Source organism: Paramacrobiotus metropolitanus, unplaced genomic scaffold, assembly GCF_019649055.1.
Source record: "Paramacrobiotus metropolitanus isolate TYO unplaced genomic scaffold, Prichtersi_v1.0 Parri_scaffold0000005, whole genome shotgun sequence".
Classification (NCBI taxonomy): domain Eukaryota; kingdom Metazoa; phylum Tardigrada; class Eutardigrada; order Parachela; family Macrobiotidae; genus Paramacrobiotus; species Paramacrobiotus metropolitanus.
Window position 1 is genome coordinate 2834 of NW_026570225.1, and position 134936 is coordinate 137769.

The window sequence follows — 134936 nt, forward strand, 5'->3', positions numbered from 1 at the left end:
CGTCTGAAGGACAACGCTTACAGGAAAAAGAAGAGGGATGAGAAGGAACCACCGGAAATTCCACTCCCACCACCTCTTCCCGGATGTAACGTCATCTCGGACTGGGATGACCTAAGTACCACAGAAGTACGGGTCGTCAACGTACCAGCTCCGAAGACGTCGGACCTCAACATATTGGAACCGACCATCCGGACCGCAAATACGGCGGAAGAGACGGACGAGTTGAGCCCACATGGCGATATACTCGTACCGCCCGTGTCAACGAACGCGGAATTGCGGAAAGCACAGCTGCGAGACCCGCACCTGAGGAAAATTATCGATGAACTGGAGAACCTGGATAAACTCGACTACAAGTCGAAGTACACCGAGCACTACCAGATGGCTCAAGGACTCCTGTATCGATTGAAGGTAATAAACGACAAGCTGGAACGATGCTTCGTCGTACCTCTCTTCATGCGAACTAACATCATACGTTCGCTACATGACGGGAAAACCGGAAACCACTTCGGACGCGATAAAACCGTAGAAGCATGAAGTTGCGCTACTACTGGAACGGATGTCAACCGACGTGTTCGAATACATTCGGAAATGCCGACAGTGCATTTTGGCCAACAAGGTCCGACGTCCCCCACCGGGTAAACTCCAAAGATGGAAGTTGGTGAAGCTTGGTATCGCATCTACGCGGACTTCAAGGGACCTTACCTCGAACGCAGACGAAAGGATACCAATACATCGCAGTGGTAACCGACCAGCTGACGAAGTTCACCATCGCCCGGGCAACCAAAACAAACACCGCGAAGGAATTTGAAAAGTTCTTTGTGGAAGATGTCCTGCTGAAGTACGGAATGCCGACCTTCATCCACTCGGACCGAGGACGCACTTCACGGCGAAAACATTTGCCAAGGTTGCGAGGATCTTTGGCATCCAACACACGCTTGGAACGGCCTATCACCCGGAAGGTCAAGGACAAGTCGAACGGCAAATGCAGACGATATGGGACGGAATACGAAAGTTCTGCAACATAAAGGACGGACACCGTTGGCACAGAGCCTTACCATACGTCGTCTGCAGGATGAACAGAGCAGTCCATGCCTCGACCAAATTTTCACCTTACCATATGCTGTATGGTCGGGAAATGACCATGCCACAGGACTTAGTGGCCGGAACAAATGCACCGGAACAGTATACGGATAAGGAACATTACATCAGGCGGATAAAGGAACGACTTCAGATGGCTCACGAAATTGCGCGCATCAACATTGATGAAGCCTTTGAACGGAGCGCCGAAGTTTATAATAAGAAGAAGTCATCACCGACCTTCAAACCACGGGATAAGGTAACGGTGGAATTCCCAACTAAGGACCCCGCCAGGATGGAACGATACGACGGAGAGTGGACGGTCATCAGCTACGTTGGCCCGAACAATCTACTACTCGAAGTGAGGACGGACGGGAAGACACCGTAGCCGTCGACCGAGTGAAACATTTTCCAGCCGACGCACGTCGACCAGTAACTCGGTCATCTGGACAAAGAAGCCGGATAACGACCTGGGAACCGACCCCACAGAAGGGAAGGCAACCAGTAAGTCGACTAAAAGCCCGAAGTAACCATCGAACAATCGCAGAAATTGGACTTAACCGACCAACCCGAAGTAACGGTTAAGAAAAGAGGTCGAGTCGACCTCGGAAGAAACCGCCGATGGACTTCGAGACACCAGCCCTGCAGGAATTGCAGAAGCAAATGTGATACCGGATGAACCAGCCGAACCGACCTCGGAGAAGCCTAAGGAGTCGGACAACAAGTCCGAAGAACCGGTTCAGCCATCCAATCAACCACGGAAGAATCCAAGAGGTCGGTGACTAAACCGGCAAGAAAGAAGAAGTCGGATAAGACGACTGACCAGGCGGCACCGACCAGAAGTCGAAGTAGCCGACCCGGCAGTCGCACCGACGAAGCCAAAAGGACTCACAAGAAAGGACGGTTAAATCAACCGACCCGGCGGCACCGACCACGGAAGTCGAAGTGACCGACCAGGAGGTCGGACCGCCCAAGCCGAAACGGAAGATCGGAACGGTTAAGAAACCGAAGCTAACAGCACAACAAGTGCTGGAGGAAACTGAAGTCGCTGAAGACGAAGCTCACAAGGAGATCCTCGATAGAATTTCGGAAGGACGAGCGGACTCGGAGAAACCAGTCAAAACAGCAAAATCAAAGACACCTAAACAAGCAGTCACAACAGAACAGACTCAGTTATAGGGCCATAGGCGTAACTTAGAATAAGTTATAGGTAGTCAAAAGTAACTACTAGGTATAGGCCGACCTCTGGTGTCGAAATGGAACCTCTTCAGTTGATTGGAACGTCTTCAGTTGAATGTACGGGAGTTGGTAGAATTCTAACGCGCCGTATTCCTCTCCTTAACAGCAGACAACAATGTCGGGCCGACAACGTAACGACCCACCTTCTAGCGGATCCAACAGTGGACGTAGTGGTAGCGGATCGAATCGATCGCACCCTTACCCGTCTCACCATCGCTCGACTTCGCGATCGGATAATTCGCGGTCGGCAACGAACACACCGCTGCCGCAGGTACATAACCCGCATGCTAACGATACAGCTAATGTCTTAGCAGGTTTAACGGTCGGGCCAGAACGAAGCCCTCAATATCGACCTGTACCACCGCAGCATCTGCCACCGAACACTGGATTTACTACTGGCGGACTCCTCGTCAACTATGGCGCGAACGGTAACCAACCCGTTACGGTAACTGCGGGAGACCCACGTGGTCAAACGCAACCTTACCGATGGCCGGTACCAACAACAATGGTTGGTCCGACCTATCCAGTGCCTACGTTAGTGCCTGGAATGGTGAACGTACCACCGCCGATTTTCACAACGCCTACTTTGGCGTCGAGCCAGCCGACATGGGCTGGACCTGTAACTCGATACGTGCCAGTGTCGGGAGGAATGGGAACGATAACTCCGACGTCACCAACGCGATTCGGAACGTTCAGCGCGATAGGGCCAAACAATACCCTATCACCTCCCGACTTGGAACATTCAGCATTGCGGGAGTGGTTCCACCTTTACCGCTTACGGGACCAGTCTCACCGACTCACATCGGACTCCCGGGACAACCGATTCCATGGGGGAATCCACAGGTGGCACAGTACTTGATTCAGTCGCTTAACCAGCACTTGAGTCAGTACGGAGGACAGGCCCCACATGGGACTGTACTGGCAACGACCACACAAGTCGTACCGCCGCGACCTCCCCGCCACCACCGACCGAACTTCCCATACCGACCTCTACGCAAAGTAGGTCGATACCAACGGGAGAGTTACGGAAACTCGACCAAATCGCTCGTGACCAGGCGCGTGACTTGACGCACCAGTTGTCGACAATTACACCGACAACTCCTGGTTACCTGGACAGAAGGGTGGAAATCCTGGATCGAATCTCCGGACTCCAGACCTTCATTAACGACAACACGAATATATTCGCGATTCGGAACCAACGAGCGGCCCAACCGACGTCCGCCTCCACAGCTCAACCGTCATCGACAACGACCACGCAAGTCGTTACGTCGATGCCTCCACCACAGGAACCGACCTCGTCTACCACACAGCCTGGTAGTCGGACATCCTTCGCGGAGGCCATGGAACGCAGAAAGCGGAGGGATGCTGAGCTGAAACGATCGAAGTTGGACGAACTCCGACAACAACGAGAAGACGCGTGGAACGAAACGGTTGAACTCAGACAGACGCTACATAAGCTGTCTACTGAACAACCTGACAACCATGCCGCATGGAAAGAGGTCATGGACCAACTAATTGGTTGGGACCATTATATGAGGGACATGGATGAACAAATCGAGAAAGAGGAACACCGCCCCGGAACTCGCCATTGTCCCCCGACTCAGCAGATACAACCGGTTCAGCCGAGTCCGACCTCGCCAGCTACGGTGCCCAATATGCCGAACGTGCAACCTCAACCAGCACCGAACCCACCGGCCCAACAGGAGGCGGTAGTAGATCCGATTATACAGGAACTACAGTATCTCCAGCGGGTATCAGACATAATGATGACCCGAATGGAGGCGGTCGGACAAGATCGGAGACTCGAACTGCACGAGTCAACCCGACTGGGAAGGGACTCCCAAGATATTAAGAAAACCAATGCCCAGATCCAACACGTGATCAAGAACGGCATCCCCAAGGAACAACTGCCCTTAGCGACCTTCCACCAGAAGATAGCTCACCTTCGGCAGTTAATGGACCAGTACCCCCAGTATTCCCAAAACTTAGAAGCGTCAGAAGGGCGATCCGAACAACTACGGATACCCGACCCCGTGGCCATCGCTTCCACGCTGCACGAGGCCAGACGACTTCGCCAGGTATGGACCATGGATGAACACATCATGGATTTAGGCGAGGTAATCGGCAACGCACAACGACTTGCCGACCTGGATAGAGCCATCTACTCGGCAGAACGCCTTAGCAGCCGAGGTCGACCAACAACGGACGACGAAGCTCAACGGCTCATTAACATCCTGGAGCGATTAAAAACTCTGATCCAGAACGAACCTTTAATGGCGGAACAACAAGTTCCCCAAAACCGCGATAGGAAGTATCAAGCAATGGCACTCCAAACGGAGGAGTCCAAGCAGACAGAAGCAGCTTGGAGAGCCATTCTCGAAGGCAAAGACACGCTTCGGACAATCTACGAACGCGTCTTGTTGGGCACCGAACCAAGAGCCTTAACCAAAATTGCCGACCTCCGAGCTTACATAAAGCTCGCAGAGGGCCTGGTTAAGAAAGACCCGTCAACCGCAACAGTACAGGAGAAACACCAGCTTCGGATGGCGGTCGAGTGGATTGAGAAACAAAATCTCTTTGAAAAGAACCCGCCACCGCAGATACCCCTACCGAACCGGAACTATGTGGTATCCCCGGACTTCTCCACACAGTCAGCAAGTCCAGTGACGTCGCCGAGGACGGCCCTGCACAACAAAGTACAGGAAGACCGCCAAACCCGGATATCCACCCACATTTCGGATGGATGGGACCGGCTCGACGACCTCCAACGGGCATATGTACACCTGACACCTACGGACCCAGATGCCATTAGAACGGCGCGTCAGAAGATTGACACCCTGGCTGCTTACTTAAAGCAAGCCCAGGACCTCTTCGATAAGGTCGATCCGAACGACACTGAAAGCCGACAACTCAGGTCGGTAGTTGAAAGGATCGTAGAAATCCTTGATTCAGAATCGTCGTGCACTCAGTTGCCACACCATTACCTCCTCAACGGCCAGCACCGACCACAACAGCAGTAATGACGTTGGTACGAACAACGCCGATACCGGACGTCCTGAAGCACGTGGAGACAATTGCCCACGCAGGTCGGGACTTGGCTGAAATTTACAATTACCAGCTGAATCGACCGATGTCACCAACGAAGGTGACCGACCTCGAACGAACGGATCGACACCTGCGGATCGAGCTGGATTTCGCTGAAACACTTAGCGAATGGGGCGTCCCAACATGTGGCCAACCCAGAGAACGGTTGGAGGAAGCTCTTCGGTCGATAATCGACCAAGTTAAACGGTATCAGCCGGTGCCAACACAAGCACCAGCCAGGGAGGCAACGCCACCTGCAGCGGAACCCTCTCCAGCCATATCACCGACACCTGCTGATGGACATGAATTCGCTGAAGACACCAGAGACCAACAAGAGGTCGACCTGGACGAAGTCGAAAATCAGTACCGAGAAGCTGTAGATACGCTGGAGAATCTAGCCAAACAGCTTCGCGACCTCAACTCAGCAGATAAGTCGGAAGAACGCCTGAAGGTAGCGCTGGAACAACAGCATACCATCTGCTCCAGACGAGTTGATGATTTGTGGAAAACGTTGGAGGCGAATCCACGCTTTAAAACACAAGGCGAACTTGACCGGGAGGAAATGAAGAGGTTGAAGACGGACTTCGCCCGGGCAGAACAAATAGCTGCCAACCTCCAGGCCCAGATCAACAAGATGGAAGGCCACGACCCAACAATGGCTAATGTGAAGAGAGCACTGCAGGATCAACTTAGATTCTCGCAGATACGCGTCACTAACCTCCAAAACAAAATCGACGGTCACCGTAGAATGATGACTCGGATAGCAGCAAAGCAGCAGCCGACCTCAACAGGAGGACCGGCTCAGCCGAAGCCACCAGTACAGGACTTGGCTACGTTAAGAAGCGCCCTAAGTTACGCGGAGGAAATCGTTGTCAACATGACAGTGCGACTCGCCGGCATGGATGACAAAGATCCAGCCCAAGCAGCCGACAAGAAGGCCGCTGAAGACCGACTGACGTCCTCGCAACAACGAGTCCGCGAACTAACGGCGGAAATCGCCGCGCTTCAAAGTCAGCAGTCAGCACCGACCTCGACTAGCTCGACTCAGCCGACCTCTACAGCAGGACCGGCTCCACCGACCTCAACAGTAGGAACGACTCAGCCTAAGCCAGCGGACATTAGCGACCGACCTATGTCCCCGGTTACTGAAGCTAGAATAATGTCAGCAATACCGGACCCAGGAACGATGCCAACAAGCGCACCACCCCACTTGGTTAACCTGGTGAATCAGACGATGGAACTCATCACAGAAATGAGAGCCCGTCGAATCTTTTGTGATTCCAACAGCCGGTTAGCACAAGACTTGGACCGTGATATTTTGGCTTGGGGAACCAACGTAAAGTTCCTCCGCCAACTCCACCATCCAGACGCGCCGAAGACTCCCGGCATAAGAGGCCATATAATAAGGACCTCTTCCTGGTTGGAAACGCGAGTCCGAGATTACATTGAAGAACGGGACCGTGACCAACAACGAAAGGAAACCTCTGAAGCATCGCTGCGAACTGCAGCAACGGATCGTCGAGCTCGGATCACACAAATCCAGTCGACACGTAACCCGACGGACCCTTTCGCAGTTCCACAATCCATACCGGATGACGAAATCCAGTTGACTCTGCAGACCGCGGACAGATTGATTGGTGAACTTTACCAATTACGGGACTCAACCGACCCGCAGACTCCGCAGTACTGCCAGATTGACATCAACCTAGGCCACTTGGAGAACAATACCAAGGAGGTCCGATTCATTCTCCGACCTGAGACGCAACGGACCGTCAAGAATCAGGATCGGTTACGGATTCTTAAAGTCAAAATTGACAGCTTCGCGGAAGACTTCTACAAACGCAAACAACAGGAAGCAGAACGCAAGCTGAAAACTCCCGCGAAGAAGATTAAGGCGACACTTAAGCCACCGGTCCAACCTGTCAAACCATTGGAGGTTCAACAAGATGAACCAATGGATGAAGTACCGCCACTCGGGAACGAACTCGAGGTCGGTGCATTCGAACAGGTGGATATGGATACTTCCGAAACACCAACAACACCGCAGGACGGCCAACCAAAGCCAGCTGCCCGACTCACTCGACCAACAACTCTGCTGGGACTCTCACATAAAGAGCCCATAGCAGACGACAAAGGTCCGAGGAGACGTCTATTCTCACCTCCACCAGTCCGAACAAAGGAACAACTGTTGGAAATTTTGAAAAAGACTCCAGCGGATGAAACACAACCGGGTCAGTCACAGAAACCGACCTCGGTAACAAAGTCAGTGTTTACGTCTGGAGTCCATAAGAAGTTAGTCCGACAGGCCAAGAACTATGACCTGGAACGGATTCTCAGCAGAAGCCCACCTAACAGAGGGATTGAGGCTAGGAAAGCTATCCACTGATGAGCAACAAGCACTCGGTCAGCGGATATACGCGCTAATCCAGGACAGGGACAAGGCTCTACGCCGACTGATGTTTGTGAGGTGCGGAAGACAGGCACTACGACAGCTTCCGTTGGACGCGGCCATTATTAAGCCAGCCCAACTACTCCGGCACCCTCGCATCAACCCTGCAGCCTACACGTTGGAGATGCCCCCTCAACCCGGTCAACAGGTTACCGAGAAGATTCGGTGCATCATGTCCGACAGTAGCGACGAATCTGACCACAACTACAGAAAGGGTGCTCAGATTGAAGATGACCCGACCTATGACGACGACTTAACCTGGCAAGAGACTCTGCTGATGGATGCACAAACAAGCTCCAGGTCGTCATATGGATCTCGACCGGCAGAATCAACGCCGAGAAGGAGTGGGTCTCCGGTGAAACAGATCTCACCGAACCGGGCAGCGTCTCAACCGGCAACGATGCCGAGTCAACCTCCGAAGGAACAGCCACGTAGGTTTACGCCCCGGAATACTCCAACTAAACCGAAACAGACCCCGGAGGAGATGGATACGACGTCTCCAAAGGAGGTCGGACCTGAATCACAGAATGAATCGACTTCGGAACCAGCCAAGTTGGTCATTGACGAATCTCGGACAGATGAGCCGGCAACAGCTCCGGGTAAGAGAAGCAAAAAGAAGCAGCAACCGGCTGACGATTTCTCGCGAGAATACCACGATGACCCAGCCTTGAAACACGTTCAGGACCTGACCAGGTCGGAACAGGATGCGAGTGTGGACACTGCGTTCCCAGAGGACAAAGAACTCTGGAACTCATTGAAGTCACGCCGTGCTAACCTCGTTGGAAACACCGACGCGGTCCGTAAGGAACATGAACGCCTTACACAAAGGATGGCTGAGGTCATGAAAGAATGGGAGAACGATTCCGTGCGGAGAAGGTCCGACTTGCGGCACAACAACAGGCCGCCACGACCCGACCGAAACTCTTCGCACCGGACCCGAAGTCGACCTCCACGACAACACGTCAATTGGTGGTCAAGATGAAGAACCCTCAACCAGTAAGGGAACCTTCCGTGCAGATCCAGGACGAATTACTGGATTCAAAGGTGATCAACTCGGCTAACTCGGCTAAGTTGTCACGGAGGGAAAAGAAGAAGGCTAAGAAAGAAGCCAGAAAGGAAGCTGAAAAGGAGGTGACCAAACAACCTCCGAAGGAACCGACTAAACCGAGGTCGGACCTTTCGATTAAGACGCCGAAACCTAACCCGGCCAAACGGCATAAGTCCTCCGAAGACCTTGATACCTCAGACGCTGGCCCACAGAAGCCGGACAAAAAGGGGAACGCCAAGGAGGAATTTGACTACGACGCAGCCAAACAGCGGATGCGAGAACTGATCGCCAGAGCAGGTACAGCGGTGACCAAAACAGAGGCCGAAAGACCACACGAAAGGTCTAAGCCGACGCCTAAGCCACCACTCAAGCAACCGAAACCTGCTACGTCCAAGAAAGATTCGGACGACGAATCGGAGAAACCGTCGGAACCTGACGACGAGATCTCCGACCATGGAGAAGCCGACCCATACGAAGGATTCAAAGGCGATCGTAATGAAGAATGGAGTCACGAAGAAGACACTGACGCTTCTGAATGGCCAGCCCCCGATGACGTACGTCAGCGGCTACCCGACGCTCAACCTGGCGACCGACCAGTCGGATTTCATACGGTCCGACTTCACGTCGAAATAGTCAGAAGCGTCAGGAATGCCCGAAATGAAGGCAGAGATGTGTACCAGTCATTGGTGCGCGACCTCTCGACCAACTTAAGGATCGTAGGTCGGACCTCACCCTGGCTCACACAGAAACTTATGATGGCTATAGTGGCATGGGCCTTGGACTTTGGATTAGCCGTAGCGGTCCACCGACAATGGGGACGGACCGCCGAGCTAATCGCACCGGACATCATTCAAAAGCTCAAAAGTGCCGCTGCCAGAGCACTGGACGACCCGCCGACGAGAATCGTCAGATGCATCGGATACGCAAGAAACCCCCGCGGATCCTCCTTACTACATATCGCCCGTATATACAACGTTATGTACGAGAACAGCCAAGGCAATATTGACGTCATAATGGGCCTCTTAGGACCTGTCATCGCAACGATGGTGGCAGAGTTTTCCCTCCATACGACCAACGCGGAACGCGATTTACCACTTCGGTACACAGTACCTCGGTTCATACCGGAACAGCAACGACGCGATTTCAAACTCCGGATATCCTATATCAACCTACAGTCCTCTCCCGAAGGTACTGAAACGGTCGTCGAGGAGTACAGTGAGTCGGATGAACAACCATCCGGCGAGGCGGCGGACATGTTGAACATTGCACGGGCGTCAGGTATGTCGTCACAGAAACGACTACCAACCAACCGACCTCGGGCACCGTTTGAACCGGTAACATATGTCAACACCGCCTCGGCACCAGCAAGGGCAAGTGCAACTAAGCTAGGTCGGACTACAACCGGACGTTTTGCGGTGAAAGACACGCAATCTCTTCCACCGACCTCACCTATGGAAACTTCACCGGCTCCGGAAGGTAAGACTCTACGAAAGAGTCAACCCAAACCGCTGAAATCAAGGAAGAAGTCGGTGAAGACCAAGGAGAAAACGCCCTCTGAGGAAGAAGATGAAGAAGAAGAAGATGAGGACGATGACGACACCTATCAAACACCAGAAGGGTCGGAGGATGACGATAACGACGATGACGATCAACCTCCACCAGCTTCGGCACCACAACAGCAGGGTGAACCGGAGATTTTTGACAATCAGAACGAACCACCGGCCAACGACGGCAACGAAGCTGACGAGCCGATGGATGAAGATAGTGGTGACGTCTACGTTCCTCAGAACTACCGTCAACAAGTACGGTTAACACCAGATTCCGACCCGAACCAACTCCTCCAGGAATGGAACGAGGATACCCAGGAAGTCCTACCGCTACAGATTCCTAGCCTACCGAAGGTAAACGTCAAACACCCGACGGTGGCCATTAAACGTGCTCATACTCTACCCCCACGCGTCTCGGAATACGATCCGGGATGGATGTACACTTTCGCGGCCTTGAAGGCCCTGGCGACCTGTGGACCGAAGTTTGCGACACCGAAGATCGCATTCCAGCTCCTCAGGCACCATAAGATCGGTGACATCGGTGGAGGTTGGAGGCAACTAAGCCAGAGCAACGTGTACCGGTATTGTAACCTTGGGTACAACGAAAGTAAAATCATACGGACATACACCAGCAGCAAGCGGATGTATTACGAATTCCCACCGGAGAAACGAGATCCGGCGCCGACCACTTATGAAGGTTGGGTACATGCCATCGAAGCGTGTATGGAAATGTCGTGGCACCCGGAAGGACTGACCCGCGGCGAAGTTCTACATCAGCTGGTAGCCAGGTTCGAATTTGAATGGGAAGCTAAAAAACCCCAGCTGGTCGACCCGAAGTACAAGCCCGTCAACAGAACGAAAGGAGGCGAGAAGTACATGTTGGGTGACGACTTGGACTTCGTCCTGAGCAAGGGATTCTTCCAAAAGAGATTTGGCATCAACCAGACCCGGGAAGGAGAACGATACGAAGCCCTTAAGCCATCAACACACCGACACGGACACTTACCGAAGCATCCACCGACCTCGGAGCAACAGAACGAGCCAACCGACTCTCTCCAGGTGAACCGGGTGGAATCGACTAACGGATGAGGAGACATGGAATACGTCGGAAGAGTCGTAGAATCGACCTCTTTCATGAGTACCACACAAGTACTTATGATCACCGACCTCCCCTCGGACACAACAGAATGTCCCGACCTACCTCATTAGGCACCACATAAGTGCCTTGGACCAGCTCGAGAACCGACCTGGCCCGACCGTTGTAATCATAGGACGTAACACGTATAGGCTAACGAATCCGAGAAACGGATCGTCTAATTTTTCTTTTAACAGCCGCGAACGGAGGCGTACACGGCGGACTGCCGACATTGCAGAGAGAACTCAACTCCGCAGGGCAACAGACTCCCATGCGCGGACTGCATCATTTCTTTCTCGGATGAACATACTCCACAAGTCGGGCGTCGTGACGCGATGCAAGCAGCGGCGTTGTACATAAACGTCGTCGCTGGGAACATCAGCGCATACCGACGTTTAGCCCGCAGCGAACGTCTAATTAACCAGTTACGGGCCTACGAACAGGATCACTTGTCGGAAATCCAACGCAACCGCGCTTCCGACCCTGGATGGACTAACACAGTGCCACCGACTTTGACTCATCGCCTTCTGGAATACCGTCAGCAACAAGACCTGCGGCGCCAGGAGGAGGACCGTGCGAAACTTAAGGCAGTCAACGAAAGAATTGCCACCATGAAGGTCCATCCACCACCAACGAAGCATGAACCACAAATCACTGTTCACCTACAGCAGCCCACACAAGGCCGCTCAGAGTCGGAACAGGTGCTTCATGACGTGAGAGAAGTGATAGTCGGAGACATCCACCGACCTCTTCAGTCCGCATCAATCCAAATGATGATGCGACAGGACGACGGAACCATGAAAATGGTCACCCTTTACCCCGCAACGGTGGAGCAGATGGCAACGATCCCACAGAAGGTCGTTCCAGTGGTTACACAAACCCAGCCATCCGTCCCCCAGCAGATTCCTCAACCTGGAACTCCGGCACAACCAGTTGCCGCGTCGTCGACTCAACAGCAGCGCCGACCTGCTAAACCATTAGCCGGACACGACCTCCGACATAGGCTCGGACATGACGCACGACACAGAATCGAAGAACGACGAGCCCCTGCCGGACACGGCAATAGTGAAGCAACCCGACCTTCACCTGGTAAGCGGTCAAGTCCGGAGAAGACGAGCATGGGACTGGTCGTCGACTCAACCAGTAAGTCGAAACGGAACTTTGTCCCACCTGAACAGCAACCAGAACCGGAAGCCCACATGGCGGAACCGGCAGATAAACCTGAAGAAATGGACGTTGATGTGTCAAACCAGATGGCTTTGATGCCAACAGTGCAAGTTCCAAGCCAGGACGACCCTCGTTATGACAACGCCCGACGACAGGGAGTTGAGGTCGTCATGCCACATCCGACCGAACGGACGAACTACATCATGAATACCTTGGGATATGAGGAACGACACCGACCACACATTTGGCGGATGGTAGAAAACCTGCGTCAGTTCCTCATCCGATCCGGATTCCAGACCAGATTCCAATTGAATAACTGGATGGGCGAGTTCAACATGAACGACCACCCCAACGTGGAACACCCGATCAATCGAGCAAACGCTTTGCCTTCGGTGCATGATCCGGCACTGTTGGACGTACCTTTGTCCACACCGGAGAGGACGAGTCTAAGTCAGCTCGGACCTCAGGAGTACTCACGCGATCAACTGGAAAGCGTGGCTCAATTCGTCATCACCGACGCCCACCCGGCCTTCATCATCGCAGCGGCTCGAGCGGCCCTGGACCTACTGCAGTACTTGCCGGAGGAAGAACCGGGACCAGAAGATCGAAACGCAACTATTTTACGGTATGTCTTCGCCGCAAGGTTGGGCAACTACTTTTGCCATTACACCCTGTGGGGAGCACGCCGAACCGCCCACATACCACCAGAACTGGATACAATTGTCGCACAGCTTGGCTCACCTATGCGAAGCATCATCTTGGCAGTCTGGTTACGCGACCTCCTTTACATACAGGAACGGCACGCGTCCAAGTACGCCTTTCGGAAGGACTTTAAAGATCCTGATGATGATGCCGCCGAATTCGTGAAATGGTACCGTGAAGAAAAAGCGTTACCTAGCGGATTCACTTCCCGACCTTACGGAGAAGGGATGTCGGACGACTTGGCACCCGGCGCGGTACCTAACGCACACAAACTCCGTAGAAAGGTCCAGAAAGCCAAGAAGGCGCAAGCGGAACACCCCGGTCAGGAAGACACCCCACAACAGAGTGGGCAGCCACCAGCAACATGCAAACCAGATGTCTTCCGGCGCCTTGGTAAACCACCGAAACCTGACGATGAAGAAGATGAGGATTACTTCGGTGGGGACCCGCCGATCTCAGTCCCCTTGGGATAACAGGTTCCCACATGCGAACCTGTGTCCCCGACTTCAACAGTAAAGGAAGGGACACCGAGCTGAGAAACAGCAAAGTCGAGAACCGACCTAGCGGAGAACCTGCCCGGCTGAGAAACAGCCACGTCGAGAAACGACATGGAAAACATGGAACGGATACTTTTCTTTTATGGACCCTAAAGCAGACGTGAACCACGAATACGCCAGAAGCGCCAACCACATAAGTTGGCCGGATTCTTTGGTCGGACCCGGAAACGTGTGGTCAGACCTGGGTATTTCGGTTCTTTCACCGTACCGTTACGTCCTCCAAGGAATCCCCTGGAAAGAACTGGGCAACCGACCTCAGTTCCCCAGCATGGCATTAGCAGATCGCGAACGAGATCAGAACCACATCTGCTACACCGGAGCCAACAGACGCCCCGGCTTGCTAACATAGCATATCGTGAACCACGTTCTGCTACCGAAGGAGATTACTCCGGCTAACCGACTCCGGAGAACAGACCGAGAGGATTACGCTAACATGGTGTCGAAAACGTTGTCACGTTCTCGACACCATGTTCGCCTGGCACCCGTGGCCGACTTTGGGACCGGGTAACCGCCCAGTAACTTTCATCACCGCAGACAGTGGTATCCTCATCGGCCCGCAATGTCACATGGTTCGGAATTGACCACAGAAGTTAAAACCGACCTGTTACGACATGACGCACTGAATTAACCGAAGGCAGGAACGAAGAACCGGACTCCCGCCCAGAGACTTAACTTCGCAGACCGCGACTTCAACCGTGCCCCGTTACCTCAGTCAACCACAGAAGTTGACCATTTCCGAGGTAGCTAAAGGAAGTCACGCAGACCGTGTCACAGAACCACGATCCACTACCTTTGTTGACCACGGAAGTCAGCCAATTTTAAGGTAGAACTTGGACCTTCTCTAATCACGACTCGGATAACTTAGCCGACCACAGAAGTCGGTGAAGTTTCAACCTTACATCCGAAGATTACCTGGTTAAAAGGGACCACAGAAGTCCTTCGACGCCATAAGTAATCAGGAATGCATGCTGAATGGCCAACAGACGCCATAGAACCGCCGAACTTGACGGAACTCGGACCCGTCCAGAGGCAAAAACGCGAGCCCGAACCGGGGCATGTTAGAGGCACCAACCGGAATTTACTCCGAAAACGACTTCGAGGAGCTCGGATGAGTGCCCAGAGGCTTGAAACCGACCTCTTGACGGACGGAACCGACCTGGATGAGGAATCACCGACCTCAAGTTGGATAACATTATGTCCAACCTCAGGTCGGATAAAGTGGAATAACCGACAACAGGTCGGTTATAAGGACGATTCCACCGAAACGGACTTGTATGGCTCCACTTTGAGCCTGCATACCGTAACTCACTTCGGTTGAACACGGAATCATGGAATCACCGACCTCGGGTCGGATAACGTTGTAACCGACCTCGGGTCGGACATGAGAAGTAACCGACAACAGGTCGGTGGATGGAAACGCCATCGTAAGGATTCACGGAAAATGACTTCCGGATGTAAGAATTCGGCCTCAATCGACCTGGGACTTGGAGTAACCGACCTCCAGTCGGATAACATTATTACCGACCTCAGGTCGGAGAACCGGTCCAACCGACCACAGAAGTCGGTTAGGAACGCCGGATCGCTTGATTCGCTTGGAACACCAGCGGATCAGCCGAGATACGACCTTTGAACGGACCAGTCACGTGGTAACCGACCTCGGGTCGTATAACATTACCACCGACCACGGGTTGGATAACACCATACCCGACCTCAGGTCGGACATCAGTAGTCACCGATAACAGGTCGGTGAAAGACGACTAAAACTGAAGACCGGAACTGGAAACGACCTCGGAATGGACGAATTCGACCTAACGGGACTTGTTTGGCCCCACATGGGCCTAAATAACACGAGTTACCGAGGTCGACCATGGAGGTGCGTTATTACCGACCTCAGGTCGGACAACATTACAACCGACCTCAGGTCGGATATCCATCCTCAACCGACAGAAGGTCGGATAAACCACCGTTGGATGGAGGAACAAGAAATTCCGACCGGACCTTCGAGCCAGTTCGTATCGGAAGTCACACCCAGGCTCGTGGTAGCAGATTTAACGGTTTTAACCGACCACATTCCATCGGCATTACCACTTGGCGACCACAGAAGTCGCACGACACAAGTACGGTTTTGTCCGACCTGACTTTCTGGAATTCGGGACTTAGCCGAACTCCCTTGCCGCCGGCTAACTTACCGGTAGGCTGACCTTGGTCCGATGACCTTGGTCCACCCCCTTAATTAGAGAGGATGCTTCGGCATTCGCAACAGCGACAGTGCCTCTCACTCCGGAACGGATGAATACGAGTCGGACGTAAGTGTCAGCCGTGCTTACCCGACCTCGGACGAATTTACCGGTTACGTTGGGTAACCCGGGAACCGACGCCCCGGACCTGATACGCCGGATTGCATTTAGACAGGAGACCCCGTGGAAACTCAAGACCCGTGGACGTCATCCTAGTCGGAATAAGCCCCCGGACAGATCTCTTTTTAGTATTTTTATACATTTTCTAACAAACGGAATTGTATTTTACTTAGAATCTCTAACCAGATCTGTTTTGCATTTACTTTTTGCTCACTGGAATTGTGATTAAACTTTATTACTTTTTTACTTCGCGCTGTTTAACCGTCATTACTTTTCTTTCACTTTCTCCGCGAGCCAACAGAAGCAAGATGCCAGGCTAACAGAAGCAATACCGGTCCAACAACGAACCCCGAGCGGCTTCCAGATTTGCGGCCGTGAGTTGCTTGCCTCTCATGGATCTGGAAGTGAAGGATGGGACGGTCAACAGACACCGGACTCCCGCCGGAAGAGGACGCGTACCGGCGACCCCACATGGGTCGACCGGAGAGGTGCGACGCTGGTGCGGTACTGAGTCTGAGCATCCTCGCAGGAGCTCGGATTCCCGCCCAGAGGCATGTTAGAGGCACGACAGCCTGCGTGATAGATACGCCACTTTGCGTATGCGTATCACTGCACACATGCTGATTCGCCCTCTCTTGTACGTACGTGAGTGGCTGCACTGCACTCTCCGCCTATGCGGATACACCGCGGGCGCACTCACTGAGCATACTTGCTCTCTCGCTCCTCTCTCTCGCTGTATGACTCAGCGTATATTCGCTCGCGTTGGATACGAGTCCAGTCTGCGCACTCACATTCCGTGTGTCTGGACAGCGTGACGCCGTTGCCGCCAGCACATTTCTTTCTCGACATTTCATTACGCTCTGGAACTAGCTCGCAGCAACTTGACTGCTCACTTTCCTGCCAGACATTGGCCTTTGTTGTGTTTTTCCCCGCATTCACGCGGCATTTGCTCCACTTTATTTGTACAATAAAGTCACCTGTGAGCTCTCTGTGCTTGCCTGTCACAGTTTAAACGTAACAACACGAAAAAAACTGATGTGAACACAAAATGGAACAAAATGTTTTTTGACGTGTCCTAGGTATTGCTGGTATTTCTGCTTTTGCTATCAGTGGCCGAACTGATATACAACTTGGCTTACTGGTCACCGCACAGCAATTCAAACATACCGGAAGTGGATCTGATTGCCCCTGCCGTGCGGGCTATAGCCATGGTGAGAAATCTTATCAGAACATTTTCAGTGGAACGGCAAATATGGCACGGAATCATTATCTACAGGCATGTTTTGTCTCCGATAGCTTGTAGCCGGCGCTTATACGGCATGGGATCATAAGTACGCTCGATCCTCTTCGGGGATTCTCAGTCTGTTCTGGCTGCTGATGATGTTTTGCGAGGCGATTAATTTTTGGAATACTATAGAAGTTGTACAAAAAGCGGTATGAAAAATATTTTTAACCGAAAGATGATTTCGTATTTGCCGCTAAAATTGCGATTGATTTAATTATAATGCAGACTGAACATCCTTTTATTTCTTTTCTCCGTCTTGGATGGCTGCCGTTGATCTTCATGCAGTTTATTCTGACAACGTTTTTTGGAGGAAGCATCTCTCACCACAGCGGAATGGTTAGTCAGCTGGGTTACAGCAAGAAACATTATTATGACCTTATGACAACTTGTTGACTCCTAGAATCCAAACCCCGAGGAAAGTGCATCATTTTTCAGTCAGCTGACTTTTTGGTGGTTCAACCGGTATGCCTGAGAGGCTTACAACTAGTGTATACTAAAGATAACCAGGAACATGATGACCTTTTGTTGATGCTGTTGGTCAGAATGGGAATACTGGGCTGGCGTCGACCTTTACTGCAAAAAGACATGTACGACATGCAGTCAGAAGATTCGGCACACGTTGGGGTCACTGAGCTACAGAAAAACTGGGAAGAAGAAGTAATCACAGCAAAAAGGTACCGGTCGGTTGACAGTCGATTGTCTGAATAAGTGTCGGAGAAAATGCACCAACAAGCATGTGAATTTCGGTACCCTCAATGCACCAGCGTATTGTGGCCGGTGCTTTCATTCATGTGCTGTACTTTTATATGTTTCCTTCATAATCATAACTTTGAGCTATATTTCAGAAACCAAAAGGATCCTTCATTTTTTCAAGCCATGTTTCGCACCTTTTGGAAACCGCTGTCAGCCACACTGGCTATGCGGGTTCTGAACGATGTTTTGATTTTTGTATCACCCGTCATTTTGCAGTAAGTACCAACGTTTTGGCGCACAACGTAGCGTAATAGTCCGTTGTTGCTGAATAAATGTTCAACAGATTGTTAATAAACTTTGTGGAGTCAAAAACTGAACATGCATGGAAAGGTTACTTCTACACTGTCGCCATGCTCCTCACGCAAGTTTGTCAAACGATCCTACTCAACTTCTATTTGAAATACTGCTTCCGGTTTGGTTTACATATGAAATGTACGTGTATCAGCACCTGCTTCACGTAAGTGCATAGTGTGTGACCTTTGCATTGGCTGTTTACAGCGGCGGTCATTGCTGCCGTGTACCGTAAAGCCCTGAGGATTACAAGCGCTGTCAAACAAGCCAGCAGCGTTGGAGAGATTGTCAATTTGATGTCTATTGATGCACAGCGTTTTGTGGATTTTATGGGATTCATCCATGTACTGTGGTCTGGTCCAGTGCAAATTACTTTAGCGGTACTTTTCCTGCAAAGATTGTTCGGGACATATCCGGCGCTGGCTGGACTTGCCGCTATCCTTATTACATTGCCATTAAACGGTAAAGTTGTGCGATTTCAGTGCTGTTTCACAATAAAAACTTAAAATGGAACTATGTACAATTACAGTACAAGTAGTACTATTTTTACAATTCGTTTGCGTTCACGAATCTATAACTGGCTTGTTTCCGTTCACTATGTCCTTTTTTATTCTTAATTTTAAATGTTGGTTTTTTGTTTTTGTTTTATTACTGTAGGTAAATTTAATCTTATATTGTCGTTTTTAATTCTAGTGCATTTCTAAGTGCAATAAATTAATTTGATTTTTTTTCAGCGTACACTTTTAGCCGAGTTGGATTATTGCAGGTATGTCGTATAAACTTATGGTTATTAATGCAATGATTTTTCCCAATTATGCCATTGATTCCCTTACAGTCGACACAAATGAAAGAGAAAGATGGTCGCATTAAGCTCATGAATGAAATTCTCAACGGTATCAAGGTCCTAAAACTTTACGCATGGGAAGTGCCGTTCCAGGATGAAATCTTGAAGATCCGCGATCGTGAGGTATATTACTTTTGTAATTTTGTTCACCATATTATATGTGCGTTTCGTGTAAATCACCTTGCGAATGGAAAATATATGTTTAGTTGCGAATATTGCGCAAGGCGGCCAATTATGGCGTGGTGTCATATGTGGCATGGATTATGTCACCGTACGCTGTGGCACTGGCGACCTTCGCCACGTACGTCCTCTTGGATCCCAAAAACCAGTTAACCGGCGCCAACGTCTTTGTGGCACTGTCCATTACGAACATCCTGCGTGTGCCGCTGTCCTTGCTGTCACCGGCTGTACTGTTAGCCATTCAGGTAGGTTTAAATCAAATAAACATAATTTACGTACACACATACATATGGACGTCATAATATTTATATAGATATTGACATCATATTGTATACTGTATCTTTTCGTGGTGCAGTATATTCAGGCAGCATTACTCGTAAAATTAAGATTCTAGTGTAATTGGGGATGTTTACAAATTTCAACATAACATCCGGACAGAGTAAATGTTTAGCGTTTTTTATGATTTTTCGTGACAGTTTCGTTGTTTGTTTAGGTCGGTGTTGCTATAAAACGCATCAGCAAATTTCTGAAAAATGAGGAGTTGAATCCGAACAACGTGCAGCCGTTACCGCTTGAGTCGCCGAACGGCGTGACCATTGCCAATGGCACATTCACCTGGAATGACACTGATGCCGTGTGCTTGAAGGATATTAATATCAACGTACCCAATGGGAAGCTGGTGGCCATCGTCGGCCAGGTTGGATCGGGCAAATCATCCGTCTGCTCCGCTATGCTGGGATTAATGGAGAAAATCTCCGGCACTGTTGGTCTCAAGGTGGCAAAATACTTGTGCAAATTACTGCAATATTGCGTCTGAGTTGCTGCAATAAAGCTTTTTTCGCTAGTCTAATTATCTGTTGCTGCAAGCCTGTGTACTTTGTTTTCCAGTAAATGATAATAATACGTGCACAATTTCGCAGTCGTACAAAACGTTTTCAAATGACAATTATAGGGAGAGATTGCCTACGTTCCGCAGCAAGCATGGATTCAGAATTTGACAGTAAAGGAAAACATTCTGTTTGGCAAGGAAATGCGGCGAGAGTACTACGATAAGGTCATCAAGGCGTGCGCCTTGACGACAGATCTGGAGTCGTTACCGGCTGGAGACGAGACAGAAATCGGTGAACGTGGGACCAACATGAGTGGTGGTCAGCGGCAGCGGATCAGTTTAGCCCGTGCCACTTATACCGATGCAGAGGTAAATAATTTCTGTACTGTTCTATGGCACAAAATGTCTGGGGAAAAATGTTCTGGTTTCTTTGGACTTTTCTTTGCACGTTTTCTTCTGCTGGACGTGCTAACTACGCTACTGTATATGTACTGTACTATTCTAACAAAAGTTACAGTAAGCACGATTTTAATGCGCTGCACGTGAACACCAGTATTCAAGACTTTCAAGTAACGCATTCACAGGCCACAGCCATTAAAAAATTGAAAAAACGTTTGAAATTCAATTTTTTGCTAATTTATAATTGATTTTTGCACAAAATGATCTGGTACTCGGTACATGTATTATGTATAGTAGAACTGAGTACAATATATAAACTAATCGAATGAGACACGATTGCAGGTGTATATTTTCGATGATCCTCTAAGCGCCGTAGATGCCCATGTGTAAGTCAGTCAGATGCCGCTGAGCTGGTAATAAGTTGTTACAATTTTGCGCTGCCAGATAGTGCTGAGTTTTCTTGGCGAGTCTATCTGCAGTTTGCCAGCGTCCTTACAGGTTGTCTTATACCTTCAGGGGCAAACATATCTTTGAGCAAGTGATTGGTCCGCGAGGACTACTTAAAGGAAAGACCCGCGTCCTGGTGACCCATGGCATCGGCTTCCTTCCGCAAGTCGATCAGATCATCGTCCTCAACAACGGGACCGTTTCGGAAACTGGCACCTACAAAGAGCTGCTGCACAACAACGGCGCTTTTGCTGAATTCCTCCGCACCTACGTGACAGAGGCCATGAACGACGAGGAAACCGCCGACCCGGAGGTGTTAGCGGTCACCGAACAGATCTTGGAGGAAATCGCCGATGAAGCTGGCTCCATGGCGCTGCGCAAAGTGTCGCGTAGTTCTCTGAAAAAAGTCCGTGATGTCTTCCGTCGCGCTTCGATGTTGTCGGAGAAACGCGATAAAAAGCAGTCGCTAAAGGAGGCGGCGGAGAAGGAGACGGCAGAGAAAGGGAAGTTAGTAGAAGAGGAGAAAGCGGAGGTCGGCATCGTCAAGTGGAGCGTGTATCTCATGTTCTTCAAGCAGATGTCGTACGCGGCGGGTGCCGCACTGGTCATTCTGTACGGGATTTACAGTGGGTTGGGCATTGCCGGTAATTTCTGGCTAACGGACTGGGCCAAGGATTCCGAGAAGAACTGGACGGAAATTGGGTTGGATCAAATTACGCCACAGCGGGATTTTCGCCTGGGAGTCTACGGAGGATACGGTTTAGCGCAAAGTAAAATTTCTGAGTACTGATCACTAGCTACGAGTGGCTGAAATTGTTAACGTTTCACGGCATTGAATTTAAGCTTAACCCTAGTTTTATTTTTGAGGCACTTTTTGACTGAGTTATTCTGAACGGTTTTCGTGTTTAGTTTTGTTCGGACTGATGTTCGCCCTGGTACTTGCCAGTGCCAGAATTCGTGCCGGACGCAAGCTTCATGAACATCTGCTGGCGCGAATTCTCCGAGCGCCAATGTCGTTTTTTGACACCACTCCCATTGGTCGAATTGTCAATCGTTTTAGCCGCGACATCGACACCGTGGATATTCTCATTCCCGGAAATCTAGACTTTTTTCTCTATTGCATATTTGGAGTCGTATCTACCGTTGTTGTGGTAAGAGCAATACGAGCCGAATTTTGCTAGAATTCAAAAATGTGAATTTAGTGTGAAAATTAAGTAACCTTACGGTCATACTGTAGGTACATATGGTTGTTAGTATTAAGCAAAGTAATACGCTACGTAGGACTTCGATATATTTACCATTAGTGCTGTTTTTGGGTTTCAGGTGCTGGTCAATAATTATTACTTCATCGCTCTTGTTGTGCCATTGGGAATTTTCTATTTTTTCATGCAGGTTTGTTATTAACCGGAGTTTTGCACTGAAAAGTTGGCTTAGAAAATACTGCACATTTTTGCAGCGGTTCTTCATATCCACCAGCCGTCAACTGAAACGTCTGGAGTCCGTGACCCGCTCGCCTATCTTCTCTCATTTTCAAGAATCCATCGCCGGCACCGGTGTCATCATTGCCACTAAGCAGACAGACCGTTTCATCCTGCATAACGAGCGTTTAATTGACATCAACAACTCCTCGTTCTACCTGAACATAGTGGCTGCACGGTAAAATGGGTCTTCTATTGCGCATGTGCCAAGCCTTCCTTTACAGCATGTTGGGTGGGTAGATGGATCTCGGTTCGACTGGAGTGCCTGGGCATCTTGATCACCTTCGCAGTGGCCCTGTTTTCCGTGATCAGCCGCAACGCCAACTGGAATATCGATCCCGATCAAACCGGCTTATCCATCAGCTACTCGTTATCGGTCAACGTGTTGCTCAATTGGTTACTGTGGGTGTCCAGTGAAATGGAAAGCAATATCGTATCCGTGGAAAGAATTAAGGAATATACCGAAGTTCCTCAGGAAGTACGCAATACTCCATTTCGAACACTTTTTTATATTTACATCGCTTTCTAAGCTGTACTTTGATTTTTGAGCCCTGAAACTTTAGAGCAGTGAACAGTCGACCGAACTGAGTTAATTGATCAAATTTAAGTTGCAGTTTAACTGTATGCATCGTGTCTGCTGAGTAGTATTTCGTAAAAAAAAAAATTTCGTGTCTGTGTCTGCTGAGTAGTATTTCGCTCCTGCTAGGCGCAATGGATCAACACGGGTGTCCGTCCTTCACCCGGATGGCCACAGGCCGGGCATGTGGAATTTAAAAACTACCAGACACGCTACCGCCCTGGATTGGATTTAGTGCTGAAGGGTATTGATGCACAAATTAAAAGTGGCGAAAAGGTCAGTCGTCAGATAAAAATAAACAACAGCACATTTGCGATGAGCCTTTTGAGTAATCAAAGGCTCATCGAATTGTGTTCCAGATTGGCATCGTTGGACGTACTGGGGCGGGGAAGAGCTCGATGACCTTAGCGCTGTTTCGCATCATCGAAGCAGCCGGAGGAGCGATTAACATTGACGATGTCAACATTGCGGATCTTGGACTGCATGATGTACGGTCGAGGATCACGATTTTGCCACAGGTAAGCGCTGGTTCTGGTGTATAAAATTAATTCTTTTAATGGATTTTGGTATTGTTTTTTTTTTAAATAACGTTACGTCCCGTCGTAACATAATTCGGCATGACAGTGTTCTGCAGACAAGAAAAGGCGTTTCGAAAAAGTTTCAAATAAAGAAAGTTTTTTTCCTAAAACCATTATTTTGAGAGAATTACTGGCAGTGACATTTTACCGCTGATGTTTTTAAGTCATAGCAAATAAAATAGTGATATAACTTGTACAAGTGCAAATAATAAAATTAATTTGATTTACTTGTACTTACGCATTAATTTGATTTACTTGTACTTACGCATTAACTACGAACTCCATCGTGTAATGTCAGGAGCCGGTGCTGTTCACTGGTACTTTGCGGATGAATCTGGATCCTTACAAAAAACACACTGACGAAGAAATCTGGAGTGCATTGGAACATTCCCATCTGAAACGGTTTGTGTCCACTTTGCCGGAAGGATTACAGCACAACGTTGTGGACGGTGGAGAAAATTACAGGTAGAAATCCTTCTGCATCCGCACTTATAGCACGTGCCACGTTGATTGCAACTCACCGCCAGTGTTTGTGCGAAACAGTGTTGGACAACGACAGCTAATTTGTTTGGCGCGAGCGCTGTTGAGAAAAACCAAGATTCTGGTGTTGGACGAAGCAACAGCCGCTATTGATCTGCAGACTGATGATCTTATCCAGCAGACAATTCGGGATAAATTTGCCGACTGCACTATCCTCACCATTGCACACCGCATCAACACAATTATGGACAGCGACAGGTAAGTCCTTCCTTAAAAAACCGTGACGTGATCGCGGTTGCGGCGGGATACAGTTAGTACACTGCACTGTATGCTCCTGATAGCTCACGCGCTGAAAACAGTATATCTATTCAATTAAGGTTATATTTTTAAAGTTACGCGCATTTTATACAAGTTAAAGTTACCATACAATCTGATAAGGACTTTGGCCCGGTACATAGCACCAAATTCGTGTACATCCACGGGAACTTTCGCTTTCGCGCACTCCCAGACGCTTTTTTGCATTGATTTATGTTGTTTTGTAACCAGAGGATTTGTTCACATAGGCGAGAAAAATCTGGTATGTTTTTGATCCAATGTTGTGGCATGTTTTTCAAATTTTAAAATGAATCTCAAACATTTTAAAATTCGAAAAAAATCGTGGAAGTCTGGATCGGTGTAAGAACGATCTTCATGGTTATAAGCATTTACATGCAAAATTTGAAGATCGGTCCATAATGAGACTTTTGGTACACCTGAATGCATTTAAACTTTTTGGAATTCTGTTACCCTGATAACTCCGCAATAGAAAGTTGCGTGCGAAAGCGGATTGTACCTACGTGAACAAATCCTCTGGCTACAAAATAACATAGAGCAATGCAGAAAAGTGTATGGGAGTGCGCTACAGCGAAAGTTCCTGTGGATGTTCCTATGTACCGGGCCAAATCCTTAAAGCAGCAGGACCGCTTCCAAGTAAGTCGCTTATTTTACAGCCAAAATGCGTATTTTACGCTACTTACTCTAGTTAGTTTTTTTAGGGCACTTTTATAACTCCTGTTAGTACTGTAGTACATATTTCATTACGCCTGTTTAGAGATTTTTAATTGTTGTATCCACGTTCTTGTTGTCTGCTGCATGCAGATTATGCAATGTGTAGTTAATTATAATTTGTTTGCCAATTTTTCTCCTGAATTACGGGTGGTACAGTGCAGTCCAATGCGTATGCCGGAGATGAATTCGTCAATTTTCGATAATCAGAGGCTCAGAGCACTGAGCTGCTTAGTGGGTGAATGCTAATGACGATCCGGAATGTCTTTTGCAGAATTATGGTCCTCAATGCCGGATTCGTACAAGAGTTTGCCTCGCCCGCTGACCTTCTACAAGACCACAATGGCTTATTTTACAGTTTAGCGAAAACTGCTAATCTTGTCGACTAAAAAGTTATGTGAATTCAGAAAATATTTAAGAAATTTGTAAGTAACAGCAGAAAATGCAACTGCTTCCGGAAAACGAAAAGAAAGAAAAAAAACGCTGCAAAACCAGCGGTGCAGAAATTGCTGATTTACTTACGTACAAACATCCCAAATCAATATTAGTATTTTAGTCATTAACTTTGAAACGAACCTAATTTTAGTAAATCAAAATTTGGCATGCACTGTTATGATCTCCTGATTGCCGCAAAAAAAACAACTTCAACTTAGGAATTAGGAAACACTTCGGTTCGGTTCGGTTTTGGAGCTTAGCGCACTTCTTTTGGTGCAATCCACTGAATCAAGCACGGTCAAAATTACAGGAATTCACGGAGTCGCACTACTCGTAGGCTGCTCGTGGTATTGTGCACATTTGTTATGATTTGGAGCAGTGATTCGATTATTTTTGATTTTTTAAATTGAAGATAGAAAGAGCAGCAGCGATAAGGCAAGATTTTCGCAGCTGTCTCCCTGGTTGGCCGTGGACCGTGGTAATATTTTAGACTTGGACGAACGTATTACCACAGACGAACGTTTTCCGAAACGGAAATTAGTGAAGCGGTACTTTGGGTGCAGACCGTGCAGTCTACCGTCTAAACCCAGACAGCCATCCTCTACAATGGACCCTACCATCATCGCCGACGTTCTGCACGATGTCAATCCGCCCAATCGTTTGAATGTCCATCCTGATGATCAGGAAGCGGATGCCCACTGGACGAACACGGCTGACGAGGAGTCGGAGCAAGCGCGCAGCGTGGAGACGATTGTAGCGTGGAGTCTGTACGGGACGCAGGTGACCATATCCACGGCCATCTTCCATCCCCTGTCGTACGCGCGGATACTGATGGAGGTCGGGTTGTGCATCCTGCAGCATGCTACGTGATTCGTGCTTTTACCTTTACTCCTCCGATGTTGCAGCTGGGCTTCGAGCCTGCGCCCGCTCGACCCTCGCGAACGGTGTTTGGGAAGCCGTGTTTGATTCTGCCCAGCATCGGCACTTACGGTATCGTACTACGAAATTAGAAATGCGCGCAGTATTCTCTTTTAAAATGTTTCTCATTTTGTTGTGATTCTTGTGATGCATCTTCAGTTTTGGGCGTTCTTCTTTTCCCGTTATTTTAATTTTTTGCAGCTGCTTTCAGAGCTTATACAGCTAAATCTAATACTTATATTTTTATCCTTTATTTTTTTCAGAATTTTTCCTTTTTTATTTTTGTTTTTTTCTCATTTTTTAAAAAAACTTTGCAGCTGTATGTAAGTACTATGTGGCTTTATACACATTTTTTGCCAGTAGAGGGCGAGCATTTTTAATTTTTAGTATACATTACCATTTTTAAGCATGGTGTTTCATTTTTCCTAGTGAGAGCTATCAAAGCGCGTGATGGACGCCTTGGCTTGTGGAGCGGTTTCGGGGCTAATTTGTGCAGCACCCTGCTGAGCAATGTATCCAACGACATGTTTTATCACGTATGCACAACAATATGATCGATATTGTTGTTTACGAAAAGCGCGGTTGCAGCTGGATTTTTCTGTAGCTTGTGGACGAGTTCATTAAACGAAAAATCCGCACCAGTCCGCGCAAGGCTTGGAGTGTTTTTGTCTTGGCCAACCAAGAAAATCAGCCGTATTCCATCATGGATTTTGTGGAGGACGTAAGACGATCACTTGCTGCTGTTTTTGCTCGAAGTCCCTGTGATATGCCCTAATACCAGTGTATTGTAGCTCTCCAAGGAAGTTTCGGCGCGAGTTCTCAGCGTCAGCCTTTCCTACCCTTTTCAAGGTGAGTAAGTTATGTACTTGCACGGTTGATGGTACATGCATGCTTTTTGTTGGAAGGAAGTTTTTTTGTTGTCCTCGTGCTGCTTGCGCAGGTATTCTTGTTTGCATCTTCCCTAATGTTTCCCATATAGGTACGCGGTTTATTAATAATGCATGACTTGTCAGGCCAAAAAAAGCCGTAGTAATTTCTGAATTTGACTTCATACAAGTGTTATTCGTGCTTCTTTGAATTTAATATTGATTGCTATTTATGTTAGTATGGATAAACTTGAATTTTTCAGTGCTTTTCGTACGCACAGCAGCGCAGTTTATTTGGAAAGAAAGAATTTACCGCGGATTTTTTGGATCATTTGTTCAGATTTACCAGGAAGAAGGCTTTCGTGGATTTTATGGGTATGAGCTACTGTACACACCTTTCTCTATGGTGTAAAGTAATTAATTGTATTGCGTTAATTAATAAATAAGAGCACATACTTCATATTCCGACATAAGACTGCAAAATTCGTATCATGTGGACTTTTCTGCATTATATGAGAATTGTGAATTTCAGGGGATATGTGCCATATATGATGGGAGAGGTGGGTGCGTTGGTTATCGTCTGGGTGGCGACATTCCTCTTTCGATCGGCAATTACCGGGGATCGTGTACTGTTAACTGTATTCCGCTTTGCCACGGATGTACGTTAGTTTTTTTAATTTTATTGAGATTGTTGCATGCAAGAGGTTAATTTAATTTTCGTATAGTATATTGCGCGGAGCTTTCTCTATCCCTTCAAGCTGATCAGCCGCATGATGACTCTGAGCACATCCAGGTGACTATTGAAACGAGGAAAATAAGTACTCTTGGGACTTAGATTTATAGATTTCTTTATTTATTGCAGATTTCTTCCTGCTGGGTCGGTGTTGCCGAATTTCACTAGCTGGATGGAATGCTACAAACACTTAAAAGCACAGGTACTATGTTTTTCTACAAATATTAATTTCTTGCCTTTTTTTACAAAACGTTTCTACTTTTTTTTGCCTTTTGAAACCTTTACATCGACAAACGTAATAAATAACAACGTAAGTCGAAATACTACGTTGCCTTTTCTGCCATGTACGCAAGTTTTCAAAGCAATTAAAATTTTTGAAATATATGCCAGCATCATTTTCTCAGTTTTTTCACTGGTATTTGACCATTTTCTCCGTTCAAGTTTTTGTATTCCCCTTTCGTTTCAGAATGACTTGATGCGGGGACACAGTATTTTCATGCGCGTAGTGACCAACGGCCGGCCAGGAATATTCGAGAAATATGGATATCATATTGATTCTCAAACCGATTATCCCGTTCCGGTGCAACAGGCCGTTCCCAAACCAGGGTGGAGTGCACCGCTCCCATCACAAGTAATGAAGCCGTTGGTAACTCGTACGGAACGCTTTTTTGGCTCGTCTTCATTCAGGACGGTCTTTTGAAAATAGTTTAATTTTTTATCCACTGGGCTTGTAAAGGTGTTAGAGCCCCCAAACAGTAACAAATTTTTGTACGGCTACGTACGGTTTCCGCTTACGGCTCCTACGGCTACGGTACGGTTACGGCAGAAATAACTGGACTGACCGTACGGTATACCGTATACGGCAGTACCGTATACGGCAAGCCCATTGTAAAACCGTGTTTTTGGCTTACGGTTACGTACGGCACTTTCGTTACAGTACCAATTTTCACTACGGTTACGTACTGTTGTGCCGTACAGTATGCCGTATACGGCAGTACAGTATACTGTTTTAAGGTGTGTTTGTATGTCGTCGAGTAATCTTTTATCGTCTGTGATAATTGTTAATGTTGTGTGACGTGAGCCGGCAGTCAAAATAGCTGTGAAAAAAATTGCCTTTGTTTTCTTGGTTTAAATACATTCGTTACGAGTACTGCAGATATCAGTAAATTGCTGTGCCTTTTGAATTTGTTTTCGATTTTAGTATCGCAGAACGATCGGCAATAATACTGCATATCATGCATAACAAAATTGTATCATGCGCACAGGTACAAAATATTCAGGGAAAGTGATGATTTCAGAGGGTGATAGATCATTGTTGTTGAACACAAAGGGTGATAGATTGTACATGTCATGTTCCTAATCATTTTTTGGCTGCTTTCATAATTTTTTAATTGCTTGCAACTCCTTCATCAAATCGTTATTTAAATGCTCCACAAATCATTGTTTAATTATCAGCCAATCTTTCGGAAATTTTTGACATCCTCTGTAATAATACATTACCTAGTTAATGCCACGATAGTTGTTTGTGATGTGAGGACAATTCATGCACTTCATACTATGGCTGTAATACGAAGGATTATTTTAAGACCATTGGGATTGTTCGTTTGACATTTTTCTGCTTGCCGCGCTTCGGATCGGTAAACAGTGGCGAATTTCCTTCTGGGTGTGTTGTATTTTTTCAACATTTGCTCGGCTTATTTTGGATCTCCGATGGCGGTGTGTTAGTCAGAAGTGCAGCATCGGTGATTTTTACTCTACTAGGAAAATGCACTTTTTGCGTGCATTGGTAGACCGGAGCGCGGCGTTAAGTATTGGATGTGGTTAATCTCTGGTTTGTGATGCGTACTTGACTTGACAAGCTGTTGCAATGTATAAGTTTAACTTTAACGAGGCATACTTGTATACAATATTCAGAAAAATGTTTCAGGCGGCTGAATGATTTCCTTCCTTGATTTGGTTAAGCGTTGTTTGTTCCGACTTCATTCCCGTAGAAGGGAAAACGGAAATGTTGCCGAAAGCAAAACGGCGAAATGATGAGGAAGTTTGAAAATGGCAATATACGAAGTTTTTGTTATCGCAGCTCGAAAGCGGCTTTCAAGTCCTTGTCTTCACATTTCATTTCTTTAAAACTTGATTACAGTTAGTCCGAGCCCAAGCCGTCAAGTTTATTGAGATTTGAGTTTACTGAGTTATGATTCGTCAGGTTGATTGAGGTTTTCTTCCTGTAATCACTTGGTTGATTTCATATTTCCGTCTTCCCATGTGATTTCTTAGGCAGAGAACGAAAACGATAGCAAAACGTATGAAACGACTCTAAGGTCAAAATTGTATTGTTCAAATGTAGTATTTGGCCAAGCTACGAAAGCAGCGATTTGGCCTCCTTGGTGGATTTGCCGACCTCTGAGGTTTAAGATTCCTGAACGTGCTATTTTTTTACTTCCCGTGAAAAATTTTATTCAGGAAAGAGGGCTTCAAATGTTTAAGGTTACGTTAGCATAGAAATCTGAAATTTTATCGCGTAGTTGAAAATTACGATGCATGACAAAAATAAGATGAAAATGCGCGACAGCGAACTGACTGGCCGATTTTGAAATATTTTTGTCATGCACTGTTCCAACAGCAGCCTTAAAAAAATTCACCGGTAAAAAAACAGTACGAGTACTTACGTACGTAATAGGTCATGACAGTCTTTATGAAGAAAAGGGTGGGGTTCGAGCTATCTGGGCTGATTAGGCTTCTAAGTTTTCTTTGTAACCCAAATATCAGGTAACCTAAGTGCCATGGAGCCATGTTTCTGGGTGGAAAACTCGAAATTTGTAAAGGTAATTATTAAAACTGACGGAACAGTATAAATGTTTGCACAAGTTGCATAGTGCTACTTTAATCACCCGTCAGTGGCCGGCAAGATTTTTCACATCATTGTTCACAGCCTGCTTATTTCCTGCCCGCATGACCTTTCTCGTTTATATTTGTTAACTCTCCTTTTCGCTTTTCGAAGGCAATTTTCTCAACGCGTCACCAGCATTGTGGCGAATCTGTTTGTAGATTTAATCTATCTGCGCGTCATGTATGGGATGGACTTTGGAGTAATCAATGATTTAAAAGGGAATTCTGACGTCTCACGAAATAAGAAAGTTACGGGACAAGGAAGTAATGACCTAATAAGGTAGTAGCGGGAAAAGGAAGAGATTGCGAAATAACGAAGTTGCCTCCCATTTGCGGGACAGACAGGCAGATGGATAGACATACAGCTTTCTACAAGGCATGTTTAAGCGTGGCACCGCATCACTATCATTTAACTGGTGGCTGACGTCATAGAGAACGGTCAGTAATGACGTCATCGGGGCTCTTTTGGGACAAACAGACACATGGACAGACAGACACTTTTTCGTTTTCGCTGAATTAGAGGACCTTCGCTGCGCTCCGGTCGACTATACTTTGTACTGTAATTGCGCTTTTCGCTCGACCTGTAGTTGTGAACTGGCACACGAGCGCAGAGCGCTTACGTTAAGAACATACGCAATTGGGATAATTAGAAGGATAATGCTAATTCGTCATTCAGTGCAAACACCAACTTGCAGTCTTTCCTGCCGAGAAGGTTGAACAGAAATGCAGCTAACAGCTATTTTGATTCCAAATTTAGAGCAGAATTCGCTTACTAAAAACGCCAGCCGGGCGACGTGAGATCACATATATATTCTCGTTATGGACGCGATAAATTGGCACAGTAATAAAATGGCTACTTTTTTTAAAAACGCAGGAGAAATGGTTACTTGTAAAAAATTCTCTAATAAAATAAGGCGGAAGTACTTACTGAAAAAAACTTTCTCGATAGTTGATAGTGAGCAAACGTGATGCACATACTATTTGTCGTTATACTGGTATACATAGTACCGTTCGTCAACCAAATGTATGCTGCTGCGTAATTGTACGCAGTCGTACTTGGACCGCCGGTTGTTAAATGGTCCCCTTGACTTTAAATGTTCTGTTTGCGCAATATGTGGTAATTTTAGTAAAATGCTGGATGATGTGCTTTCTGTGCGGTTTGTGCCGAAAGAGCAGTACGCAGCGTACACATCGCTATATTCACTGCAGTTTAAATGTTTAAAATACACATACTTTCCGGCAACGATGTAGCGGCAGTTTGTCTTACTTGGCATGGAGCAGACGCTTCATGAACATACAGATGCTGCTTAGCGATCGTGTTCAGCCTGACCGTGATCCTGGCTGAGAATCATGTTGGTATATTTGTTTAGTTGCGGTGAAGTGCATATTCGTTTTTTTCTTGGCGAATGCGCGAGATTCTGCAGATCTGATGTAAGATATGTCGGCACTTCCGGTTGACATTATAAAAATTGTGTGGCGGATGTTCTGACGCTAATCTTCTCCTTATTGCGTTTTGCGGCACTAGTATAGTGATTTTTTTGTTTCCGGAAAGGTTATTCAGTGTGACTTGCATTTTGTATAATTCGCGATAACACGATGGACGACGCCAGTGATGACATACCGGAAATACGGACGGAGCTGGTTGACCCTGGCGAAACGGATGATAACTGTGATACGGGCGACGATTGTAGTACATCGCTGAGTCTGATCAGTCCATGCCCGAGTCCATGCGGGCGGAACCACATCCACCGGCAGCATCGCCCGCATGTCTACGATATCTCGGACGACGAGCTTGACACAGGTACAAAAAAATAAATTTGACACCTCAGCATACATACTTTTACGAATTGAATGCCGATTCGGGAAATTTTGATGGGCTGGTTAATATCACTACATTAGCGAAATAAATTTCTAATTATATACGGAAACAAAAGTGTCAGCGTTTCGTCTGATAAAGGAAATGAAATTCTAGTTCGAAGTTAATCGGGGATGATTTGATTTTTTATCTGCGTGTAAAAATTAAAATTGTCTGTTTAAAATTTTGATCAGTATAATAAAAAAGGAGATGTGCAACATAGCCGCCTTTTATGTAACGCTGGCACGTGATACTTGCAATTGGGGGTCACAATTTGTATTATGAAATACGTATTCCGATGAGCCGCTCACAATACTTTGACTTGTAATATTTCGTCACTTGTGATATTTTTAAGAATTTAATAAGGCTTTAGGGTTTCGACGCAGGGCTAATTTTGGACCCGTTAAGTATATACAGCATTGCCCGAAAATATTTAGTAAATCCCAGCGTTTGCAGACGACGATGAGCCACCTTTTGAGCCGCGTGATGTGCACATCATTAAGGACAAGCCCATTAGCGCCAATTATGATCTCATGGAAGCGCTCGGAAAGTATGCAGTTGTCTGGAGTTTGTGCATATTTTGTCGAATATAATTAGCTTCGACGACGCCGGTATAACCTTTAATAATTGTTATGGCGCTGTTGATAGAGGAAAGTTTGGAGTGGTGTATAAATGTGCCGAGAAATCCAGCGGACGACAGTTTGCCGCGAAATTCATAGAAGTCAAACGGCCTATTGAACGAAAGGAAGTGGAAGGCGAAATAAACATCATGAAAGAATTGCAACATCCACGATTGCTGCAGCTGTACGATGCCTATGATGATGGGTATAAAATGGCCATCGTCATGGAACTGTACGTAATTTTGCCCTGGTTTTTATGAGGTCATGTTTGGCCGATTTTTATCTTTGTAACTAAAGTACTAATAATTGTTGCGATGTGTTTATTGCTTTCAAAAAGCTGCGATACAAAACAATTTGTTTTCGTGATCAGTTCAGCTTTCCAATACCATAAGGAAAATGTAATAATTAACAATAATTTTATAAGAAAACTATTTTATCTGGAAAGCTTGGTGTGTAAAATTTTCGATGTATAGAAACTGAACGTGCAGTATTTTCTGTGCTTAAATAATTACATAGATAAAATTGTCGACGTTGGCATTTTTCATTTAGAGCCACCGGCGGCGAGCTTTTTAACCGTGTTATTGACGATGAATTCGTCCTGACGGAAAAGATCTGCACCATTTTCATGCGACAGATCTGTGAAGGCGTGGAATTTATGCACAGCAAAAATATCATTCATTTGGATATGAAGGTTAGTAAGTATGCGGCGGGTCATGAACTGCATGCATGTCGGTCTTTGCATGTGCCGGTAATTAATATTCATCACCATGTAATTTGAACAAAATGCACCCTTGTCGGTCTCAAAATGCCGTTGCCCGCTTTTTTTTGCAGCCCGAAAACATTCTTTGTGTGTCGCCCAATTCCAACCGTATTAAGCTAATCGACTTCGGATTAGCACGGAAATTCTCCCCGAAAGACTGCACACAGGTCTTGTTCGGTACACCGGAATTTGTCGCTCCGGAAGTGATCAATTACGATCGTATTACACTGTCGACAGACATGTTAGTATATGGCATACACAGAGACTCGGAGTGCGCCTCTTTCGTGAATCTTAGTAATATTACAGTACTGTTCTGTTTTTAGGTGGAGTGTTGGTGTGATATGTTACATACTGTAAGCAAACTGAGTGATGGAAGCAAACACGCTTTTATGTTGTTCCCACGCAGTGTGACCGCAATTCTTGCCGCTTTACGAGCACATTTTGGGAAATTTATCTCTAGTTACTGCTGTTTAGTTTCAGATTATAACAAATAGGTTAGAAAAGACACCTGCGCATTTGATAATACACAGTAACCTGAATAAACAAACAAATAATGCAAAATATTGTTAAAGAATAAACACCTCTCACAAATTTCGGTCTGACTGTAGTAAATGCTGAACTGCAATTGTAATAATTGTAATTAATTTAAATTTTAGGTGTGTAACTACTTGAATATACCTATGTAGGCTACAGTATTTCGCACAGTTCGCATTGATAGCGGACATAATAATTATTTATTAGAGACTTGTTTCTCTCGTTACAGACTGTCTGGTCTTTCTCCGTTTATGGGTGATAACGATATGGAAACACTAAACAACGTAACTAATGCCGCTTGGGATTTCGATGATGAATGTTTTGATGCGATCTCGGAGGACGCGAAAGATTTTATAACGCGGCTGCTTGTCAAGCGACCGGAGTAAGTGGACAGATAATACGAATTATACCGCGATATTAGCGCCAGTTAAACGCTCTAACACAGCACCGCTAACGTGACATTGGCATTGGTGCAAAAATACTCATTACGTAACAGACATATATACGCTGTTTGGGGCGGATTGGCGCGCGGTACTGACTCTCTCTTAAAGTGCGATATTTGTTTATTTAGAAAACGAATGACGGCCACTCAGTGTCTGGAACACAGATGGCTGCAGGTAGGCGAATCCTTCTTGGTTCTTACATAAACCCTCCGCCATACGATCCAGTAGAACAGTTTGTTATGCTGAGTTTTCTTTCGTCAACATACCCTGCTGAAAGATTTGCCCTTTTCCAGATGCACGCTCCACCTGAAGCAGATGTGGCGGTCAAGGAAGCGTTTATGGAACGTCGAAAGTCACTGGGAGAAAACGAAATCTCCAAGATAAAACTGCGCCATTTTGTTATACGTCGAAGATGGCAGGTACAGAAGCCCTTAATTATTTTGCAGTTGTTATTGTAGTTAACGGTAAATTTAATGCGGCAACCATAAACTGCTGAATCATGACCCCAGATACATTTGATGATATCATACTTATCGGATATTGATATTCGGTACTTTTACTGCAAAGATCAGGCTTTTTCTTCCCTCTAAAAACTTTTTTAAGTATGATAAACGAAGTTTGGTTAAACGATGTATCTGTAAAGGTTACTTGCACTGGTTCAGTTTAGTCAGAAAACAGGAACACCGTACTAATGCTCACTGATAAGGGTCTGCTAAATAATAATTTGGTGCATGTCATGTACGACTGAAAATGCCGAATGCGTAGAAAGACTGAAGCCGTTGCACATGGCGGCAATGCACATTGCATCTGCAGATTAGCCATAACCGGCATAACGTTAACACGCAAGATAATAAAGAAAGAAAGAATGAGAAGAATAGAGAAGAAAGGCAAGTCTAAAATTAAAATTGAATTACTGGTCAGCATTGTTGTGGACTATGCAGAAAATCGTCAACACCATTCGCGCCCTGCGCCGGATGGGCGTGCAGCGCTGCGCCTCCGCTGACACTGTGGATGATCCGCTGGTGGCGCCCAGCCCCACGTACGAACAGAATAAAACGTCCTTCCAGTTAGCCGACAGTTCGTTGGGCGGGGAAATCTCCGATGGGTCGGTGTTCGACGATGCGCAGTCGGAGAAGTCCCTTTCCCTGGAGCTGGTTCTGGACAATGTGGAAATGAGCGATGCGCTGTCGGAAGTGTCGGAAGATCCGCTGGATTCCGACGCATGCGGCCATTTGGAAAAGGTCATGGATGGTGTGGACAGTGGAAAGAGGAGCGCGGATGGTGACTATCTGGATAACCCCCCGAATGGAAACCGTCTGGAAAAGGTCATGGAGGTCGACAGCGGGACGACGAGCGCAGATTCGGAGGCGGCGTCATTCAAGGAGCACAATGGGCATCAGGTCACTGTACCCGTTGAGGAATGATAGCGGTCTAAAGAAAATGGACTGACGTCCATTTTTAATTATGGCCGAGTGATTGACTGCAATAATGCAAATTTATTGTGCTTACTATTACTCCGCACGCTTATTTTCATGTAACGGAGCAAGTTTACTCTGCTTTGGTTCACTTTGCCGCACACGCAATTCGTTATAGATAATCAGGCATTAATTATTTCTAATTTGTTTAATTTCCACGGAGAACATACGAGATCGGAGACCATATCAGTGTGACATTAAAACCATTTCCGCCGCTAGCTTCGAATATTCCGGTTGTTGTAACACCGCAGTCAATTTACTTTTCAAAAGGATTACCGATTGCGCACCTTCCGTAATGCTTTTCCAATGGACCATTGCCAAAGCGTAGCACAAGGTCGGATGGGCTAAGTCGATAATATTTGCTAAATCTTTGCTCTTAATTACCAATAGATTTCGTGAGAGCATACAGTAGTTTATTGGATCCATCTTTCTAGATACGTTTAGTTCCAGAGTTTGGCATCAGTGTTTTTTGCATCCGCTGATAAACAGCGCTTTTACCTAACAAGTAAATTATATCAATGCTAGATTGTTTGCCGTCGTTTGTTCATACAGTTCGCACTCGCGACCCTCGACACCCTGTGAGATATCTGGTCGGGAAAGAGGCAGCGGTAAGCGCCATTGGCAGCATGGCGGAAGTCGAAGGTGAGGGAATGGGTCACAGTAACCCTGTAGCGCAGTCATCACGGCAATCAAGCGTGGCGGAAATAACTATGAGGGAGCAGAAAGGACTACAGTAAATGATGATGGATCGGTATTTTTAAAAGCTCACGGCTTTGAAACAACAGGAACGTCTACGACATCTTTAAGGCTTCAACTAACAAGAAATTTTTAGAGCTGTTAAAAGAAATGTAATGGGATTGTAACGGTAATCTCCGTTCGGTGGAATTTGAATGGCAGCGGGTTAGTGTAACACCGTTAAGTACTATACAGAGGTATACATTATACTGCTCGTCTGTGTCTGGAACGGCGAAAAACTGCTGAAACATTGACCGTGTTTTTTAAGGTCAAATTAAAGTGAATAAAAGACACTCATAGAATTTTTCTAATGTATACATACGGAATTTTTCTAATGTATATTCGTACATACTTATTCCCTCCAAATTTTCAAAAGGTACTGTTACTGAATTCAAGTAAACTATGGTAAAACTAATGTGTATCACGCGTAAATACCGTGCATTCGTTCATTTCTTCTGTACATTCTGTTTAGCGAACCGAAGTGACCTCCAGTCCAACAACGCTTTATAAACCGACAACCAACTCGTACAACCAACCACAGATGTTTTCTGAACTCGAGCAAGGGCTAGGAAAATTCAGTACCGTAAAAATATTCGCTTCTTCACTAAACAAAAAAAATGGAATTCATAGATTCATCCGCGTTTCGATGTAAACATCAGTAAAAAATTGTACAAAACTACTTCCAGCTAGAATATAATGGAATCTGTTGACCTTTTGTCAGGATGATCGAAAACAACATTCTTTCAATCAGCGAAGCCACAAACGTCGCGTCCCGGCTGTCAATACGCAAGTGACGCAGATCTGAAGCCACCATCAACAATAAAGCGTCCCCATCGATCATCTGCAAAGCACCGTGATTGCGCTTCAGAACAGCAGCGTTTGATAAAATGAAAAAATAAATTACCATGATAAAGTAGTTAGCAATGATAAAATTTAATAACTGTAATAAAAATCTCCTTTAATTAACAGAACAACGGAATACCAAAAGAAAATAAATGAAACTGAAACATTTTAATGTTATCAAAGCCCAAGACAAAATTCTATAACGTAACGAAATTCAAGAACAAAGTTTACCTCTTCGCGTAAAATATCCGGCGCTTCTGACTGCGGCAACTGTCGCACCAAGAATGAATACGTCTCTTCCACCGTCCACTTGCGGGGATGCTTGAAGAAATGCATCAAATATTCGCTGTCATCCACCAGTCTGCCGTTCGTAACCGGATTATTCTCAATATCCACATCACTATCGCCGTTCTCCAGACTTATGCGCACCAGTTCCGCGATGTTCCTTCGCGATGTGGCAAACGACTCTTGCGTCTCTTCTTCCGAGGAGGAGGGCGACGGCGGCCCCTCCACCACATTGACGTCAATAGGACGTGACACCGGAATGGGCACTCGCAACCCGGAATCCACTTTGGAGTAAGGCGGACCCCGACGGAAACGTTTCCGCAACGGTACGGCGCTGCTGTCACCGCCGTTCACAGTTTTCGTTTCGTTAGCCTTGCGCTTACTGCGCTCGGAACTTTTGGCATTCACAGCCTTGGGCGGTGGCGCTTCCTCCGATTCCACACTAGCCGCACGACTCGGCTCTTGGCTGTCCACGGTGGTATCCATTTCTTCATCGAAGCCGGTCTGTGAGCCTTCCTCGAAATCACCCGGACCCACCGTCATCCGCACGGTCAAATCACCATCCATCTTGGGGTCTTCCGCGTCGAAATCGGCATCCAGGGCATCGCCATCGATGGAGTTGTCCAAGGACGACTGGGCATCGTCATTTAAGGAGTCTTTGGTGTTGTTGCGCGGAATGCGCCGTCTAACTTGTAGATTCTTGAGATCGGGTTTGATAAACAGGTAGCAACGGTCTGGACAGCGTCCCGAGTACGGCTCCGTTGTAATCAAATTGGGGCAAGCTTCACATAAGATACAGATGTTCCGGAGGAAGTCCGGAACTTGCGACGCATTTTTTACGACATCCACCAGCAGCATCTGGCGGCGTCCAGCCAATCTATAAAATCCACCAGATAGAAAAAAATTTCGATCTCCAATTTAAAAAATAACGATCCCAAAAACACAGTTTCGTAGCCCATATCGGCGAAATACAGTTTATGACTAATCTTTCCTGTTTTTCTGTTGTACAAGTATTCACAAAGCAAGCGTTCAAGCCAGTACAGTAATCAATATATAGCTCGCTGCACACCGTCGACGCTAGCAGGCTGTGGTGTAGTCGTTTCATTCAATGTGTTTTTCGTGTGAATACGCTCTTTTACAGATGCTTACTTAGCCTTAATTCGGACTCGTTCCCAATTGGCAGACCGCGGACTCTCTCCAGACGCTCCGATCAGCTGCAGCAGCTTGGTTGGCCGCGTACCACAACTAATCAGCGACGTAATGAGACACTGCAACACCAGTTGCACTGGTCCCGGTCCCATACTCTTGGGCAGACTAATCACTTTCTTCGGCGACATCAACGGGCCACAGTTGCACTTGGGATTCACGTGCAGCGTAATGAGCTCGCCGTTCTTCGACTTCCCCGGGGATTCATTGCCTTCCCTTGGTGAACGCGGAGACTTCCCGGGTGAAACGGAGCCCTGAGATCGTGAGCGGATGGCGGCCATACGCTGGCCGTGTACCATAAAGCGCGGCAGTTTCAAACTGTAGTTATTGCTACCACAAAATCCCGCCGGAAAGATCTCCGTCGAGGTGAAGGTGACAATGTATGATGCACTTTGACCGTAACTATCAATTCGGATCCACAACAGCGGAGGAAACACTTTGAGAATGGTCGCCATGCAAATTTCCTCCGGATCAGTAGGATTGCTCATTTCGAGTTTCATTCCGCGAGAGAACCCGCGATTATCGACGTTATTCTGTAATCATTACAAAACCATCATTCGATCATCAGAATCGCCATCTCTGTTTTCAGGATCATATTACTAAACGGCAAAAATCATCACAAAATTATCTAACCCATCTCACTATTGTTAGCCTTAGGATACGAGACTTACGACCAACGTGATAATAGTCAACACAGTCGGAATCCTCAGATCTCCTTACCAAATGACTGAAGCATTTCTGCGACGCCATTGCACCCCCATATTCATCAACAATCTTTTGCCAGGAAAACTCTGGCTTTTCTTTCTTTTCCTTCTCTTTTTTATCCTTTTCTCGTCTTTCTTTGTCAGTCGGCGGATCCCAACCTAGCAATTCAATAAAATAAAGCCTAAAAAAATTTCATCAAATAATAAGACAGCGCAAGCAAAGGAAACAAACTAGGAAATCCCAAGAGTACAGTATAGCATGTCAAATTATGATTTACCTGGAGGGCGGCTAAGTTTAATTCCGTTCTTTTTGCACCAGTGAATGGGAAGTAGTTCTAAGCTATCGTTGTCATAAACTTGGACAATCTTTTCTTTTTTGTCTTCGCCGCGAAAATCCAAAATTTCTACAGCAACGGTCTGATTCGGGAACACTTCGGTGACGACAGCGGGTGAGATCTGATGGCGCAGGTGAGGGTGGATCACTTCAACATGATCGCCTTTGGCGAACTGAGCAACCGGTAATTCAAATTTCTACTCAAAAGAACAAGAGGTTTCATTTGCGATTTACTTATTTTTAATTTCCACGGATCTCAATTACCGAGAACACGTTTGCAGGAACAGGGACGAATTTGGACGACTTGGAGTCAAACTCTTGTACAAAATTAACTGTCTCCGTTACTCCCGTTTCGTCCACTGTCACACCTTCAAATGAAATACTGTACAGAATTTATACTCTATCGTCTTCTACTCTAGAAAATGGCATCGATTCGCCCGCCGCTCGGGATTCAGGTAACTGGTCGTAATTTTTTCCTACCAAAATGCCATCTAAAACAGGCGTTTCAAATTAGAATTAAGTGTAATATTACCCAAGCCAAGCACTAATTCCTACTAATCCTTGCCTACCGTAGTGTAAGAAAATACATAGAATCAGAAAAAAGTTTAATTTTATAATTGCATATTTTGTACAATTTCTCATTGGCGGTAAAAAGTTTAGAAAACGAAACTGTGCTGTCTCGCTTACAGCTTACCACTGGGGGGACTGTATTTGTATCCATTCTGCATTCCGAACCGGAATGGTCGTAAACGATGTTCCGTGCAAAATACCCAGACAACATCCTCTTCCGTTCCCTTCCAGTACTCTAACTGCAGTCGACCACCAATGTTCTTCTTGACAACCGCCGGCCACACTGTCATACCACACTGCTGATCCGTTATTTCCACCAAATGGCCCACTTCAATGCGATCCTTCAGCGCACGGCCGCGATGCATCAGTGCTTGGGCATCGGGTGTCGGCAGACCTTTTTTGGATCTCTCAACCACTTTTCCCAGGTAACTTTGATATTTCATCACAACTAAGATAATGAAAAGGAACGCTATAGCAAAAAGGCAAGGAAGAAAGTAAATTATTGTGCTATTAGCATACTTTTAGGTGGACGGTGTAGGTTCCTGTCAAATGCACTCACACATGCGGATACATCGGCAGTAGTCAAATCTAACCAGAATGCTTCTTGACTACAAAAAAAAATAACGAAAACTGCAGAATACGGTCACAGCTTGGAAAATCAGTTACGTAGGCAGGTATAATATTATTAGAAATACGCCGAAAAATTCCGATGCAGCACCGACTGCAGAAAATCGGTATTAAAAAACCCCCACAAAAATTTTAAACTTAAAAAAATGCTGAAAATATATCCAACAGATTACCGAACTCAATACAAGGACAAACAAAGCAATAAAGCAAGGTACGGAAGCGCGACTCCGTTGCGTCGGCATTAGATTAAAGCTTCGCCACAGAAGTTTGGACTGTACTTACGGCTGCTCTTCCAGTCCGAGATATCGTACAAACACGTAGGAATCGTGGGCATAGATAAGCTCCACGTACCACACCGCTTTCTTTGTACCTTCACCTGAATAGACATACTCTAAACATTGCCCTTCATGTAAGCCGTTAATGAGACTGTCCGCAACCTGCAATGCAAACCAAGCCAAATATTGTCCACTCGGTTAAGTCTGCATGTTTTATGCTGATACACAATGGTTTTCAGGTTTTGCACGAAAGTTTTCATGCAGTTGTGCTCTTCCTCTCCTGCATTTACTGCAGTTACAGTACTTACATGCTGGAAAGCCTCGGGAGGGACTGGGTGGGCATTGAGCTCTTCTAAGCAAAGTTCCCATGAGAATTCCATCTCCGCACGACTGGCATCCGACGATCCCGTTGCAATCCCTTCAAGAACAGGCATTTTCAAGCCAATGAACCCAAAGTCTCACTTAAAGCAAAAGTTATGCGAATCTCCACTGCAGAAACGGGAGCAGAGATTCGATTCCTCCTCGCATTCTCTCCACGTGCCTTTCAGTCTGTCTGCTACGGCTCAAAAGCGAATCTATGTCACGGTGTGGCATGGAAACCAAACCAACACGGCACAATGAGGCAGGCCTGCCCAATGCGGACAGGCTAACCCACACCCAAAGGCGGGCTCGGCCAATCGGGACAGGCGAGGTACGCCTACAGGGCCGATCGGCCCATAGCAACAAGACCATCCATATCCATTGTCTTCCTTGGCTTACCTTCCGTTTCCTGCGACGATGCGTCACTGTCCACTACCGTCGCATGATGGTCAGTCAAATTCTCCTCACCAGGAACGATCTGCTCGGCCTCAAGCGTGTCTTTGGATGCGGCAGTGCCAATGCGCTGTCGCGCCAGGGCCTCCAAAGTCTGCTCGGCACGATCGATTGAATTTGCGGATAACTCAGTACGGAAAGACTGAAGAGAACTCCTTTCAGTCCTTTGGCAAAGATCACCAGCTCTACAAAATTTCAAGTACGGTCAGTGCTTTGTTATGCTTACGAGTCACGATTGACTGCTGGTACGAGCTGGGAACTGATATCTCGCAAATACAGGTAGTACGATCGACTTGATTACGTAAACAGCGAACAGCCTCTATGGATAAGATAAACACATCCGTTTGCCTGATTACTGCAGCTGCCGTTATAAAATTCCACCGTACTTACGGTAAATCTGGTTGTTGTGGATTCTCGGCGAGTGTATGCCAAGACATGCCGCGAACGGCGGATGGCACCAGCGATTGTGGCATTCTCAGATGCCAGCTTCTTATGTCGCAGCTCGGCTGTGCTTCCTGCAGGCTAATTTTAGCAGAGTTATCCAATGCGAAGGGTATTGCCGATTACGAAATAAAAAATGATATCCCAAACTGTTTAAGCCGCGGAATTTCATAGACTACATAGAAACTATGTGAAAGCAGCGATAAAGTCCGCACTTTTGAAGAGAAACGCTATTGAAAAAGCTCTGGAACAGCTGACAAAGTGAGCGGAACATGCTAAGTGCAACAGGAGAAACTCGCAAGTCGAATCAAAGACTTTGACTGTGTCCGATCTTGGCAGCCTGCAAACCAAGCGTACGTTGTTTTGCGCATGCCGCATGGCACTGACTGAGCATAAGCATTACCTATGTACAATACGTACGGTATACACTATACAGTACACCGCTTCGCCTGTGTGCCGCGCCGCACCGCTTCGGTGCCACTTATACTTCGGTGCCACTTTGATACCGCACATAGCTAAAGCCGGTTTTAAACGCTATGGACGCTACACAACGCAAACGGCTGCCGCAGCACGCAGTGTAGCACCACGGTGGTAGCACTATCAGGATCAATAAGTAGTTTTGTTTTTGGGACTATCGATGGAACGGACAATTTAAGAAAAACTTTTCTGTTGTAATTAATCCTGTTTTTGTTACAAACTTGTGACGTGACTGGCTTGGGCTAATAAACAAAATAAGTACTGTAATCACCCTCCATGACCAGGAGCAAAGAGATGAGTTTGACGATCAGCAAGTCAGTAAGATTGAAAATTTTGTATTGTATTAATTGTTAGGGTACTCGTACTTGTATTTATTTCCATAAACATAGCAGCAGAAATAATCTTTAAAATCAACTGTGGTGTCGGCTGAAAATGTTGATTACAATCGCATTTAATTATTTTAACTGTGGTACAAAGACTTGACATTATGACATCGTTTTGCTAGAGTACTACGTAATGCAAGTAGTAAGTAGTGTATTACTGTAGTAAAAATCAGGATCGTACGTGCAATAATTACAAATCTTCAATGCATCGAATGATACTAGTTATTACTTGTGATAGAAAGATGGATACTTTAATATCGAACAGGGCAGACGTGGAATATATTATTATAATTACTGACATGGCACCGGTACGTACAGTACCGCATGCGTACTTAAGGTAAAGATATTCTAGATGAGCTAGAGACTGAAGACACGATTTATAACAAAGAACTTCTATGATATCTTGCTCAGGAATTGTAGATTATTAGAAGGCCCTAAAGCCTCTTTCTCCCGTTTCTTTGCCCCATGGTCCGTTAATTTCAGATGCGGTGGGAATTAAATGTACCTCGGTTGCAGCCAGCTATGTTTTGCCATCTTCCCCCTAGCTTTCCGCGTGCTCGATCGGCTGCTGGCCTGCTCCCCCTATGTACGTCCACAAAGGTGTGGTCGATATACGATACACGTCGATATGAGACTTCCTATAGTTGTGTCTGCGCTGGTCACATCCACGGCTGCCGGTTTTCCGCGTCCCCACGGTACAAGTGTCCGGCCTCTTGTGGTCTTTAACAGAAAGAGTTTTTGGCTCCAAATTCTTGCTGGGAACCGACCGTCTTTTGTCCCTGAGTCAACTTCCCGCTGATACCGTTGATCGTCATGTAGAGCCAGTAGAGGCAGTCTTCCGGCCGGTCTTCTGCATATCGAAGCTCGGCCCGTGGCGGCCCAGATCATCGACTATCCACGCACAGGGCTTAAAGGTCACAAAAATTATTTAATATGGTGAAGGTTCGTTCACATATACGCGTACACGACTGGATGACAACAGCTTACATACTCGGCTCGTCAGTAGAATAGGCCGAAGTCTCTGTTCTTGTTGGCGTCACCCGGCTGGCATTTTACGAGTGCGTTGTGCCTGCATGAAAGACGGGCCTGCATAGATATTTAATCATAAGCCCGACTACATCATTCCACAGCCTTTTCCTGAAAATATTAATCACACTGTTCGCTAATAGTGTGAGTACTATAATTATATCATACTGGTGCGGAAAGTCTGGAGAAAATGATTTATTTCACTTTCTAGTTTACGTTATACAGAGATAAGCCAAAGTATTACATAATATATTATATTTGTATGTACTGGCAATGCATGTGCATTTGGGACCTCCGGTTAAAATCGCGTGGGTAACAGCCTAATTCTAATTAAAACAAGTAAACGGCTACCTTTTCTGCAATATAGCGCTATTACCTGTCAACGCAGTGCAAGTTTAAAGTGTTTAAAATTTCGCAATAAATAAGAGTTTCAAAGCGCAGCTTTTGTTTAGAACGAGAATTATTGCTACCTAAATGATTTACTGCGGCGCTGAAGGCGCTGAATTAAGGCGCAATTCCCGTTAGGCACGAATGTATTTGGTAGTGTATTATATATGATCAAGTTACAGAGGTCTGCATAAAGTAATCGGGAACTGTTTCGTGATCAAGTTATGGTTTCTGTGAGTTCACTTTTATATAGCTTTGGAAACCAGCAGCTTTGGGCCTTTGGAGAATTTGTGAACTGACAAGTGAGAATGTTTTCCTTTTTGGTTCTCCTTATGCCAATGTTAACGTTGACCGCTTCCGATCCTGTCCATATTATTCCAGGCAAGACAAACAGCACTAGTACAGAGTCTGTACATCTATAAAGTTACAGCTTGTTTCTAGGGATTGCACTTACATAAACACTGACACTGCATGCACACGTATAATATAACGTATGAGTATAAAAGAAATTGGTGCGGTAACTTAATTGTTGATGCTGAATATTGTAAATATTAAAGTAAATAAGTTTCGCTTGGCACCACTATTCCTTATCGGTGAAGGCCAGAACCGAATGGAAAAAGAGCCGCTGGTGCCAAGTTGGCAACGTTACTGTACGCTTAAGTAACACAATATTAACTGAAAGATGGTGGCAATAGCCAAAAGGGAGTGCCATTAGTCAAAGGGAGCGTTTTCGTTTTAAATTCTGAAAAAGGGTTGTCAATCGTCAAAAGGGGGTGTCTTGTAGGGGGTGACCCTTACAACTGTCATTTCTTATAAATCGAAAGATAGACCTGTCTGAAGCGTATAATATATGATTGTATCAGTATGTATCTTAATATTTTTAATATTAATCGAAAATTTGTTTCGAAATTTGTTAGCCCGCGGTATACTTTCACAATGAATTACTTCTACTCCAGGCTTTTCAATAATTTTATCTATTTTTGCAGATGTCAACGAATGCCTCATATCACCGGGACTGTGCGGTCCACGTGGGAAGTGCATCAATTTAATCGGATCGTACACTTGCCTTTGCGCAGTCGGCTTGTCGTTCACCAATGGATCATGTACCAATGTAACCAGTCTTCCTACTGTGAATGAGTCCTCTGCTCTAGGCGCTCTATGCCAGAACACATCTGATTCTTCCCCGTGTATGCAGCCGGCCACGGGAAACATGTCGAATATCTGCACGCACAACATTAATCCGTGTGGTTGGATGGGAACATGCCAAAATCTGGCTGAGCCCAATCAGTACTCGTGCATCTGCTCACCTGGATACCGTTTCGATAACTCTACCTGCGTCGGTGCGTGGGCTTTTGTAGTTCGTTAAATTATGCTTTCGGGTGACGTGTGCTTGTGACGACATATGCAGATATCAACGAGTGCACCGAAGGTGGTGCCGATCGACTGTGTCCAGGCGGAATATGCGTAAATATGCCGGGCGCATACGCTTGCACCAATTGTCCATCTGGCTTTCAACCTGAACCGGCCAATGGCACGTGTTGGAAAAGTAACGAGTGCGCTGATGATCTGGCCTCGATTTGTGGTCCAGGAACATGTCACGGTGCGACCAACGGATTTATTTGCGTTTGTCCACCAGGATTCCAGTTTGTCAACGGGACTTGTCTGGGTACGAATGTTGGTCGGCCAAAATTAAACGTCAAATGCATGTTAAATGCCGAATTTACCAACGGATACAAATTCTTTTTGAATTATGACAGATATCGACGAATGTATCATCCTCCCGGTGGCCTGTGGCGTTGGAATTGGGTGCAACAACACCATCGGTTCGTATAGGTGCGATTAGTGATTCCACCACAGATTATCATGAAGAATTTTTGACGACCAAATCTGCTCACACGTCCTGCTGACTGTTTGACCACGGGAAAGTCTGCGGTTTACAATGAAAACGCTGCGAGTACTTGTAAACTATTTCAGGCCGATCTTCCAGTGTACGTGCGTAAGTTCTCACTTCAAAGGTCATGGGTTTATTATGGTATTGGTGGGTATGTTACTACGCACTTGTTACGCTTCGGTTGCATTGAAGCTTTTCCCGAGATCATTCCACATCACGAGATCTAGAATGCTCCATGCAGTAAAACATTCTCCAATCTCTGTTTGTCATTACAGTATCTGATAGAAGTTCCGCTCATTGTTGCTGCAGTAATGCTATTGCCATTGCGGTTCATAGAGCAACATTAATTTCAATAAACCGACAATACTCGCTATATCGCAGCGTACAATGTCGATTCAGGTTTTGGTACTGGAAAAAAACTGTTTGTTTTTATGCTTACTTGCGCGCACATGTGGACTGCCTCTTAGCACAATGGCAACACCTCCGGCAAGGTATCGCCAACGAAGCAAAACGACTCGGATATACAGTACTTACGAGTATTTTTAATGCCTACAGAAGTTGCTCACCACAATACAGTCATGCTTACCAAGAATTAACACCCTTCAACGTCGCAATCAAATATAGATAAATACGCGACAGAGGAAAAAACTTCGCATGTCGAAATAAAACGCAATGTTTACGGGCAACATTTAAGATGGCGAACATCCGATAATGTTGGTATTATTGTTTCTTTAGTTACGCGATACTAAAAAGGAGTTTCCTGTTTTAACTGATGTGCGTATAATTTTGGCTTTCTGATTTGGAATATCCCGTAAGAATGTTATTCTTTTTTCTCTTAACTTTATCCATTTTTGCCGTTTCGCAAGGTAAGTGAAATAAGCCTTCCAGTTCTAAAGTCTGTTTGTTGCGAAAATAGTACTGCGAGTTTCTGAAAAACTGAATTGTTTTGTCTGATTTTTGAATGTGAATATCACTGGTATACATGTATGTTACATTTATATGCTTACCGATATTAAAATTACTTCGTCTTCTCGCAGACTTTAACCGTTAAAACTTAAAAGTAAGATGTACGTTGGGAAACGGTTACTTTTTATATTACCATTATAAATAAATAAAAAGATTTTGGCTTCGTTTTCGTGTATACGAGTACTGAGTAAATGACTGAGCGTTTATATCGCCTTTATACATCTACTGTAACCTGCCGCCGAAATAGAGTAAGATACTTTATATGCAATAATTACATAGTCACGTTTGGGATACCAACGCAGCCGACGACGGAAGATGAGATTTTCGGATTTCTCTCTGATCTGGACACGGAAGACTTGCTATACACCTGTAACTTCCTGAAAAGCCATCATTATGTATGCAACGTTACCCAGCTCGGTGCGAGCTTCCTCAAAGGCAAAAGCAATCCAAAAGAAACCAAGAAGACGCCGGATCGACCGGGAAAATTCGCCATATTCAATGTTACCGGCGAATGGTATTCAACATTTTTCCACTTTTTTTATTTTATGTAATACTAGTACGGAGTCGTACTTCATGAGGTGTGTTATTGTTTCCGCAGGGCCGATTCGGATGGTAAGTTCCATCGTGCCGGATTCTATGTATTTGCTCCACTTGAGAAACCAGAAATGCTCATTCAAAGTGTTGACATTAGGCATATTATTAGTCATCTAATTATCAGCGCTTGTGCTTTCGGAAATACCTAATTGAGGAATGTCTCTTGCAGGATTTATTAAGCAATTCTATGTGCAGTTAGACAACTTGGATATTATTGCCAAATGTTTCTTCCGCTTGAGTTACTACGAATGCTTCGGCGTGCCGAAATGCGACGGCAGTTCGGGCTTTTCGCCGTGTAGCGGCGGTGAGCCGTGGCGCGGATCGTACAGCGGTGCTCCCAATATTGGTATGGTAATTTCACTGCTTCACTGAAATGCTAAGCTGTACGGACTGTTCATACCGTTTTTTAACCAATCCGCCATCAGTCACTGTTAAAATCTTCTGCAGGATTCCGCGGCAATGTTACCGCGCAGGCCATGCAGAGTCCCGGCGCAGCCAAACCTCAGTCGCTGCCATCAACCGACAATGCCGACGCCAACTACAACCAGCAGAGGCCGGAAACGGACAGCGATAGCGCCTTCAACGCGTCCACTACTGACGATCAGATGGTGGTGAAGCACTTCTCCAGTCACGACAACAAGACCGGCATGTCCAGCGAGGGCACCATCGCAATGTCGCCTGACGGCCGCACCGTCATCATCGCCAGCAGCGGCATGGTCAACAACACGTCGCCAGATGGAAACTACCGCATCGGCGGCTTTGCGTCGTCCTCGTCATCGTTTAGTTCATCGTTCGAAGACAGCAATATTAATAGCACTGGTAAGAATAACATAACAATAAGTAAATTACAACTCCAAATATTTGTTTCATTATAATTGTAATTCCTAAGAAAATGCGGAAACCGCACCCAAAAATCGACGACGCCCTATTTTGGATTTATTTCCATCCCTGTTCCAGTCGACATCCCTGGGCAATCTCTTCGGGCCACTCTCCGTGCCTTCGCCTAAAACCGATCAACAACCAAAGGTCACGTCCGCCACCGGCGCAGTGCCCGCCCGCGGCCCGCACAAATGCGGTGAAAACACGTCAAGCACTTACGATTTCTCCTCGCTGCGCTGTATGATCGACACATTCCAGCGCAACGTCATGGGTAATATTATGTCATCCATCCAAACCGCCTTTTCTCGGATGAACTTTGGTAATTTTGGCATTCCCCAGCCATCAGCTAGTCTGTTCAGCCAAAATGCTCAACCCGCCATGGCGCAGTCGCGCAGCTATTTGGACCGTCCACGGGCCGCGGTTCCCTATGGCGTCCATGTGTCCGTGAAAAGTGATGCCAGTTCTCAGTCCAATCCGTTCTTCCCCGCCATCAACGAGGACGATGATGATACGGATTCGTGGCCGAGTTTCTTTTAAACTGGCGAGTGATACCGTGTCAATCTCAGGATAATAATAATAAAATTAACGTATCTGTACACATTGTATGTGCTTTAACGGTTTAACCGGCGTTCCGTAATCAATGCTGGCATTAAATTTTCCAAATGTATTGAGAGTACGGCTGCGGAGACGAGTAGTAAGCAAGCAGAATGACCAATCTGTTTTTTTTTTGCACATTATATAAGATGTAATTAATTATAAAATTGTTGATACTAAAAATAAACAAATCCTAATGCTTTCTGTGGAACCCTTAAAAAAATTTGTAACACCGTCCGTATTTGTGCATCTTCTAGTTCTTTATCTTTTATACTCGTGTACAATGATTTTCCTTGATTCACTTCAAGTACAATAATATTTAAACTATTTTATTGTGTCTTCCGGATCTCGTTATGCGCGGATATGCTAAATACAAGCAACGACACTTCTGTTCCGGATTGCGGAATAGCGTTTTTCAGCACATGAGACTGAAGAGACGTTTATCACGAATTCGGAAATGTACAGGTAGTTGCTAAACCCAATTGCAAAAATTAGTAACTACGCCTGTAAAAGTGCATAAGATTCACATGAACATGACGTCTTGTAGTAGTGCATACCATACAAGTGGATTTGCATTCAGCATTCACCAGTCAGCATTGTTTCGAATACGTAAAATCTGCAAACGTTTTAACCATCCAATTTTTTTAATTTTATTTCGAACTTAAAATTTTTCAAACGGTTTAACATTTGGACCAGTATAACAACTTTGGGTTGTATTACAGTATGTTGACAGTACATGCCATGATCGAAAGTTTAAGAAATTGTAAATTGTGGTGGTTGTACAGAAGGTCACTTCTAACCTGAACCAGTACTGCTGTTGACTGCTAATCCTAAAGGCATCGCATTTATTATTACGTAAAGTACCACACATATACCACTTCTTTAGAAATGTTCAACGCTGTATCATTGCAGTTGCATATTTATATCATAAGTAATTCTATGCGGCACCGACAAATCCGTCTCGGAAAATTACAGTTATTTAACCATTATTTCGATCACAGAAAGCTCCATTTAAATATGGCATTTCTTGAGGCAAAGAAAAGCTGAAAGAACAACATGTATTGTTATTCCACAAAACTGGTTCTTCTCTCTCCCAGTGCAGTATTAAGCACCGATTCGTCGTATAGGGTTAGCATATCAAGAGGATCACAAGACTAGCTGCGAGGAGCGGAAACACATTTTTCCACCGTCGAGAGCATCATCCAGCTGTAGTTACGTCAAGCCACCATTGGCGGTTATGTGTAGACTGTGCCCATTAGCTTGATTGCTCATAATCACGTCGCTCGGCTCAGGTGTGTCCTCGAAATCCATATCCTCCGTTTCCGCCAGACGGAAGGCCTCGAGAAATTCATTAAATTCAATCTGACCTATAGGATTGGAGTGTCCAATTTGAGCGGTTTAACTGTACGTTGCCAGACATGAGACAATCAAATGTCCACTTGTGCCGGCACTTACCATCTTTATTTATATCCAACGACACCGCCAAATCCCGAATTTGCTCCTCGCTTAGGGGGCTTCCCATGTGTTTGTTGAGCAATATGCAGCCTTTCTGAAATTCCTCCATCGTTAATATTCCTAGAATGGCAATTATGATAGCTTAGCTTCCGTTTGCAAGGTTAATTCAAAATATATTTTGGAATGTTATTCGGGTAGTAATTCTTTTATTCACAATGCAACTCACTTATCAAAAAGAAAGCTACCTAATTTCGTTTGATCGAGGCATCCTCACTGCGTTTCTTAATATTTTTGTTTGTAAAATCCAATACAGCTGGTATGAGTAACTCTAATAAAGTGATCGATTTTTAAAAGCTTTGCTTGTACTAATTTAGCATTGACATATATTTAATTTCGTAACTAAAAATAGCAATAATAACTATTTTATTTTCTTACGTAACTAACAGGTAAAGTATATATATACAATATTTGTATGAAATATTCTTTCTTGGAAGTATTATTAAGATATTCACAAGCTTGCGTGTTATGGGTTGCAAAAATGCTAACTGAATGCAATACAACTGCTTGCATTCGTTTAAAAACACAAAATTTTTGGAATGCGATTATCGCGTTAGTTTTTTCCCCACCGGAATTATCCTGATCCATCCAGCGGAATATGACTTCCAGGTTGTCTTTGTGAGCATACAAGGTTTCAAATAGCAACGGCGTCTGCAATCATCGATCCTTATTACGCTTTTGACCGAACATTTCTGATTATAAGTAACCTTTCAAGAATTGCAGTACGTAGTGCCAAAGCGGTAAGTCAAGTCGTCATCAGTACGGAATAAATTGAAAGCACGCAATATTATGTAGTCGATTTAGCGGGAAATCCAGCGGGTTCTCTTACATTTCGCGTTGGGGAGACATCCACCGCATTCAGCTCCTCGAATGATGTGTAGTAGTCAACAAGTTGGTGATTTGCGGGAGACATGCGCACTAGTCGTTTCCTCAGTGTTCGCCAAGGCAAACCGAGTTTAAGGATTTTTTCCACAGCGATGCACCAGTCGTGCAGCTTGACCATTCCTAGCAGCGCAATAACAACTTATTGTGTACATATGTGCAGTATTGCGCAACTTCGAAGTTACTATATATCTTGTAGAGTAAAACTTACTAGTAACATTACCCGAGTTATATTTATAAGTAGAAAGTGTAAAAGACGTAGAAAATTCTACAAAGAAGCGAAACCAAACGAAAACTGCTTTATAAAGCATCCGAAAATATCATACCGTATAACAAGCAAAAACGGTGCAATTCATACGTACGTATTAGCTATAAGGTGCATTACGCAAGTGCTACGCTTAAAACAGTACTTCGCATTTTCGTGCTGTGTAATAATGTAGTTAACGTTGTAATCATGAATAATGTGACCTTTGAAGGAACTAACGATATTTTATGAAAGTTAATGCAAGCTATACAAATATATAATGTACGCATTTTGAACTTGACTACTTGAGTAGTGCACGGATTTTTTTGTGATGCCTGTAACGTATATTTCATGAACCAAAAAGCATTTGTTTACGATTTACGATTCGGTTGTGGATGCGCATTCGATTGGTCATATATATCTAACAATAGTCGAAAGCATCATGCTCATCATTCCTGTTTCCTAAGAAAACTGTAATTGCTCATCCGGTGACCCGGTACCGCGGGAGGAGAGCAAATCAACGTAATACGATCTGGCAACCGGGCATGCCACTGCCTGTGCACGTCATATGCACGCCGGTATAATTAGGTTAATGGTGCAAAATTGTGCAGCCTACCGGTATTGCCGGGGTCATAATGCTCGAACTCCTCCAGTAACTCGGTTTTATGAGCAAAAAACTGTTCTTTAAGATGCTTGATGGCTTTCTCCTCCATGGTGGTGGTGGTTTGTTTCATTGTCAGCCGTTTATGACCGCGTGTAGAGATGTACTGCACGAAATGCGGCTTCAGCTCCGGTGCCATCAGCCGGCAGAATGCGCCGCGATTGCTCCCGACTTCATAGTAATTGGAAGCGGAAAATAAGGTTACAACCTGGAATCACCACTCGATGCACACATACATATGGTGGCGGATAACAACTACTACGGGGCGCAGTTCCAAAGAAAAACAGATGGTGCGGTGCATGCCTATATGAATTTTCTTACCCTGCCATCATGGGTGATTTCATAACCATCCTGCTTGCATTCATGCGAACGGATCATATATTGCAGATTGTTGGCATCCATAAACTGTTTACTGACATCGGGACCAAAGTAACAGCCGCCTCCACGGAAAGTATTGGGTGTGCAGCCGTTGACGGCAGACGGATCACTCCACAGAAGATCCACAATCTGGTTAGATGACTTTGGTGTTTAAGATGCCATGTAAAATTATTTCGTGTACGATGTGAATTACATCACGTGCAAAACCGTTATTTGTTCATTTAATATTCAGAAAACCTTTCTGCCTACGTATTTCTGGAAATGCTTCTGCCCATGAAGCATAGAATTCCATAGGAGGAATATACCTCGTGTATGGATAAAAAATCTCAGGTCATTGAGTGCGTCGTAAGCACGAAGTGTTATTATAATATCTTTTCATATCATGGCTTGCTTTGTTGTTAATTACTGTACATTGAATCCGCGCAAATATTATCATAAAATATACTAATATGAAATACTGTGTGAAAGCTGCCGACGAGAAATTGATTTAAGGGATTCTAAACCTCCACAGCAACGTAAAATTTATGCATCGGTACTCTGTGGTCTGCACAGTTATCATGTAACCGGTATCTACTCTAGTAGTATTACAATACCGACAGCTCTGTCTTTAAACAAGCTCACTAGTTTGTTGCTTCTGTGCAACTGATGCCATTAGACTGAATGTGCTTTTTCCGAGTCAATGATCCTGCGCGGAAAATCTAATTGCTTAGAAGTAGCTGTTACAATCAGGGCGTAAGCAACCGAATTACAACCATCCATCTTTTTTTCTAAACACTCACTTGTTTCCATTCGAACGTCGCCTCAGCGTCGTCATCCACGTCGACGACGCGCAAGAAGGCCTTACTATCAGTAACCTTTCCTTGGTCGACCTGCTCGGCTTGTGGTTCCAAGTCATGCACAGCTTCATGATCGGTGCCGTTAGGGGATTTTACGCTGTCTTGATTAGGTGAAATTGGTGGATTTAATATAGAGATGTACTGAAAAAAGGCCCATCAGAGACTGCTTATTTTTACATTAAAGTATAAACAAAAATGTTTATGGACAGCAACACCGAAACGACATCAACAACGGCTGTATTATATTAAATAAGAACGGTGCTGAAATTGTTGATGCATTGTGTCGAATAATTTTTTGTAGCACAACGAGCAAAAGCAGGAATTATGCCTACCTTAGATCGTTTAAGGGTTTGGATCAGTTTAATGTCCGTCATATTCGATACCCCTCCATGAGTAACGAAAACCTTTTGGTCAATAATAGTAGCAACAGGCATCCAGCTGAATACATCTGCTATTAGTCGACGGATTTTTTTAGACTCCACTTGCTATTGAGTAAAAAGAAACCAACTAAATTGAATACATTTAACAGCTAGCTTGCTTGCAATTGCACTTCAATTAAACATTAAAAATGCATGAAATAATGAAGTGCAGTTGTGCACTAACCCGGTATTTGTTGCTGATTTCTTTTATAAAGCCATATCTGTAAAGTTCACAACATGTGAATTGTAACTAGTTATTTATCTAAATGCCGTTATTGGATATAGTATGTGTGCCATGCTTTTACGCACCCAAGATTTGTATTAATTCAATCATATATAATACAACCTTTTTTGGCAGATCTAGAATTGGGCCGTATTTGGTCAAATACGAATGTTAATTACGTACCTCAGATTCATCACATGATCCTCACTAAAATTTAAAGAAAAAATACCATTAATTTTTAACAAACTATGATACGAACGATATTCATTGTATTCATTGGTAACTTACTGATTTCCACGGTTGAGAAAAACGGCGTTGGGATTTGTTATGAGGGCCATTAAAAGTATTAGCAAGATTTCTAGCGAGAAAAACCCCCGGTCGACGTAATCGCCTACACATGCAAATAATAATCACCGTCGCCAACACATGTGCTGGCTGCACTGCGCGCGCCCTGAAAACGCATTAATATCTCGCACTTGAGCGTGCATATTATGACCTTTACCGTTAAATACAAAAGGATTGGTCGTATCGGGTAATCCGGCTTTGTAGAAAATTATCAGCAGATCATCGATTTTGCCATGCAGATCACCCACAACGGTTATTTTCTTTGACAGTGACGTCGATGCATAGCGAATATTGGGAAGACTTTTTAAAGTCGTACGCGCTTCATGAAGAATTTCCAGAACAAACTTAACGTGGATACGCTGAAACAGGTATTGATACCGATTATTATGCACATGGAAATGGTATATACTGTAAACAATGCACACATTTCATGGCCATATTTCGTGCATATAAGGCATAATTTCTGACTATTACTAGTAGCTACTGTAGGTAAAAGGGAAGACAGCGCATCCTTTTAGCTAACTTATTCCTCAAACGTTATGGATAATTATGGGACACAAATATAAATATGCAAACCAAGAAAAGCACTTTTGTTCACGTCACAGACAAAACGGAACCAGCCAATAAACCATGGTCTGTGAATAAACCGTTGCCCATCTTTGTTGCGTATTTAACTTGCACTTTCTAGCTTTGTGTTCCGTTTTCCGACTTGCATATTACTCACTAATTACTGTAAGCATATTACTGCAGTCTGTAACTCAAATCTTCCCAGCGCATTTAATGCAGCTCCGTTCAAGCACGGTACTAATAAATTAAAATGTTAAATTAAAATTTGTGGAAACTACAGCTTTTTTAGTTTTTTTGTTTGTTAAAATAAAAAATTTAACTTGCTCTTCATGCTTCGATCAGTTCTTGTATTTTCTTGAGACGAAATGTGATCACCGTAGGAACAGGCACAGCCTCAGATGCTGATGGGCTCGAGACGAAGAGCAGAACATGATTAGTTCAAAAACATTACGAAGTTACGGACTACCGTTGTTAAGTGCTAAAGAAAACTATTTCAAACATAACAGCTCTAGAATGCGAGAGAACCATCAGGGAAAACCTGAGGAACCTGCTGTTAAGCCTCCTGAATCCTGATCGTAACATATTTCATTAAGTATTGTAGGTGTACGTTGGAATAAGCAGATGTACGTTGGAATAAGCAGCTTATCTGAGTTGCCATTTCAAAAAAACTACTCCGGAGTAGTTTCTTTATTTTGCTTATCCTGGGCGGGATATGCCAGTTCTGCATATTTACGTCACGCCATGCGAACCAACTGCCGTAGAGGGGAGGTGCCTGTGACGTGAACAAAAGTGCTTTTCTTGGTTTGCATATTTATATTTGTGTCCCATAAATGATAATTGTAGAAAAGTAGTCTGACTGGAGATGTGCCGCTGTATGCCTGTCGTCGATAAGATTTTGTTGTTTACTGGTAAAAATAGTCATAATGGAAAGGATATGCAAACTAAGCAGCAACGTTTTATGCGGAATGCAAAAACTTTTTAGTCTGTCCATAGATTACACTGGTGATACATTGAAACTAGTCCATAATTATACTAAAAACTGGTGATAAACTGAAACAAAATAATTACATAATCTTCAGAAACTGCATGATTTTTTATGTAATTCTGTTGAATCATTTAATTAATTCTAACTGCAGCACATTAGTGTATCGCAATTATATATTTTTTGAAGAGACAAAGCCAAGTATTTTATTGTGGTGCAGGATGGTTTATATAACTGCAACAACGCTTACACATATAAGTACCTGTTTGGCTTTTACAGACTCAATGAGCTGCTCCAGTGCGTTTTGGTAATAAGGTTTGGATAAACGGAACCCTTGATACGAGTCAGGAACAACGATGGTTTCATAATCTGTGGCTTTAAGTAGTTCCAGTTCCGGTTCGCTTTCAGCAGTGTGATCGTGACCTGAAATCGATTATCCATCTAAAGGTAGTTTGATTTAAATAACAACGTTTTGCCGTGTGGTGTTTTCTTCGCCCATTTTCCGACTGCTATTATGCAGATGAATATTGGATTATAGTCCAGTATAAGCACGAACAACACATTAATCTTTAATGTTCGCTTAATTATTCTTCAGAAATCGGGGGATACGTACTCATACTTCGCTTTTTCACCAATTCTATGGCTGATGCAACGGAAGTGTCCGCCATGGTCGATAGAAGCTTTTTGTTGCTCAGAACTTCGTTAAAAAAATTTTGTAGCTGCAAAAGTAAATGTCGGCTAAAACTTACTAGGTACGTACCGGGTTAAATCTAAACAATCAGATGGCATATTATCCAGTATATATTTGATACATTATTTCATCGCCAGAATAACCATTAATTTGATATAATATTATGATATTATATACTTGTCAGTGCCAATTTTTCAGACCGAATTGCGAAACGCATACCTTTAAGTGATCCTGCTCATTAGCATATTCCATTTTCTGCAAAAGCAAATACGCAGCTAAACAGTTGGTCTTTTGCTTGCAAAATTGGCCATCTGCAGCATATTCCCGATTAATGGTGTATATGTTAATGTTTTTCGTTCAGTGATGTTGGAAATGGTCGTACGTCCCGTAGATTTGTTCAAATAAACTACGCAACTGCTTGCGCCAAAATGACTTTTATTCACCGAACAAAGAATGCTCATTACTAACCTTAAGCACGGAAAACCCGCAAATACCGCCAAATTGGGGTGGCACAGCTATGCACTCGTATTGTTACTTTACCTGGAAGATCGTCCAGGTATATTGTCTTTGTACGTCATGCTGTGCTTTGTATCGTCGATACCAGCGCTGTATCAGCATGGCGGCTTTCATGCCTGTACAACAACAAGCACAGTGCGCTGGATGTGTGTGGATGCGAACATGTTTATGTACAGGTAATTCGTTTACAACCAAATATTTGTTGATGGAAAAAAGAAAACGGTAATCACGCAACATCCGTATAGATACACGGTCACAAACAAAGGTTACATAAATAATTCTTTTACAAAACCTTCTTTCAGTTCTCAAGTTTGTGATTGTAATTATGCGGTGCTCGTCAATGTACGTAATATCTGCACACAACATCTCGATATCAAGCCACTATCAAGGGGCTACGGGCCCTGCGCTTATAAGCATCGAATAGCTTTTTTTAAAACTTTATCTGCCTTAGCAAACACATATATTTAAAAAGTTCACAGTAAATTAATCTTATAACAAAAACATTTATATAATTTATATCCCGGATTGTGCACACAGCAAGATGTACGTAGGTAGTTGAAATACCCAAATGCTTTTTTTAGATATTTTTACTGCTAGTTTGCACATCGATTGTCACAGAAGGATCAGTTTCCTGATTCCTGTCAGTTTCTTCAGTTTAACAGGCTGATTCAACAGCCCGTGATTTAAAATTGTAATACAGTGCATAGCGCCAGAAGCTCGTATATTAGCTGCAAAAATGTTATTTGACCATTCTGATTAAGTACTAACTACGGAAACTGATCCAAAAAGTAAACACGCCAGGTTTCTCTGTCTGGAGACGGTGATAATTGTAAGTTAGCAATATTGACAGCAGTTAACGTCACGACTATTGAGGTCGCCAAATTCCCAGCTGTGTTATATATGGTGCTATAAATGCGCAGAGGAAGACTGCTACAGGAAAGCTATAGAGATATCTAGCGAGAAACCATAACTTCTAGTCAATCATAAATCAGTATAGTGGCGGATCATTTTAGAAATTTTTAATTACATAAAAAATTTTATATTCACTTAAATTTGTTTACTTAATATTTTTTTACTATTATTTTACTATACATTTACTATATATTATTACAGTATTTTACATTTACTTAATTAAATTTTCATACATTTCCGACCGAACTCAATTCAAGCGTATTTACTTACGTCTACCGGTCAATTACACAAGTGTTTCCAGTACATGATATGAAGCTTATAACATTCTCACTTTTACCTAACCACTTATGCAAAAAGAAAATTTCGCATTAAATTCGTTCAACACGAATTAGTTTTGTACATGTTCCCGTTCGGTGCTTATATTTCGCTCACATGAGTCACATATGCTGCATTCGTACAGTGCATACTAACTCTGAATTTATTATAACAGTAATAATATTTTTGCGAAATATATTAAAAACACACCCATAAAAATTTGCGATAAAATATGTGGGAATGCTGATGCTAATTTACGTGTGAATTTTAAATTATACACTTTTTTACTTTGACGATATTCACAATCCCGCATTTGATTTGGTTTATTTGCCAGTACTAAAATAAAAAAGGGATATTATGGTACTGGCCTGCAACAAAAATTTTCATTTAATTACTGGCACATGAACAACAAAACAGCAATCGAAAACCATTCGAGAATGTGCTTTTCCATAAATTATGGTTGAAAGTTTTGGCGCGGATTCTTAATTCATTGTACATGCATTTAACTAGTACATTTAGGTAGGAAGTACTGTTGTCCATACTTTTTTCGACCCTGGTGGGCTTCCTGTATTTTGTTGGACGACATCCCATATTGGCGACTGGCGATAATTATTCCATTGAATGGCCAGCATATACGATGATTAATCACGCTACTTAACCGTTCGCAATTCCCTCACCTCTTGTAGATCAAGGACAAATTATTACAATTCCCACGAAGTTCTATGATGGGAAAATACCGAATGGAACACTGCTGCATTTTCAAAACACTATTGCTGTTCAGTGCTTTATTAAATATCCAGGAAAAGTTCCCCAGTCGAAAAACAATAGCAAAAGTATGCCAAAGTGGTACACGGCATTGACTGCTACCTACGCTCAAGCACCGGGCACTGCGGCATCAATATCACGAGTTTTTGGCCACGCGCGTGCACTGATCCCGGCTCAATGTGGTCTACTGCCGCCAAAGCTGCTCATCAAAAAATGTACGAGTATGATCGGATGAGGAAGATAATATTAAGGATTCCCCTTGTTATTAATCAATATTATTATGTTGCCTTTGGGATCCCCTCATAGCCACACACACACACAGCAACCGTAAGTGGCGTCTGCAGAAACAACTGGCAGGAGCTAGTTGGTACAATTAGCGTCATAACCGCAACCAACGCGACTGCATCGTATGCCGCCGTAGTCGCACTGCCGTAACAGCAGCAGCAGCAACGGCGTTCTCCACCTTTTCATTGGACTGCATCGTGGCGCGCCAACGGAGATGATAACCATGCGATCCGTGGGACGCCGGGAACATACGTGTGTTGTATGGCGGATGGATGCCGGTAGCTCGTCATCCATATTGTATGGAGCTGGAGACGATGACTCTGATGGAGTCCCTTGGAGAATTAGTTTACCATACAATTATTCCCGATGAAAAGGTGTGCTGACAGTTAGTTACTGGAGTACTGCAAGATGTCTTGATTGTAAATAATCATACTCTGTATAGAACACATACGCGCTACTCGACAACGCGTCGCCAGTTTTAAACAGGCCGTGAAATTAGGCTTAAGCCACGTTATTGCATAACTTTTTTTTTCAGTACAAAACTTGACTTTAATTGGGTTGTTCACATTAACATAGGTTAAAAGCAAAATTACGCAGTTCATCATTTCAACACATAATACACTTCGTCAAGTCTCTTACCGATACAAACTTAATTGCATAACTTAATTCCTGATCAAGCTGCTCATGGGTTTTATGTGCGCAATAACATTATTTTTTAATCATTTCAGTAAAAAAAGACAACGGTCTTATTGGAACCAAAATATGTTTCTTATTTTGCGGTATTTGACGGAAATGCAACTAAAAATGCAAAATAAAATGCTTTAAATATGAGTTGTCTCATGGGTCACACCGCTCACAATATCACCAACTGTACCGCTACATGCGGTGGCATCAAAACATTTGCAGTTTTCATTCACGTATTTTACATATTATACATCGACGTAAATCTGCGACAATTAGTCACAAGTTTTTAACTTGTTACTGGTTGCGGCACGTAAACTGTGAATTCTTGTGAGGTAAGGTAGAAGGTACGCCAGATAGCTTTTCTTGTAAAGCGTTTTAGCAATTTACGCGCAAAAACGGACATACAGATACATGCTAACATGCTAACATACACACATATTTGTATTTGTAAAGCCGGCTTGATCCCCCAAAATTATTTATTTAATAAATTTCGCCGCCCGCTGTTTGTCATCATGTAAATGATAAACGATTTTTCTTAGTCGTTCTGCCGACTGTCGAACGATTTTCTCTGGAAATAATATGATAGTAGTCATTTCGCTGGCGTATTAGATACCCTTTCAGTTTCCAAGTAGTCCAGAGACTCCAGACGGAAGTTAACAAATATGAGAAAGATTGCGCTAATGGTGCTGCAGATGCTCATTACCAGTTGAAATTAAGATACGGACGAAAGAACACCTGCAGCCTAAAGCCTACTCTAGAATACGGTATAGCAACAAATAGTTTGAGCTGGACAAACTGAATTCGTTGTGTTACATTACAGATTTTTCTGTAAGATTTTAAATAATTCTACAAAATAGGTAAACCAAAATACAAAATATCTCGCTCATACGACGCCGGCAGCTAAGTAATTTCGATTATTTCATTTTTTAACTGCGATAAAATTAAAAACATAGGAAAAACAAGCGAAAAAATTCAAAATATTAACTGGCGATATAGATAGATGTGGTCAGTTTATCGCTTTTGGGATGGTATACTGTACCCAGTTTCTTTGAGCAGTAAATTCCTGACTGTAATATATCATTACTTACTGAGTTACGGCAATATCAACACTGTTTTACAATGAGATTCGAAAAACCATTAGACTACAAAGATAACTAACTGTACCGGAAAATGTCTGCGAACACAGTAAATACCATGCAGCTGCAAATTGAGTTCGTTGCAGAAACTACTGCGTACAATAATATACTGAGTGCAGACACATGTACAACTGGACTTAAAATTCAAAAAAGTTGTAGTTAAGCATATCGGGTCGATTGCTGCTTATCAGGTTTAATATAACTTAGACACATAATATATTGAATACAGATAATGCATAATATTAATTTTAGTTTTTAATAGCAGTATGCGGTTTACCGGCCTTGCGTTTGTAGATGCGTACGTGGTACCTAGGTGACCGTATCCAAACTGCGAGTTCTCCGATCGCAATCCGACATTTTAAAATGGAAAAATACAAAAAGAGTGAGTACTGTAGTTACCACTTAGCAAAGGAATTATCATACTGTAATTAAAAAAGTTAAAAATAAAAAAAATGGAGGCTGAAGTAAAAATACTAGCAGATTAGTGAAAACATGTGCAGTGCATGCACAGCAGATGGACCCGTATTAACTGGCAGCTGGTTAGTAGAGTACTAATAATAGTGATTTATTTTAGCTACCCAGGCTTAATACTCCGTACAGTAGTTATGAGTTATGACTATTTAAACTATGTCTCAGAATCTGTAGTGTTTTTAACGAGGTACCATTTACCTGCCGTAATAAGTAATCGATCAGATTATAATTGAACAAGGTTTTCTCCTCGACTTTGTAATATTTCCTTCTCAAACTAACGAAGATGAACAAATATCATCCAGTAAGTCAGAGAGCATTTTTCATGGGATTTTTAATTTTTGTGAAATCATTGGACGCCAGGAGAATGCTGTTCATGCACTTTGCTAGGATGACGGGAATGAGCACTTCAAGCTAGTGGATCTTCAATGGGTCCGATCATTCAATCCACCAGTTATTTTCGTTTTTGGTTAGTTAGAAGAACAAAGTAGCACTCTATGGGCAAAAATATGAATATTAAGTAAACACGAGGTGGTTCTGTGTTACAGGAGGACCAGGCGCCGGAAAGGCAAGCATGTGTTTCAAATTTCGCATTCACTATGGAGTCAGCTATTTCAGCATGGGTCAGTTGTTGCGCGAAGAAGCCCGGGAACCGACAAAACGGGGCCGTGAAATCGCGAAATATGTTCATAGCCAACCCACTCAAAAGGTTCCGCTGGTAAGCAGAGTTTTGCATCAATAGTCCAAAGTCAATATACATTTTCGTCATTCAATTTAAACGTAACGTCTTACAATAATTATAAGACACGAAAACACTGTAAAAAATAATTTTACAAAGTCCTCTGTATTAACTTTTATGCTGGATTTGTATATGCGACTGTATATTCTTCTGCATTATGTGTGGCATCGTTAGTAAATCATGTTGATAACATTATCACCGTGTCGATATTATGCTCTGTGTGTGACGAAGCAAAATGTTTTATGTACAATACTAGTATCTGTGCAATGCTGATTTTCGTACTCGTATAGTGCATGAAACAGATGGACTATTCATAGTTATAACGCCGGGTTTTACTTGTTAATGAATGTCAAATTTCTTGAGGTGCCTTTGGAGAAAGATCTTCTGTTTTTTATTAAATAAAAGAAAATTAACATTTCGCTTCGGTTCCAATAGCTGAGCCAGTGACAGTACGCTTCCAGAACGATAATTTTTGCAAATTGTTAGAAATTTTATAATACACAGTCGTATACGTAGTAGTCAAAGGTCGCGAAAATCGTATTTGCGTTGAATAATACTGTTTTCGCAACCTTTACCAGTGCTCCAAAATACAAGTAATTAACGGACCGGACCGGCTTTCCACACACATTCATATATTTCTTTTCTTTATGCGTTATTTATTATGTCTACTAATTTGCTGTCGATTTCGAATGTTGGTGTCAAATTTCATTAAATTTCGATTGTTGTTTTTTTGTGCGCGCATTAACTTCTTTCTTTTTCTTGTTCAGTCACCCATTATATCAAGTATTTAGGAACTGGTAATGGACGTTTTAAGAGATATGATGATTAAGCTGGTAGCGGCCCAGAAACCGATTTTCGTCCAAGGATTCCCTCGCGATTTTGCTCAAGCTGTTCAGTATGAAAAAGAGGTATGTGCCTTGCACATTACAGTATCGCCTGCAGTGGCTGTTTTCCACACTACAATAAAGGGGACGGTAGTATCTATATGTCATGCAAAGGATTTTTTGACAACTAGAATTATTGTAGAGTATAACATATTACAGGTACAAGAATTGATACGGAAAAACTCTGCATTTCTTCTCGCATTTATTCTGAAGAATTTTGTGCCCTACGGTCTCCACTAAAATACGCTAAATGCAACATATTCTTTACCGAACTTTCTTGTACAAGATTGCTCCTTTGAAACACGCGATTTTTGTGGACACAACGGAGAAAACGGCAATCCAGCGTCTGGTTAATCGCAACAAACTAGCCGGACGGTTCGAAGATGAAGTTAACGTGGTCCGCTTGAGGCGCGAAGCGTTTCAGCGAGACGTCCTTCCCATCGTAGAAAACCTCCTGAACGAGGGCCGTGTGCAGAAGGTCATCATCGGACTAGTTCTCCTAACGTGTATTCTGTGCAACACATTTTCATGTTCCGCCATGTGCTCTTCTTCTATGCCGTACAAATTAAATAAGTCTGTTAGTTTCTGTACAAGTACTCATACTGTGCATAATTATATATATATATATATAATTAAGCGCGTGGCTATTAGTACTTAAACAAATTCAGCATTTGTCTGCAGCATATTGTTTCAATATATAATAATGACGACATTCCTCTGCGCAGGTGGATGGTAATGGTAGCATGCAGCAGACATACTTGCAAGCACTGGAAGTCTATATAAAATGGATGCGGCGTCACTGGAAGCATATTAACAATCACAACGCTCGTCTGGACGAGAGTAATCCCAATTACGCGCGGGAAATCATTATGAGGGAACAAACAGCCAGTGAAAAGGAAGCGGAGAAATCATTTCCCACGACTCATTATATTGGGCCATTGTTGCACTGACTCTGAGAGTGTTCAAAGACTGTACGCAATGGCAAATTACAACTGGTGACTTACGCGCCTGGTTCACATTGTCAAGCGCGTACGAAACATTAAAATACAAACAGATACGGAATATACAATGAAAACAATCCTGTGAGATACGCATATGTGCAGTGTTAATTATCTTACCTACACAAATTAAAAGTTTTATTTTGGTTAATAGGCGCGTGACAATATGTAGGTGGAGATGACTGAACCTCCACAGTCTCCCGTATGCAGGTTATTTGCAACTATTTTAGCATCACGAATTTTTTGTTGTGTTATGATTTCATGTAAATTTTCCGAGTATTACTTTCAAATTCTATTAAAAATTTGTTCTTACCAATCCTACTTAGCATTCAGCAAATTTGTAAAGTTTTCCTATGATGCTTTTCAGACACAAAACGTTTTCTGATACAGTAAGGTAATAAAAACCACGACGGCTGGTGTAAATCGAAAATATACGGGTTACAATGGCCATATTAATTTTTACAGCGATGTGGACCAGCAGAATAATGATAAGACTATTGTTCGTATCGAAGTTACTATATGTAACACTCTGCAGGAAGAAATCGATGTACGTAATACGTATATAACACGCGATTAAAACTGCAAGGGTGATTACGCTGTTTCGTGTGGCACAGGAGCCGGATCCGTGAAAGAGAGCATGACTCCCGCGTTTATCAACTGTAGAGCGGAAGGCAGAAGAAAACAATGTTGGGGGCATGGTGGGATGAAATTCGGCCCGAAAAGACAGTGGCGGTTCCAAATGGGATAGAGAGGCAGCCGCGAGAGTCCCAGTCTAATGGTTACTGGACACGTTATGCCAGTTTCACGCTGCGCAGACAGAAGTATTTCATATACTTGTACTACATATGCCGGCACGGTTTGGTTGTTGTTGTGAATATTAAGATTACGCACGATATATCTCGTAGCTAGCACCCTGAACCAGAGACCGGGATAACCCAGCGCGTGTACTCCAGCCAAGCTTGTCAGAGTTTGAGTTTGACATCTACCGGATCACACGGATAGGTCGACGGGAATATACACACTACATACATATTGTATATGCGCGTAATGCGGGGGGCCACATATGGTGGAATTCACTTTTGACACAGCCGCTAGATTCACCTAATCCATCCTGATATGTACATGCTTATTGTATACACTTCTAGTGGTAGCCCGTGTAAATTGCTTATATATACTTTGGAAAAGTAGCAGTCATATGCATCTTGCAAATCAAAACATCCGTGTAATTTTATCAAAGGTTATAACGCTGTGTAGATGCCTTCGCAGTGGACAGTTTCTCCTTATACCTATGTAGATTGCTTGTTTCAGACACTGACATGACATGGACATTATTTTTTTACGTAACTTTAGTGCGCATCTGAAATCCATGCAATGTTTATTTGTTAATACTTAATGTATATTTGATTAATGGATACTAAGTGACTTGATCGGGAAGGGATAAATCTGATCTAGTACAGGATAAGCGTGGGCGCTTGTTATTAATTATCGAAAGATCTTACTGCAATTCCTCGTCAACGCTCGCTCCAGCTCATTGGCCGTATTCCGTCACTTACGGTAAGTAATTTGGGAACAACCACATTGTTTAGCTATATAGTGTTAAATTATTTTCGGTTGCTTTTCAAGCATAGCCAGAATTATGACAGCAGCTTTCCAGATAAAATACCAAATTTGGAAAAGTATGTTTTCAGCATACTGCATAGCCCGCCATCTATATGACACAAATATCTGTTATACCGCTGATGCTCTGTGCCCTGCCAGCACTACATACTTATATTTTTCAGTACAGTATAGCGCCATTTTTGCTAGTTGCATGACTATTTGGCAGACACGGGAGAGTAATTATCGGCACATAAAGCAGCTTTCCTGATAATGGTTACAGTTCCACTCCGCCGTCATAAAAGGAGGATATTTGCGTGTCTAGACAAACAAAATACATAAGCACTTTGGGAATGCTTGGATAAATTTTTGTCTCTCATTGACAGGTACTAATACATTTGTTGACCATGTAAACCTGCGAAGCATGCGAAGTTCGCTTTGCGTTTCCCAAGTATTTCGAATTTTTCAACCTTATGCAAAGCACTTAAGAAATGCTTGAAAAACATATAGATGTTAATATTTAATATTACCGAATCGGCAATACATCGCAGTTTTATATATGCAAAAAGAAAGGATCACTTAATCACTTTCAGCCTTTAAGGCAACGTTTGCACTAGTACAGCGCTAACAGACTAAAAATAAGTGCAAGCCGGTCAGAAGCTACAAGATTTGTAGGTAGCAGTCTTTTTGGGTAAAGAAATAACGTATACAAGGTCTATTTGATAATTAAAGTTTAAAATTCACGTAAAAATCTGCTTTAAAGAAATCACAAGGAGCTTGCAACAATCTCACAGGGCATGTTGGTGAACTGTTAGCTATCTATCGTTATGTCATCCGTTTATGTGAGTTAATATAATAGTCAACGTGAGCAGATCGTGAAGTGTGCGATCCTTTAGCACGCATCACACCTAGGGTAGCTCACAAAATGTGTGATCTAGCTGTTATTTTTAAACTATATTAACCATTTGTAAACAAAATTAATTAAAAACAGCAGTTACTATTTATGTAGTAAGGATTACACGATGTAGCGCAAGAAATTTACAAGTGTCCTTTTGTTCTAAGAATAAAAAAAAGCAATTTTAAGTACTTTCTTCCTATCCGGTATGAAATTAGAAACTCTCGTCGATAGAAACTCTGGTTGCACAAGGTCGTTAAGACTGGATAATATAACTGTCGATCTCAAGCTGTACCCTAACAATTTGCAGCAATCTTTTCAATTTGGAGTGGTATCATTTTATTTCTCACCACCGACGCACATCCTCTCCATAATGTTATACACTGCACATCATCAAATGTAATGTTTTTCAAAATGAAAACGACATCCGTACTAAGTGGCAGTCTATTCTCCCAGATGCAGCGGATTACGCCCGTTGATCCGCCAATCGATAGTGTTTGACCGGTAGGGATTGGTTTTTGCGGGATACTGTATCACACTGAAAGAAATCAGTGTGCATATATGTGTTGTGTGTTTATTCACTGTTATTTAAACTTTTACTAAAACTCCGCCAAAGAGGATTAGGAACAATTTACCGGCTAGTGAGTAAAGTGTACATTTGTCATCGACGCTTTGTTGTAGACTACACAAAGCACTTCAGCAGTTAACCAACTCCACGCTTGTGCATAACGCTTATCAAAATCAATTTTGTTAATTTTACTCGATTAAAGAGACAATTTGCTGTATTGGAGGGCATTTTCAGTATTCTGACACTATTATTCTAAGCAAATAACAAGATACAATGAGGTTTTTTGTAGCAACACTCATTTCCGTTTATGGGAACGCTGGTTAGAAAGGAAACGAGAACGGTTATGGACAGCGCATTGTTGAATATGTTTAAATAACAGTATATTTTTGTAATGACGTCAAATACAACCGGAAACAACATTTTGCCAGTTTGTTAAGGCAGCTATTTTAAGTTGTTGAATTAAAGCTGATACATAAGTCGAAAATTGCAACAATTTTCAAAATTACGTCAAAAAATGAATATAACAATTTATACGAATAGTTAGGTGTAAAAATTAAATGAAAAAATTTTAATATATTGCAAAATACTGAGGATACTAAACTGGCTTTGACCTAAAACACGTGATCACGTGTTTTAGGTTTTAGGTTCATATAACATATCGCTATGTGTTATGATCAAGTACTTAGTTTCTTATAAAATTATGTAAGTTATCCTGTAAAATTATGAATCAACAGATTTAAAACATGCCATAAAATCTAAAAATTCCTAATGCCAATTCACATTTTATAGCAGTCAACATAGGACCATGATTAGTGTTTATTCGTTTGAGAGGTAAAGGTCAGTCATCAAACGCATAACGGCGGATTACACGCGATAATGAACAGCCCAAGTCGACATACAAACATGCTACATAATACTGTACTAGTGCAATGTACTCCTACCTTTATCTGCATATTTCTGTATATAAGATGCAACGCGTTAAGGTGAATACTGGCAATACAGCAGTCTTCTGAAATTCACTGTATTGAAAAATCCGTTTTCACCACAAAACCATCCCATCCAGTAAACCAGCATAAAAGACCACTGTCTCTCTTTTGTGATCATTCTGACTGTGGATTAGGAAGTACAATGACTTCCTATTTGTCCTGCTTCAACGATCCCGTCCCAAGATTCCTGGCACGGCCGGGAAGGAACAAACCGGTCTGTAACAATTACATTGTTGATCAGGCATCAGTGCCGCGCACAGCACTGGATGGGGAAATCTGAAAAAATCGATTATTAAGTGGGCATAATTCTGAAAAAGGATTCCCGTGGTTGAGGCTTCCTGCGGAGCCGGCATCAAAATAGCGATGAATGCACTGGGCTTTGTATAATGGCAGGTAGCCTACAGCCAAAGTGGGTTGCTGGAATGGGGATGCCCTGTGCGTGCTATTCTATTACAGGCCATTATGTAATGTGACCTTTGTAGCGCACTGTCGTCAGGGGATTTCCGGACTGGTACACCAGCACAAAATTACTGATGCCGTAGTTATTTCAAGCGAAAAATAGCTATTAAGCAAAAACAGCAGCTTCCAAATACAAAAATTATTACGCAAGTTAAAAATATGGTAAAAAACAAATTGGGCGCAGACATTTAGTGACGATTTTGCAAAAAAACTTATATAGAATATTCTTTGAGTATTCGGACAATTAAAGTGGGAAATTACAATAGAAATGCAGCTATTTGCGTGAAACAATTTTTGGCTTGGTCTCTCAGTACACGGGCACGGATATCTGGCATGGCGAAAATATTTCGAATACAAATGCAGCTGTGAATAAATTCACTAACCGTGTCAGGAATTTGAAGTATTAAATAGTTCTTGCTGCCTACATAAAAGTACTGTAATTTGATAGAAACAGAATGTATAGTAAAAATGTTACTACGAGTTACTAAAAATGTTACTCGTAACTCGTAAGCAAAATGTTATGTTAAAAACAATACGCAGTGCCATGTGTCATGCCAAAAACAATAAAATTTAACAGAATGAGCTAGTATGTAAATAATTTATAAAAAAATTCGTAAATATGAAAATGTATTCCCGTCGTTGATACTTTGATTTTATTTTCTCCTCCTTTTTATTATTTGTTATCTCTAAAATGGTAAATAATACGATTAATTGCAATAACGTACACTTCAAAAATGTATTACGAGAATATGGCCCTTAGCAAGCGCTTACGTCGATATAATTTTACACAATTAAGCTAAGGGCTTACCCTTTTTTTTTTGGAAAAACTATACAGAAATGCCAAAGGCTGGCACAGTCACAGAAAAAACCTACATTAGCGGTGACCTAGTCCTTGAAATTACCATACTCGAAATTTTGGTACTGTTCTCTCCAATAACCGGACGTGATATAAGTGGAGTCAATGCAATTCTGATCCACGGAGACTCCATTAAGCATGCCAACTCACATTAGTGGAGATTCTCCACTGGAGAATCCGAGGATGCAATTTGACTTGCAGCATATCTTATTTCAGACAGCTCTAATTACACAATATCCCTATTAATCTATCAAAAAATTATTTACGTGCCATAATGCACAGTGACCGCAGAAAAGCAGACGCGTTGTGCTGGTGAATATAAAAAACCTCATCGAAGCTAAAAAACTTCAGAATCTATGCAAAGTTTTTTCATTTACTTTGAACAAAATCATCATTGTAGTGAAATGGAATTTTGTAGACTGTAATTTACGTTAATTAGCCTTTCTGACTTCGAGTTTTTCATTTGGCAGTGCCTACTCGCGCGTTGTTGCCATCTTCATACATTTTGTATTTGCAAAATTCTGTTTTAGACATAATTATTTTAAGTAATTATAAATAATTATAATCTTATACTTTTTTATTCGTGTGTACGCACGGGGTTGTACATGTTGCAAAGATATGATATGGGGATGTTGTGTCACCTCCACGAGCGGGATGTGCAGGTGTGCACTGTACGCATAATTCACATCGCCATTTTTGCGGCGCACGCCGTATAAAATTTTATACGGTTGTTAGAGCGTAGGCGCGGGAGTACGTGGTGCAATATGGACAACACAAACATGTCCATATTTTGTTGTGTGGTAATGAAGGCGTTTGAGTGTACATAACACGCATTCACATGTTCAAACACACACACGCATATGCCGGCTAAAATACCGACCTTAGCCTCATTGGCAAACGGGACGAATTATGATGAAAGAGTGAATTCACTGGCACTATATCATAGAGGAAAGAGACAATCGAATCAATCGATTCTGGAATACAAGGCTGTTTTCTTTTATGTATTCTAGTGTGTGGCATCGGCCGGCAACAGATATCGTTTGTTTAGCCCACACGACGCGCGACGCGTTCCACAACGGGAATTATGGATGTTGGCACTTTGTGTGGAGGAACAAGGCGTCTCATGGATGCATCTGCCGCATGAAAATTCTGCAGTTTTGTCGACACTGTATTTTATCATAGCGGGGACCAATTCGTCGCCGGCATCTAATCAATTAATGCCGGAAATAATTGGAAATAAATCATGTCACACAATCCTGACCTGTCGCCGATGCGGGGCGAGTACGGAAACGATGAGGATGATATTGAAATTGTCTCCTTCACCCATCCCCTGGAGATCGATCTGAGTTTCCGCGGTACACCGCCCGGCTCACCGCTCAGCGTAAGTCCGCAGCTGCAGGCGGTCTCCCCCAATTCCTCGGTAAGGACCACCTCCTTCCGGAAGCGCCGGGTCCTGGGCTCCCGGAATGCTGGGCAGTTCCCCTTCCGGACGAAATCCCTTGATGAAAATTATGCCCGTCAGCTACATGTGCAAGCCGGCATGGCAAGCAGTCCGCTGGCGAACGAATGGACGACCGGTAGCGGCGCCGGGGGGAATAACAGCGACTCACCGTATAGCAGCACCTCCCTAGCCAACAATTCCAGCATCGGGCAGCTGTACCGCATCAACGAGATCAGTCCGGGTGGGCAGCAGGAGAGCGGCAACGGCTACTACCGGGATTCCGTCGACCAGAGCCACCCGGCACTGGTGACCTCGGCCGTTGCCGGGACACCCACGGGGAGCGCCGTGTACACCACGGTAGCCACGTCCCCGCGGGCGGCCAGCGCTAGTCCCAGTCCGGCGGGAACGCCCAGTGGCCCGGTGAACGCTATCCATATCCCAGTGGACAAGGATGTAGCCGCCACCCTACAGATGTTCCAGCGTCGAATCAGTAGTAACGCGTTCAATGCAGTGCCGACACCCAGTTCATCCCAGCAGAACCTACTGGTCCGTACACCGCCGCAAACGCAGCGTATTAAAAACGCGCAGCAGCGGCCTAAACCGGTGCCGCCGTTCCTGCGCGGCAAGAGCATCGGACAGTTCCATTCATCGGAAAAGTACCACCGGAAATTGTTAGGCAAGTGGATGTGCTATTGAAGGACGCGGGCTCAATAATACGGCACTGTTGGTAGAGATGCGTAAAAGAACAATAAATAATGTTAAGAGTATTGTGTATTTTCGCTGGGGTCAGGATATTACCGAACAGAAGTTATTTTCGGTACATAATACATATACTACTTCGGCACTGTACGACGTATAATAATTCAGGAAAATGTCGATCGACAACGGCAAACATTTATTGATGGAGGGTGTAGGCTTAGAGCAGGTTCATCCGCAGACGATGTCTGTTCCAATCTTCCAGACGCGAGCTCACACCGACATGTTCGGCTCCGGCCATTTTTTTCTAAAGGTTTTTCAGTGTTTATATTTACGCATTGCCTTTTACTTTGTATCCCTTCCCTATTTCACACTACCGTAGCTTTACGGTTTCGCTGTGCGTGACTTTACCCAGCAAATTATTTGTTATGAATCGCCGAGCGTATCCACCACGACCACGCAACCCATGTAAGTTTTATGACCTCCACATATTTATAGCGGGTTCGTTAATAATTGAACGACATATTCAATAATGCTGCTCCGCTCCATAGATTATGGATGACAGGTCTGTCTTTTAGAGCGGACCCAGACAAATGCTCGATATACATTATTTATTGGAAAGGTTTTTGCTACTACGCGAAGTCAAGCTCGCACGTGCGTCGGGCACACATTTCCAACCGATTCACTTACATCCAAAATTCTTTAATTGTTCCATTCAAGCATCGTACATAATTTTCCGGTTTTGCGAGAATTAATTTTTTTATGTAATTAATACAAATTTTGCGGCCCGATTAAACTTTAAAACAGATTAAAATTCGTTTTCAGTGCCGAGAATACAGTAGGAGTAGGATTTGAGAAGCATATCAAAAACGCTGAATTCGAATACGTGCATCGAAACCGCAAAAGGTTACACAAGCACATTAATTACGCTGATCTAATTATGAGCAATAACATCACGCGGACGGAAACCCGGCGTACTTAAGCACGTTCGCTCTTGCACAACGATCGTACCGCATTTGTCACCTTTATGGTGCACTATGTCAACCACCGCGCAAGTACGGCGTAAATATATACGAAACATCCGACAGCGTATTATATTGGCTACCTGACAGGTTTAACATCCCCGAAGGAAGCTTTACCGCCGCGGTGTGTATGTACTGGAAACCCATCACTCACCCGCAATATGCTAATGCCGCGCCGCACGGCAGTGCCAGTGTTCCCGAAAATGGAAACAAAACAAACATACGGCGTCATCGCGCTAGTTTAGCATTGGGTTTTCATACTTAACCATCAAACTGGGTTTATTTAATATCTTCTCCATCCTTCCGTCTCTTTAGCTCTGGCTTTGCTGCGGCCGCGATATCTCCCCGGAAAATTGATTGAACATGATGAGCAAGTGTGCGTAGCAATATGTTGACATGGCGCTTGTAAAAGAATGCGAGAAATCCAAATTAATCGCTCCAGTGTACGACTACGTGGTGTCGTATTATGCGTCCAGCTGACGCTCAGCACTATATGCGTGCCGGGTCCAGCAGCCGGGCAAAAAAATTCTCCCCCGCGTGTTTAGCATAATGGTTTCCAGTTGGTGATTATCGGACGAGGGGGGTTGCGGTATATATATAAGGAGAGCGTCTGTCGCTGTCTATGTAATATGGTTTGTAAGTGATGGGATAAAAAGCGATAATCAACTTGAAGCGTTTATCCAGCAATTTCCCAGGATTTGCACACTATGTGAACTGTATACTGCCGGCGCCCGCGCTGCACATGTGAACTTTCCGCTTGCACTTACAGACACCGGGACCGGCTCGGGATATCTTGCCACTTCAGGAGTGCTCGTTGACCAAGGTAATCGTCAGTGGTGTCAATGACGCTTAAATGCCCGCTTAACATGGCTTACCCACAATAATCACAATTTCACAATTACACAACACACAGTGTTGTGGTTAAAATGTTTTTGTATACTTCAGAAGTAGTCTTTTTTTGTGCAGCACCGCTTGAAACAGTACCAGATGCGGTAATTAGCTATAACAGGAAACATGCATATGTATTAACGACGTTTTATTCAGAATATAAATTTAAAAAAATTTACAAATTACTTACACAAAAGGCGCTTCGTAAATCATGTTTTGTTGTCATATTTTTTTTAATTGCTGTTTACGTACCAAGGAAACGTTAAATTTTGACCGAAATTATTGAGAACGAAAACAATGATTACGTATATGGATAAAAAGACTTTCACTGCATAGAAACGGATATTCGTTTTCGTTGCAAGACTGGAAAACTTGTTCTTATTTCGATAAAACGAAAAGGGAGTTTTGCTGTAATGTTGTGAACTTACACACCTGAATTATGCTAAGAAATAGATGCACGCGTGGAAAATAAACCATCGACATTATGAACTCCTGCAATTTTGAATTTATATTTGCTTATTCACTACTAGTATAGTTATATTAACAGTCAAATTTGCAATATTGAGGTGAGTATAATATGAAATATGTCGGCAGAGTACAGGAGCAAGTACTCGTGCTAGTAGTCTGCGGTAAACGATTAGAATTATTTTCAGCGATTATTTGCATACGTAAGTACTGTAATAGACGCATGTGTATGCTTGCTTCTCTTTACGTAATAACATGCCAATGAAATGCAAATATACAATACATCATAATCATAAGTATGTAGCGTTAACCGTATTATATGGATTCATATCCTTCCAGCCACCCAGACGGTGGGAGGTCACATCTGGACCAACATGGCGGCAGCGGCAGCCGGAACAGCGGCGTATAACAGTGCCATTAAACGCGACAGTACCGATGTGGCAAACATTGTGGTGCGTGACAAATTGTTTATTTTCAGTAATATAAACAAACATCGTAACTTGGTTTTTCAATAAGCTTCCTGTTTAGTGCGTAACTAATGAACTAAATACGCAAAGAATTATTTGATTGAATTATTTTTTCCGCACGTGCAAATTGCAAATAATTAGCAATTGTTTATAGGCCAGCTCGATGCGGTACAGCGGCGCCCTGATGTTTAAACAGCTGCGTAAGCCGACCAGCACGCCCAATTTGCACGCTCAGGTGATATCACGCGCCAATTCAATAAAGAACTCCAACGATATATCGGGCAATTTTGAAATCGCCTACGAAGACGATAAGTTGCCTCTGAAAAACCGACCGAGTTTCACGGAGATTAAGGTGCCTATTGGGCCGGACAGTATAAAATCGGCCGGCAGTGCCAAATTAGGGAAGCCCAATGTCGGTTACCGGCTGGGCAAAAGGAAGGCGCTTTTCGAAAAACGGAAGCGCTTAAGTGATTACGCACTGTTCTTTGGGATGATCGGCATTTTGTCAATGGTGGTGGAAACCGAATTGTCGGCATACAAAATCTACGATAAGGTTGGTCATCTATATGTCTGAATGTAATCGCCAAAAATTCTTTTGTTGATTACAGCGTTAAACCGTAAGTTATTAAAATTATCTAAATTTGTACTGATTATTAGGCGATACTCTTTTAACCGGAAACTTTTATAATCTTTTTAAATTGAAAATAAGGACTGTAATAGTGTGCGTTAACGTTAGAGTGCCCTGCTAGTAGGAGGAAAAATCAATTTTGCTGCTTTTCACTGAAATAATTTATAATAGATATTATGCTTATGATTTCAGTCAACAAACACAACTTAACGCTCTTTGTTAAGCAGTTGATTACTCGGTATTTGACAATAGGCGGCGTAGGCTTAAGTAAGAAGAGCTTATTCTTCAGCGATAAGGACACCCAACGACAGACTGAACTGCAGCGCATAATTTACTGATCTCGCCACTTTGGCATTTTTCAAACCGTCAAGTTTCCACTCAAAACATTTGCTTCCATATTGATGCGTCAACTCGATGTACGGCCGTAAAGGGTGTTCCAGTGCAACATAGGCAGTTAAATGATCGAACGGCTGGTTTATTGATTTCCGCTTACAAGGGCAAAAGGTTACACGTACAACGGCATGCTTGATTCCATATTTAATATGAAAAATAATAAAATAACCGCCACATTAACATTGCGTGCCTCCGTCTATTTCCATTATTTCGTTTAGCGATTTGTGGAAACGCCCCAACAGTTAGAATTGGCTGCTTTATTATCCAGAATTTAATATAAAACATGATCAAATTAAAACCGAATTTTCTTGCTAAACTTTTTACAACAGTATTGTTACTATTACCAAACTCAGCCGGTATATTGTTCAACAACATTCCTGCACGGCTGCATCATTTGTATTACTCCACATGCTTACATCATTTTAGATTGATTCTATTTTAGTATCCATTTCTTTACATTTATATAAATCAGTATATTTTATTAAGTTCAAATCGCGACATTACAGTCATAATTCCATTAACTACGTACGGCCATCATTGCACAGTTAATTAAGAATTAAAATAAATACTATTCCATGTTTTGCTACTGCCTAGTTAAAGATAATCTGCATTAATTATTATGATTTGTTTCCTTTTCATAAACTGTTTATTTCTCTAATAAACGTATTTATTTCTACATTTTACCAAATAGATAGTTACTTCGGTGTGTTGTGTAAATCGTAATTTGTGGCTGGGAGGGCATGACTGTGTATTGCGACTATGCAGCAATATCGTTTGTATTGCAACGCCCAACCGTGTTATACAAATTTCACCGTATTATACAAATGCAATCCAGCATATAAACAAAATACAATTTGCCTAATATGCCCCGATTACGCTTGACTGCAGACCTCTCCGTTTTCCTACGGCGTGAAAACCATCATTAGCGTCAGCACGGCCATCCTGTTAGCCCTCATTGTCGGCTACCATGCACTGGAAATCCAGGTACAGCCCCAACCGAAAATTGCATTCAAAAGATGTTGAATTCTGTAAAAGATTTCCCCGTACCGCACGAAAATTAGATTAAATCTCCTTCTTGAATGCCCTATATGTATGGTGTATATATTCTTTTATGGTAATACATGTATCGTATGGGTGGAATCGTTTTACAGTTATTTCTAATCGATAATTCTGCGGATGACTGGAGAATTGCACTAACATGGAGACGTTGTCTTCAGTTGGCGGTTGAGCTCCTTATTTGTTCCATCCATCCGCCACCAGGGGATTACTCCTTTTCCTGGACAGCCACCATTTATAATCACGACAAACGTCCACACTCGGTGATGGTATGAACTATGAAATACTCCTAGTAACAACAAGCATGTAAAATGTTTTCATGTTTTGATGAGTCTTTTCCGTATAAAACCTTACAGCAATATTTAGACAATTTAAAGCAACTACTTCACTCACGCAAAGGTCATCTGTATTTAGCAAATATACTGGATTCCAAAAATTTGAAAAGACCTCAAGTACAGACGTCTTTTTGCTTTGGTAGATGTTGCCATTCTGCCAGACTCAACAATTGCTTTAAATATTCGGATCACTATTATAAAACTGGAAAAACCGACGGCACAAGAGTTCATTTTTACTTGCATTTAGGGACTATTGTGAGAAAAGGTGCTTGACTTGGGGCAACATCGATAATTATTTTTTAATTTGATTTAATTAGTGTTGACACACAGGAAACACCACCGTCAATAATTACAGCGCAAATATTTCATAGGATTTTGTTGGAACACCAGTAGATTTTATGCAGAGTTCTGCAACTCTCGCGATGAACACTGTGTGAGCAGCCCTTTTGTGCCTTGTTCACAATACCGATACAGGAGCGGGGCATATTTTGATATTTGGTATTGATTTATTTATATACAGATACAGTATAATATGATACCTTTTGTCCTATGTTTAAAGTAATCTTTTGTGCATACCGTTGCATTGTATTTTTCTCAGGTTCCCATCGATGTGATACTGTCGTTGCCCATGTTCCTACGGCTGTATTTGATATTCCGGGTCATGTTACTGCACAGCAAGCTCTTCACGGACGCCTCGTCGCGGTCCATCGGTGCACTCAACAGAATTAACTTCAACACCCGCTTCGTCCTGAAAACCCTCATGACAATCTGCCCAGGGACGCTTCTCCTGACCTTTATTATCTCCTACTGGTTCATTGCCAGCTGGACGCTAAGAGCTTGCGAAAGGTATCACATTACTCGCAGTCATCGCACAGATACGTATAAAATTGCGTATCGACGTTATATAAGCGTGTTGGGTATTTAGGTAGTCATGATACTCGCCTTGATCAAAGTTTGCTTTACCATGTCGCATTATTTTTTATCTCTGTAAATAGTATTTATGTTTGGTAAATATTTGCATATTCTAATATATATGTACGATGATACCTTTCTGCAGTTCTTAATTTTTTATGCGCGCCGAAACAGTTTAATATTTTCCTTCAAAATACAGACATGGATAAGCGTGCCAATTTGGAAGTTAACTGGAAATTATGTTTTGACATTTATGATTAGAAAAACACGTTATAATTTATATGTTAGTGGGACCGTGGTAGAATTAAGATAGCTTTTTGACACCATATTAAGGCATACTTTGACATGGAAACAGTGAAACTTGCATTAAATTGTCTTCGCACAGGTACCACGATTACGAGCACGAGAATTGCCTGGTAAGGCACGCTTTGATGACTATCAATCCACATTCTCATCCCTAACATGCATTACATAATCCCCCATATGCAGAACGCCTTATGGTTAACCGCCATTACATTCCTCTCCGTTGGCTACGGGGACATCGTGCCTAACACTTACTGCGGCCGGGGAATAGCCGTCTGCACCGGTTTAATGGTGCGTTAAAAATCAATTTATTTTAGCCGGCATGTGTTACTATTAAGATGGCTATCAGACGGAGAGCGAAAGACACAGACCCGTCAAGGATTCATCCTCTTAATCTGCCAGCAAAAACCGGGTCTCCTTTCTATTCCCTGTTGCAGGGTTCAGGATGTACCGCCTTGGCGGTTGCGGTAATTGCCAGGAAGCTGGAGCTGAGCAGTGCGGAAAAGCATGTGCATAACTTTATGATGGATACACAGCTGACCAAACGGGTGTGTACAGTATTTGTTTGCCGCACATGGTTTTTCTCAATGCGCTCACACGCTGATGTGAATACAATTAATTTCTGCCGCGACAGTTGAAAAACTCCGCCGCCAATGTTCTGCGGGAAACATGGCTCATCTACAAATACACCAAACTCGTCAAACGCGTCAACCCCTCGCGGGTGCGCGTCCACCAGCGGAAATTCCTGATTGCCATCTACAGTCTGCGGAAAGCCAAAATGGAGCAGCGGAAATTAATGGAGTCAGCCAGTACAATGACAGATATGGCCAAAGTAAACAGTCATTACGCGCCCATTTTTCCTCTCGTCCATTCAGAAAACTAATAATGTGTGTTGGTAACAGACGCAGAACAACATGTACGAGATTGTGGCGGATCTGAGTAAACGCACGGAGGATCTGGAGACGAAGATGAGTCGAATTGAGAACCGGCTGGACACGATGCACGATGTAATGGAGACGATGCCGCTGCGACTCATCGAGGCCATTATGGAGCACACGTTCTCCCCGCCTCCCCACGACCCGGATGATCCGCACTTCGCCAATGCCGTGCTCATAACCCCGACCTGTGAACGCGTGGATCTGCTCGGCGAAAGCTCAGCACGGAGATTCTCCTCGGCCATGACCAGCATCAGTCAATAAGCATCGTTAATAATGTAAAGAAATGCTGTCCGCAAAGGGACGCGGCTGGCGCCAGATGCAGTGCATAATGCCGTCAAGAAACCGACACTCACAAGCTGTGATACAATTATTGGTCCTTCTAAAAGACAAGTATAATTATGTTACGGAACACACTCCGTCAGTGTACTATCCAGTCGCTCGCTGTGCTTTCCCAAGAATTCTAATCAAAGCAAACGAGAAATGACTCCTTCTGCAGATCTTTATAAGAATGTCGAAAAGATTGTTAAATTTATTCCTGCTCGGAAGACATATATGTGGTTTCATATGTACAGAGTATATGGTATTCAACGAAAATGCTCACTAATAAAGGTAATTTTATTACTGCAATGGAAATGGCCACTTTATAGCTGTTTGCACGAGCGTATTGCATGGATCTCACATTGCGTAAAATGAGAATGGAATTTCACAACCAATGCAAAGAAATTCATGTATCTGACAAATAATATACTAAATCTTACTATTAACTGTGTCAAAAATCTTGCATCGTTTGATTAGCAGGCGTAATATGTGTGTTTATTTCTGCTGAAGAAGTGTGATCTACTAAACAAACTTATCAACAAAATCTGCCAATCTAAGTGAGAAAGGGATTTTCAGCATTTCCTTAATAGCGTGTGCTCTGTAGCCGATTAACAGAAACACTGCAATTGGAAGGAAATTACGCGCAACCAGAATTGCTGCTGCATCAATCACCAAAACGACGAATCTGTCGATGTGAGCCACGGTCGGCGAGTGCAAACTGCGAACGGCTCCAGATGGCCCGGTCATTTTTTATGCGTCAGTTTTATTGTTACCTAATCCATCATCGTTCCCGAGAGAGAAGGAGAGCGGCGGAAGCCGCAGTAAAGTTATGATAAAAACCCATTAAAAGCCGCGCGTTCACACACTGTGCCATTGGCCCATTGCGGACAATTAGTGCGCTTTCTGCAGAAGCGCCTTAATGGGTTCCTTCAACTTGGGATGCTTGGACTGCAGGCCGTCCCAGTCGATGCCGGAGGTCTTCAGTCGATCGGCAAACTAAAAATATCCTAACTGGAAAAATGCTCCAACCCCTGTAATTCATAATGCTTCACGGGACACCTACCACGCTATTGGCGTCGGTGAAGTTGTTCAACGTGCCGATCAGCGTGCTCATCAGCGCCGCATCAGCGCAGTTAGCCGGCTGTGATATGAACTTCAGCAGGGATGCGTAAACAATCGCAGCAGGCTGCTCGGGGATATCGGGAATCGAGAGGTTGTAAGCGAGAGCGAGGGCCGTGGCCTGGACGTCCTTGTGCGCTTTCGACAGGCACCACGCGCAGAACTGGACAGTGGCCAGCAGGTTGGACGTGCTGTGCCCGGCATCCTCGTCCTCGGCCCATTCGGTCTCGTCCGTCATCCAGCTGAAGCCGGAAGCCGTGCTGCAGGCATTACACACCTGTTTCGAAAAACTAAAGTAGTACAGTTCTGTTTCAATCATAACAGTTATTACGATTCCCGAAAAAAATATCTTCAAGCGCCTCATCGTACTGTTTGCGAGACTGCATCTGAATTGTCCACATTCGACAGTCTCTTGCTTGGATTCCAAATGTATAATTAAATATTTATTAATTCTCTTTTCCACGTAGCAGTTATGTATGAGCTTTACAAAATCAAATTAACGATACGATAAGTGATTGAAAATTCATTCCAGTTATAGTTGAACAGCAGCGATAGTTTACCAACCGGCAATCGAACACATTTACGCTTACCATTTTTAGTGCTTCCACTAGCTCCATATTATCTGGATTTCTCTGTTTCCCCAAAAACAGCAGATACTCCATGACCGGATGTTCGGGACAAAAGCGCAGTACATTGACCGCGCTGGAGGTTCTGGTTAAACTCTGCAGAAGCCTGACAGCCGGCAGTTTTGTAGTGACTTTCAGGTCTTCGCTCAGCAGTATATCATCTGCACAAACGAAGCTAATCATATCAGTATTGTACATGGTACAGTAGAGAAAGCCTGCGAAATCCAACCCTCGAAAGTCGTACATACTACATACTCAAAAACGTGAAGTGGCTCTTTGAAATGGACAGCAGCAAAGCCGCCTCGTCGCTCGCAGTGGCATACTCAAAAATTTCATCCAGAATTTCCATGTCATCAACTGAAATTTTACCGTGAAGAATGGTTTGCAGCTGTCCGTAAGCTTCTGTGACCTATGACAAAAATCGATGCTGTTGCCTTGTGACCTATGCAGTAACTATGCGCAATATCAAATAAAGATCTGCGTGATCATCCTCAAGTCCGATCCACCCACTTTTTTTTAAACAGTTCATAAGAAACTCAAATCCTTGTATGATACGGGTTTAACATAAGTACCTAGTTTATTGTTACAAGCACTGCTCTTTCGAATGAACCTAATATATATAATGTCAATCAAGCATCGGACGGACCACCGCACGCCAATAAAACTACCGCCATTTTTTGGGCCACCCCGGTAAGTGTAACTACTTAACTGTAAAAAAAAGTTACCGGATAGAATCGTTTTCATTTTAAAGCCGGTTGGATATTAATTGTGGTAAATCGAATGCGGGTCGTTCGCTATAGATTTCTTCCCAAACATTACTTCTCACAGTTTCACTGACAACATGAACTATTACAAAGTACAATCTCCAGAAAAATTTCCCACACCTGATCTCACGTGACACGGGTGGACTTACATCGACATCGTTACAGGTTATCGGTTTCTTCGTCTCCAGATTGCTGACAGCGGAGGTCGGCAGATCATCGAGATCATCTTCGCTGTCATTGGGATCACGCAGTCGCGGCGTCGCCCGGGGCAGCGGAGCACTGACTGCCGCCTGCGCGGCTGCTATCAGTTCTTCCTCTTCGGGATCGAAAACAGGTGTACGCGACGATACTGAAGGAAACGATATTTACCACGCACCCCCCGCATGTCAGTTCAGTATTTTTATAACTTCACACCCCAACAGCCGTTCAGCCGATTAAAACAATATAGCGAACGAAACATGCATAGATATTCTGGATTAGCAATCAGATAAAGTAACAGAGGTAAATCTTTGGGACTAGCACGGATACAGAGAAGCCAATAACAATCGTTTAGGTTGGATTAATCAAGCGGATGCTCATCATGCTGAAGATTATCAGGCGGATTAGGATGGGGACCGGGATTCGTGCTCTCACCAAATTCCCGTGAAGGATCTGGTCCAACTGGTGTAGCAGTGGCGGAATTCTGTACCGACTCCAACATCGCTCGAATCTGTTGCCCTAGAGGCCTAAAATACCACAAATATCTTCAAAAATAAAACAAATATCAAGCAAACAAACTTTCAACAAAGGAGGTTTACCATGAAAAAGTCAGCTACTGAACTGAGTGAGGAATGAATGTAACCAACATCAACGCCCATATTAGCGACTAATCGCTTCTTACGTAATGCTATGGCTGATTTGTTTTGCTGTTTCGTCCCCGGTATTTTTTTTAAGAAATTTTGACAATGTCTTTTCGGGTCTCTATAATTAAGACGTCTTTCCTACGTGCTAATTGTACAAGGACACACGGCCACTTACGTGGAGACAACATCGGCAGTCAAATCGGTAACATAAGATGGGAGGCGTTTTCCGGTTAGAAACTGTGCCAGCTCACTGGAGAAAGTGTTGCAGTTATGGTCGAACAAATGGTACCGGCTTCCTCTGTGGAATTTCAATGTCTGTCATCGTGACGGACGAAATAAGTCAGTTTATACAGAAATAGGTTAAGTATTTACTTGAAAGTTGTCATAGCCGCGCCATTCAACCAGTCCATGAAGATTTCATACGGCAACGCAGTAGTTCCAAGATCCACAATTGTGTCAGGTGGTCCCAAGACAGTGGTACCCTAAAGCCAAAAGAATCCTAAAGTGCCACAAATCATCCATGGTACGTGCGCCTTGACCAGAAAATTTTAATTACGCATTAACCCGTTATCCCAGCCAAACAGACCGCGGTAAATTTGGTCAAGACTGTTACAAGGATTAATTAATTGTCACTAGGATTTCCTTACTTATTTCACTAAGAAACTTATCACAAATCCGAAAGGATGTAGTAAGTCTAGTGACACAGTACAAAAAAACGTGATCACCCAAATTTTTAACAAAAAATGTCAAAATACAAGTCCAGATTGTACGTTCATTGCTCTTGAACAAGTAGTACTGTACATCATCACACCGGTCAGAAATTAAATAAAATATTAATGTGTTAGCAGTGTTTAGTGCTTACCGGGGGACAGCTTTCGATTCCCATTGATCCGTAGAAGTATTCCTTTCCGTATACCACAATACCTATCATTTCCAAAAGCAGGTTCACACAACCGGAATAAACAAACAGATTCACGCATAATAAATTCCCACAAATAAGTGTTAATCCCGACCATCAAATTTACAAAATCAGTCAGGGCCCAAAACAAGTAATCCAAATGAGATGTACAAACCTGTATGCCACACGCCTTCCAAATGTTTGCCTGAAAATTAAGTACAAAAATCGTAACCGTTAATACCTAGCTTTCTCACATATTACAAAGCTCACAATTACATAGAACAGATTCTGAACAGCTATTACGAAGCTCATACTATTTACGGCTCGCACATGCACAAAAACCAGTGTACCACTAACCATGCCAAATTGAGCCATAAATGATAAATGCCACTCACCTAAATACATCTGCGAAAACATCCTGGCCAGTCCTTTGGATAGATCATAAATATGGATTTTCACAGGTGATTCGTCCATTATAGAAATCCGGGGAGACGAAAAAATTCGGTCAGTCAAAATCCCCAGAAATGAGTATTAACTGAAATTAATTATCAATCAGTAGTAATGCTGTTTTCAGCCAAAACGGCCAAATTTTTTAATTCACTTATAACTTATTCACACTTTTCCCTTCTGAACCTGCAACCCACTTATGTTGCATATTTTCTAAAATAACAGTAATTACAACAGGATATTCAGAAGCAACCTATCAATACACTAGAAGGCTGCAGAATTAGTGACAACCAAACGTGCCGTAAAAATTCAGCCAGTTGAACTTCCATGTCATGCCACAGCAAAGAAGATATTTATAGATGCCTGAAAGGAATTACTCACGCTAGTCACGGACTCTTTTCAGTAGCAAGACAAACCTGCGTCGCGATCCAGTTCATAAGCGTTTGGCTCAGACTGTAACTTCTGATGTCGTTGCAGAATTCCCCAAAGGATCTTTACATACAGCCACACACTCTTCGTCGTCTTCGAGTTAAAACACGCAGCGCCAGGGTAACGTAACCCCGTATTATCCTTACAGCTATGTAGAAGAGATACAAATTAATACAGGTAACAATGTCTACGTGACACTTACGAGTTACGACAGTCTCAAATCAAGAATTCACGCAACCGAACTGCTCATACCAGTAATAACTAACACTACTTAGAAGGAAAACATCAAACAATTTTAAAATAATAATAAGTAAAAGGAGATCAGTGCATGGAAGTTCCGGATGGCTCCGGCGCAAGAAATCCAGCAAGACTGCAAGACTCAAGAGAATCAAAAAATTACAACAGCTGTTTCTGTTAGAGTTTTTCTAAGATGACAAGGCACCAAAAATGAAAAGTCATGCAGCTCACTTTATTCAACACTGTATCAGTGTGCAGCACAACCTCCCGGGGAGGCGTTATTGTTAGCGGTTTGTTTGTCGGTTTGTGCACTGATTTTCATAAAATTATGTTAATATTTTCATCTTTGTTTGTAATTACTTACTTATTAGCAATAAATGTCCGTATGTGCCGGAAGATTCAGCATAGCAAATAGTAACCTTATTAGGGTAGGATGTGTGCTTTGCTTTTGTACATTGTGGATAAATTATATAATAAAAGCAACCTTTAGGAAAAGGCCCAGTTATTTTGCGATTTAATATCAGTAATAATTAATAATAATTGGCTGCACATTCTGCGCAGATCCAAGGCCAGCCGCAATAAAAATGGTGCAGCAGTGAGCAGGCTAACAACAACCAGCAGTTGTTGTACAATTGTACAGGGTACTTAGCAGGGTGCTGGTATACAGTGGCTGAGCAACTGGGCACTGGCCACTGGCCAGTGAGGCATTAGCGCGCGTAGCACGCTGTCTGTTCTGTTCAGCTGCCTGTCATCTCTCTCTTCAGCTTATAACGAGCGGCTCTCTCTGTATTTTAACTTATATAATTATTTCTGTAGGGGATCTAATACTTAAGACAATTCTCTCAACGGCAGTAGAAATTAGAAACATAGTGGAAGCACGTAGAAGGCTAGCTGGAACTGCAGGGATCGCTTAATTTTGGAAGAGGATCTAATTCAAAAAGTATACGTGCTATTCTTTTGGGATGCCTTCTCGGTATACGTTCTGGTACGATTGATACGAGCTCAGTAAATAGATATATAGATAATTATGTCTTACTGGAGCACCACCCTGAAAGCACATATTTTTATAGTTTACATATTAATGGAGTTTGGCACATATACCAGGACATTCGTTGGGGGTTTGGGTTGGAGTTGATTGCAGTTCTGTTTTAGGAGTTGATTGCAGTTCTGTCTGAAGGATTCCAGAGATCACCATGTTCGTAAGTGAACGTTTTTGTGATTTACAATAGAATTTGCTGAAATTACAGTAATTAAGGACTGTTTTCATCGTAGCTTTAGCATTCATAGCACGGCAGAATAAAATTTATGTTCGCGCAGTGCAGTAGTTGATCGTAATAATATAATTACAATGCCGTGCTTGTAGCGTTATCCATTAGATTTAAAATCAAGTGAATACCTTATCTCTGTTCGAGCAAAATAATTCTCTGTGAAGCTTCTTCCCTTAGAGCATGGAGCGATAATTAGTTCAGCTTGTTGATGAATTCAAAATTTATAACATACTGTACGAATACATAAATTTTGTTACCGTAATAAATAATTCACAATAATTTATTTCTGTTCATACAGAAGTACGGTGATCTATCTATACCTGGTTGGATCGAAGAATGTTTACTGGTATTTCTTAGATACACAGGGCTTATCTGATACGCATGGGGTGACCGGAAGTTTACCCAGATCTACGGAAATTTGCATTTATATCGGATCGTTATATTGCCATCGTTCAAAAGCACAAAATAAACCTCTACATTGGTTGTGTGGTGTGCGTGCGTGAATCATCCTGCAAATTACAACCACAAATTACAACCAGCGAGCCTAGGACGTTTGGCGGTCATCCACAGTAACCGTTTCCCCACTCAAATCCAGATCGAACTCTTCGACTGACGGCAAAGGCAATTTGGACGTTTGTCAACAGCCGAGTTGTACGGAAACCGCAATTTTTACTAGAAAATGGCTGCGGTTACGTAAACAATGAGCCACAGGACAAAGATCACCTTATTGCCCACATGTCTCCAGTATAAGAAGGAAAACCTGCGTGTATACGTGTGTGGTTTCATTAATTACTACTCAGACCGTGTAATTGCCAATTTTATCGCTTAATCAAAAACCGGCAAACGCAGCTGTAGATACCGTTCAGCATTTCAGCAATTCTCTGCGTTTTATTCTACCGTCAAAATATCCGGGATGCAGCTCGTTAGTATTCTGCCGCTATTTCTCCTCATCCAGGTGTACGGCCGCCACATTGACCGCGGCGAGGGTGATTACAGCGATCCCAACGGGGTCAAAGCGGAATACGATCCCACAGTGATCCCGGAGGACACCATAATACCCGACCATGAGGCCGAGTTAGCCGAATCCTTACCGGAGAACGAACCGGAACTTCCCGATAGCTGTGATGATTTCCCGCCACCGTCGTGTATTAAACATTTCAGCGCCTTACCACCCATTATACAAAGGAGTCCGTTTGCGCTCCGAACGAGCGAAGATTTTCGTCAAGTCTGCACGTAAGTTTATCGACGGTATTACAGCTGCGTGCAGTTGCTGTAATTCCGTTGAATTAAGCAGCATGGTATATGGACAAAAATAAATCCAAGTATTGGTGGCTTCTTGTCGCAAAGTAGTGCGTGTAAGAACGTTAATTGCTGCAACATTGATGGTGTTCATGTTTAAAATCATAATGAAGTACTCTGTATTATTTGACGTCTAACGAAAACCTTACTGCTTTTCTCAGGGCTTATAAGCAAGCACTGCAGTGCTTCGGTGATTACATAGCCCGCTGTAAACCTGATCAACCGGAAGCGCGCACGTTCATTGACCAAATGTCCGGATTACTTAACCAGTGCGAGAATCCGCAAATTCAACAGGATGCCCTGGCGGCGCTGGATTGTGGCAAACGTATGTCCAGTGTTCATGAGCGCTGCATGCGGGAAACGCGATTTATACCCCAACTGAAGACACTTTCGTCCGAGCGCCTAGTCCAGGGCGAAACCAATTCCATACGGGATTTATGCTGGTCAGTGCGGTTGACTCAAAGGCGCTATCCTTCAGTAAAAACATTTACGTGAATTATTGGTATATAATTTTCAAGAGAACTATATTCGAACAATTTTGGATATAAAGTACAGCACCTCATATAGTATTAAAAGCCCACACAGTAGTGCATAGTGAATCGCAACTTTGTCATTTGCAACAAGGTGGCAATATTTGGTTAACACAGTTCGTTAACGGTTCAAGGCTTTAGCAACTGGCAGAACATAATATTTTGCTAGATTACTTCTGTGTTCTTCAGTGTGGCGTTTTGCAGTGGTATGCGCTATCACAAAGCCTGTTTTATGGACCAAGTACAAGAACGCTGTGGATCAACGGCCTACGAAGCCACGCAAAGATTAGAAGCAATAATTCTTCCGGCCTTCCAGTGCGATTCTGTATCAGAATCTGATTGCCCCAGCATAAGGAGTTAACAGCCGGCGTCGACGAATTTCTGCTTGATAGATTTGGTAAAGTTTTGCACATCGCGGCTTGTCAATCTGCGACAAATTTCGTGATCTGCGTACGAGCTGAACGCAAGCAACTTGCAATTGGAGATTACTAAGAAATAATCTGATTATCGTGGGAATTCTTGATCTACAGATCGTAATCAGCTGCGACACTTTAAATTTGCTCAAAGCCGGCAGTTTATTTTTGTAATGCTCAACTGCGGTACGTAATCGCAGTTGACAACTTCAAACAAATAAAACAACAAAAACAGTACCTGATCGCAGCGTACAATGTACACAAAATAAGCAAACGCCGTTCCGTTCTCCTATCGGAATATTCTCGGTTTCCAGGGTTTGGGTTTGACATGCACCGGCTTCGGGGGCGGCATAGCCCGTTCAATGATGCTGGCCTTCGCCGCCGCAATGTAATTCCGCACATATGCTTCCGGGCTGAATTCTTTGGCCTTGGTGATAATCAGGTCCTGCTCAGCGTAGAAGGCTTTGAATCGACGTAATCTACGGCGCAGTTTGATCCGATCCCAGAGGAGTCCCATTCGCTTACGGAGCTTTTTATACTGGTGCTTCTTCATCTTTCTCCGCCGTATGCGAATTAAACGCGCTGCCTGTTTCTCGATTTTTAAATGTTCTAAAGTGGGCGCTTCCACGGGATACAGCGTACTGGGAAGCGGATCAAATTTTTCGATATTCCAGAGAGATGGTAGGCGGTTGGTGACGGTTGCTTCCCAGGGCGACTGTATGGGAACCACAGGTAGCGGTGTTATCAAAGGAAAATGTCCGGAAGGAAACGGCGAAGACCAGTATGTTCTTTCAATGTTAGGCAAAAGCGAGTTGTAGGGCGTCTGGGTTTTCGTTGTGGTTGACCCGTGTACCTGCAACAACACCATGCCAATAGGAGCATTCGCAAAGTCCACTTAAACTCTCACACTGCGCTTGGAACGAAATCCGTTGAAAATAAAAATTCTGAGAACTGAAAATGTTTGAATGAATCCAAATGCTCATACGAAAGAAAAAATTTCGAAAGAAACATACGGTACTATTTAAATGCAAAAAAAACTAACGAAATGGTTTATAAGCGCTGGTCCTTAGATTTGGGGGGAGAGTGCGCACAACCTGGTGCCAGTTCGAAAATAGCCAGAAAATACTAAAATTCTAAAAAACCTAGAAAGTGCCTAAAAATGTAACTTCTCTACATTTTTCAATGAAACTTTCCGGCGCCCCCCCCCCCCCTTGACGGGCGCATCTCTCGTGCCAGGCGACGGCTCCGGACACTGGCATTTTTCTGTTCTAGGAGACTGGGGGGCGCCAGTTCACCCCTGATGGACAAACTGACTAGACCATCTGGCGAAGATGCAACAAAAATGACTGCTATCGATTGCCAATGCAATCAACTTAGCGCAAAAAACGCAATGTACAACTGCAGACCATGTCATTGGCTATGTAAAGTTAAATTAAGGTAAGTTAAAGTATAACTCAATAACTGTATAACCAAACATCACTTCTGCTGATTTGCTGGTATTTGAAATACTCACCAACGAAACGCCGTCCCCCGTTTTCTCCGGTCCTTTTGGTATCACGGTAGCTGAAGTCAATCCTCTTATTTGGCGTACGCACTCTCCCAGATCTATCCTGGAAAAGTTTTGCGGGGATATTTGCATCGTTGGAGTACCGCTCCGCAGAGCGGATACGGAATCAACCAGCCGCAAAGCCTCCAGGCTCTACTCAACATTCAAAATACCATGATTACCCATCAGCTTGTATTCAGGAGGTAATATTACCGCCTTACCTTAACAATCGTTCGCATCGGGAACATCGTGAATTCTGTTAAAGAATGCACGACATCAAAACGTTCGGCAGGATGCCGCGGAACCCCAAAGAACCTCAGCCGAGCTGTAAGCTAGCTGGCCAACATTAAATGCAAACACGCCAGTGTTCAGTATGCGGGAAGCTCTCAACCAGAAACAAACTATTGCTTCCAGAAAGAAGCGGATCCTGCAGTAGGAAATACGGGAAACAACATTCAACTGTGACACTTTAATGCTGCTTCCTGGAAATGAAAACTTGAGAAAAAGTGCAATAATTTAACAACTTTTCACGGTTTATTTTTCGACGTACTTTTCACATACATCACGCCCTGTGGTGGCTGTCTTGATGTTTCTTCCTTTCATGATCGAGAAAAGAGCAACAAGGCGTAACCGGAAGTCCGGAACTTGGGAAAAACAGAAAACGTTTTCAAAACCGTTGCCGGTTGCGTGAGGAAGTTATCATTTTTTAATTTAGAAAAATATATTTCGCTTGTGATTTATGGAATATGTTTACAGTAGTCCTTGGAATCTAAAAAAGTGTACTAAGATTTACATTTCAAATTTTCTGCTGGTTGTGTTACTATCTTGGACTTGTTTGGGTAAAATCCATGCTGATTAACAACTCCCTGCCAGTCCAGCATCAGGCAAGTATATTGTGCAGAATGCAGATACGTACAATTTATTTCCTACTGGAAGAGATAAGAAAGCCCTATTTGAAACAATTTTCTTCTTTCGTCGAGATATGAGAAAGTAGCATTAATATTTTTTAAATGTCTGTTTTGGCGACAAGTTGTTCTTATCTTGCCACATTACAACGAAACAGCGATGATTTCTCAGCGCTGAACTGCTTGTTTGGTTCCTGGAATGCAAATTTATTACTTACGACGCATTCTATCGAGGCAGTTGATTTTTAATTTGCGATGATCGCGTTGTTTAGATTTGCGAATTAGTGACTAGCCCTGTCTGCGGCGGCCCTGTCTGCGGCGCGGCCTGTCTGCGGCTGCGGTTGTGTTGCACTGTTGTTGGAGGCATCCATAACTGGTGTTGATTAGTCTTGCTCTTCCTGGCTATCGATTTGGCCCATTTCGGATTTATTGTTCATCTCCGCCAATTCGCCAACACGACAGCTTGTTGCGTGTGGCATTCCCCGTTATTGATTTGAGTATTTCTTGCTGTCGACGCGCAACCTCGATGTGAGTTTCGGTTTGTTTCCCACAAAACTGTTTGCAGTAATTACCTATATTATGGTACCTGGGTACGGAATGTGAGGGGTGCGTAAGTCAGTTCCGGCTGTAGAGATATATCTATATTTTTCGAATAGGATAGTATCAGGTTTTAATGATTTATAGAAATTAAGCGTCTGATACCCTGTTGACAGGCTGTGAGCTATAGTGTGCCATATGGTCCATCTGGTGTTCCCCGAAAATTGTTTCAGCAGAAGCTAAATTGTTTTTGAAATAGTTTCATCGTTCCTGTATTCGTTAGCAGTCGAAAATTTCTTTATTATTCTGGTTTTTCTGAGAATAAACCATCAACGATGTCTGTTAACGTGTCTTTGACATCTGGAGCTCTATAACGATATCTAGACTACCTAATTATGTGTACTGCGCCTTCGGCAGAATTGTTTTGAAAAATTACATATGCATTGTGTTCCAAGTGGTTGTGATATTTCGGCGTTATCTTCGTCGTTATTTTGTCCTCGTTGTTGGTTGTTCGCGTGTGAATGTTGTTTTACAGTTTGTTGTTACAGAAACAATGGACGCAGACGAGCGGGAAGGAGTGTGAAGTGAATAGCAGATTGAGTTGTACTAAGCACACGCGGAATAGGGTGCGATCTGAAGGGGCTTCCCCTTGCGGGGCTCGGCCACCACAGCCGCCCTGATGGCGTCCACAATCATGGCCGACACAACCACACTGTCCTACGACCCGGAAACGACAACCCCGGGACTGAATAACGGATCGTGCAATCTCAAGCCAGATGGCTCACGCTATCCCGATCCATTCGGAATCGGGATTGGGAATATGTTCGCGGGGATTCCGCAGAATATGGTTATCAATGTTATACTTTTTGCGGTAATTGAATAAGTCCAAAGCAAATGGCCACGGGCAACCGATATATTTCGAAACCAGCGTTTTCTGTGAGCAGATACTCTTGACGGTATTTGTGGTGCTGCGCAAGCGAGGATGGGGAAGTGCAAAAATACCACTTATGGGACGGCGAACAAATGAGTAAGTCTACTGAATGCATGTGCTTAGAATCTCTTGATTGTTGGCATTTTGTTGCTATGGATTGACTTTGTGTTTGCTTACGAAAACTTGCCCCCGCGCACGGTTTGTTTTTAGTGATTTGATTCTGTCATATTACAGTACCATACGAATATGTATCTGTATCATGTATGACGTCAGAAATCACCTGTTGCGATCAGTCAGTATTTAAAATTAACCTGAATCTTTTCGCAGTATCGTAGTTGAGCGGCTTTCGTTGCTGGCGATTTACTTGTTTGTCTAATACAATGAGAAATAAATTTTAAGGCACTTCTGTTAAGTCCCATTATCGCCCACGGGTGCGATATGCCAGTAATTATTGTTTCCCGTGATTTGTTAACATACATACTTTGTGTTCCAGATGGTCATCCATTTTTTATGGAAACCGCCATCTCGAGTTATCGGAGTCAGCTACGCGTATGGGTGAATTGGAATCACCAGGCAGTGCGATTCTAAAGCAGTCACCAGACTCCCCTGAAGGCTACGATGTCGGCATTCTCGCAGGATCACCAGATGGTCCGGATGCGCTGAGCTTCTGGCAGTGGGTGCGCAACGCTTTTCTAGCACGGTAAGTCCAGTTTTCCATAATGTCGGATCGTCTTCTCTCCATGTTAAGTGTCACGGCGCAGAAGATGTGTGCAAGTGGCTCTCATTTACCCGTAAACGTGCGATCGTAGTGACGAATTCTTGTTGGAAAGATCGGGCACGGCCGCGCTGGAATACCTGCGTTTCCAGCGCCATGTGATCGCGTTCACGGCTGTACTGTGCATTATCAGCATAGCGATCATTCTGCCGGTAAATTACCGAGGAACAAAACAGTCGGGTATGAATTCATCCTTTCCGAAAACCACTATCAACAATGTGGATGCCAGGTATATTGGTTTTGTCAGCGGAAGCGGATCGCTGATTCTTTTACTTACGAATTATTTTAGTGGCGATCTTTTGTGGGTGCATATTGCGTTTACGATGGTGCTGTTTCCCATGGGACTTTTGGCGATGTTGAGTTATGGGATGAAGTTTGGCATTTCAAAGAGCACCAATAAGGTAGAACTTTGGGTTTATTACAGTTCAGTGTAACAGGTGCATTGCCATTATTCTGTTTTATAGAGAGTGAAAACGTTGATGTTTTATGGATTAAATCCCCGTATTACCACGGAAGAGAAAATCAGGCAGCATTTCGAGTACGTTTATTATGTGCAAAAGATAAGTGCGCAAGTCTGAAGTCTTGATATAAGTTTGCAAGTTAAGTTTCGGTAATTTTGAGATTATTTCTGCAGGGAAGCTTATCACGACTGCCAAGTCACAGCTATTTTCCTGACTTTGAATGTCTCCAAACTGCAAATGCTAGACGACGAGCTGTAAATATCGACTGCTTTGCAGTACTTGACGCTAACAATAAGTTGATTTCTATCAAGTAAAGTACTTCACTGGCAGGTCCAAAGTGAATGCAGCCTTAAAATTTTACGAAAAAACCATGTCTGACCGCTCTGAGATGCCGATTGTGAAGAACGTCGCTTGCGGATTTTTCTGTGGATGCTGTGTAAACGGCGTGAATGCAGTTGATTTCTACCAGAATAAACGGGCAGAATTGGAGCGAAAGATAGAGGAAGAAATCCAGAGCTGGAAACGCACCAATACCGTGTTCTTCGTGACGTTCGCAACCGAAGATCAAGCTTACCGGTACGCATATTTTTTTATTTTAATTTATTGCCTAAAAGCTTAAAATTTTGGAAGATATGCTGAACTTCGCGAGTTTGCTGTGCTTCGTACACCGTAATTGAATTTCTAAAGCAATTTGATGTTAGATCGCAAAGAGATTTTCCTGATAACCAAACGGTCACAAACGTTTAATTGTGAAAGTTGCTATTTCTTCGTAGAGTGTATCAGGATTACCAGTTTATTTTCCGCGCAAAGCCTCGCACTTCGGTGTCCAGTATGATTGGTGCCAAACACTGGACAGCCCGGCAAGCACCAAGCGCGCCGTTTGTCAGCTGGTAAGATCTTGATTTTTCGTAACTTCCAGATTTTATTCTGTACACGGTTTTATATTATATTACAGGGAAAATCTATCGATGGCTGGGTGGAAGTGGTGGTTACGTGCTATTGCCATCAACACGGCTGTTTTTCTGTTCTTCTTCTTTCTCGGTACTCCGGCCGTCGTTCTGAATGCACTGAGTCTAAATAAACTGGATTGGTTTCAGTCGTTTGCCAGCGTAAGGGAAAGTAATTAATGATGTTCCCTGTCGTTATAGTCGATAGTGATGCGCGAATTTCTACATGTCCTTGGCTTTGTAGCTGCCGCTGATCAGCCAATTTCTTCCGTCGCTGTTGTTGCTGACGGTGGCTGGTCTGATACCCTTATTTTTGTACTACACTGTGCGCTGGACTGGATACCATACAAGGTAAACATTTAGTAACCCCTAAATTTTTGCACCTTTAGGTTGAATGTATAGGATGAACTTGTAGTCGAAACTTTGAGCTCAATCCTTGTACATTAAATGGTTTAGCGTCACCCACAGTGATCAAAGGCAGTTAATAATTGACGGACTACTTAAGTAAAATAATGGTGCAATGGTTTGATGGCTTGACAATTGCCTTTCCAGATCGAAGGAAATGCGAGCCGAAATGAAGTTACTGTATGCGTTTCTCCTTATTACTATTCTCATCTTTCCTAGCTTGGCCCTGACCAGGTTCGTTTTTGTTTGCACACATGAATGACTACTCTAAACTCTAAAGGAATAACGTCATTGCTTCTGCAGCTTGAATATAATCGTGGAACGATTCTTTTCCGGAAAGAACGTGGATATCATGTGGGAGTGAGTGACTGTAACTTTTAATATTGCTATACGAAAACGCTGAACATCACATTCTTTATAATCGCAGATGCGCTTTTCTGGCTGACAATGGCGCGATATTCGTCAACTTGATGGTTATCTTCAGCTTCGTCGGAGCTGCGTGCCAGCTGCTTCGATTAGGTCAGCTTTTTGTTTTTCTGTGTCGGTACTTCTGTGGATCGAAATCGGAGGCAGAAAGAAATATTTTACTGCGGGTAAAGAAAATTGGAAAAACTTCAATATTAAATTTATGTTCATAAACCATTTTTACCATTTGTACGTTATAGACAAAGACCGAATTTCCCTTCCACGAGCAGTATCCGGACTTCCTGTTGACCTTCAACATCGTGATTGTGTACTGTTTTGTATGCCCTGTTATCACACCATTCGGTAAGGCTCTGAAAGAAGCTAAAATCCGAAAGGAAATCAAAACTGTGTTAGAAAGCTTAGATGCAGGTACTGTGTCAAAGCAGTAATCATTTAGAAAGGTCACCGTCCGGGCATTTTGTAGGATTGTTGGCTATGTGTATGAAATATTTGGTGGACCGGTACAACTTGTCGTACGTGTTCGGGAAATCCGACGCACCGACCAGCGTTCATGCAACCGCCGTCAACTTTTTTCTGGTTGGCTTATTGATGCAGAACCTCTTGATGATCTTCTTCTTCGTCGTGCGAGGAGGTTTGTAATGCCGTCGTAAGCAAGGGTTCTGCGAGTCATTGTTGAAATAATATGTAACTTGCAGGTATGGGATCAATGAGCGGGTTACTGATAGCCGTTCTCATCATTAACGGCTTAATCTACATCGGAATCAGCTGGTTCGGAATCTTGAAAAAAGTGTCTTTGGCTGATGTAAGAAGCTTTCTTGAACTGTTTTATTGATATTTGGTGTAACAGTTTTTCTTTGGAATTTCTGTTTCTGTGGAATGACTGTGGAATTACATGTGGAATTACGTTTCATAATCTTGACGCTTGATTTTTTCCTGTTATTTAAGGAATTTACGGAGGATGACATCGATGAGCCATCGGCCTCTCCTGTGGGAACTCCGGTAAAGAAGGCGCGTGAAACTTATATTCCGCCGGTTCTGCAGCGACTGGAAGCCAGGCACATTTCGCCTGTATCCAACACTGTCACAAGTTCGACCATATCGGCATGACACCGATTGCGGATGCCATCGGTTTTCATAACTTCGTAACTGTCTCGTCTGTACCATTTTATGCACATTTGTAATTCTGAGTTTAAACTTCCCTTTTTCGTGATTTTAACGTGTTTTTGACTAGTCAGTAGACAGCTCAAAGCATTTATATCTTCAGTTCCTTCACGACGGGTGTTTGGCCACTGTTTTTACGATCTACGTGACAATTTAATTAGTATGAGATAATGGCTAGGGTATTTTCTTGGAGATTTTTAGTCTAGTGGAATTTTGTATTGTGTCGCAACTCGCTGTTATTATATTGGATTACCAGAATTTTTAAGTCGTGCTTCTAATTATCGAATCAAAAACCGATTTTTGACAAAACTGCAAGGTACTACTGGCCTCTACGGCTCTGCCTTTTGAGTCGATATGAGTAGTCAGATACGGAATTAAAGAAGTAATTAACAGCAAACAGCCATGCCTTCAATGGTTTACTTGTCAAACTTTTAACAAACATTTAGTAGGGGTGCATCAGATGTCCGTATACATGTAATTTAAAGCGTAACACCACGATTTTACATATGCAGTTCACTTTGCGGAAAAAATTGCCGGCACACCGGTGTGTAGATCGATTCTGCGAGAAAATCCAGGAAGGCAGTTCACAAATTATTTAAAGCAATCACGCCGCTTAATTTCCGTTTGAAAACATATTGATTGCAAAACGTTTTCAGTTGGGGTTCCATATATATACGACTTTTTGTTCAGATTCAGTTCATGATCATTCAAAAAAATTTGAGAATAATAAAATTATAACAAGAGTGATTTTTTAAATAGTGGTTTTAAGGTTTTAACTGTTTTTGTTTAATGTGGTTTTAAGGTTTTGACTGTTTTTGTTTAATGTATGTGATTTTGATAGTGATTTTTGGTGAATTGGTTTTAAGGGCTTTTAGCAATTTTATTATATGTTTTGAAAGTTTTAAAATTTGGCCCCACTTTGTGCCTCAGTGATAGATAGAACTACTGTATACAGACAGTGTATACTATAATACTTGTACTCATCTGCCTGATCACGCAATAGCGTCGTCTACTGCGTCTTAGAATCAGCTTCTGCTGCTTCTTGATTTATTACATTTTTTTATTTCGCATGATGAAAGAAAAAGTCGTTGAAAGCACACTAACATCAACACGAAACCGCGACGAAAAAACACGTACTGGACCATCTACGAGTACTACAGAATGAAATAAATGCTAATAAAAAATAGTTTGTACTTTGTGCCAAAAAATCATAATTAAGAGGTCACTTTCTTGTAAATCTATACATGTCATTCGATTGACTCTTATAATAACTTTTTCTTAATATATTCTCAGGAGGCAAAGTACGCAAAACGAAAAACCAGTTTATTATTATTATTATTATTATTATTATTTCTTCGTGGAGCAGGTAGCCCATTTCCGGCTAGGGTGACATACTAGCATGGGATTTTAAACCTGGCCAAAAGGATTCGTACGAATTAGACGGCCATAGTGCCATAAATATACAGGTCAGGACCGTAAATTTTGTTATATATACATTGAGATTCAGTGGATGACGAAGAGGATTGTTTGTCGAATTTATACATGTGTTGATAACGTCGACATAAAATAAACAGTTCGTGGCTGAATTAATTGCTCATCGAGTGAATGCGACAGAGCGAAGGATTTCGATCGCACGTCGAATATGCAGAAGAGTCTGAAGAGAGCTGAATAGTATATTGCAAAGGAACACAGGCGGAAAACGTAGGCGAGCAAATATCCCATTCAAAACGCCACAGCCACAAATGGCCGCAACGTTGCCACTGTCGTTAATCTGAGCGGCGAACGCCAGCTTCGGAATGAATACACGATTTATTGTTGCCGCCCGATTACGTGTTGCTCCACATTTCTTTCCATCCAAAGTCAGGGAAATGTATTAAAGAATTGTATGTTCTTGCTTGGCATTCGTATCATTGCTGCAAAAATCCTTTACCCAATTTTTTATCGCTAAAGATTTTCAGAATTTTATTCTGGTTGCAGAGTGTCCCAGCTATGTATCCATATAAAATGACGCATCAGCAAGTCCTTAGGTTTTTTTGTGGATTAAACATCGCTTTTGGTATCGGACTTGCCATATTGGAAATTTCAAGTAGGCGGCATATTACAACTCTCTGTACAGTGTTGTAATTCTTGCCATCCATTGATGTAGCTTTATATTTTTTAGCCAAAATTGAGAATACGCCCGCTGATATTATTTTACCTGGATGCAATTTTATCGTTCTAATCCGCCTTTTACAGAACGTTACATACTTGGAATTTAAATAATGTAGAATAATTAATATTTTTGTATATATACCGTAATGCAGTACAGTTGTCTTTTCAACCACGGGAAGCGGACGCGTACCTGCTTAATCGTTAATATTGTACGTTTTTTATGTAACGATTGTAAGTATTTTAGTACTGACAATGAATAAAGGCAGTAATTTCTAGGGGTACATCGACTGTGCATGCTTTGTGCTAGCGTTCTTGCCTTTGTACACTACAATACCATAATTGTGGCATGAATGCTTTTCCGTGAACTACTTTAATAAAGTACGATTTAACCATTAATAAAAAGTACAATTTAACTTGCTTACGTTTATGAAGTATTATATTATCCATGTTTTATATCTCGAATGCACTATATATTTTATGGTTTTTAGTATGCATAGCCAAGCTGAACGAAGTGGGCTCTTCCGCCGATCCCGAAGAAATGATGGGATTAGTGACATCCTTTTTAACCATCTTCTGTGCCGTTATTGTCATTCTCCTTAACAGCCTGGTAAAAGGTTATACGGTGCGTGACCGCATTTATGAGATCCTGAACTGCACCATGACCTTTGGCTGTTTTGCTCTCCTCCTGGCCGTGGTAATTGTCTTCTTCAGTCGCACCATTGTCGATCCCGGCGGCATCACCGTATCTCGTAATTTGTACGGGTTGAAATTAACCGCCATCATATCGGCTTTTATTTTGCTGCTGACGATGACCATAACGTATTTTTTGTGTGTGTATTCTTGTGGGCGGGTGGTAGCGTGCCGACAGTTCGATCAGACCTTCACTAGCAAAGTAACGTACAGCTCGGTGAATAAGACGACGCCGGACTACCCGGCATCCGGTCCGGCCGCATCCGTCAAAAGCGATCGGACATTACAAAGTGATGTGTTTCTGGAGCCGTCCGATGCCGCTGCTCAGAGGAAATATCTGTCGGAAACCGAAGGGAAGACGTTCAGTTGTTCTACAGATACGACGCTTTCGGATTTTTAACTCGTATTGATCAAAGTTCTCTGTGCCTTATCATTGCTGTACAAATCTCTCCTTTGTCGACATGCTAATTTATTTTTATCAGAAGTCTGTTGAACGCAATCAGAGAATTTTCTTTTATATACCTCACTCTGTCTGCCAGACCGCGCTACCATACAAATCAGTAAACATTAATACTATCCATTCCCATATCTCAAGAAAAATAATATTCGTACTTAATAGCACTTAGTTTAGTGCGATTTCAAAGAAAATATTTTTGAAAGACTTATGCGAAAAGGCAGCCGAAAGCTATCTGATTATTAATTTTGTGCGTTGGTATATTTCGTTGGACTTCAGCCGGAAACGGTAACACACTGTACGTAAACTGGCTCACCATGGAACTGACCTTTGCAAGACACATTCTGATATCTTTTGCGTACACAGAATTTTACGGTATACACTCATCACAAACAAGTATCCACATGCAAGGAAATACGGAAGCAATAACATTACAGTGCGTGAGTGTTTTTGTGTGCACTACCCGTAAAAATACACCGGTCTGCTGCGGCATGTCAGGGACGTTGACGGGTGCGTAACCAAACCGGTTTTTTTAATAAAAGCATAAATTGCGCTCTGAACATTCATACCGTCGGCCGACTGTCTTACGCATCGACGCGCAAAACTTTGTCAAACGAGGTGGGAGATGTTTGATTGCAGAAGCCAATGCATACCTCGGGTTTTCAGCAGGAAACACACCAAAAACCGCTGTCTTGCCGCGCGTTTGATGGGGAACCCGCTGCATTCCTTGCGGCAAGTGTGGTAAACGGGCGACCATCAGTTTTTTTTTTTAACTTTGGGAATAGTTGAACACTGTTCTGTGTCGTACCGACCTTTTGGCAATATATTTGCACCTACCAAGTTTGTATGATTTATGATCCATTGCATTGATTGCTTTTAACCGCTTAATTAGTTAAAATCGACCACACATTTCCAGCGGAAAGGATGGCGAATGAACGAGTGGAAATTTACATTTCTGTGGTGAAAGGCCGGCAAATATTAATGGCCTGTTCTGTACTGTTGATTGTACTGGGCTTAATTGTACTGGGACATGAAATTGCGGGTAAGGAATCCGCGTTTGTTACAGTCAGTACGTCCTAAATGTTTTGTCAAACGTTTTAAGGAGCCATTTATATCTTGCGGATTTACAAAATGAACAAATATTAGAGTGCAACTACAACCCTACTCTAATAAAATCAGAAGCCAGATTTTTTCACATTATGATATTCAAAGTTAATAAACAATCAAAACTGCATTAAAATTTCTACAGCAGCAAATTACGGGTTCGCTGGACACACGTGCTTTATTGAATACTTCCGTCTCAAGTCTTGCCCTTCCTCGCTGATAGGCTTGTTCAACAATTGTTCTTGACTGAAGCAAGTTTACCGTCAAGCTTAATTACCGTAATTGTACTTTTCCATCACCCCCTATTGCCCCCAAATCGATGCTTTCACTACAAAGCGAGAGCTAAAATCTCAGCACTTTATATTACTGTATGATGCGTAGTCAGCATACACAAGACTACAGCAATTTGATGATACGTGAGTAACAGTTATGTATCGTTTTATCTTTCCTCGCATTTTCTGGTTTACAATTAGTTGGGTCTCAGTGAGGTTTATCGTGCATGGCTAAATACTGTGCTAACCATAATTATAAGTGCCATATAAAGCCCAAATTACTGTATATTGTAATTAGGACTTCCGGTGGAATTCGAGCATGTGAAAATCCAGTGATAAACCGGTTGTTGTGTCATTGTTTTGCAGTGTGTGTACTGACGCAGAAGAACCTGAGTCCACCGAGCGCCGCACAAATCATCGGCACCATCGGTGCCGGACTTTCGATTATCGCCGGCATCGTCACCTTTTTACCGGCGCGACTGGGCAGTCCCCTGGTGACCCTGAGGCGCAACTTCATCCTGGCCACTGCGGCTAATCTAGTGGCTGCCGTGCTGCTGATCGTGTCCTGGGTGCTCTTTGGACCGTTCGTGTGGAACATTTGGACGGAGGCCAATCAGTTCACGAATGCGCCGCGGATGCGCGGCCAGCGTTACCTTAACATGGGTGTGGAGCAAAACTGGCAAGAGTACCCCACCTACAATCCGCTGTCGTTCAGATTCGAACAAGACTTTTTCTACAACATCCGCCTCATCGCCATACTCAAGCTTGTCGCTCTGCTTGCCGTAAGCTACTTGATATAGAGTGTTCTTAAATCAGCATTGCAACATTACGGTATCACTACAATATAATAATATTGATAAGAATAATAATAATGCAAGGGCCATAATATTACTTGAAATAGCACTTGCAGTTACGCTTACATTAGTTATTTACGTGTCCAGCAATTTAGAATTTCTAATATGGATATTTTAATCTCCATATAAAAAAAATTCAAAAAATGTAAAAACCTGCAAAACCGTATTAACAGCTGCTTTGTTTTCTGTGATTTCCCACTGTATGGTACTGTAGAGTTCACAGAGATACGAAAGCCAGAAATTCATTAAATTAAGAATTCAATAAGTATTGTACATACCGCTGAACTGAAAGCGGCGGAATTCATATTCATGTATGTTAGTATTTGGAACTATGGTAGCTAAAGGGCTTGTTTGTTATAACATAAAATTTCGTTTTTTAATACTTTATAAAGATCTGCATTGATAAATTTTATATTCATCCTCAGTTGCGGTAGTTACGAACTTACGGTTACGGTACGGGCACCATCCTCCGTTATGGTACAGCTGTACAAAACACCGTCTTTTGCAGGAATTACTGTTGGCCGCTGCCGCTGTACTTGCCATGTTGCTGAGCCTGGTCAACGTCTTCAGTCTACGTTCATCGCACATACCACTCGCGGGCCAAGAAGTAGTTCATGTCCAGAGTCGAGGCGGAAAAAACGAAGTCTATTACGAAAATACTCGCCGGCTAAAATAGATGGGCTAAATTTCCAGTTTATAATTCCTTCTCCCTATAACTGTTATTGTGTGTTTTAGCGACTGTCTGTGTTAATTGTGATTTATATACTTACCTGCATTTTGTTGTGAGTTTTGTTATTGTCATTTATTCCTTCTGTTTATATTTACATGGGCTCATGTTATCGATTACCAATTATAGTTGACATTTTTTGTTAGCTGAGTGATAATTAAGAATGCGATAAAGCAAAGATTAGGTTCTGGTACACATTTTTCGCTGTACTTATATTTTGAATTTATGGAGACTTCGCTGCAATAGAAGCGAGTCGCGACTACGTATTTTTCTGATGTATAGACTGTATCTATATCTGATGTATAAGCCTTATAGTAAGCGTAGTATTCCAGATAGCACCCGGACGAATTGCACCGTCGCCGATGAAGATACTGATGTTGGGAAAATAAAAATGTGCAATAATAATTTTACTGTATTTATACGCACCCAAATAGAATATTATCAAAACGGATCTACAGAACACATCTGAAGTGAACTGTCGGCAGTGACATAAGAACTTTACCGCGCTTAATAGCAGTTACGTTACATCATTATATTCATACAATCATATTTTAGTACTAGAGTGCAGTAATTATTACTATTTTGTAGATGCTGTCGAGTGATCACGTAACGGCATGGCTCCGAAGAATCATCGGTAGCTTTTGGCGTCGCTTCGCAAACCGATCGTTCGTTTAGGGTCAGTGTATCCGTTGTTGCGGTTTTCACTGGCATACAAACACCGGCAGTAACCCGCAAGAAGAACAGGTGATTAAAGCTAGCATGTTCCAGCTTGGTCATGGTGATACACATATTTTCGAAAAATAAGACACAATTGCCAAATGCTCGTAATCTGCTTGGCACGAGAGGATCGGATGTGCATTGTAACGTACAGGTTCATAACCATTTCGAATTCAGTATTTAACGGAAGGTTTAGCATCATTTGCTGTATCAGTCTAAATCGGACTAATAGTTAACAAATCAGCAGAACTTAGAGGTCCGTATACAGAAGCCGGTACCGTAAAACTTGATGTCTAGAGACTTCTCTGTGACATTTCTAAATTACTGGTGTCAACAATGAACGGCATTCTCTTGCTCGCTCTTCTCCTTTGCGTGCTATGTGGTAAGTCGATAAAAATACATGTATTGTTCCATATAAAACTTTAACTTAAAAGCAAGTTATGGTTAACAACTTAAAATATTGTTTCCTTGGCACTTTCGATATTGACAGATGTTTTAAAAAATTATGCAGAATGTTTACTGCCTTCTGTTTACGGCGATTAACTTGTATTTTGACTTGGAATGCATTATACCACAACATACTGCAAACATTACTAGTATTAGGCAGCAGGTACTGTAGGTACATCAGGTATTCCGGCTTAATTGATTATTAATTCCTTTGTAGTGGTCCTCACTGCGGCTTGGCGCAACCGTCGTCGTTATTACGATGCTCCGTATTGGGGTGGATATTACGGTGGATGGTGGCCCAATAACTATGATTACTACGACTACGATTATGGTTATGGCGGATGGGGAAAGAAATAATCCTCGCACCTTAGGACGGGAATCGTTCTGGTTAACGAATAACACATCCCTCAGAGACTACCTTTTTATTTCGCGTTAACTACCAAAGATTTTCTTAATTAGTGTTTCTTCTTCGAGTTTTGCCGGCTGAAACCAAATTTTCTGTGGCAGCATGTCACTGCATGTGCCGCTTTTTATACGTTAGCAACCTTTCTGTCCGGCTGTGCCGGCAACATTTTGGATGATTACGCAAAATATTAAAACTGGGAAATGAATTAAAAGAACCCTAAAATTCTTGTAAACCGTTATATATTTATCATGCCATAAAGCAGCATTGTCAGCGTATTAATAAAAGTGACGTGACAATTCGCCATATGGCAATTAACCTTACAAGGCGGCAGCAAAAAGGTCACATTATACAAGCTGTGTTACTAACAACAAATATACTACAATATCTTATAAATTATATTGATCTTGAATTACTCGTACACTAGGAAAACGTACCAAAATGGGCTTTGAGCCCTGCCGCCGTTGGCAGACCGGAACACAGCTACCATGGTTAGGGCTGGAGACTTAATTTAGGGCTGAGCTGCTTTTTTTAACTATATCTTATATTGATCTTGAATTACTCGTACAACAGAGCCTCCCGTGTTTCGAAAATCATCGCAGTAGATGTAACAAAACGCTTCAGTTCGAGGTGCAATATGTGCTACCGTTTTAACGTCTCTTATTCAATAAGTTTTCGTGCGTGACAGTGTATCAGGTTGTGACCGTGCAATACCTGCTTCTTTATGACCATGGCCATTTGTGTTTCCCGTATACATTCTCATCCAGGTCAAGAGGAAGCGGCGCAGAACCTGACGAAGATTCGCTTTGCTCCTTACCGATGCTTTCATCCTGCAACGCTCCTGGCGCAGTTGTACCTGTCTGGCATCCCACATAAAATAGCGCAGTATCTTGTCCTCTGCGATCTAATAATCGTGGTGTCGCGCAGTTGTACATGTGTCTCGCTCTAAGGTTGCTTAGCTTAGTGGCTAGCTAAGGTCACCGGTATTGGGCTTGGCCCGACGGAACGAGCATGTATGCAGGATAGGGTAAAATGCCTGATACATGGTACCACGTTTCCAAATACTTCAATTGAACAATTGATTGCGACAATGTTAATGTCAACAATTAGAAACGCTCACAAACGTAAAAAAGCCTAACAGCTTGTAATTACAAGTTTTAAACTAGCTTATAAGCTAGTTTTAAAGCTTTGAAGCTTGTAAGGTTTTAAAGCTGTTCGGCACCTCTTGCCTTAATTGCTGTACTTGTTTGTTACTTCGATTAACTGAACTGATTATGGCAATTTAAACTTGGTTCCCCACTTGCACTCACCTTCACGGGCAAATGGCAGTCCAGACATTCCCCCGGGTAAAGCCATTGTTCTTGCTAGCCTAACTATATTATAAGTGCCATTCATCGTTGCCATCACTACCGCACACCGGGTGACAGATACCGCTGCGTCTGCAATCTTCCAGAAAATGTTCTCCTTCGTAATTCACGTAACAAGTTTCCGGCTAAAATTATTTGGAAAAATCGCACAGGAACGAGAGCTGATATTAGAGCGATTCTTACAGTGAAACACAAACGTTTCCATGTCCAATAGGAAAAACACCTTCATGAAATTCGTAGTTAATTAACGGACTGATAAAAATAACCCCTGTTTACCGTTGTGACTCACCAAGAAGGACGGACAGCATGTGAATGCTGTCCGTCCTTACCATACAAAGTACCATACGAAAGCAACACATTTGTCAAAAAGAAAACAACCGTAAAACTGACACCGCTTTAACGAACACAATGATCATGGGATTTCACTAACTTGAGAAATTATTATACTGTATGTAGATTAACCAAGTTGGTATCGTATATTATTCTCGGATGTATGTATGGCAGGGTATGTTACGTAACAATTATACTAACTAAGATAAATAATTAACTTAGTAATTAAAAGATATTCTGCATCGCATTCTAACTTAATGACATGCTTTTTTAAAATAATAATGGAAAAAGTAATAATTACAAAGAAAAAGTATTAATTACTTTAATAAAAAATAATAATTACTTTAAATAACAGTGGAAAAAGTACTAATATTAATATTATTTTTTGTTTTTACTGCATTCCCTGCCGCTCATGCTGGACAACCAATGTAAATTCTAACAGCATGCAGTTAGTTCAGCAATGAGCTTTAGCATCGCAGAATTATAACATTAGCATAGTAATGTCATGCCCGGTTCTACGGCAAGCAATTTTTTGACGTGCTTGAGACATCGTCGGAGCACAACACGCCGTCTTTAGAACGGCATGTTTCAGTATACTTATGGAGCCCCTTTTTATGTACATTTTCACGTCTAAAATACATGGTCTACGAAACTATATTATGGCTTTTTGAAACTCAAAAAACAACCATCCAAAGGACATCTTTTGGATGAAGAAGACATGGGCGCTTTTTTTTCGAATAGAACCGGGATGGCTCTAGTTACTTGGTCATACAATATCATACAGAGGTGTATCAACTAGGCACCTTGAGTCCTTGACCATACTGTTCTCTTATCACTTCTTTATTAAAAGACATAAAACACTATGATGCTGCACTTTATCAACATCAACAGGAATAGAGTTTTCCAACGTCGATGTACACAGTTCTACTGCATGCATATACTACAGTGTGGCCCTGACGTGTGATCAGGTGTATTCGTGGTAAACGATTCACATTTACGACTACTTCCAAACCTTGCTCCAGATTAAGGAAACACTAATGTGCAAAAATAAGCTATAAAACTGCACCCGTGTGTTGATATGCAAGAAGAAATTCCGGGAATTTCCAAGAAATGGCCGACCAACACTCTGTCGCATAAAGCGACACGCCCCGGATATTTTGATATTGGAGTACAGCGAAAGAAAAATGCTATGCCATTGTTTACCTGTGTACAGCCACGGCGGCGGGTGGAGTGTACACAAAAACCAGTGAAAAGATTGTGCTATCCGTCAGCCGATATGCGAAAACCTATATAAAAAGGCTGGTTAATATGCTGACCGTGCTATTTTATAACTGATACAAATATCTGCTATATATAAATTTTTTTTCAGTACTTTGATTGTGCCAAAAGTTGATCCGCATTTGTAACTGTGCATCCCTAGCGCTCACCGGTTATATTTATAGCAACGATGGCTGTTGTCCTGAAGGTTTTACTTTTTGGTAGGCGTATAAGTACAGTATACGTTCGTGTACATTTCTGTTCTAATATAGCATAGGGATTCCGCCTGGAAACTTTTATACCGGTAAATGTACTGTAACATAATATATATTCGAGTGCTTATGCACAGGACTGGGGCTCAGTTGCTAAAATTTCCAGCAATATACAAATTTACATGACAGTCTTCGGGCGAAAATGCTTATATGCCTTTACCATTCCACACTTGCAAGTTACCAGACCGTTCTAAAAACCAATTTAAGAACACCAGAACTTTGTCCTAGGACAACAGCCTGGTCATTTCTTCCTTCTATAATCCATCGTTTAAAATTAATTGCTTCTCAGTAATACTCTCAGCCAACCGTTAAGGGGAACGACTAGAATCATGGTTGTGCGTACTTGAAACTATCCTATGGTGTGGAACAGCCACTAGATTTCTGGAGTACAAAGTACCATCTGCCTAGTATTAATAATGTTAATGTTGACAGCAGACGGTACGTTGTACTTTACTTGTACTACCAGACGTACTTTACTTATAGACGTGACCTTTGCGGAGTTCTTCGCTTCCAGATGGTGATTTGATTATTAATGTATTCCAATTTACTTGTAGGTTTCCTCTGTTGTGTGGTCGGCCCGAGTAATGCTCTGGGACCCTATTCCAGCGACGAAGAGCAGAATAACAATGGGAAGCCGGACAGCTGGCAGGAGATCACCTGGTGGCTGAGTCCGGATTTCGATACCGCATCCGATATGCGCGCCGGTCATCCCCGACCGCCGCATCCGCGCCCTCCTTTCCCACCCCGAGTGCCATTTTTTGTTGGAGTGTATGAGTCCAATCCGGAGAAGGAAGCGCAACGCAACATGTTCAAGGAGTACCAATGTCTAGGTAAATAAATAGTCCAAATTACACCGATAAAATTTTAGGCAGGATTTTGCCGAAAACACAAACAAGACTTAAGTATAAAACATTTTTTCTATCGTTTCCTTTGCGATGTTCTTTCGCAAGTTGCGCGCTTATCCTCGTGGCTCGTATGCAAGATGTACTGCATGTGAATTTACACATCTAATTTATACCGTTTATGAACTTTGAATTGACATGTAACTGGGTACTTTTGGCCTTTACATGCCGCTTTCACATAAATTTAATGCCTGTTACATTCATTCCCATTTGATTTAACGATGGCGATTTTAACATAGGCATAATTAATTTTTTGTTAAAGAAACACTGTACTATGATGCAAGTCTACTGTATTTTATTACAACGCTTCCGATCCACGCAAAATGATCGGTTTTGAAACGGAGCTAACTGTTTAGGCTTATCGACTGACCTAGTCGGCGCGACAATACGTGTCAATATTTCCGTGGAAAACCGCACTAACTTCCATTACACCGAAACCGCCAACAACAATACAATCTGGGACTTTACCTTCCAACTGGGTGTGGCCAATTCAACGACTTTCCTGGGTGGGAACGTAGACGTGAGTAGATGCAACGTATATGCACACAAAAATTCAAGCTTTAATCATCGCCAGTTACTGAGTCGCAATTTTTGGCAGAAATTACGACTTAATTTTACCTCTTTAGGTTTTGGTGTTGGCCAAAAATCGTGAAAACAATCTGGATATTCTGTACAACAGTACGGCAACCGGACGTGTGCGCATCTCCTTTGACTTCGAGGGACGGCTAGGACGCAGCCGCGGCTTCGATGCGGTAATGGTTATGCAACATGCACTATATGAGCTTACTGCTTAAATCGCGATTAACATAATTGATTTGGTGTGAACTTGCAGACATACCGCTGTGACCGTAATGCTACCAGCGACGCCACATCAGCTGTGCAGCAGCCGTTAGACCGGCCCGGAAGCAACACTGTCAAGGGCAACCGCCACTTCTCCGCTGTCCGCCGACCACCGCCACCACCGCCCAACGCTGGGCAAGCCGAGGATTTCTAAACAACTGGAGTGCTGTGTCGTGGGAATTCATTAACATATAAACAGCCAGGATCAGCCGTGCAGCATTTTTATACCGAATCGGTGGTCCTAATTCTGACGTTCTGCTAACAGATTACAAAATTTAAAGTTTTCTAGAGTATGCATGTGGACTGAATAAAAATTACAATGTTATTGGCGCACTAATTTATACTTGCACGCAAGATGTCAAACTTGATTTCGTTTAACTGAAACAAAGCTGCAGACAATAATATAAGAAAATTTGTTTTGACTTGGATGTTATACTCGCACCCAATAAAAATGACCTTATACAGCGTTGTAGCCAGGGGAATTTTTTGCATTTAAATTTTCCTAACAATTTTTTAATTTCTTCCGATAGAGTTTCAGTACACATATAGGTGTCTTAATTGCAATATCGAATCGGTTTAATAACGCGCCCTAATGATAAACTGCCAGCACAGTATCCTAGGTGTGCTCATGGGCCGCAGAACAATCATTAAACCAGAAATGCTATCACGAATTTTTTGTCGCATTTTTTGTCGAATTTTGTTATGCATCCGGTCATCTTTCTCTTTCACCGGCTCCTGTTTTGAATCTATTGAGGAAATTTTAATGTATGTGCTTGTAGCAGTAGTCATATCTAGATTATTTCCTCTATCCTAGTGCCGCGCATACACAGAGTGCCTGCATCATGAATGTTCGTGTACCTGCACCACGCACAGCCTCGTCGTATCTTGCAAAGAACGCCTATTATCGTAATTGCTATTAACAAAATTTGCACGCAGTCCAGACAGCAGCAGTGACCGAGCCCTCCGGTTTCTACACTGAAATATTATCCCCAAAACATTTTCTAATTATACAAACGCAATCGGATCCCGATGAAAGATCCGCAACCCACAATTAAACACTCCGTATATACAGTCGACAACCGGCGTATTCACAAACTACATGCAATGTTCACTCCCGTAAGCGATGATTAAAATATCGGATTTAAAGCTGTCATGAGGAAGCGATCACTATCGTTCTGTGATTTTTTTGCTTCTTTCACTTATCCCTTCGGCAAGTGTACAAAGAGACTGTTAAAAGGATTTATGCGAGATTTTCAGCACGCGATCGTTTTGCTTGATGTTGTGCAGCTACATATGCGACAAACTTCCGTCGACATATATATATTGCAAGGCTACTACGTCCATTGTACATAGTATAATTGTTGTGTGCCTATATAATGCTTTTTCCGGATGTACCGGGTGCGAGAAACAGGGACACCATGCCAGAGTGACTTGCTGACTTTTTGTGGACCAATAAGCGTCATCCATATACAGATATACACACATCAATACAACAAACACTGCAGCCATGTATTTTATTGCGCCGAGTTTATCAAGCGAATCCATTGATTTCCTCCAGCACAAGGTCGATGCGGTTTATTCGACATTAACGAGCAATATGGACAATCTGACTACCGATAACATATTGACTGTGGGACTGCAGCAGTCGGTCTCGTCGTCTTCCACTCATAAACTGCTGGGGAATTATAGTCTAAATCTGAATTTGGTGGCCCATCTCAGTTTGTTTGTATCCAAACGGCGTCTGTGGATGGATAACGGTACGACAGCAACGCCCGGCATCCATGTGCCGGTATTCTTTCCCTGGGAATATCGCGTCTTTGCCACATTACTGCATGGACTGATCTTTTTGCTGGGTGTGGCCGGCAATATCCTTGTGGTCATTGTCGTGCGCCGGACCAAGTCGATGCACGTGCCGACCTATTGCTATCTCGTAAGTGAAAGGTCATTACATGTCATATGACCCTGAATTAAACAATAGCGACCGATCGTTCTGCCAAAAGCTAAATTACGACCCTAGTTTAACATTCAAACAAAATTTAGCTGTTTTAGCAGTTTCTTTGCAGTTTTTTCATGCTGCAGTGGTTAATTACAACGCATAATATTCTACTCGTGTACTTTTTTTGGGATTGTATACCTTTCCAGAAATGTCTTTTTTGCTATATAACACTGGCCTTTGCTCGTGCCTGTAAAAGGTCACCGTCGCTGGATTCTTGTGACCGTTACAATTTATTTGCCTACGTTGTGCCGTATCATAAAGTTGTCGTTTCACGAGACCTACACAAATGCAGATTTCCTCCAGACACAACATACTAGTTTTCCATTGATGTTTATAATTGCAATTTTGGACAGATAATGATAGTTTTGTGGAAGATGAATAAAAGTTCTTTGCCCGTGCACAGCTGGATGCTGCTGTGATAATAACGCAACCGCAACGTTCCTGATTTTTCTAGTACTAGTCAACATGTCCTTTATGCAGCGGTGGAAACTGATACTCGTATATATTAATCCGGTTAGTTGCAATGTTTGGTAGAATTTCCAAAAACATGCGGATTAAGTTGCATCAAATTAGTCAAATTAAAATCCGTTTTGAAAGCAAAATAATCCCCTATCAGATCGTATTTCGTGACTATCGAAGTACGTTAACTGCATTTAAAACCTGGATGAAAACTGACAAAATATCTAGGTCCCGAGATTGATACAAATTCTTAACAACTGTTCCGTCATCGGAAGCATGGCTTGCATTTTCCGCATCTCATATGAATCGTACTGGGTTTAAGATGTGACACTATCAGAATGATTGCTTTCTCTACACCCAAGTTACTGTGCACAAGTAATTCTCAATTATTACGTACCTTCCAATTGCACTCGTACTGTCAATCACTGTTTTTATTACAGACTGCACTATTTTAAAGTTTTTTACAATATTGCGATACAACGAATACGCTTCATAAACAACTGTGTTTTTAGTTAGGATTTTTTGTGAAGCTGATGGAATACATTACCATCATATGCCCTACAATTATATTCCACACTTCACTGTCTGACAACTTTTGACAACATTGCCGGTTTATATATGCCTGTCTTCCTGTAACTATTCTGATATCACAATTCTCCAGGGATGCCACTTGTCTGTTGCTTAATAAAGAATCTGTCGGCCGCCAATCTTTGCGTCATTATCGATTCATCATAATTTGCTTTTTTAGATTATACAATTTCAGCACTGATTGCTAATTCTCAGTACCAGGGAAGAGTTCATTCTGTGGTTACCACAGTTTTATAGATCAGCAGAAAAAAAAACCGAACCTCCATAGTGAACTAACTAAGTTACTAAACATACATACTCTAACGGTTTCCCCACAGACACAATTTCGACAATATCAATTTTACGGTAAAAAGATCATTAGTGAATCCATTTTCTGTTATGCGCGTTGTTGGCTTGATTTTCTAGCATTTTTATACTCAATAGCGCTAGCAAAATTTAGTTACTTGCGCGTTTGCTTAAACTGTATTGTATTGCGGTTGCGACAGTATTGTATTTATAGTATACAGGCTAATGCCCATTTGCACTGCATGCAGGAATCGTTAGCCATTGCTGACCTTCTCGTGATATGGGCCTGCATTCCGGAAGCAATTGTATCCTACCATGTTTACGCACATCAGTATGTTTTTGGACAAGTAGGATGTTCGCTGTTAATTTTCCTATCCTTCCTTGGCATCAATGCCAGTTGCCTCAGGTACAGAACAATGCGCAGCGGGTTAAATAAGTGCAGCTATTATCCTAATTAGGGTGTTCAGTGCATAAACTGAACATGCCATTATCTGATACAGTATCACAGAAAGAAATTTTAATTTTATGTATGCATTTTAAACATGTATACGTCAAATTATGATGTATCAGAAAACGTATTTAACAGAATTCCTTTTTTACAGCATTTTGGCATTTACAGTGGAGGTAAGCTCAAAATGCAATGCAGTTTACTTCGCTGCTTGTACCTATGCATAATATTAATCGTTTACAAAATCTGTAACAATGGAATCGTGAGCACTTTCACAAATTAAATGCTTATGCATATACAAGTGCATTTGAAAAATACGTTATGCCGATTATTGTGTTCTTTAAAATTTAGTGCGTGACTAAAAATGGGCAGATGTTAACTAAAAAAATTAAAAAATTGTATCGGTTTTTTTTTTATTGTTGGAAACTTTCGCAACTGGCATATGTACTGGTGGCATATGCGTAATAAAGTGTTGCGCTTATGTAGCGTTTCATCGCCATTTGCCAGCCGTTGCGGGCCAAATCCATTTGCACACTGCAGCGGGCCAAGAAAATCATTATCGGTTTGTGGATTGTGGCCTTGCTATCGGCATCACCCTGGCTGGGATTAACTGTGATTGTCAGATATTCTCATTCTCCGGAAATAGATATATGTGAGTTTCGTGTATCACGTCAGAAATATAAGTTTATATTCGGCGCCGATCTCCTGCTCTTCTACGTCATACCGCTCATCACGGCCAGTATTCTCTATTCGAAAATCGGATTTGCTCTGCGCAAACGGACCCCGGATCGGGAACATGCCGGTACGAGAAGGGCGGCAGCGTCGGACAACCGTTCCCACGATTATCCGTCCACTGCGCCAGCCGTCGACAATGGCAGTGCTAACCATGAGGCCAAGTTGGTGGAGCGGAAGCCCTGTGAATGGCGAACACAATCCCGGGCCGGACGTAATGGGACGTGCAGCTCATTAATTGTTGGCGACTCACTGCGAAGCGGCACGTCAGCGCTCAGCATTCGCAATGCCCGTATCAAAGTACGTTAATTAATTTATAACGGATCACTGAACATGCAGGCGACATCGTTACGTATACATACGATTTTCATGCATACTTTTTTGATCTTGCGTCCACCAGTAAGTGGTTCAAAATGCAAAAATATGTAAAAAGCGAAGATACTGTATACGGAGTGCAACAGTGATTTTGCGGAAGTTGTGATTAATCTGTATGTACTAGATCAAAGTGCATCGTGGTTAAAAATTTTTTAGTACACATAAACTTTTTTGACAACACGTTTAACGCTTTGAACACACACACCAACGCAAAATTATATTAATTCCATACATTAATATTCATCAAGAGCTGTTGTCAAAGCTTTCCCAGTTTCCGTAAAGTGCATTTTTAAAATCAGTACATTAATATCGATTACACGATAAAATACAATACTTCAATAAGTCTGGAAATTATTTTCCCTAATTGAAAGCCGGTAAAACGTAAGTCACCGAAAAATGGGGCTCTTCAGTTTTATTGTGAACAGCCCTGAAAATCCTTGCCGACGTCAGCAGCGCGTGGCTCTTTTGGCACTCGTTATGTTTGTGCCGATAATCTATTGATCCTTAAACCGACCACGGTTTTTAATTGTAGGTTGTAAGGATGCTGCTCGTCATCGTTGTACTGTTCGCCGTACTGTGGCTGCCGTATCGCGGTATTATGCTGTACAATACCTTTGCCAAACGACCGGCATTAAACAAGTGGCTGATGCTCTTTGCCAAGACGTGTATCTTTCTCAATTCCTCTATCAATCCCATCCTGTATAACGCCATGAGCAAGCGCTTCCGCAAGGCCTTCTCCTCCGTGCTGGCCTGTCAACAGCGTAAGACACTTCCGGTTCAATTGCACTTGCAGGCGACGGCCACCGCTGTACAGCAGCACGTACGCGTACTGCCGCAGCGGCGGGCCACGCTCATGGCCAGCCGCGAACGCGATATCGATCACGAACAACGGCCAACACAACGTCATGACCGCAATCACATAAAATGGCGCTTATGGCAGTCGGTTGATTAGATAATTATTATGCAGTGCACAGCCAGGTAACCAATATCTGTTATCAATGTTTTAATTTCTTTATTCCTTACTTTAGTTTGTGTAAGCTCTGGCATATCAGCTTTTCAAATTTCTTACGCCGATAAATCAAAATAACTTTTAAAACTGCAAATGCACGGCATTAATTAACAGGTAAATTTTAACGTTCTACGGTGTCACTTTTCAAAAGAAGAATAAAATTTCAAAATAAACATTAGAATTCTGCTTTGTACAGCACTAATTCGATAATTCTTTAGCTGGAAACGTTTTCACATTCTACTGAAATCAAGTGTTGCGTTTAGTTTATAATATTTTTGTAGTCTTTTCATATTTATAATTTTTATCCAAATAAAAAGCAATTTCATATTGTATCGAAATCGTTTTTCAGTCTTTTGCAAAATCTTTTTTGTAGTGTCCATGTTTATAAAATTATTACGCTTACAAGACTACTGAGTATTTGCGGGTGTTCCCGGTCATGCTTTTCCTGTTGGTGGCTTTTATGTGCGCTACCATATGTGCGTAATTTCCTGTCTGCCACAATCCACATTATGTGTTTCGTGCGCCACTCCTTATGTGATTGTCGTTATTTGTTGTCTCCCACCTAAAGGTCGTGCATTTTACATGTATGTCTCACATCCGTCCATCTGTGCACATCATCCGGGAACACACAAATAATTCTGTCATCTTGAATATGTATATGCAAAATATGCTATGGATGTACGCTGTGTACGTAAATTCTTGATTGTCTCTGCACCTGCAAATTTCATTAACCGCCTTCAAATCTGTCCATTTCCGCTAACACCAACGAAGTTAGCCAAATGTGCCCGTATGCTTGTGCAATTACCTGCGTCGTTAAGAATGTCCCCTTTTCACAACCTTTCCACATGCGTGCGCACCAATACTTTATCACATTCAGTAATCAATGCAATTTTCTATTGTATAAATGAAGTTGTGCTGGTTTTCAGGAAAACAACGCCCAGCGACATCCAGTACCCGCTTACTGAATTCGGCCAGTCCCAGTCCGAGTATAGCTGATCAGGGACGGAGTTATCATACCGGCAACGGAACGGTCACTTCCCCCGTGGAGTGTATTGTGACCTATAAGGGATTCCAGTCACTACGTGTTATACCGGCTCATCACCGGCATCGCTCCTATACATCATCCATGGCCGGCCCGACCGTCACCACCACCATTAATCCGGCCTTTATGCCGACCGATAAATCTCCAGCTCGTAAATCCTTATAGAAGACGTCTTTTCCGCCGGCGTTCGCTGACATGCCCGTACAGTGCTGCGTATAGTGTACGCCTCTCTCCCGGCCTAATAATGATAAATCAGACCGTCCATTTACTGCCAACAATTTGCATATTGTGGTGTCTTTTGTGGACAGGCAAAAAATGAAGACTATCTTTTATCTTAATGGTACGATTGTACCGGCATGAATGGAGTATGTACGGCGAATAGTAAAGCGTGGTCTATTATATCAAAAAGTGTTTCCTCTTAGTGCATACGCAGAGCTCTTATCAGTCAACGCACAAAAGACCTATTATGTAAAAATCGTACAATACTCGAATACATCCAGAAACTTCGGATCGATTATTAAATAATTACGATTAACAAATGAACCGTAGAGTAACACAATCTCAAAATTAACGCATCCTGATACGGATTACGGGGATGGTATCTTGTTATCTTAAACCCTAAAGTAATGCAGCAGTCTCTTCAGCAGCAAAATTCAGCTGTCAACTTCATACATCTTGTTAAACAAAGTTAGATAAAGTCATAAAACTGATTTTCAAATTACTATTTTTTATCTGTTGCTGGTTCCCAGTTTTACTTGGTATGCTATTTTAACTGAGTGGTGTGTTCTGCTGCTATGGAATACTGCACATTCTGTCCGGTACTAAGGTAGTGTGGTGGCAGAGAAACTTTTTACATTTTGTTGCGCACACAGTCGGTATGCTCTGGAGGGTGCTTTAGAAACGCTGATGACAGTGGTCGAAAAATAGCATCATTTAGCAAGTCGAAATAAAAACAAGGCGTCGTACGTATGCTTACTAAGTATTACTTGGTCGTACCCTACAAACGTTGCACTGATTCTTACAACTGTTCCGCAGTGCTCGTGCCCCTGCGGGATTTCCTACCGAAACCATTCAAGCCGGGTAGATCAATGGCCCAGCTTTTTCCGAAATACCTAGCTTATTTCCACTATTATTAACCGCTCACACACAAACGCCTCATTAGTTGACGGAAACGACAAGTAAAAGGCATCAAAGGTCAGATTGCGGCGGAAGTAGGGATCGCGTCTCAGTAACCGGAGAACAGCGCACACCGGGGCCATTACGGCCTCATTAAGGAATCAGCACCTTATCAGATGGAGTAGACATCCCGGCCGTGCTGCGCACACATTTTCCTCTTAATCAAATCATCACGCGTCCCTCCAAGCGTACACATATTCGAAGCATACACACATTCGACACGTCAGCAACAGTAACAGATCAATCAACAATTCCCGGTAGAAAACCCACGCCTGCCCACACATATTGTTCATTTAAAAAATTAAAACCGTCCATGTCTTAAACTATTTCGTGTTGTCGGAGCAACGCCTGCGATTGTACATCCCGGCCGCGGAAACGTCGGAACACCTCATCGGCCGGCACACTTCCACCGAGACTCAGAAATGTATCACGGAACCTGCAACAGTTCAGTCATAAATCATAATCAATGTGGAACATCTAGAAAGCGTACCGAGTACAGATGTACTCAACAAGATCTGTAAGTTTTCCAGAAAACTCAGACTGATAATAATTAGAACTGAAAGAGCGTCAAATATGGCTAGCTTTCCGCGACAATTATTGGTTCTTCTTACTGTGTTACAACTTGATATTAAACAAATGAAAAACATTTTTCAGTATTTTTAATTTTTTATGATTCAAGCGACGGCGAAACAAATATACTTCGCGCATTTCCTTTGCAGGAATTTAGAAGCACCTGAATTCATTAATATAACAGCGTTTTTGTCAACAACTGAAATTTTCACCACGTACTTGCGTCCGATCTTCATCAGCTGATCGGAATTATTAAAACCGGCTTCCTCCAGTGCGCTAAATGCGTCAGCCGCCACCATCTACAAGTTGTAAGTCACAACAAAACAATGTACAAAGAAAGAACCGGAAGAAGAACAGCATTACACCGACCTCGGACCATAAGAACGAATAATATGCTGCCGCGTGATCACCAATGAAAATGTGAGCAAAACCACAGGGATGCGCATCCATCTTCTCCAGGGGAAAAGGCATAAAATCTCTCCATACATCTTTCATGATGTCTTGCCAGAAATCGGGTCTACAAAAGAAAAATGCGATTTTCAAATAAGTTCCAGACCGTAGAACCACGAGTAATTAAAATGTCGCTTCAGTTCAAATTGTGCAAACATAATTCAGGTTTTTTACAACCATAATTACTATAACATCAGTAATTTAAATTTTATTTAAACAATATAACCAGCATTACAAATACTGGGTCGAAAAAGTAAAACAGAGCTGACCAAAGGAAATCAAACGGAAGTTTGTACTGAGTAGGCTGGCTTACTTCGAATACAGCGACAGATCCAGTACGCCGAAGTACATTTCTGTTAAGAGGTCCAGCGACGAAAGATGGTTCTCGGCCTTGAGCAGTGTCTGCATGGTTTCCGCCGGTAAGGTCTTACCGGTGTTAACATTGCGACTTAAAGATTCAAGGATTTCCGGCCGACGCAACAACATTCGCATAAAATTTCCCGAAACATCCAGTGCATCCCACTGGACGTTATTAACACCGGATACATCACTGTAGGGCGATGTTGTCAACAGATGCTGCAACGCCGTGCCAAACTGCAAGTTCAAAACGCGCAACGCTCAGTACCGTTAACGAGAAAACTGGAAAACACCGCGTAAATAGAGTACCGTACCCTCTGAAACAAAGCCGACACATCGTCAAACGTTAACAATGATGAGATCTTTCCGCTAGGTGGCATGAAACTGAAAATCAGTGCTGCGAGTGGTCTTGCTTGGGCTGCGTCATTTCGATCTAAAAACGCACACACACCGTTGTGTGTTTGCTATGCTAATATAAGTCACTGATCAGTATCTCCAGAAAAAACATTAACTATTGACAGTCATTAATTTTAAGTTTCTAACCTACTTTGCCCTAGCTCCACTTGAGGTGCAGTGTGTTTTTCATCTGGCCTCGCGTATGGGTCCAAATAAAATCCAGATATCGGTTGGCCTTCTTCGTTGTAAACTTGGTAGAACGAGACATCCTTGTGCCACACAGGAACTTTGTCAGATTTCTTGATAGAAATTCCATACAATTTCTGGCATAAACTGAACATTCCGTCGAGCACATGTGGGAGGGGAAAATATGGTCGAATACGATCTTGTTTGACTCTGTAAAAACGAATTTCTATACGATTATGTTCCAATGAAATTATCAGGCCACTGTGAAAAAAACAAGTAAAATATCCCAAGGTTTAATGGATGAAACAAATCATTAAAATAATTGATCAGAGGCAGAGAAAACAATTCACATAACAGAATTGGAAAACAAGCTGGCAAGTTGAAGCTGCATTTAAGGTAGTTTCAACTGTTGAAGAAGCAATGAGAATCTTCAACGTTATCAAATTCTGGGAAAACTGATTCAAAAAAAATAAATTACCCAAAATCACGGTCCGCCTGTCGCCGCCTCCAGTATGCCACATCCCACACTTGTAGCTCATGCCGGAATCCGTTTTCCCCAGCAAACTTCTGCAGAGCTTCCAGTTCACCCTGACATTTCACTTTACTGGGAACTGTCATTTCCGACACAACGTTCATCACATTGGCCATTGACCTGGCCATTTTCGTCTCCATGGATAGCGCGGCGTAATTATCGTATCCCAAAATCTTTGCTTCCCGCGATCTGCTCAGATAAACAATTATAATATCAAATTATACTGAAGCAAGAAGCATAACTTTAGAACGGACCGTAACTGGCGAATATCTTCGATGACCAAACTATTGTTGGTATCAGGATCTCGAAATCCGGCTCGACCAACTAAAGCCTGCCATGTCTGGAAGCGGACGGTCCTATCGCTGCAGTATTTCATAAAGGCATTGTATGAAGCGCTCCGCAAGGATAGTGCTGGTCGGGAAAGAGTCTGGTCTTTCGTACTATCTTCACTGTGAAAAGAAGATAATTTCTGTGTTCAACAGGCACCATATTAACCGAGAGACATTAACATACGTAAGCAATTTACGAAGGTAATAATTATGTAGAAAAAATAGCAACAACCGTCATAGTTTAACAGATCTGGCTTACAATTCCCATTTGACTCACCGCGGTCTGTAAAATAACTGCATGACTTCCGCTGGCGGCTCATCTAGCATTCTGGCATCCGGAAGAAACGACGTAGACTGGCGGGCCGTGACAACCAAATTTCTCCTGCCATACAAAAAGTCACCGGAAAAACTCAGGAAAAGTATACAGCAAGTGGATTCTCTCGGACCATTCTGTATCAGCAATGACAAACCTGAACTCCTCTTGCTTCGTTCTCAAGGCGCGAATACAATCCTGATAAACACGTAAATCTTTGGTATTCAGTTCCATTCCGCTTAGCCGACTTTCCAGCAGATATTTGTTGAGAACACCACGCTGAGCTTCGGACAGATTCGTCTGCTCCCGGTCAACTTCCTGCGAAAACAGTGAAAGAACAGTTTGCATCGGCGATGTACGAGTATTTATCAAGAAACAATTTATTCACACGTAAATTTATTTACACGTTAGTGACACTGTCACCAATATTGGCAGAGGCATAACAAGCGTGTATTTTTTTAAACAAAAGCTACACAACCGTGTTAAAAGTACCTTGATTGATCTCAGAATGGTCGCACTGGTACTGGGAAGCGATAAACACCGCCAAACGGCAGCTTCACTCTGCAAACAATTTCAGCAGATTTTTAAAAAAAGAGGTAAAATTAATTCTAAAGAAGTATAAAAATGGGAAAAGTTTTCCCTTCCACACACACAAAATGTGAGTATCATCGAAATCGTTTGCAACGTCCACGGTGGCAAAAATCACAGGAGCAATATGACAATTAATTGCAGGTATTACAAAAAGCAAAAAGAAAGAAAAATAAAGTCAAAAGAAAAGGTAATATTTTTACACAACTGGCAGGAAATGCACATATATCACCGCACCATTAAAAGAGCCTCCTCCACTTTAGGCGACCTCCTGACGCCGCTGAGTATACTGGCGCAACTAAACGTCCGCACCAGTTTGTGCTTCAGCCTGTCCAACGGATCAAAGACCGTGGCGAAGGTTCGCTGCTGTTTGGTTTCTGCAAAACCGCACCATGACGCACTGCATCACGACAATATGGCTAGGTCGTCAACGCGTACTCTGAATTTCTTCTTCCACGCGGTAGAACTCCGATTCATAGTCAATGCTGATCTTCTTCAGACCGCTGACGAGATGGTCATCAGTGATTTTGTCGAACTGCGGCAGTCCGCTCTCATTCAGCAGCGGATTCGTCTCCGCAGTGTCCGGAGGAATGGCCGGCAATCTGCAAAATACCACTGTAACATTCCCCGAGCATCCAGCACCGCAATATGGGAGAGCAAGGGGTATGGTCAACCTACACGATGTAGTACCCATCGTCCCGCAGTGTTGACGATGAAGAAATCCCGCGGCGCTGCGGATTAGCGCAGTAACGCAGCTTTGAGTGTATTACATACAGCTTCCGGTGAAATTTCATCATCTTTCTATAAACTTCTATCATAAGTAATCAGCAAGTATGCAGCATTGAAGGCGCACTGAATAAGCCGAATCCACATAATAATAAAAAAAACAAACAAGTTATTGAAAAAAATTACATATCATTAAAACTTTGGCTACGGTCGCTTTTGCAGTTGCCAAAAATCTATGCGGCCACAGTGCTCATTCTCAGTTCTGCTCTGCAACCGCACAGCGCGTGGCATGCAGAAGGGCCAGTAACTTTTGTTATTGCGACTGTAAATTCTGTGATTGATGCAGCAGCTTGAAGGCTTGGTAGTTCAAAGCTCTGATATCCTTTTTACCTGAATTTAGCGCCGCTAAATTCAGGTAAAATTCAGGTAAAAAGGATATCAGATCACAAATGGGCACTTTTAATTAAGTACCGTAAATTTGTTTCCGAAAACTCTCATTTACTATCTGTCAGATTTATATGTTTGAGCGGTTTCCAGAAGAGAGTCTCCAGAAGGCAAGTACGTACATTTATTTTAACTGCCCTCAAAGCTTAAACATGAAACGAACACAAATTTCAAAACAATAAATACGAATTAAAAGACAAAATAAAGCCAAATGCAAGATAATCACAAATGCAAAAAATACATCAAGGTTACAACATCAACCCGGCGATATTACCAAACATAGGGACAGCAGCAGCGGCGTCCAGACCGGTCCGCCAACGATAGTAAATATTACACAATACATATTATGAAGGAACGGAAAGGTTTTACCGATGTCAGAATGTACAAATGTACAATACTGATAACACGAACCGAAGAATACAGAAGCACCGACAAAGAGAAACGTGTATGCGCTAGCTACACCAAGTAGGAGAAATAGAAAGAGGGGCGGGCGCTCTTTCTGTTTCATCGAGTGGGTCTCTTCAGCAGTTTCGATACCGAATTACTCTGCCGTGGAAGTGGAAGGCAGGGTTTTGGAGGACGCCCTCTTCTCGAATCCTAAACCATTACAGTCAGTTAAAACGACCTAACGAATTCTTTTAATACTAGTATCAAATTTGGCAGCTCCTTGTAACGTCGAAAACAGAAATCTGAACAAACCAAATTTCTTGGCCTTTCTTGGCCAGAAATACTCACAGCGGAGGATGCCGGGGCGGGTGCGATTACAGTAGATCCCATACCTTGCACAAACTGATTTCCAATAACGTATTGCTGTAAAGAGAGCGAAAGTCCGTTAAGAAAACCCAAGCGAAAACTAACACCAAACTGCCATTCAAACTGCTACAGGACTGTTCGTCCCGAAAACCCACAAAGACCGGATAACGTCTTTCTTTCCTGACCGTTAAGTTGCAAGCGAGCGCCTGCTATATACCTGTCCAAAGGGAGTTTGAACTTGCTGCAATAACAGCTGGGGCGAGCTAGCAGAATTCAACTGGATCAGATTAGTTGAGAATCCCATTCCCACATTAGAAAGGAACGGGAATGAACCGGTAGCGTTATTCAGCGGAACCATCATTATCCCTCCTTGTGGCTACACCAAAGGCCAAGGAAACAAATCATTTAATTAAGTAACTGACGATATTTAATTCCTGACGAATGAAAATGTTTCCGAAAAAAATGTATTTCATATTTACCGTGCTTTGTAGTTGAAATGTCACCTGGGACATGGGACTGCTGATGATCTGAAGGGGGACGGCAGACGGCAGCGCGCTTTGACTGAGCGACTGCGAAGGAACACTAGATACACACTGAATATCCGCGCTGACCGATGATTGCACCGAATTATTGGGTACCAGGTACTCCGATAATGTATCCGTACTGGAGAACACAAACCCGGACTGCTGAGGATTTTCCGGAACAGCCGCGCATACATTGGTGTTCTTATTCCCTGTGCAGTCAATCTGGCTGACGCCCACAGGCGAAATGTTAACGATATTGGCGGGAATATCCACCAAGACGGGCTGCAGAGGTTGGCGCGGCGGTTCGGGCTTCTAACACCCGATAAAATATGTCATGATACTGACAAGCGCATAAGTAAGGGCAGTAGAGAAGTAACGAATCCAGGAGCAATATCAAATTTTACCTTAATTTGCATGCGGTCATAAAAGAGATCGGACAGGCTGTTATGCAAGAGTAATTCCGCTGGCAGATCGTGCACCACTTCTTCATCCGGAATAATCCACTCATAGTCCATGTGGATTTGTCCATTTTGGCCAATCTAAAAAATGGAATTATGTACTGTCCAATGAAGTCACATTTTCTCTGTCCGTGTTAGTGCTTGTAGCAAGAAGTGTTAACGTTCATTTTGTTACTACTCAAGTACTCACCCGTCGTCACAACCAGCTGCAACTATAGACAATATATATTCTGATTTACTGTGATTGTGCATGCATCCATAAGTTCTACTTTCTGATTTACTCCTGAATAATCATTTTCATAAATTTTAAAAATATCTTCGGCATCACTTACAATTAAGTACAATTCGGCAAACGTGGTCTGCAAGTGTTGTTTATTGGTGCTGACAAGCTTAAGCTGCTCTTTATCGAAGAATTCACGAAATATTTCCCTGGATTCTGGCTTTTTCTTGGCATCTTTCACCACTATCCCATTGTCGGCATCATCGCTGTCATTGTCACCATCAAAACGTGCATCATCATCATTAAATAAGCGCTCCTGATCAGAACATTTTCTGGATTCTCTCCGCTGTGCGGCTGTTTTTTCTTCGTATCCCTTGTACGCTGACCATGAATACGGCCTGATACCGAAACAGGTGTCGAAATCCGGCATTAGGTCCGGGAAGTGTAACGGTGTTCCATTTGATCTGTACAAGATGAGACGATGTTCGTCAAAATTATAATACCGGTGCTCCTTCCGTTCAATGTGCCAATGCTGCAAGACAAAGTCTCGCAGGTCGGCCAGGGTGTGCGAGCGGTTCATGTGCAGTTGTGTTAGAGGACACCGTCTGCTGCGTTTGACATTGGACCAACTGAAGCCCGAGCGGGGCCGTAGGTGTAGCCTGATGGTGTGAGGGACTTTTTGGATTTCTATCAAAACATCACCAAATCTTATTAGAACGCAGCTTAGGCTGTGAAGAATGCTACTACGTAAGAAAACAACAGTTTTATCTCTTTTTCATAATTAATGCCGCCCATCACTTCAGCAGCATGGCTTGTAATGCAGTATGTATACGGAAGAGAACGACTGCAGAAAAAGGTTTAATTCACCTTCCTTTATATTACCAAAGCAAACAGTTGAATTACCAAATTTTACTCTGTTCAACCTGTTTCACCAAATTCGAACCGTACCTTCATGGAGATGAAGCCTTTGAAGAGCAAAGCACTTTGGAGTAACAACCCTATGATAAACAAGTTAAAAGGATAAATATCATGCTGTATACGTTCATTCATGGGATATTTTTTGACGTACTCGTTGACGGTGGAATTCTTCACCTCCGATTTTCTAAACAAGATGCTCATTTAAAATGCATAAGCCACAGCATCATAAATACTAGCTTGGAAGAGGAAACACCCATGAGCGACAACTCACCCGCTGTTGAAAAGATTTCTGAACACATGCGCGTCTTCTACCGCGTTCTTTTGTAATTTCCGACATCCTTCTTCTACAGTAACCGAAGAGCGAATCAAAACTTAAGGATAGGAAATATACCCTTCTTCAGTAGCTTCTCACCCCCGAAATATCTGTTCCATATTCCGAAGTTGATCAGGGCGTAGGTCTGGAAGGCGCGATCGGTAACGTCGGCTGAGCGATCAACTGAAAACCAAGCAAATAGTACGAACTAACAGTCAACTAACAATAAAAGCAGCTAAAACAGATTACCAAACAGACTGTCAGAAAAGCGTCGAGCAGTATCGAATGTCTGAGAACTGTACTACGCTTCGTAATTTTTTTTTTGTAAAAGTTCCCATTTTTATTAAGGAAATATGTAAGCTCATACAGCAACGTCACCAGCCGCAAGGCAAAAAAATTTACATCGAAAAATAAAATCCATAATACCTAGTTTCCCTTTCGCGACTTACCAATTCTACCCACAATTAGAAAGATTTCCTGGCAGAATTCGCGGATGCTGTCCGCTGACTTTGTGCGCACCCTGTCCGCATATTTGGCTTGTAACGTTGCGCACATTCGCTCCGCAATCGCATCACAATCCACACCATGCTGTGAGAAATCCAGAAATTCAAAAACACATTTCATCCACAGTTAAATATTAAATATGTACTACGTACTTCATGAACGGCAGAAAAAAACTCCGATCGCTGCGCCGCCGACCATTTTCTCTGGTGATCAACCAACAGTTTCGGAGTTTCACGCACAGTCTTCAAACTGGCTCCTGATGAGTTGCGCACATCCACCACTTTCACTCTTTTATTCGGGATAATCCTAACCGCAGTCCGCGGCGTTCTGGGTACGGGTTTTGTATCGAAAACTGCAGCACAGAAAAATAGTAAAATAGCGGGAACAAGTAGAAATTTTAATTTTTTAATGTCGAAGGCTGACTCGTAACCAATTTGCTACGTACGGCGCCGTTTGCAGCTGTTTCCAAGACCCTTGGCATCCTTGGAAACGGCTATCTGCACCTCCTGTACAGAGGCTTCCACGTCCAGAATGGCCGATTCGTTGGCGTTAAAGAGTTGATGCTGCTTCTGTGAAGTGAGTCGATCAAATTTTGGCGTGGATGTTTGCTGACTGGATTCAGCGTGAGGAAAGTACTGAAAGGCATCCATGGTACCATGGACAACAGATCAACCATCACATGCGTTGCAGATGGTAAGCGGATCGTATTCACTGGGACAGAGTGAAACTGAAATACCATGCAAAGCATCCGACTCTGCAGATCACAGGCTCGCGCAGAGATATGGAATCAAATAAATGATAAGCGCTGGCGTTCATTTAAGATCGCGCAATGACTATAAATCATTATGCAAGTGCCATCCAGCGACAGTAGACTCCGTATTGGGGAGAAATCAAGAACCACACTATTCACTGAAAGTCTGAAATAGGGAAGTACTAACGGTAGTTTGTTATGATTGCAGTGAGTGCACCACCGTTATATTCATTAGCAGTAACCTTTTAACTTTTCATACAACAAAAAGTCACTAAACTGCATCACTTGTAACTTTTTAAGAATTCAAACTTTGAACTGAGTTGGAGGGTAGTAACGAATGCAAGAATATTTCAATGTCAACCCTTTTGTCCTTTTGTGAAACCAGGAGTAAAGTCAGTCTGTGTTTCTGGTCTACCGTTTTGCCCATTCAAAGCGCGGCACCAAATTAGGAAGGTGATGCCAATAAACCAGCAACCAATTCCAGTACCCGTCAAATTTCCAATGGGATTTGTGGAGGACAGATACGGTATTTTCTAAATTTCTGGATTTTATTGGTTCTCATTGCATTTCAGTTACTTATTCTCAAATGCTACAATATTTGCTACCGTAATTGCATATTTCTGGAATAGCGAAATGTGATGTCTACAAAAAATGCTGTCGAACAGCAAATACAATTCGTGGCAAGAGTCTAGGGAAACCAAATAAATTAGTCGTAGTAATGGGTAGACTTAGAGTTGTGAAGGGATGTACTCCCGAGTAGTTTACACTTTACAGCGATAGTTTGAAGCGGCTTTGACGCAAACGTATCTCTGCTTTTCTCAATTTTAATTTTATTGCAACCGAAATGCGAGATTGATCACACAACCCGCAAAATGCACAATGTGCACCTGAGAGTGACAAAAACACAAATCTGGCTGGGATGAGCAGAACAGGAAAACGGTCCGAAGAAAACCTTACACTTCCGCTGATCTTCAAAATTATTAAGAACTCTTCGTCGGCATTTTCTGCGGTCGCTTTCGCTTCCTGAAAATAACGGGAGCGAAGGAACAATTTTGACAAATTAGTCAAAAAATTAATTCGAATGAAAATCAATCAGCAAAAAGCAGTTCTTAGCATACCCGGTGTGCGTTTTGCGCCGATTCCAGCGGAACTGCAAGCGCTCTTTTTCTGACCTAATCCATGCGCACCGATTACAATCAGCATAAAAGTCGGCAAACCACCAAAAACTCATTAAACAATTTAAACCGTACTTCGTAGCTTTTGGAAGTTGCAGCATGAAATCAGGAATTTCTCCACCCGATCGTTTGATCACTTTGGCAACACTGTTAAAAATACAGAGATGTGCGTACATATCAGTGTAACAGTAACGTACTGCACTTATGATGACCATATGAGAAAGATATCCACTTATCCAGTAAAAGTACCTTCGAAGAAGAACGTAATCTTTTTCTGTGTAAAGTGTAATGGCTTTGCCTTTGGTTCCAGCGCGGCCGGCACGCCCAATCCGGTGTATGTAGCTTATGGACGTTCTGGGAAAATCATAATTAATAACGAGATTAACTCCTTTGAAATCCACACCTCGGCCAAGCACGTCGGTGGCGATAAGGGTCCAGAGTTTTCCGGAACGGAAACTGTCAACCACTCGGTCCCGCTGCAAATATGTGAGGTTAGAAAATCATTTTTACCAGGCTACTATAAAATTCCGACTGCAACAGTGTCCTACGGCGCATAAGCATCTAGTGAATCACGAAGATGAACCAAAATCCATCTTACAAAGCAAAAAAAGCAATAGTAAGAAAAATGAACGAAATAAATGAATGCACGAAACCGACATAATCACCAATCTGGTTTCGGTCTGAGCGTTTAGTTATGTTTTGGCCTAACAAAAACCAAGTTTCTCGTTCCACCACAGAAGTTCTCTATCACTCAGTGACGCTGAATTATCAAACCCGTACTTACTTCCTGTTGATCGCGATCCGAATGTATGACGTCGGCATGAAAACCTTCATGACCTATCTCGCGGTACAACTCTTTGGCAGCTTGTTTAGTTTGTACGAAGATCAGAATTGGTGGAGTAAAGTTCTGCAAAGTAAAACTGTTCCTCGAAAATACTTTAAGAAAAACTAAAAATAATTATGCGTTTTTCGGATTATTTCCGATCGCGCTTTTGTACAATACCTCTTTCAGCAACTGACGTAGCGCTGTTACTTTAGCACCAGTGCTGCCGACAAACAGCAACTTCTGCTCAACAGCTTCCGTTGCAGCGTTTCGCGCTCCAATAGAAAGCATGATCACATTATTTAGATTTAGTTTACACCATTCCTCCACTTCTACAGCAAATGTAGCACTAAACAAGGTCCGGCAAATGCGAGGACTGCTGCACGCCTTGTAGATAACCCCAAGCTGTAACAAAGCAAGCAATCAGACTGAAATTTTCGTCCACCTTCAACACACCACAAGTTCTAAAATAACAATGGCTGTAGTATTTCAATGAAAAAAATTATTCCATTCAAATGTTTCTCACACCGTTCGCAAAATCAGCAATAAACGGCGAAACCTACCATACATCATTCAACCACACAGTTGAGTACTATACTATCTGTTACCAACCTGATCGCGAAATCCACCTTCTTTTTCCGCTTCGAACAATTTGTCCGATTCATCAATCACCAGCCATTCTACATTCTCCAGGCTGATAACAGGAGATTTTCCTTCCGTGTCTTGTAGTAAATGCACTAGTTTATTAGGAGTGGTAATGAGAATGTCCATTTTTTTTGCTATACTTGGTTTCTTTCTGAGTAATTTCTCCAGCTTTATCGTGTTACTGATGAACTGAATGTGGTAGCCCATACCGGCTCCGAGTCTTTGAAATTCAAAGAAAGTCTGTAATACAAAAATATAAGAACAATTCACGGAAAACACGGCCTCAGCGACACAAAGAGAAGCGGAAATGAGAATATCATGATCAAAATTCCAAACACTTTTAGGTATCTGTGTACGTTCCCAGGTGTCACGGAAAACGATTTAAATCAAGCAAATTAAAATCCAAATTAAAAATTGCGATAAATGCCTTAGCTTTATTCCGATGGACAAAGCCATGTCTCACCACGAACCTGTTTTGCAAGCTCTCTTGTTGGAGAAACAACAACCGCTCGGTAGCCGACGGTTTTATGCTTTCCCAGGGCGTGTAGAATCGGAATTGCGAAAGCTGCAGTTTTGCCCGAACCGGTGGGCGCAGAAGCTAAAACTTCTCTTCTCTGCCGAAAAATTAATAAGCACATGAAATTTATCGGAGTATACTTAAAGGCTCTCAAGTCTGTACCTCGAGTAAAATAGGGACAGCTTGCATTTGCACCGGTGTAGGAACGGCATAGCCAACATTCGCGATATTCTCCAGCAGCTGATCGGTGATGTTGTAGCGCAATTTCAGCTCAGCGAACGACGCTATGGGTTCGCAAACATCCGCACCGAGAACATGGATGTTGTTTTGCTTTCGCTTTCTATTAATCTACAAAGACAGATTTCAATGCATAAAATAGATGCTTTAACGCTACGCCAGCGAGCAGTGGCAAAATGCCGCACGACAATACAATAATTGCAGTATACTACAATTATACATATTACAAAACGCGGTACTGAATTTTATTATTTCGCTTTTGATAAACTGGTAATAATATTTGATACGGCGAAATATGTAATAATGGGCTCGAACCTCTTCCTGTCGGATTTGTTCAACGCGAGCGCCCGATTTTCGCAGTAATTTATTTCGTCGTTTGCGATGGGGAGCTCCTTTTTCATGTACATCAGCGCCGGAATAAACACGAAGGCCCGGTTCCTCTTCTTCACTACTTGACGCATCCATGCCATTTCCACTCGGTGTGGTGTCGTCTTGATCATCTTCGCTATCCGACTCTGCTTCTCGTTTCGCGCGATCTGTCAAAGTTTCTGCAAAATAACATTAACATTTTCAAAAGTCTATAAAACCTCTCGTACTGGTACATTCCATGAAAGCGTCCAAGAAACAATTAACACCCAGTAAATTGTAAGCCGATGCGTCTAAACTCATATTTTCTGCGTCAGCTGTTGGAGAATTCTGTCTCACCGTCAAGCGACTTTTGCTGATGCGTTCTCTTTTTCGCTCCCGTGCTGACCGGTCTGCTTTTCTGCAGTTAACAATTCAGTTGAACATCGTGCTGGCACAAAATGCCATTTTGCAGGCAGAAATAAATCATATTCTCCACCAGCTTACTTGTGCAGCTTCCGCGGAAGATGTCGTCGAGATTGCAGTCTTTCTGGAAGTATGGGCTCCGACCGTCAGCGCTCGAAAGTACTTGTTGGAATTCATGGCGCATCAGTACTGCAATAGCAATTATCGGATCAGAGACAAAGTGTTCCCTTACATTAACGACAAGAAATCGGCGATGTATATAACTGGGTTATAACCGAAACCTCGCCAGCAGGCAGCACTTAAACAAAATCCAAAAATGCAAGTCCATACCAAAAAAACAACAGCGGAGAAAACAGTGTACTGGTACTAATAGAGGCATCTGTGTACGTAATGTTTCTTTCCTGCGGTAACCATGGGCGGTCTCCCAATGCGTCAGTTAGCTCTACTTCGCGTTTTGCGAGTTGGGACCGTTTCCATAAGATTTACGTACTTTAAAGTTGGGACCGCTTCCATAAGATTTACTTTAAAGGGATTACAGTACTCGTATACATGCTTAAACAATTCACGTCTGGTCAGTAATCTCATATGATAGCATTCAATTTTTGCTGATATTTCATATTCCGGGATGTTCCTAAATCTAATGCGAAATTTCAGTGATTTATGGCTGCTCATAGCAATAACAATCTAAAAAAAATATAACAATCTCAGAATCATACAAAATCGAAGGCAAAGGAGCACAAAAATTAAAAAATTCATCGCTCGATAAAGTCCATACGATCATTATTCGTTCCCCATACATGTATGTTCAAAAGCTAATGCAATACAAATAATCACTTGGCTTTGATCTTCTGTTTTTCTTGAGCAGCTTTTTCAGATGACTCCGTATAGTCATAAAATCCTTTTCCACTTTTTCTTCCCAGTCGACCCTCCTTAACCATTTGCGTAATCAAAGGTATCGTCTTAAAAACAGGGTTGTGCCCGTGATCCTTGGCCCATGCTGAAAAGATTATTCAAATTTAGAACAATATAAGGTAAGCTGTACAAAAATTTCTCAAGAACGCAAAGTAAAAATGTGTTCGCAAAGAGCAGTTGCGGGTCTGCAGCCGATCAGCACCTTTTATTCATACCCTCTTCTTACCATCCATTATCATGTTGGCTAAGTCAACTCCCGTAAAATCCATCAATTCAAGCGGTCCCATCTTATAACCAGCACCCAACTTCATCGCGGTGTCGATGTCTTGTGCTGTAGCATCCCCTCGTTCCACCATGCGAACCGCTTCCAGAGAGTAAGGAATTAACAAACGATTCACGATGAATCCAGGTGTATCCTACGCAAACATTGAATCAATCCATTACCGATGTCAAAAACCTTCAGAACATTTACCTTATAAACCATTTTACCTTGCATGCAACAGGTACTTTGTCGATTTTCTTAGCGAAATCCATTAAGGAATCGAACGTTGCATCGCTTGTGGTTTCCAAACGCACAACCTGCATATAGTTTTGCAATTTACAAACCTTTCTGCATTTGCCCGAGTTGACTGAACGGATTTTAAAAATGTTCACTAGCCTCCACAAGTTTCATCATGGGCACCTGAAAAACAAGAATTTAGGAGTTAAACCAACAGAACTCTGGACCATCTAAATAACTTTGCAAAATCTTGATACCATACGTACAACGTGATTCTATAAACTGCTAAGGTGCGTTGCCAAGACAGATGTTCACATGCAAGTTACAGCTGGCAAAATACCGTACAGCCGCTTACCGGGCTGAAGAAATGCAAACCTCCGAAGCGATCTCTCCGTT

At 42.9% G+C, this 134936-nt stretch overlaps 21 protein-coding genes and 1 long non-coding RNA gene across 37 annotated transcripts in view; 14 read left to right on the top strand and 8 right to left on the bottom strand.

The window, feature by feature from the left end:
* Positions 1 to 2416: 2416 nt before the first annotated feature.
* Positions 2417 to 26053, top strand: LOC129580844 (multidrug resistance-associated protein 1-like). Of its 2 annotated transcripts, none has more exons than XM_055471551.1 (25): positions 2417 to 2587; positions 17442 to 17573; positions 17659 to 17796; positions 17873 to 17983; positions 18048 to 18109; positions 18190 to 18321; positions 18493 to 18615; positions 18684 to 18832; positions 18899 to 19153; positions 19426 to 19457; positions 19527 to 19658; positions 19742 to 19960; positions 20209 to 20490; positions 20668 to 20913; positions 21286 to 21329; positions 21460 to 22160; positions 22300 to 22541; positions 22714 to 22782; positions 22847 to 23046; positions 23109 to 23346; positions 23575 to 23721; positions 23805 to 23963; positions 24322 to 24488; positions 24567 to 24761; positions 25822 to 26053. In XM_055471551.1, exons 1-25 carry the CDS (start codon positions 2432 to 2434, stop codon positions 25934 to 25936), a joined length of 4446 nt encoding a protein of 1481 aa, XP_055327526.1. In that variant the 5' UTR covers positions 2417 to 2431; the 3' UTR covers positions 25937 to 26053. The 2 variants fall into 2 exon arrangements, with proteins under 2 accessions (XP_055327526.1, XP_055327525.1); XM_055471550.1 differs by lacking the exon at positions 2417 to 2587 and adding an exon at positions 8684 to 10798.
* A 256-nt stretch (positions 26054 to 26309) lies between these two features.
* LOC129580846 (mitochondrial carrier homolog 2-like) lies at positions 26310 to 29626 on the top strand. Its single transcript, XM_055471555.1, has 11 exons — positions 26310 to 26819; positions 26888 to 26972; positions 27330 to 27436; positions 27505 to 27621; positions 27692 to 27749; positions 28030 to 28141; positions 28299 to 28425; positions 28492 to 28559; positions 28629 to 28701; positions 28966 to 29235; positions 29514 to 29626. Exons 1-10 carry the CDS (start codon positions 26589 to 26591, stop codon positions 29197 to 29199), a joined length of 1212 nt encoding a protein of 403 aa, XP_055327530.1. The 5' UTR covers positions 26310 to 26588; the 3' UTR covers positions 29200 to 29235; positions 29514 to 29626.
* LOC129580845 (myosin light chain kinase family member 4-like) lies at positions 28995 to 37393 on the top strand. Of its 2 annotated transcripts, none has more exons than XM_055471552.1 (11): positions 28995 to 29130; positions 32938 to 33186; positions 33697 to 33790; positions 33889 to 34092; positions 34410 to 34551; positions 34692 to 34861; positions 34944 to 34973; positions 35384 to 35536; positions 35726 to 35771; positions 35891 to 36016; positions 36539 to 37392. In XM_055471552.1, exons 2-11 carry the CDS (start codon positions 32982 to 32984, stop codon positions 37019 to 37021), a joined length of 1653 nt encoding a protein of 550 aa, XP_055327527.1. In that variant the 5' UTR covers positions 28995 to 29130; positions 32938 to 32981; the 3' UTR covers positions 37022 to 37392. The 2 variants fall into 2 exon arrangements, with proteins under 2 accessions (XP_055327527.1, XP_055327529.1); XM_055471554.1 differs by lacking the exon at positions 28995 to 29130 and adding an exon at positions 31268 to 32816 and having other exon boundaries at positions 36539 to 37393.
* Positions 37394 to 38256: 863 nt separating this feature from the next.
* Positions 38257 to 44235, bottom strand: LOC129580854 (scm-like with four MBT domains protein 1). Its single transcript, XM_055471574.1, has 12 exons — positions 43855 to 44235; positions 43411 to 43649; positions 42960 to 43069; positions 42659 to 42813; positions 42269 to 42357; positions 41874 to 42197; positions 41444 to 41547; positions 41124 to 41376; positions 40862 to 41004; positions 40085 to 40674; positions 38882 to 39812; positions 38257 to 38648 (listed from the first exon to the last, which is right to left on the bottom strand). Exons 1-12 carry the CDS (start codon positions 43935 to 43937, stop codon positions 38484 to 38486), a joined length of 3186 nt encoding a protein of 1061 aa, XP_055327549.1. The 5' UTR covers positions 43938 to 44235; the 3' UTR covers positions 38257 to 38483.
* A 277-nt stretch (positions 44236 to 44512) lies between these two features.
* On the top strand, positions 44513 to 48498 carry LOC129581139 (latent-transforming growth factor beta-binding protein 2-like). Of its 3 annotated transcripts, none has more exons than XM_055472040.1 (5): positions 44513 to 44700; positions 46432 to 46480; positions 47165 to 47518; positions 47587 to 47844; positions 47936 to 48498. In XM_055472040.1, exons 1-5 carry the CDS (start codon positions 44659 to 44661, stop codon positions 48019 to 48021), a joined length of 789 nt encoding a protein of 262 aa, XP_055328015.1. In that variant the 5' UTR covers positions 44513 to 44658; the 3' UTR covers positions 48022 to 48498. The 3 variants fall into 3 exon arrangements, with proteins under 3 accessions (XP_055328015.1, XP_055328017.1, XP_055328016.1); XM_055472042.1 differs by having other exon boundaries at positions 44521 to 44696; positions 46432 to 46559; XM_055472041.1 differs by lacking the exon at positions 44513 to 44700 and having other exon boundaries at positions 46156 to 46559.
* A 161-nt stretch (positions 48499 to 48659) lies between these two features.
* LOC129581138 (uncharacterized) lies at positions 48660 to 51301 on the top strand. Its single transcript, XM_055472039.1, has 6 exons — positions 48660 to 48935; positions 49315 to 49549; positions 49634 to 49647; positions 49799 to 49975; positions 50077 to 50448; positions 50519 to 51301. The coding sequence occupies exons 1-6, from the start codon at positions 48887 to 48889 to the stop codon at positions 51043 to 51045; spliced, it is 1374 nt and encodes a 457-aa protein (XP_055328014.1). The 5' UTR covers positions 48660 to 48886; the 3' UTR covers positions 51046 to 51301.
* A 648-nt stretch (positions 51302 to 51949) lies between these two features.
* Positions 51950 to 62115, bottom strand: LOC129581268 (serine/threonine-protein phosphatase with EF-hands 2-like). Of its 4 annotated transcripts, XM_055472249.1 has the most exons (18): positions 61457 to 62115; positions 61128 to 61305; positions 59383 to 59474; positions 59062 to 59097; positions 58765 to 58870; positions 58414 to 58574; positions 56760 to 56961; positions 56546 to 56648; positions 56441 to 56464; positions 56219 to 56255; positions 55948 to 56100; positions 55559 to 55756; positions 54723 to 54908; positions 54357 to 54609; positions 53444 to 53619; positions 53184 to 53265; positions 52558 to 52677; positions 51951 to 52469 (listed from the first exon to the last, which is right to left on the bottom strand). In XM_055472249.1, the coding sequence occupies exons 2-18, from the start codon at positions 61174 to 61176 to the stop codon at positions 52315 to 52317; spliced, it is 2133 nt and encodes a 710-aa protein (XP_055328224.1). In that variant the 5' UTR covers positions 61177 to 61305; positions 61457 to 62115; the 3' UTR covers positions 51951 to 52314. The 4 variants fall into 4 exon arrangements, with proteins under 4 accessions (XP_055328222.1, XP_055328224.1, XP_055328221.1 ...); XM_055472247.1 differs by lacking the exons at positions 61128 to 61305; positions 61457 to 62115 and having other exon boundaries at positions 51950 to 52469; positions 58771 to 58870; positions 59383 to 59751; XM_055472246.1 differs by lacking the exons at positions 61128 to 61305; positions 61457 to 62115 and having other exon boundaries at positions 59383 to 59750.
* Positions 58438 to 59262, top strand: LOC129581269 (uncharacterized). The gene is made up of 3 exons (XR_008689478.1): positions 58438 to 58598; positions 58747 to 58903; positions 59041 to 59262. It is a non-coding gene; the product is annotated as an uncharacterized LOC129581269 (long non-coding RNA).
* Positions 62116 to 63839: 1724 nt separating the features above from the next.
* LOC129580937 (adenylate kinase isoenzyme 1-like) lies at positions 63840 to 66674 on the top strand. 3 transcript variants are annotated; one of them, XM_055471706.1, is made up of 6 exons: positions 63840 to 63994; positions 64314 to 64392; positions 64472 to 64641; positions 65454 to 65570; positions 65833 to 66123; positions 66272 to 66674. In XM_055471706.1, exons 1-6 carry the CDS (start codon positions 63959 to 63961, stop codon positions 66494 to 66496), a joined length of 918 nt encoding a protein of 305 aa, XP_055327681.1. In that variant the 5' UTR covers positions 63840 to 63958; the 3' UTR covers positions 66497 to 66674. The 3 variants fall into 3 exon arrangements, with proteins under 3 accessions (XP_055327681.1, XP_055327683.1, XP_055327682.1); XM_055471708.1 differs by having other exon boundaries at positions 63841 to 63994; positions 65833 to 66024; positions 66272 to 66669; XM_055471707.1 differs by lacking the exon at positions 63840 to 63994 and adding an exon at positions 64014 to 64227 and having other exon boundaries at positions 66272 to 66671.
* A 490-nt stretch (positions 66675 to 67164) lies between these two features.
* On the top strand, positions 67165 to 82052 carry LOC129580936 (small conductance calcium-activated potassium channel protein 2-like). Its single transcript, XM_055471705.1, has 14 exons — positions 67165 to 67365; positions 67450 to 68098; positions 72915 to 74021; positions 75833 to 75886; positions 76756 to 76868; positions 77038 to 77436; positions 78793 to 78888; positions 79056 to 79229; positions 79894 to 80141; positions 80593 to 80623; positions 80697 to 80801; positions 80948 to 81058; positions 81145 to 81342; positions 81413 to 82052. Exons 3-14 carry the CDS (start codon positions 73148 to 73150, stop codon positions 81707 to 81709), a joined length of 2700 nt encoding a protein of 899 aa, XP_055327680.1. The 5' UTR covers positions 67165 to 67365; positions 67450 to 68098; positions 72915 to 73147; the 3' UTR covers positions 81710 to 82052.
* Positions 82053 to 82211: 159 nt separating this feature from the next.
* LOC129581465 (uncharacterized) lies at positions 82212 to 87372 on the bottom strand. Of its 2 annotated transcripts, none has more exons than XM_055472566.1 (13): positions 87094 to 87372; positions 86879 to 87039; positions 86411 to 86550; positions 86191 to 86220; positions 85980 to 86041; positions 85490 to 85599; positions 85293 to 85415; positions 84909 to 85000; positions 84425 to 84624; positions 83767 to 83920; positions 83476 to 83672; positions 82830 to 83162; positions 82212 to 82762 (listed from the first exon to the last, which is right to left on the bottom strand). In XM_055472566.1, exons 3-13 carry the CDS (start codon positions 86487 to 86489, stop codon positions 82658 to 82660), a joined length of 1485 nt encoding a protein of 494 aa, XP_055328541.1. In that variant the 5' UTR covers positions 86490 to 86550; positions 86879 to 87039; positions 87094 to 87372; the 3' UTR covers positions 82212 to 82657. The 2 variants fall into 2 exon arrangements, with proteins under 2 accessions (XP_055328541.1, XP_055328540.1); XM_055472565.1 differs by having other exon boundaries at positions 87144 to 87339.
* A 1394-nt stretch (positions 87373 to 88766) lies between these two features.
* LOC129581467 (uncharacterized) lies at positions 88767 to 92721 on the bottom strand. 2 transcript variants are annotated; one of them, XR_008689508.1, is made up of 4 exons: positions 92406 to 92721; positions 92152 to 92337; positions 90877 to 91491; positions 88767 to 90167 (listed from the first exon to the last, which is right to left on the bottom strand). XR_008689508.1 is itself a non-coding variant. In XM_055472567.1 (3 exons), the coding sequence occupies exons 1-3, from the start codon at positions 92430 to 92432 to the stop codon at positions 90928 to 90930; spliced, it is 777 nt and encodes a 258-aa protein (XP_055328542.1). In that variant the 5' UTR covers positions 92433 to 92721; the 3' UTR covers positions 90725 to 90927. The 2 variants fall into 2 exon arrangements, 1 of the variants encoding a protein (XP_055328542.1); XM_055472567.1 differs by lacking the exon at positions 88767 to 90167 and having other exon boundaries at positions 90725 to 91491.
* Positions 88989 to 90875, top strand: LOC129581468 (uncharacterized). Its single transcript, XM_055472568.1, has 3 exons — positions 88989 to 89629; positions 89857 to 90138; positions 90430 to 90875. Exons 1-3 carry the CDS (start codon positions 89310 to 89312, stop codon positions 90584 to 90586), a joined length of 759 nt encoding a protein of 252 aa, XP_055328543.1. The 5' UTR covers positions 88989 to 89309; the 3' UTR covers positions 90587 to 90875.
* A 354-nt stretch (positions 92722 to 93075) lies between the features above and the next one.
* On the top strand, positions 93076 to 99041 carry LOC129581464 (calcium permeable stress-gated cation channel 1-like). 3 transcript variants are annotated; one of them, XM_055472563.1, is made up of 19 exons: positions 93076 to 93695; positions 94175 to 94497; positions 94571 to 94653; positions 95051 to 95257; positions 95367 to 95561; positions 95622 to 95733; positions 95797 to 95870; positions 95967 to 96047; positions 96124 to 96369; positions 96567 to 96683; positions 96749 to 96902; positions 96985 to 97091; positions 97293 to 97379; positions 97449 to 97505; positions 97573 to 97738; positions 97811 to 97913; positions 98035 to 98202; positions 98267 to 98373; positions 98517 to 99041. In XM_055472563.1, exons 2-19 carry the CDS (start codon positions 94306 to 94308, stop codon positions 98676 to 98678), a joined length of 2418 nt encoding a protein of 805 aa, XP_055328538.1. In that variant the 5' UTR covers positions 93076 to 93695; positions 94175 to 94305; the 3' UTR covers positions 98679 to 99041. The 3 variants fall into 3 exon arrangements, with proteins under 3 accessions (XP_055328538.1, XP_055328537.1, XP_055328539.1); XM_055472562.1 differs by having other exon boundaries at positions 93076 to 93617; XM_055472564.1 differs by lacking the exon at positions 93076 to 93695 and adding an exon at positions 93808 to 94025.
* Positions 99042 to 100455: 1414 nt separating this feature from the next.
* Positions 100456 to 102107, top strand: LOC129581416 (uncharacterized). The gene is made up of 3 exons (XM_055472466.1): positions 100456 to 100615; positions 100710 to 100818; positions 101372 to 102107. Exons 2-3 carry the CDS (start codon positions 100722 to 100724, stop codon positions 101971 to 101973), a joined length of 699 nt encoding a protein of 232 aa, XP_055328441.1. The 5' UTR covers positions 100456 to 100615; positions 100710 to 100721; the 3' UTR covers positions 101974 to 102107.
* Positions 102108 to 102631: 524 nt separating this feature from the next.
* On the top strand, positions 102632 to 105177 carry LOC129581274 (uncharacterized). Its single transcript, XM_055472255.1, has 3 exons — positions 102632 to 103069; positions 103770 to 104185; positions 104766 to 105177. Exons 1-3 carry the CDS (start codon positions 102952 to 102954, stop codon positions 104931 to 104933), a joined length of 702 nt encoding a protein of 233 aa, XP_055328230.1. The 5' UTR covers positions 102632 to 102951; the 3' UTR covers positions 104934 to 105177.
* A 4313-nt stretch (positions 105178 to 109490) lies between these two features.
* Positions 109491 to 111931, top strand: LOC129581251 (uncharacterized). Its single transcript, XM_055472220.1, has 5 exons — positions 109491 to 109726; positions 110332 to 110607; positions 111036 to 111199; positions 111306 to 111431; positions 111512 to 111931. The coding sequence occupies exons 1-5, from the start codon at positions 109696 to 109698 to the stop codon at positions 111671 to 111673; spliced, it is 759 nt and encodes a 252-aa protein (XP_055328195.1). The 5' UTR covers positions 109491 to 109695; the 3' UTR covers positions 111674 to 111931.
* An 872-nt stretch (positions 111932 to 112803) lies between these two features.
* LOC129581235 (thyrotropin-releasing hormone receptor-like) lies at positions 112804 to 118846 on the top strand. Of its 2 annotated transcripts, none has more exons than XM_055472203.1 (6): positions 112804 to 113449; positions 115096 to 115253; positions 115450 to 115471; positions 115782 to 116327; positions 116935 to 117380; positions 118338 to 118470. In XM_055472203.1, exons 1-5 carry the CDS (start codon positions 113027 to 113029, stop codon positions 117352 to 117354), a joined length of 1569 nt encoding a protein of 522 aa, XP_055328178.1. In that variant the 5' UTR covers positions 112804 to 113026; the 3' UTR covers positions 117355 to 117380; positions 118338 to 118470. The 2 variants fall into 2 exon arrangements, with proteins under 2 accessions (XP_055328178.1, XP_055328177.1); XM_055472202.1 differs by having other exon boundaries at positions 112805 to 113449; positions 116935 to 117163; positions 118338 to 118846.
* A 911-nt stretch (positions 118847 to 119757) lies between these two features.
* Positions 119758 to 124275, bottom strand: LOC129581173 (oligopeptidase A-like). The gene is made up of 14 exons (XM_055472100.1): positions 124029 to 124275; positions 123789 to 123952; positions 123588 to 123727; positions 123255 to 123323; positions 122920 to 123080; positions 122727 to 122831; positions 122375 to 122569; positions 122067 to 122309; positions 121554 to 121798; positions 121321 to 121439; positions 120963 to 121243; positions 120569 to 120716; positions 120419 to 120498; positions 119758 to 120065 (listed from the first exon to the last, which is right to left on the bottom strand). The coding sequence occupies exons 1-14, from the start codon at positions 124166 to 124168 to the stop codon at positions 119948 to 119950; spliced, it is 2208 nt and encodes a 735-aa protein (XP_055328075.1). The 5' UTR covers positions 124169 to 124275; the 3' UTR covers positions 119758 to 119947.
* A 355-nt stretch (positions 124276 to 124630) lies between these two features.
* LOC129581252 (uncharacterized) lies at positions 124631 to 129325 on the bottom strand. Its single transcript, XM_055472221.1, has 13 exons — positions 128656 to 129325; positions 128363 to 128562; positions 128156 to 128294; positions 127806 to 127889; positions 127665 to 127737; positions 127545 to 127577; positions 127424 to 127473; positions 126588 to 127162; positions 126202 to 126336; positions 125753 to 126109; positions 125491 to 125649; positions 125256 to 125330; positions 124631 to 125117 (listed from the first exon to the last, which is right to left on the bottom strand). The coding sequence occupies exons 1-13, from the start codon at positions 128858 to 128860 to the stop codon at positions 125025 to 125027; spliced, it is 2178 nt and encodes a 725-aa protein (XP_055328196.1). The 5' UTR covers positions 128861 to 129325; the 3' UTR covers positions 124631 to 125024.
* A 450-nt stretch (positions 129326 to 129775) lies between these two features.
* On the bottom strand, positions 129776 to 133469 carry LOC129581177 (probable ATP-dependent RNA helicase DDX52). Its single transcript, XM_055472103.1, has 12 exons — positions 133211 to 133469; positions 133064 to 133124; positions 132674 to 132906; positions 132284 to 132469; positions 132075 to 132218; positions 131572 to 131844; positions 131140 to 131364; positions 130921 to 131043; positions 130386 to 130612; positions 130212 to 130283; positions 130080 to 130133; positions 129776 to 129984 (listed from the first exon to the last, which is right to left on the bottom strand). The coding sequence occupies exons 1-12, from the start codon at positions 133304 to 133306 to the stop codon at positions 129942 to 129944; spliced, it is 1737 nt and encodes a 578-aa protein (XP_055328078.1). The 5' UTR covers positions 133307 to 133469; the 3' UTR covers positions 129776 to 129941.
* A 304-nt stretch (positions 133470 to 133773) lies between these two features.
* LOC129581137 (hydroxyacyl-coenzyme A dehydrogenase, mitochondrial-like) overlaps positions 133774 to 134936 on the bottom strand; it is a 2125-nt gene continuing 962 nt past the window's right edge. For both annotated transcript variants that reach the window (XM_055472037.1, XM_055472038.1), the window contains exons 4-8: positions 134896 to 134936; positions 134700 to 134723; positions 134531 to 134620; positions 134268 to 134457; positions 133774 to 134126 (exon numbers count right to left, since the gene is read on the bottom strand). The exon at positions 134896 to 134936 is cut by the window's right edge and continues 62 nt beyond it. In XM_055472037.1, the coding sequence (XP_055328012.1) occupies positions 133960 to 134126; positions 134268 to 134457; positions 134531 to 134620; positions 134700 to 134723; positions 134896 to 134936 (512 nt within the window). In that variant the 3' untranslated portion in view covers positions 133774 to 133959. The remainder of the gene's footprint in view (positions 134127 to 134267; positions 134458 to 134530; positions 134621 to 134699; positions 134724 to 134895) is intronic.

Coding starts and splice junctions, on each gene's coding strand:
- LOC129580844 (XM_055471550.1), top strand. CDS start 8,699: ATGGGAGAACGATTCCGTGCGGAGAAGGTCCGACTTGCGGCACAACAA. Junction 18,110..18,189: donor ACTTTTTGGTGGTTCAACCG/GTATGCCTGAGA, acceptor GCTGTTGGTCAG/AATGGGAATACTGGGCTGGC. Junction 23,347..23,574: donor ATACCGAAGTTCCTCAGGAA/GTACGCAATACT, acceptor CGCTCCTGCTAG/GCGCAATGGATCAACACGGG.
- LOC129580846 (XM_055471555.1), top strand. CDS start 26,589: ATGGACCCTACCATCATCGCCGACGTTCTGCACGATGTCAATCCGCCC. Junction 28,426..28,491: donor TATTCCGCTTTGCCACGGAT/GTACGTTAGTTT, acceptor ATTTTCGTATAG/TATATTGCGCGGAGCTTTCT. Junction 28,702..28,965: donor ACAAACACTTAAAAGCACAG/GTACTATGTTTT, acceptor CTTTCGTTTCAG/AATGACTTGATGCGGGGACA.
- LOC129580845 (XM_055471552.1), top strand. CDS start 32,982: ATGGACGACGCCAGTGATGACATACCGGAAATACGGACGGAGCTGGTT. Junction 33,791..33,888: donor CTCATGGAAGCGCTCGGAAA/GTATGCAGTTGT, acceptor CGCTGTTGATAG/AGGAAAGTTTGGAGTGGTGT. Junction 35,537..35,725: donor CTGCTTGTCAAGCGACCGGA/GTAAGTGGACAG, acceptor TTGTTTATTTAG/AAAACGAATGACGGCCACTC.
- LOC129580854 (XM_055471574.1), bottom strand. CDS start 43,937: ATGCCACAATCGCTGGTGCCATCCGCCGTTCGCGGCATGTCTTGGCAT. Junction 42,358..42,658: donor CTCGGACTGGAAGAGCAGCC/GTAAGTACAGTC, acceptor TTTTTTTTGTAG/TCAAGAAGCATTCTGGTTAG. Junction 38,649..38,881: donor CGGATATTTTACGCGAAGAG/GTAAACTTTGTT, acceptor GGTGCTTTGCAG/ATGATCGATGGGGACGCTTT.
- LOC129581139 (XM_055472040.1), top strand. CDS start 44,659: ATGACCAGGAGCAAAGAGATGAGTTTGACGATCAGCAAGTCA. Junction 44,701..46,431: donor GTTTGACGATCAGCAAGTCA/GTAAGATTGAAA, acceptor ACTTTTATATAG/CTTTGGAAACCAGCAGCTTT. Junction 46,481..47,164: donor GAGAATTTGTGAACTGACAA/GTGAGAATGTTT, acceptor CTATTTTTGCAG/ATGTCAACGAATGCCTCATA.
- LOC129581138 (XM_055472039.1), top strand. CDS start 48,887: ATGTTATTCTTTTTTCTCTTAACTTTATCCATTTTTGCCGTTTCGCAA. Junction 49,976..50,076: donor CAGCGGTGCTCCCAATATTG/GTATGGTAATTT, acceptor AATCTTCTGCAG/GATTCCGCGGCAATGTTACC. Junction 50,449..50,518: donor CAGCAATATTAATAGCACTG/GTAAGAATAACA, acceptor GTAATTCCTAAG/AAAATGCGGAAACCGCACCC.
- LOC129581268 (XM_055472246.1), bottom strand. CDS start 59,724: ATGTTGTGTGCAGATATTACGTACATTGACGAGCACCGCATAATTACA. Junction 54,909..55,558: donor CGACGTTCGAATGGAAACAA/GTGAGTGTTTAG, acceptor TCATCTAACCAG/ATTGTGGATCTTCTGTGGAG. Junction 54,610..54,722: donor AAATCACCCATGATGGCAGG/GTAAGAAAATTC, acceptor TGGTGATTCCAG/GTTGTAACCTTATTTTCCGC.
- LOC129580937 (XM_055471706.1), top strand. CDS start 63,959: ATGCACAGCAGATGGACCCGTATTAACTGGCAGCTG. Junction 64,393..64,471: donor ACCAGTTATTTTCGTTTTTG/GTTAGTTAGAAG, acceptor TCTGTGTTACAG/GAGGACCAGGCGCCGGAAAG. Junction 65,571..65,832: donor CTGTTCAGTATGAAAAAGAG/GTATGTGCCTTG, acceptor TTCTTGTACAAG/ATTGCTCCTTTGAAACACGC.
- LOC129580936 (XM_055471705.1), top strand. CDS start 73,148: ATGTCACACAATCCTGACCTGTCGCCGATGCGGGGCGAGTACGGAAAC. Junction 79,230..79,893: donor AACGTCCACACTCGGTGATG/GTATGAACTATG, acceptor TATTTTTCTCAG/GTTCCCATCGATGTGATACT. Junction 81,059..81,144: donor ATACACAGCTGACCAAACGG/GTGTGTACAGTA, acceptor CTGCCGCGACAG/TTGAAAAACTCCGCCGCCAA.
- LOC129581465 (XM_055472566.1), bottom strand. CDS start 86,489: ATGGACGAATCACCTGTGAAAATCCATATTTATGATCTATCCAAAGGA. Junction 85,001..85,292: donor ACTGCCGATGTTGTCTCCAC/GTAAGTGGCCGT, acceptor GTGGTATTTTAG/GCCTCTAGGGCAACAGATTC. Junction 83,163..83,475: donor TAGTGGAAGCACTAAAAATG/GTAAGCGTAAAT, acceptor TTTTCGAAACAG/GTGTGTAATGCCTGCAGCAC.
- LOC129581468 (XM_055472568.1), top strand. CDS start 89,310: ATGCAGCTCGTTAGTATTCTGCCGCTATTTCTCCTCATCCAGGTGTAC. Junction 89,630..89,856: donor GATTTTCGTCAAGTCTGCAC/GTAAGTTTATCG, acceptor TGCTTTTCTCAG/GGCTTATAAGCAAGCACTGC. Junction 90,139..90,429: donor TCCATACGGGATTTATGCTG/GTCAGTGCGGTT, acceptor GGCGTTTTGCAG/TGGTATGCGCTATCACAAAG.
- LOC129581467 (XM_055472567.1), bottom strand. CDS start 92,432: ATGTTCCCGATGCGAACGATTGTTAAG. Junction 92,338..92,405: donor CGATGCGAACGATTGTTAAG/GTAAGGCGGTAA, acceptor AATGTTGAGTAG/AGCCTGGAGGCTTTGCGGCT. Junction 91,492..92,151: donor CGGGGGACGGCGTTTCGTTG/GTGAGTATTTCA, acceptor GTGTTGTTGCAG/GTACACGGGTCAACCACAAC.
- LOC129581464 (XM_055472563.1), top strand. CDS start 94,306: ATGGCGTCCACAATCATGGCCGACACAACCACACTGTCCTACGACCCG. Junction 95,734..95,796: donor TTTCAAAGAGCACCAATAAG/GTAGAACTTTGG, acceptor TCTGTTTTATAG/AGAGTGAAAACGTTGATGTT. Junction 96,370..96,566: donor ACCGAAGATCAAGCTTACCG/GTACGCATATTT, acceptor ATTTCTTCGTAG/AGTGTATCAGGATTACCAGT.
- LOC129581416 (XM_055472466.1), top strand. CDS start 100,722: ATGTATCCATATAAAATGACGCATCAGCAAGTCCTTAGGTTTTTTTGT. Junction 100,819..101,371: donor TGCCATATTGGAAATTTCAA/GTAGGCGGCATA, acceptor TATGGTTTTTAG/TATGCATAGCCAAGCTGAAC.
- LOC129581274 (XM_055472255.1), top strand. CDS start 102,952: ATGGCGAATGAACGAGTGGAAATTTACATTTCTGTGGTGAAAGGCCGG. Junction 103,070..103,769: donor ACTGGGACATGAAATTGCGG/GTAAGGAATCCG, acceptor ATTGTTTTGCAG/TGTGTGTACTGACGCAGAAG. Junction 104,186..104,765: donor AGCTTGTCGCTCTGCTTGCC/GTAAGCTACTTG, acceptor CGTCTTTTGCAG/GAATTACTGTTGGCCGCTGC.
- LOC129581251 (XM_055472220.1), top strand. CDS start 109,696: ATGGCTGTTGTCCTGAAGGTTTTACTTTTTG. Junction 110,608..111,035: donor CAAGGAGTACCAATGTCTAG/GTAAATAAATAG, acceptor CTAACTGTTTAG/GCTTATCGACTGACCTAGTC. Junction 111,432..111,511: donor GCAGCCGCGGCTTCGATGCG/GTAATGGTTATG, acceptor GTGAACTTGCAG/ACATACCGCTGTGACCGTAA.
- LOC129581235 (XM_055472202.1), top strand. CDS start 113,027: ATGTATTTTATTGCGCCGAGTTTATCAAGCGAATCCATTGATTTCCTC. Junction 113,450..115,095: donor TGCCGACCTATTGCTATCTC/GTAAGTGAAAGG, acceptor CACTGCATGCAG/GAATCGTTAGCCATTGCTGA. Junction 117,164..118,337: donor CGTGCTGGCCTGTCAACAGC/GTAAGACACTTC, acceptor GCTGGTTTTCAG/GAAAACAACGCCCAGCGACA.
- LOC129581173 (XM_055472100.1), bottom strand. CDS start 124,168: ATGATAGAAGTTTATAGAAAGATGATGAAATTTCACCGGAAGCTGTAT. Junction 123,324..123,587: donor TGGAGGAGGCTCTTTTAATG/GTGCGGTGATAT, acceptor AATTGTTTGCAG/AGTGAAGCTGCCGTTTGGCG. Junction 122,832..122,919: donor ACGAAGCAAGAGGAGTTCAG/GTTTGTCATTGC, acceptor TTTGTATGGCAG/GAGAAATTTGGTTGTCACGG.
- LOC129581252 (XM_055472221.1), bottom strand. CDS start 128,860: ATGGATGCCTTTCAGTACTTTCCTCACGCTGAATCCAGTCAGCAAACA. Junction 127,890..128,155: donor TCTAATTGTGGGTAGAATTG/GTAAGTCGCGAA, acceptor CTTGGTTTTCAG/TTGATCGCTCAGCCGACGTT. Junction 127,163..127,423: donor AAGGCTTCATCTCCATGAAG/GTACGGTTCGAA, acceptor ATGTTTTGATAG/AAATCCAAAAAGTCCCTCAC.
- LOC129581177 (XM_055472103.1), bottom strand. CDS start 133,306: ATGAATTCCAACAAGTACTTTCGAGCGCTGACGGTCGGAGCCCATACT. Junction 130,134..130,211: donor CAACTTCCAAAAGCTACGAA/GTACGGTTTAAA, acceptor CGCATGGATTAG/GTCAGAAAAAGAGCGCTTGC. Junction 129,985..130,079: donor CGGCGCAAAACGCACACCGG/GTATGCTAAGAA, acceptor CGTTATTTTCAG/GAAGCGAAAGCGACCGCAGA.